Source organism: Triticum urartu, chromosome 7A (genome assembly GCF_056163025.1).
Source record: "Triticum urartu cultivar PI428250 chromosome 7A, HENAU_Tu73, whole genome shotgun sequence".
Lineage (NCBI taxonomy): Eukaryota > Viridiplantae > Streptophyta > Magnoliopsida > Poales > Poaceae > Triticum > Triticum urartu.
This window is the reverse complement of record NC_141879.1, coordinates 680,291,599-680,435,777: the sequence shown is the minus strand read 5'-3', so window position 1 is coordinate 680,435,777 and position 144,179 is coordinate 680,291,599. Positions and strand designations below refer to the sequence as shown.

At 45.6% G+C, this 144,179-nt stretch overlaps 1 protein-coding gene across 1 annotated transcript; it reads left to right on the top strand.

Annotated features, from left to right (window-relative positions):
* Positions 1–103,268: 103,268 nt before the first annotated feature.
* Positions 103,269–105,133, top strand: LOC147961423 (uncharacterized). Its single transcript, XM_087533803.1, has 7 exons — positions 103,269–103,488; positions 103,591–103,794; positions 103,878–104,051; positions 104,133–104,483; positions 104,571–104,666; positions 104,754–104,879; positions 104,975–105,133. Exons 2-7 carry the CDS (start codon positions 103,735–103,737, stop codon positions 105,131–105,133), a joined length of 966 nt encoding a protein of 321 aa, XP_087389929.1. The 5' UTR covers positions 103,269–103,488; positions 103,591–103,734.
* Positions 105,134–144,179: the final 39,046 nt, after the last annotated feature.

Below are 144,179 nucleotides of genomic sequence, written 5' to 3'. Positions count from 1 at the left end.
CAGCAACTGAGAGCGGAAAGGACACATATTATGGTTACATAGTGGACATATGGGAACTTGACTAAGGACATGATTTTAAAGTCCCTTTGTTTAAGTGCAAATGGGTCAATCTGTCAGGAGGCGGGGTACAGGTAGACCCACAGTACGAAATGACGACAGTGGGTCTGAAAAATCTTGGGTACACTGACGAACCGTTCGTCCTAGCCAATGATGTGGCACATGTTATCTATGTGAAGGACATGTCTACCAAAACGAGAAAAAGAAAAGATAAGGAAGCGAATACATCATACGATGAGCCAAAGCGCCACATAGTTCATTCAGGAAAAAGGGATATCTTGGGAGTGGGCGGCAAGACAGACATGTCTGAAGATTATGAAAAGTTTCATGAAATTCCTCCCTTCAATGTCAAGGCTGACCCAAGCATCCTGATAAACGATGAAGATTATCCATGGTTACGGCGCAATAAGCAAATGACACAAGCGAAGAAAAAGTGAAGACTTTCTCCCGCAACTATTATGATGATACCATGCCAACTTTGTAACACACGAATATGCTATGCCAACTTTTTCAGAGTTCATTTGAAAACTATGAATTTAGGTCGAATTTTCTCTATAGGTGCATCTATGTTCATTTTTTTAGTAAAGTTAATCACAAACTTGTGATTCAGACAAATTTCAAAGAATTCAAATTTGAAAACTAATGGCACTAATTGAAAGTTTATAATTTTTCTAAAACTAATGGCACTAACAGAGAGTTTATAATTTTCCTGACCTAAAAGCAAAAAGAATTAAAAAATAAAGCAAAAAACAAAAGAAAATAAATAATATAGAAAACAAAACAAAAAAAATAAAAAATAAAAATAGCAACAATAAGTATTTTGTTGTAAGTAGAAACAAAATAAAATAAATAAAGCAACAAAAAAACTAAAAAACTAAAAAAGTGTTTTCAAATTTGAAAACTAATGGCACTAACAGAAAGTTTATAATTTTTCTAAAACTAAAAGCAAAAAGAACTAAAAAATAAAGCAAAAAACAAAAGAAAATAAATAATGCAGAAAACAAAACAAAAAAATGGAAAAAATAGGCACTAAAAGCAAAAAAAACTAAAAAAGTGTTTTCAAATTTGAAAACTAATGACACTAACAGAAAGTCTATAATTTTTCTAAAAATAAAAGAAAAAATAATTAAAAAATAAAGCAAAAAAAATAATAATATAAATAATGCAGAAAACAAAACAAAAAAACTAGAATATTTTTTAAAAATACCAACAATAAGTAAAGAAAACAAAAAAACAAAAAAAGTGTTTTCAAATTTGAAAACTAATGGCACTAACAGAAAGTTTATAATTTTTCTAAAACTAAAAGCAAAAAGAATTAAAAAATAAAGAAAAAAACAAAATAAAATAAATAATGCAGAAAACAAAACAAAAAACTAAATATAGCAACCATAAGTAAAGAAAACAAAAAAAATGTCTCCTACTGAGCCCCCACGGCCTTAATACGACTAGAAACCCTACCATGGGCATGGATTCAGGCCCGCAGGAGACCCAGTAGGACCACAGGCACAGACAGCGGATTTAGGCCCATAAGCCTGCAGTAGAGAGGAGCTCGAAATAGTCGGCTCGGCAGAGGTTATAAACCACTCCAAGCCCCTCTCGGCTAGCGAGGGGGGACTAAACATCCCACCGCACTGCGCCAGTTCTAGCACACAACCTTTGGTCCCGGTTGGTGCCACCAACCGGGACTAAAGGGGTGCATTGGTCACGGTTCGTGGCACCAACCGGGACGAATGCCCCCCTTTAGTCCCGGTTGGTTCCACCAACCGGGACCAAAGGCCGCCACTTCCCGCCCTTTGGGCTGCTGAAAAGAGGCCTTTGGTCCCGGTTGGTGGCACCAACCGGGACTAAAGGGGGCATTGGTCCCGGTTTGTGCCACGAACCGGGACCAAAGCCTTTGCTATATAAGCAACACTTGGGAAAATTTTAGATTTCCCTCACCTGTTGCCCCCGACGACGCCGACCTCCTCGACGCTGCCAGGCTGCCCGTGCTCGCCATCGCCGTTGCCCCGCACCCCTGCCCTGTGCTCGCCGTCGCCGCCCGCTCCTCGTCACCGTCGCCCTGCCCCTGCCACGTCCCGCCCCCGCGCGCCGGCGCCCTCGCCGCCCCCGCCATCGCCTCGAGCTCCCCTGCTCGCGCGCGCCGCCCAGCGCCCCGAGCCCCTGCCTCGTCTGCCACTGCGCTGTGAAACAACGCCTGGCTCTGTTTTTTATTAGATTAATTTTTTTCATATATATATATAATGTATATGTGTATGTATGTGGATATATGTTTTTGTTCATATGTTGCTATATGTTTTTTATTTTTATTAGTTTAATTTTTGTTCATTCGAGGGGATCGACGGTCGCCGAGGGGTCAAGGGTCGAGATGGGGTCGACGGTCGCCGACGTGACGAGGGTCGAGAGTGGGTCTAGGGTCGCCGAGGGGTGGAGGGTCGTCGAATATGAGAGGAAGAAGAGGATAAAAAAAGAAGAGGAAGAAAAAAAGAGAGGAGAAGAAAGAATAGAGGAGTCTCCTCTATTCTTTCTTCTCCTCTCTTTTTTTCTTCTTCTTCCTCTTTTTTTTATCTGGAACGAGGGTTGAGAGGAGGTCTAGGGTCGCCGAGGGGTCGAGGGTCGTCGAACTTGATAGGAACAAGAGGATAAAAAAAGAAGTGGAAGAAGAAAAAAAAGAGGAGAAGAAAGAATAGAGGAGTTCTTCTCCTCTATTCTTTCTTCTCATCTTTTTTTCTTCTTCTTCCTCTCTTTTTATCGGGACCAAGCGTCAAGAGGGGGTCTAGGGTCGCCGAGGGGTCGAGGGTCGAGAGGTGGTCGATGGTCGCCGAGGTGTCGAGGGTCGAGAGGGGGTCTAGGGTCGCCGAGGGGTCGAGGGTCGAGTGGGGGTCTAGGGTCGCCGAGGGGTCGAGGGTCGTCGAACATTAGAGGAACAAGAGGATAAAAAAAGAAGAGGAAGAAGAAAAAAAGAGGAGAAGAAAGAATAGAGTAGTTCTTCCCCTCTATTCTTTCTTCTCCTCTCTTTTTTTCTTCTTCTTCCTCTTTTTTTATCGGGAACGAGGGTCGAGAGGGGGTCTAGGGTCGCCGAGGGGTCGAGGGTCGTCGAACATGAGAGGAAGAAGAGAATAAAAAAAGAAGAGGAAGAAGAAAAAAAGAGGAGAAGAAAGAATAGAGGAGTTCTTCTGCTCTTTTTTTCTTCTTCCTCTTTTTTTATCTGGAACAAGGGTCGAGAGGGGGTCTAGGGTCGCCGAGGGGTCGAGGGTCGAGAGGGGGTCGATGGTCGCCGAGGTGTCGAGGGTCGAGAGGGGGTCTAGGCTCGCCGAGGGGTCGAGGGTCGTCGAACATGAGAGGAAGAAGAGGATAAAAAAAGAAGAGGAAGAAGAAAAAAAGAGGAGAAGAAAAAATAGGAGTTCTTCTCCTCTATTCTTTCTTCTCCTCTCTTTTTTTCTTCTTCTTCCTCTTTTTTTTATGGGGAACGAGGGTCGAGAGGGGGTCTAGGGTCGCCGAGGGGTCAAGGGTCGAGAGGGGGTCGACGGTCGCCGAGGTGTCGAGGGTCGAGAGGGGGTCTAGGCTCGCCGAGGGGTCGAGGGTCGTCGAACATGTGAGGAAGAAGAGGATAAAAAAGAAGAGGAAGAAGAAAAAAAAGAGGAGAAGAAAGAATAGAGGAGTTCTTCTCCTCTATTCTTTCTTCTCCTCTCTTTTTTTCTTCTTCTTCCTCTTTTTTTAGCGGGAACGAGGGTCGTCGAGGGTCAGGGTCGCCGAGCGGTAGAGGAAACCCTAAATAGCAAGTATAGTCGATGTGAGATACATGTGGCCATCGGTGTCGGACACTACATCCACATCCCACAAGTGACGCGAGCTTCGACGCCCACGTCACTTGTGGGACGTGGATGTAGTGTCCGACACCGACGGCCACATGTATCTCACACCCACGATACTTGCTATTTCGGGTTTCCTCTACCGCTCGGCGACCCTCGACGACCCTCGTTCCCGATAAAAAAAGAGGAAGAAGAAGAAAAAAGGAGAGGAGAAGAAAGAATAGAAGAGTTCTTACTCCTCTATTCTTTCTTCTCCTCTAGTTTTTTTTCTTCTTCCTCTTCTTTTTTTATCCTTGAAGCGTTGTCGAGGCCACCCCAAACCCTAGAGAAGCAGCATCGAGGCCACCCCAAACCCTAGAGAAGCAGCGTCGACGCCACTAATTAATATTAGTTCTACGTTTGCCACTAATATATCCATCTGTCATGTTTGAATAATAATTGCCATGTTGTAAATATTTGTAGAAACTATGGACACTGCCCGAGACTAAGTACAAGAAGAGTTGTTGGGGGACATAATCGCACGAGGAAGTGATGCCGTCTGCTCGTTGTTTCTCAATGACACCGATGGTCTGGAAGCAGCTGGCTATGATTATGATGGCTCCGGTGACCTAATGCCGGTGCAAGAAGGAGACCGTGAGGACGGCTCCGGTGACCCAATGCCGGTGCAAGAAGGACACCGTGATGACGTCTGCGGTGACCGAACCGAGTCCGGCCAGGTATATATATTAGTTAAGCTTGTGATGACTAGCTAATTGATGCATTCATTGTTTTGGTATGTACACATATTAATTAAGTCTTTGTTCTTTTTTCTAGCCCTCCAAATCGAGCACAACTTCGGTAAAGAGACGAGGCCCGAAGAAAAAGTTGAGCTCGGATAAAAAGTTTGAGATCATAGCAATCGCACCCGACGGCCAACCGATTGAACCCCTCCGGACAAAGAGCGCATTTGTTGCTCAGTGCGGGGTTCTGGTTAGGGACAAGATCCCGATCCGCATCCATCAATGGTTAAAGCCGGCTACAGAAGACCCTGAGGTGTCTTGTGTCAATGATATGCAGAAAAATGATCTTTGGACTGAGCTGAAGTCAAATTTCACCCTGCCGCCAGAGGATGATCCGGAGAAGTCAGTTAAAGAGCACTTAATCAAGTCTTTTGCTCTTAAGAGGATGGCAGAACTATTCAGGAGGTGGAAGAAAGAGCTGAATAACTTTGTCGAAAATAAAGAGACACCAGAATTCAAGGGCAGATATGAGAAGATCAGAGATCACTGGCCCGCATTTGTGGCCCACAAGACATCGGAAAAGAGTAAGAAGATGTCGGCGACAAACAAGCAAAATGCTGCGAAGAAGAAGCATCACCATTGTACGGGGTCAGGTGGCTACCTCATGGCTCGGCCTAAGTGGGCCAAGACTGAGAATGATCTGGTTGATAAAGGGATCGAACCAGAGACAATTAACTGGCCAGAATGTTGCCGGACTTGGTTCTTCGGGGCTGGCGGAACCTTGGACCCTGTATCAGGGAAGTGCATTTGGACGAATGATCAAATGGAGATACCAGTCAAGAAGCTTCAGCAGTATATCGAAGCAGTGCAGCAAGGGACGTTCGTTCCAGACAGAGAGAACGACAAGCTCACAATGGCCCTCGGGAATCCTGAGCACCCTGGACGGACACGAGGCACGCTAGGCTCCATTCCGTGGAAGGTTGGGTTTCCGGACGCAGGCGGTTACAAATGCTACGAGAGGAGGAAGAAAGTGGAGCAGACCCAACTACAGGCGCTGCACACTAGGGTACAAGCGATAGAGGAACGAGAAGCAAATCGCAGCAAACGAACTGCCGAAGCTTCACCCGAAGCTACCCCGCCATCTCAGCGGAGAAGCAGTGTGGCTTCCACCGAGCTGCTTCAGCCGGAGCACGGAGTCTCAAAATTGCCAGCTTATGACGCAATGGATTAATATGAAGGTCAAGGCGGCTGTTGGCTCTATTTTTCCTACTGAACCCGGCGCAACTGTTCACTGCTGACCGATTCCAGAAGGATATGCTAGGGTGATGGTGGATGAAATAATGGAGGGATTGGAGGACCTCCAGCTTGACCACCCTATCGGTGAAGGGGAGACTCGGCTGGGTTCTGCTCTGAAGACTCCATGCCTATGGCGGAAGGAGCTCATCAACCTTCCGAACTGGACGCCTCCGCCTCCTCCACCTCCTCCGGCGAGTCAGGGCAATCCGCCTCCTCCACCGCCTCCTCCTCCGGTGAGTGATGATCAGGGCACTCGGCCGGCTCCTTCTCCGGTGCGTGGCGGCACTCCGCCTCCTTCTCCGCCTGCGCCGGCGCACCCGAGCAGCCAGCCTCCTCCTTCTCCGCCTCGTCAGCAAGGGCGGAAGAGACCTGCCGCCGCTTCATCTGCTCTGGCGCATTGTAGTCCTTCTCCACCGCCTTGTAAGAAAGTAAACAAGACAACCGCTCCGTCTGCTCTGCCGGCGTCTAGTAGAACAGCCAGAGGCGGGAGGACATACAGATTCGGTCCTTCTCTGAAGACTCCAGAGAAGTTACCATACGAGAGGACCCCGGAGGAGAATGCCGAGATCGCGCAAGAAGAAGTGAGGAACTTCTTTGAAGGGGTGAAAGCAAAGAAACATCCACCTCCGGAGGAGAAGGTAGATCCGGTGAAAGCGAAGCACACTCTGGCTGCCCTGACAAAACCACCCAAGACTCTGCCGAAAGGAAACTATGAGCGCATTATTGGAAAGGAATTTGTCAAAGCGGAGCGGTCGGGAAGTACTGTCAGTGATCAAAGGCTGAAAGAACGACGAGCTGGTAAACAAATTGCCCAGCTCGGCGAACAAGCGACGCAATCGTGCCGCCCGCTCAAGGTGCCTAGCGACATCGACGCTAATGATCCGAGGATGGTGCCCGGTTATAGAAATCTTGGAGATTACCTGCCCGGCTAATGATCTTGGAGATTACCTGCCCGACGATGTACATTATGATTTCATGGAGGTGCAGATACAAAGATACGAGTACGGGAAGCCTCTCGTCAAAGATGAAAGGTCACTATCAACGATGATGCGAAGATTGCATGATTGGTACTTGAAAATCCGCAGAGACTCTGGGGGGAGGAGTACTTTGTATGTGAGAGTTAAAAAGGAGCATGACCTCGTTGGAATTGAACTGTTGCATGTTCCATTTGAGGAGTTCTTTAAGTTTTTCAATCAATTGGCCCTCGATAAAGCAACAGTCACCTGCTACTGTCTGTAAGTAGTACTACTTCTGTCATAATGTCTCTCTATATAGCTCAGCTCTTTCATTGCATGTATTTATAATTATCCTCACTATATTATGCAGATTGAAGATCACCGAATTGAAGAAAAGAAAAATCGGTGATATTGGGTTCATTAACACAAATCTCATAGATGCAACTCAGGTGAAATTTCATGCCGCAGATACCGAGGCCAACTTGCTATGATCATTGGTAATAAATGAAAACAAAGATATAATACTCTTTCCTTACAACTTCAAGTGAGTGTTACTGTCTTATGCATATTTGGTTTCCCTTATATATTAGTCAAGGTTATAGTAATGTAATTGATGAGTTATGCATGCGTGAGCAGTTTCCACTATATTCTCCTAGAGATTAAGCTTGAGCAGGGACTAGTAAACGTCTTAGACTCAAGACGAAAAGATCCGCAGGACTATGCGGACATGACTCAAATGCTCGAGAAGTAAGTTAAATCGATCATTATCCACCATATCAGCAACTTTGTTCATTTCCTGATATATCAAGTAATTGTTTTCTTTGTCTCGCAGGGTTTGGAAAAAAATCACCAAAAAAGCTCCGGGACTCCCGAAGAAGCTGCAATTTAGACACCCGAAAGTAAGTACTATAGTAGCATGTTCCGCACATTTCCTATTGATTCAAGCGCTACTATCATCAATACCATTTGGCATTCTTTCTTATCAGTTTGATTGACCTCTATTTCTTGTAAAGTGGTTGTGGCAGGAACAAGCGAATGATTTCTGTGTATACTACGTTTGCGAGTCCATCTGCCACACGACCTGTGAGCGGGGCTACTCTGACGAACAATATGAAGTGCGTAAATAACAACATTCACAATTTTATTTTATTACTATCATTTGTGTTGAGTTTCATTCATTCATATATATATGTATTGACCCCCTTCTTCAAATTAGATGTTTCGGAAGCGGGATGAACTCCTAGCACCAGCTCACATGCGAGCAATTCAAGAGGAATTGGCGGCATTCTCTCTTGACCACGTGATCGCTGAAGACGGAGAATACTATGTGGACCATGCGTCCATATGATTATATTTGTAAGAGATAATTATTGTATATATGTAGCCGGTAGTGTCGGATAGATATACGAGAACTTGTTGTTCAACCAATCTCTCGGAGAAGGAGAGGTGGTCGATATCACTTCTCTCTATATGCATATATGTTCATGACGATCTTCTGTTTCCTTCGTTTGCTTACTAGCTAGCTAGCGTGTCTAGTCCTCTGTATATGTATGTATAGTACGTAGCGTCGACCAAGCATGGACATAAGAGAGGACACTTCTCTCTATTAATTATAGCTAGCTAACACAATATATGCAACACCTAAATTAACCCCCCAAAACCCCCAACCCCCCCTCTTTCAAAAAAAAACAAAAACCCCAGCCACATAAATGCTGACACATGGATGCCTATTGGTCCCGGTTGGTGCCACCAACCGGGACCAAAGGCCCTCCTGCCTGGGCTCCGCGCACAGGCAACATGGAGGCCCATCTATCCCGATTCTGGATTGAACCGGGACTAAAGGGACAGGGCATTAGTACCGACCCTTTAGTCCCGGTTCAGGAACCGGGACAAAAGGCCCTTACGAACCAGGACAATAGGCCCTTTTTCTACTAGTGTGTTCCCGGATTTTGCGTTCCTTACACGGTTGGGTTATAATGGGAACCCCTTGACAGTTCGCCGTGGATAAAAATCTTCCAGCAATGCCTAACATTGGTTTTACCATTCGCCAGCGTGTGTAACCGTGATGGTCTCTTCTCGGCGGAGTCCGGGATGTGAAAATGGTGTTGGAGTAATGCTTCACGTAGGTTGTTCTAGGATCACTTCTTGATCATAGTTGTTCGACCATGCTTTTGCCTTCTCTTCTCGCTCCCTTTTGCGAATAGGTTAGCCACCATATATGCTAGTCGCTTGCTGCAGCTCCACCTCATACCTTTGCCTTACCTATAAGCTTAAATAGTCTTGATCGCGAGGGTGTGAGATTGCTGAGTCCCCATGACTCACAGATTTCCTTCCTAAACCAGATGCAGGGACCGAGGATACCGCTCCAGACGATGTTCTTGAGCTCAAGTGGGAGTTCGACGAAGACTCTCGCCGTTACTATGTGTCCTTCCCAGATGATTAGTAGTGGAGTCCAGTTGGGACGATCGGGGATCTGTGTAGCATTTGGGGTAGTCTTCTTTTATTTTGGTTCCATAGTAGGACCGTGATTGTATCTGGTTGATGTATTGCTTTATTCATGTATTTGTGTGAAGTGGCTAGTGTAAGCCAACTATGTATCTTTTCCCCTTTATTTATATTATATGGGTTGTTTGTGAAGATTACCTCACTTGTGACATTGCTTTCAATGCGGCCTCTAAGTCGTGCTTCGACACGTGGGAGATATAGCCGCATCGAGGGCGTTACAAGTTGGTAATCAGAGCCTTCCCCGACTTAGGAGCCCCCTGCTTGATCGAATTGCTGGCGTTGTTGAGTCTTGAAAAATGTTTTGAGTCATTCAGCATTATATATATCGGAGAGTTAGGAATCCGTTTTACTCCTTAGTCCCTTCGTCGCTCTGGTGAGGCATCCTGATGTAGAGTTTTTACTCTTCTCTTCTAAAATTTGACTAAATTTTTATTAGGATCATGCGGGTATCTTGGAATCGTTCCGATGGTTTTGTGACAAGAACATTGTTCTTGGTGCCTCCTGACATTTAGGGGTTGTGGCAGTGTCCCGGGGAGTTGAGCTCCGAGGTGTTGTCATCACAATTTTATCATTGAGATTCTGGAATACCTGAGTTTTGCCGACATCAAAAATCTCTTTTATGCAGTTGTTGGTGAGATAACCTCGACACCACCCAGTACTGGGGCGGGAGTTCGGGAGTATTGCCATAACTCGTATAACAGATGCTTTTCGAAGGTTGAGGTAAACGATTTCCGAAGGTTTCTTGGTTATGTGTTGAAGGATGGATACAGCTGGATGTAGGATTTCTAGTTTTTTGTGAGATATTATGCTTCCCCTGTATCCCCAACACCTGATTGCATAACCGGAAAGTTTCGGGAGTTTATAAGTGGGAATTCAAGTAGCTCTTAGGATATCTTTTCGACAGATGTATGATATGATACTGGGGTTCGACGTCTAGTGGTCCACCTATCCACGGTTTGTTTAAAGTGGTCTCGTTGTGTCTTAAAGAGTCCTTGGCTATGCCGACTCGGGGACACTTCGTATGTCATGTGCACTGCCTTGTACATGATGGTGCTGTATGATCGAGCCCGTGTAGGCCCCACCACGAAAACTTCGGACGAAATCTCTATCATATGTTTGTTCTGGCTTATTCTGCAAGCCAATCCGTTGTTTTGTTTTGAGTTGTGGTATTCGAGTTGCTTCGAAGTCAAATGTTGATTTCATCCCTTGTGTAAGTGGTGTTCTCATACTCCAATGTGAATACTAATCCTTCTCGATAATCGAGATTGTCATATCACTCCTTTTCACCGTTGTGTTTCTCTCCAAGTGGATCCGATCATTTTCAACATCCGCAAGATCAACTCAAATTTTTCGTCAATGGTGTTTGTTTCATCCGTCTCCAAGTTGTCTTTGTTTTCCCACCCTCCCACCCTTTTTCTTCAAGGACTCAGATTTCTTATTCAAGTATCATTTTATTCATGGGAAGCCTCTCCATTCCTTTTACATCAATGTTCTTATCCGGTGATTCTCATGAAGATACTAACGGAGCCTCAAGTTCATCATTATTTGCTCTTTTCCTTCTCCGGTGGACCAATCCAAACTTTTGGTGTTGATCATATCCCTTTTCCTCGTTTCAAATACCCTCTCTTGCTGGTGCTCCTCATATTCATTCATTTCTCGCTATTCATTTGTTCCGGAGTGCTCAAGATATCTCAAAGATTCATGTTTCCACTCTACATCCGTTCAAGCTCTTTCGAGGATGTTATCTCATTCAAACCATTTAATTCAACCGGTGAAATCTCTCTTTTAAATATCTCCAACGGTGTTTCTTTTGAGTGGGCCCATAACCCACAAGTCTTTTCCCAGGATCTTACCTAACTCTTCTTATTTTCCCGGAGTTATTCTCAATTCTTTTTCGAAGTTTGATGTAAGAATGATTCATCATCAGTCAGATGGTTATCCAAGATCTTTCAAATTCTTTTCATTGTTGGCTCAACCTTTCCATTCTTCATTCCGGAGTGTCTAAATAATTCATGGTGGTGTTTCTCGTCGTCATTCTCGGATTTTGATGACCGAAGAAGAGTTTCTCTTTAATCTTGGTCCATTCTCTTCAAGATTCGTGATTCTAGTTTGGTTACCATCCTCTCTTAATTATTTTCGATTGTGGGAATTCTTTTCACCTATCCGGAGCAATTCAAGAGTCTTCTCAGTTTAATCATCACGGAGATCCATCTAAAGCATTACAAGGTTTCACCTTGTGTTTTCAACTTCTCTTTCTTTTCGTTATCCTTTTGTTTACAGGAGTTCTTCATGAAGGTCCTACATGATTGCTCATCAAGGATTTAATTCTTTTTTTCGAAGTGTTCATCTACATTCTTTCCTAAGGAGCTTAAGTTTCTTCATCTTGCAATCCGAAGTGCAATTCTTTCTTCCTTATCATTGGAGGTGGTATTATGTCATTCTTGATAATTAGAGTTCATGTTTCAGGTTTCACAAGTTATCAAGAATGAGGTATTTTTAATCCATCAATCTTGTCGTTTGAGTTCTCTTGGGTTATATTTCACCTAAAACCTTCCCTAAGGATTGTTGCTATCTATGGTGCTTATAAAGGACCCAAGTTCTTCTTTATCCCCCCGGTGAAATACTTTCTCGTCTTCTTGTTCATATCAATCCAATCTATTGGTTGCGTTAGTGGCAGAATTTCGCCTCAATTTTGATATGCTTTTCATAAGCCCATTATAAGCTTATTCGTTTCGTTGTTGGTTTTCCAACAATTCTGTTTTAACCTTCTGGGAAGGGTGTTTTCCAAGCTAATTTGTTGCAGAAGTTGTCATGTTCTTCTCAATTCTTTCCTTTCCAACGATCCAACTTCTTTTCTTTCGTTCCGAAGGCATTGCGATGTTGCTCTCTTCAACCCATCTTCTTGTTTTTTCAGGATCGTGTTCTTTTCTTTGCTTATCCTTTTAACCGGAGTGTGTGCCCACTGCTCAAGTTCTTTTCGCCTTATCAAGCCTTGCATTTCTTTTCAACCGGAGTGCTATCTGAGATCCTTCTTACCCTTTGTTCCATTCATTCAATAGCTCCGGAGGCAGTGTGTTGTGATTTCATCAAGTATCTTCTCATCTTCCCAAGTTCTTATTCAATTCCTTTTCTTTTCAATCAGAGTGCTGCCCAAAGTTGTTCTTCCCTGTTCCTCTTTACTAACGGAGTGCTTTTAACTTTATTCTTCTCCGTTGCTTTCTTTGTTTGAATTTGCTCAACCTTTTCAAGGTTCTTTGGTTTCACTCGTTTGTCAAAGAAGCAACTTAGTTTTACCTCTTCTCTTTTCCTTCCGTTTTTCCCTCCGGTGCCATTCTAGATCTCGAGACGAGATCCTCTCGTAGTGGTGGAGTGTTGTAACGCCCCGAGACCGATGTGCCAGGTGTCCTCCAGTTATTCGCTGTTGTTGCCTTGTCATTGCTTGCGTGTCATGCATCTCATATCATGTCATCATGTGCATTGCATTTTCATACGTGTTCGTCTCCTGCATCCGAGCTTTTTCCCCGTTGTCCGTTTTGCATTCCGGCGCTCCTATGTCACCCGGTGTTCCTTTCTACCTTTTTTCGTGTGCGGGAGTTAAATGTTTTCGGATTGGACTGAGACTTATCATGCGGCCTTGGTTTACTACCGGTAGACCGCCTGTCAAGTTTCGAGCCATTGGGACTTCGTTTGATACTCCAATGGTTAACCGAGGGACCGAAAAGGCCGCATGTGTGTTGCAGCCCAACACCCCTCCAATGTGGCCCAAAACCCACCTAAACCCCCTCCATCATCTCGGTCGTTCGATCACGATCGCGTGGCCGAAAACCGCACCTCATTTGGAGCTTCCTAGCTCCCTCTACCTCTATAAATAGACCCCTTCATTTTCGTTTTCGGATATTTTCCCCGAAACCCTAAAACTCCTCCCTCAGCGCCGCCGGACATGTCCGTCTCGCCGGCGGACGCGTCCACCCCGCCGCCACGTCACGCCGACCAACCCGGAGGCGACACATCATCACCGCCGTCCGCCGCGTCCAATCCCGCAGCGCCAAGTGTCGCCGCCGCCTTCCACCACCGCGCGGCCCACGGGGCCCAGATCCGGCCCACGCGGGCTCGGCCGCCGACCACCGCGCGCCTTCGCCGCCGGCAGCCGTGCGCCGCCGCCCGTCGTCGCTCGCCGCCGCCACTCCTCGCCGCCGGCTGCCTCGTTCGCCGGCACCGCCATCTCCGCCACCTCGCTCGCGCCGCCGCCGAGCTCCCTCACCGCCGCCTCTCACCGCCAACCGCGCCGCCCGGCCGGCCCTGACCTCCTCGCGCTGCCTCGCGCCCTCCTTCGTTCTCTCCAGTCATCGCCGGAGTCGCAAGCTCGCCGGAGAGATCCGCCGCCCGGATCTGGTGAGGCTGGACCAGGTCCACCAACGCATCGAACCAAACGGCCTCCCCGCGTCCCGATCCGCTCCGTCCCGGATCCCTCTGTCCCGCGATGACTTTCGCGGAGGTAAAAATTTCACCAAGTCCCCGAAGTTTCCAGATTCATGTGCCCATTTTCATCATGCCATAACTCTGCACTCTTAGCTCCGATTCATGCGTGTAGCATATCAAAATGTTCGTCTCGACGAGTACATCATTTCATCTCATTGCATCATTTTCATTTGAGCTAATCTTGATGCCCGAAATGCTGTTGGAAGAGGGCTATGTGATGAATTTGTCAGATCTGTTTCAGCAAATGGCCTTTTGTCATTTTTGCCATGATTAATGTGTGCATGCTATGATCCTGAGCTCTACATGTGTTTTGTTAAATGCCATGCCATCTTTACAGGGGTGTATGCCATGTATTTTTGTGATATTTGTGGTGACTAGCACAACCATGCAAAGTAGCGTAATCGTTGATGCTGATTTCAGGGACTTAGAATTTCATTAAGTCCTTGTCCTGATTTTGTTGTTATGCCATATGTTCATGTTGTTTCCTAGATATCCGTGCCTCTTTTGAGGATGCTCAGTAAGGATGTTTTGTTAACATTGTGGTTCTCTATCCATCCGTGTCTTTGTTTGCAATTATGGAGCACAATAGCTTGAGTCAATCGAGCTCTACTTTTGCCATAAAATGATCCTGGCAGATTGTTGACATGTTTAGCAATTTTGCCGAGGATGATGCTATTGATCCGTGCATGCTATGTTGTTGTTCTTGCCATGTCTAGCTTCTATGCTATGTATTCTTGATGGGTGTATGCTTAGTTTGTCATGCCATGCTCTATAGTGAGTGCAGCGATCCCGTAAACATTCCTACTCGTTAACTGATTTGCCATGCTCCAATTTTTCACTAATTCTGAATCTATTTAAGTTTTTGCTATGTTCACAGCCTTGCAATTGTATTTTCGGATCCCTTTTGGCTCAAGGTCACTAAGGGACTTTTGTTATATGCTCAGAGTAGCATCATGCAATGCCTTGCTTTGCCATGATATGTTCATGTAGCATGTAGTTATCATGCTCTAAACTTTGCTTCCTGATAATAAATTCCAGACTTGTGTTAATTTCACAAAGTCTGTAACCTGTTATCTTTTGAACTTTTGCCATGCTTGTTTGAACCTGGTATTGAGTGAATTAGCCGTAGCTCAGTGTTCATATTTTCTCAAGCTTCATGAGTGGATCCCTGCCATCTATTTTGTTGTCATGTTTGAGTGCTATAGCATATTTATCTTGATGCATTTAGAAGGCTACTTGCTGATTATCGTAGTCCGGCGCCATATTTGTTTTGCTTGCAAATTCCAAACCGTGCATCCGATTCCGGTGATCTTTATGTCGATTTCAACCGAAATCAACTCACCTTTCTAGTGGCACTCTTGGATTTCAAAGTTGAGTCCAGGTTCAATCATTATTTTCCAAATCATGCATATGCATCACATACCGCATCCCGCATATCATACCATGTTCGTGTGTTGGTTGTTTACTATGTTGTGTGCTTCTTTCTGGTGTTGCTTCTTCGGGTTGGTTCCGTTAACATTGCGTTTATGAGGACCCGTTCGACTACGTCCATTTTTCTTCTTCATGGACTCGTTCTTCTTCCTTGTGGGCTTTCAGGCAAGATGACCATATCCTCGAAATCACTTCTATCTTTGCTTGCTAGTTGCTCGCTCTTTTGCTATGCCTATGCCGCGATACCTACTACTTGCTTATCATGCCTCCCATATTGTTGAGCCAAGCCTCTAACCCACCTTGTCCTAGCAAACCATTGTTTGGCTATGTTACCTCTTTGCTCAGCCCCTCTTATGGCGTTGTTAGTTGCAGGTGAAGATTGGAGCTTGTTCCATGTTTGGAACATGGATATTTTGTTGGGATATCACAATATCTCTTATTTAATTAACACATCTATATACTTGGTAAAGGGTGGAAGGCTCGGGCTTATGCCTAGTGTTTTGTTCCACTCTTGCCGCCCTAGTTTCCGTCATATCGGTGTTATGTTCCCGGATTTTGCGTTCCTTACACGGTTGGGTTATAATGGGAACCCCTTGACAGTTCGCCTTGAATAAAACTCTTCCAGCAATGCCCAACATTGGTTTTACCATTCGCCTAGCCTTTTTCCCTTGGGTTTCGAGGACTCAAGGGTCATCTTTATTTTAACCCCCCCCCCCCCGGGTCAGTGCTTCTCTAAGTGTTGGTCCAACTGAGCGATGTCCGGGGCTACCAGGGGCAACTCTAGGCTGGCCTACCCGACGTCTTGCTCATCCGGTGTGCCCTTAGAACGTGATATGTGCAGCTCCTATCAGGATTTGTCGGCACATCTGGGTGGTGTTGCTGGTTTAGTTTTACCATTGTCGAGGATGTCTTGTAACCGGGATGCCGAGTCTGACTGGAATGTCTCGGGAGAAGGAATATCCTTCGTAGACCGTGAGAGCTTGTGATGGGCTAAGTTGGGACTCCCCTGCAGGGATTTGAACTTTCGAAAGCCGTGCCCGCGGTTATGGGCAGATGGGGATTTGTTAATGTCAGGTTGTAGATAACATGAGACTTAACGTAATTAAAATGCATCAACTGCGTGTGTAACCGTGATGGTCTCTTCTCGGCAGAGTCCGGGATGTGAAAATGGTGTTGGAGTAATGCTTCACGTAGGTTGTTCTAGGATCACTTCTTGATCATAGTTGTTCGACCATGCTTTTGCCTTCTCTTCTCGCTCCCTTTTACGAATAGGTTAGCCACCATATATGCTAGTCGCTTGCTGCAGCTCCACCTCATACCTTTGCCTTACCTATAAGCTTAAATAGTCTTGATCGCGAGGGTGTGAGATTGCTGAGTCCCCGTGACTCACAGATTTCCTTCCTAAACCAGATGTAGGGACCAATGATACCGCTCCGGACGATGTTCTTGAGCTCAAGTGGGAATTCGATGAAGACTCTCGTCGTTACTACGTGTCCTTCCCAGATGATCAGTAGTGGAGCCCAGTTGGGACGATCGGGGATCTGTGTAGCATTTGGGATAGTCTTCTTTATTTTGGTTCCGTAGTAGGACCGTGATTGTATCTGGTTGATCTAATGCTTTATTCATGTATTTGTGTGAAGTGGCGAGTGTAAGCCAACTATGTATCTTTTCCCCTTTATGTATATTACATGGGTTGTTTGCAAAGATTACCTCACTTGTGACATTGCTTTCAATGCAGTTATGCCTCTAAGTCGTGCTTCGAGACATGGGAGATATAGCCGCATCGAGGGTGTTACATCAATCCCATGGACCCTGAACTTGTCAAAGTTAAAATGGTGATTGGTTAAAGATTGAGGTCCATCTTAAAAGGCTTTGCAAAATGGTTTAACTCAGCGGCCTGGCAGCCCATGAAAAGCCTCGATTTAGGGCTTGGCAGCCCATGAAAAGCCTTGTATATTTCTTTTTGATTTGTTGTTTTTTATATCTTTTGATAAGGGATTTATGAATGTTTTCTGATAAACCGGTGTTCATTACAACCCGGCGTGACTTTCAACGCTTAGTTGTCAGTACATGATCAATTTTAAACTGGTAGTATATTGCTCCGGTCTAGTTTTGACTAGATGTCACCAGCATTATATGAACAAATCAGTGGCTATTATGGACCAGTACAGTTTTTATGTGAACCGGCAAGAGGGCAAGGAGTCATCAACACTTTGAATTGGTGTTTTTCACCGTTACCATACAACCAGTTGGTCAGCCAACGAGGTATGTCACAGATATCATCTATTTTATCTGGTTAATACAAATCTTGGTTATCCATCCAAGTTATGCATATATTTTTGGGAATCATTACACGTCCAGTGGTGAACCACTAGGACGCTTTCAAGTTCTTATATGCAGGAACACAAATCATAACGGACTATGCATAAATAGATCCCAAAAGCGGGACAAGTTTTCAAGGTATCAAGCAACACAAACATGCTCGATGGCATGGCAGATAAAGGTGTTCCTGCTATCCTATTACAAGGCGCTTCAAACGGCCCAAATTGAATAATTGTTTTCAAGAAGTGGCAGACTGTAACTGATAAACCGGCCACCGATTTAGGTTTCCTCATCGGGACGGCTTGACAATTGAGGATCATCTTGCGCGGTCACATTTTCTTCATCCCCCACAGACGCTGGAAATCAACCGCCGACCAATCAGTTCCGGTTAAAGCTTGAAACACGGCTTCTTCATGGATAAGACTGGAGGGGTCAATGTCAGGAGCGTAAGTATGCTTATGGATTGGTGGGACAAGATCTTCAACATCATGGATCACCGCAGGTTGTCTCTTTCCCTCAGCATCATAAACCGGTTGGAAATGAGATAAATCCGTGTCCTCCGCCTGTTTGCTTGCTATTGGTCGCATCTCCTTTGTTAGCCTTCGCAGATCGTCATTATTGAAGTCTGAGCCATCTTCTTTCACGCCAGGATACCCTTTGATGATATCTGCCGGTTCAAGATCTGGAATCCATGCCTTGGCCTGGATTAGCGCGGTCAGAGGTCCTGATCTTGCGGCTAATCTCTTCAGTTCGTTGATCTGGGCAGGTAGCATGGCCAGCTTTTCAATTGTTTCCTTTATCAACGATGGCACCAGCTTGTTATAGGATGCAGTGCAAATGGCACGCTGGGATCCAGAGAACAGCTATTCTATCAAGGTGTAGGCCGCTTTAAGTTTCATCCGCATGTCATAGCCCAGATGAGCAATGCGGGTCCCTGTCATGGTTCGGCATCAGTAAACCGGCCATTGATAAGCTCTTATGAATTAGACAAACTGTACGAGAGGGCACTTACCAAACACAGCAGAAGTCATGGCGTTAATCTGCCGCTTTAAGCCGGTCAGTTCTTCCACCACCGGCTTCAGGGCTGCCTCTGCGTCCTCGGCCATTTTTGTCAAACCGGCATTTTCTGTTTCCCAGTCAGCACGCTCCTTGTTGAAGGTCTCTTTCAGCTTCTCCATAGTTGCCAAGGCATTGGTCAGCTCTTCTTTGGCTTTGGAAGCCTCTGCTTGTTGAGACTTTACATTCTCTTAATGGTCTGCGGTTTGAGCATCCTTCTTATTCTGCTCACCCTACAAAGGTGAGATATATCATCAAAACAGGTTATGTAGTACCAAGCATATAATAAGTTATGCACTTTGTACTTGGGGGCTAATGCCTATTTGTTCTATTGTCAACATATTTTTCACAAGTCTCAAGTACAATGCAAGCATTATCCTTAACACTTGGCAGCTAATGTACATTTGTTCAAAGTTGACGCATTGATTCAAGACCCGGTTTACCTCGCAAAGCTAAACCGGCCTGATGTCTACTACAAAATCTTCTTCTGGTAGACGTTGTTGGGCCTCCAAGTGCAGAGGTTTGTAGGACAGTAGCAAATTTCCCTCAAGTGGATGACCTAAGGTTTATCAATCCATAGGAGGCGTAGGATGAGGATGGTCTCTCTCAAGCAACCCTGCAACCAAATAACAAAGAGTCTCTTGTGTCCCCAACACACCCAATACAATGGTAAATTGTATAGGTGCACTAGTTCGGCGAAGAGATGGTGATACAAGTGCAATATAGATAGTAGATAATAGTTTTTGTAATCTGAAAATATAGAAACAGCAAGGTAACGAATGATAAAAGTGAGCGTAAACGGTATTGCAATGCATGGGAATAAGGCCTAGGGTTCATACTTTCACTAGTGCAAGTCCTCTCAATAATAATAACATAATTGGATCACATAACTATCCCTCAACATGCAACACAGAGTCACTCCAAAGTCACTAATAGCGGAGAACGAACGAAGAGATTATGGTAGGGTACGAAACCACCTGAAAGTTATTTTTTCCAATCAATCCGTTGGGATATTCCTATAAGTGTCACAAACAGCCCTAGAGTTCGTACTAGAATAACACCTTAAGACACAAATCAACCAAAACCCTAATTCACCTAGATACTCCAATGTCACCTCAAGTATGCGTGGGTATGATTATACGATACGCATCACACAATCTCAGATTCATCTATTCAACCAACACAAAGGACCTCAAAGAGTGCCCCAAAGTTCCTACCAGAGAATCACGACGAAAACGTGTGCCAACCCCTATGTATAGGTTCATGGGCGGAACCCGCAAGTTGATCACCAAAACGTACATCAAGTGAATCACGTGGTATCCCATTGTCACCACACATACGCACGGCAAGACATACATAAAGTGTTCTCAAATCTTTAAAGACTCAATCCGATAAGATAACTTCAAAGGGGAAACTCAATTCATTACAAGAGAGTAGAGGGGGGAGAAAACATCATAGGATCCAACTATAACAACAAAGCTCGCGATACATGAAGATCATATCACCTGAAGAACACGAGAGAGAGAGAGAGAGAGAGAGAGATCAAACACATAGCTACTGGTACATACCCTCATCCCCGAGGGAGAACTACTCCCTCGTCGTCATGGAGAGCACCGGGATGATGAAGATGGCCACCGGAGAGGGAATTCCCCCTCCGGCAGGGTGCCAAAATGGGTCTAGATTGGTTTTCGGTGGCTATGGAGGCTTCTGGCGGTGGAACTCCCGATCTATTGTCCATTCTGGAAGTTTTAGGATACCGAAGGGGTGGGCGCGCCCCCTACCCTTGTGAGCTCCTCCTTCATCTTCTGACGTAGGGTCCAAGTCTATCCGGTAGGTTTCCTTCCAAAAATAACTTCTCTAGTTGATTTCGTTCCGTTTCGACTCCGTTTGATATTCCTTTTCTTCAAAACACTGAAATAGGCATAAAACAACAAATCTGGACTGGGCCTCCGGTTGCCCAAAAATAATATAAAAGTGGAAAATAAAGCCCAATATTTCCCAAAACAGTATATAATATAGCATGGAGCAATCAAAAATTATAGATACGTTGGAGACGTATCACGGCCCTTGGGGGCTACACAGGCGAAAAACTACTAGAATATAATGATCACGTCTGATTTACTTCAAATGATTAGTTGGTATATGAAGGACAAGTTTGTAAAAGTTAATGTATTATATAGTCCCGGTTTATGATTGTCATCATAAACCGGCCCTTGGGGGCTACTTGGGTTGATGCTTATACTTTGGATTCAAGAAAGGAAAGTGATGAAAATACCTCATAGTGCTCTTTCATCAGGTTCACCAAACCGGCTTCATAATCACGGTTTGAGTGTAGACGGTTTAAAAACCGGAGTGGAGTTCTTGAGCACTGAGATGGGCGTAGCTTGACAAGTCAGTGTTCCATTTACCTTTTTCCATGGCAGCACGCTCTTCCTTGGCACTATGTTTGTCCAAGATTACAGGATGGGCAGGAGAGGTGTGACCAATACCAGTAATGACAACTTCGCCTTCTTTGTCTCCAGCAGCTTTTTCTAGAGTTGATGGAGTTTCAGTAGCTCTCACCGGACTAGAATACCTGTCATCATCCCGGATTGGACCGGCCGGTTCAGCATCTGGCCCAACAATGTCAACTTCTGGTTGTTCATTGACATTGTGATCTTGAGGGGGTGGCTCATCAAAAGTGGCTTCAGGATTGGGAACCTCCGGTTCAACCGTTTGCTCCGGTTCAAGAACCACCTCGTCTTCGGGCGGATTGTTCACCCGAGCCTTTTTGCTAGGTCTGGCTTTGGCTCTAAAAACAGAAAAAGTTGCGAAAGTTAAGCATAGTATACAAAGTATGGAAACATTCAAAGAAGGGGTTCAAGTACTTACCCAGCTACAGTTTTGAGAGGAGGAAGTTGGGTTGCTGTTGACTCGCCAGAAGATGAGGGAGGTGTCACCTGATAATTCGAATCAGACGGATTAAGAGGTTGCCAGAAATAACCTGCCTTTGGATAAGAATTGTCAGAAGGAGGTGAGACCTCAGATCGGCGCTTTCGAATCGGGGTGTCAGGTAAACCGGCTGAAGTGACCTTTTGGCTGTTGTGCTGGGTTGTGCGGCGAGCCTCGTGCTGCTGCTTCTTCAAAATAAATGTTGGATCCAAGTGAGCAAGAGGATGTGAAAAGCTTACTTTCCAGATTGCTTGACGGATTTTTTGTGTTGGCAGAGAGTCTGAACCGGAGGAAAGGATAAATACCTCTACATCGTCAGCTTGGCTGCCTTCCGCGCCCTCCTGATAAATATCATTGTTAATGAGATGCATAAAAAGGGAACCAAGTGAATCAAGTTCTACCTCAACTTCCGGTTCATCGGGGTCGTCATCCAGTTCCATGCTAATATGTTCAGCTGCCTTCCGCTTTGAGGTTTTCTTGACGGCTTTTTTTTGGGATGGGAAGGCTTTGCCGCTTTCTCTTGAGGTTTCTTCTTCAAGAACGGATCATCGCCCTATTTATAAACAAGCAGAAGAGTGTTCTCGGGTTGTACAGTTTAAAAGATATCAAGTGTGAAGCGGAAGGACAGTACTTACAGCAGGCGGTTTGTTTTTTGTGTAGAATGGGTTTAAGCCGGTTTGGCGGGAGACGGATTCCAATTCATTCAAAATCTTCTTGACACCCTCAGTGACTTCTTCATCGGTCAGCTGAATGTTGATGTGACGTTGGGAGTCTTCTACTTCACCAGTGTACTCACACATTAAACCAGACCGGCGACTTAACGGCAAGATGCTCCAGGATATCCAGCAACGCACAAAGTCGACGCCTGATAAACCATTGGCCATAAAGGCTCGGAGCTTGGCGAGTTGAGGGGCATATGAGAACCGTTCCTGGGCACTTAGACGTTGCCGCAGTGGATGAGTGTTGGAAAGCCGGTGGGCACGGTAACCCGGGAGAGGGTTCTCGTCTTCAAGGGATGTGTCTTTAAAGTAGAACCAAGTTTGGTTCCACTCTTTGGGGTGACTGTGCAGCTTGGCATGAGGAAATTCAACCTCTTTTATTTTTTGAATGGTGACGCCACCAAGTTCAGTGTTGGGCCCGTCTACAAATTTAGTGCGCCGATTCAGATGAAAAAAATCCTGGAACAGCTCCGCAGTTGGTTCTTCTTGTAAGTACACTTCACAGAAGACTTGGAAATTGCATATATTGGATACCCAGTTAGGTCCAATATCTTGAGGGTGGAGCTGGAAACTGGCAAGCACATCCCAGAAAAACTTTGACCTGGGCGTTTTGAAACCACGGCCTATGTGATCAACAAATACCACTACCTCACCCTGCTTAGGGGTGGGAGGATTCTCCGGTCCAGGAACTCGCCACCGGATCTCATTCTTTTTTGCTAAGGTACCAATTTTGACCATTCCATTAAGTTGCACCTCGGTAACCCGGGAGGGAGCCCAGTTACAGGCATCAAACTGCTTGGCCATTGCAAGTGAAAAGCTGAAAAAATACCGGTTTACAATTCATTCATGGTGGTGCATAAGGTGCAATGGGGTAAGGAAATCCAAGTATGAAAATTTCGTAAACTGGAGGCTGATACAATGATGAATGCCAAATCGATAAACGGAGCAAAGGTATACGCATACTACAAAACCGGAGTATGACAGTGCAGATGAAGGGATTGCCGTTTTACAAGGGGACAAATGGTGTGTGATAAATTGCTTTTACAAAGGTAAACCGACTATGTGATAAAGAGGATACAGATCTAAGGCAAGAATGACTAAATAAGGTAAAACAGATTTCACAAGGTTGCATGGAAATTTTAGATCTACCGTAAGACAGGAAAGCAAAAAGATTTCGACCTAAAAAGGTTGGTCCCGAAGCGGTTCACAAAGGTCCAGATCTGTTTTTATGCGCATAAGGGTTTGTCGTGGTAAAAGAAGATAAGCCATTACACGGAATATATCAAACTCGAGGTTTTTATCCATGGAATAAGGAGGAATAGGGAAGAACAGTGCCAGAGCCTCGATGAACAAGGAAACCCTAGGCAGATCTACAAAGGAGAAAGGAAAGGACATACGGCGGCTGTTGAAGTAGCGGAAGTACGCCACGGTTCTCTGGTGCAACCAGGTTGATGCAGCGGCCAACGGAGAGGCAGAGGCGAAGCTCGGCGACCGCGGCGGCGCTCGGTTGCAGAGGCGTCGCAAGGAGGAAGAAGAAGCAAAAGATATGAAGGGGGGAAAGGGAATGGCCCTTGGTCCTATTTATAAGGCGAACCAATAAGCGACAAGTTTTTGAATCGAGGAGCTTAAAATGTATAGTTAATAAGGATGTCGCCTCGATGGTTGGGTATTCATTAATGAAGGGCATCTTTGGCTTCAACGAATAGATGACGTCATGGCGGTTTACTACAGATCTAAAGGATGACGTCACGACAGTTTACCAAGATCTGTACGAAGATGCCAGGGAAAGAATTTTTCTAAGTATTGAAGATTGACATGAATAATTTCAAATCAATCTGGGGCCTAATGTTGGGGATATGACTACTGAAGGTAAACCGGCTAGGAGTGGCCAGGTTAACTCCCTGAATATAGAAGCCGGTGAAGACGTGAGGATGGTGGAGCTTTACGAAGGCCCAGGCCCCAAAGGCGAGTTAAGGCCTGTAGATGTAAACCGACTCTTTTATGTAACTTGTATTGTAAGTTAGAAGGAATAGAGACCGAGCCAGATACGTTTATGATCCGGCCTCGGGACTCTGTAAACCGGCAGGCGTCAACCTATGTATATAAAGGGACGAACCAACATCGGTTTAGGGACAACATACAACAACTCGAGAACCAGGCAAAGCGGATTCGCTCCCTGGTCATCGAAACCCCAACAATACCAATCACAACTAGACGTAGGCTTTACCTTCATCGAAGGGGCCGAACTAGTATAAAATCCCGCGTGTCCCTTGTCCGGTTTAACCACTTTAAGCTAACCCGTAGCGATGGCTCCACGACCAAGTCCTTTCACGAGGACACCTGCCGTGACAAACCCACGACACATCATGTTCATCATGCTTCAGGACTTCATTGAAATATCCTATGCAAACCCAAGGTAATTCTTGGAGTGTGGACAAGTTCTTCATTGTGTCCCAAGTGCGGTGACGTAGATGGGTCTATGCTTCCCTGCAGAAGCATGAAAGCCTCCACGGCTGGTCCCCTAGACCAGTAATTTTACCATCGATATGATACTTCGAGTAGCCCCAAACCTCAATGTTTATTTCATTATTCCAAAACATAGCTAAACCTCCGCTTCTACTGGAGGCATCCACAGCAAAAGTACTATCAAAACCTAAAGTACTTTTTAGATTTTCAAGTCTCTCCCCACTGAGCTGGGTTTCAACTATACAAAGTACTCTAGGGGCAAACTTATTTGTGATTTCACGCAGTTCTTGAATTGTTGGGGCGTTGCCAATGCCCCAGCAATTCCAGCAAAGCAGATTCATTGCGTCTGGTGGTCCTCCACCAGGGAGGCTGCCATTCTCGCGTCCGAGTTCTTCCCTCCAGGAGGGTTCTTCTTCACAACACCACTGCCTGTCTTCTCACTCTGGGCTCTTCACTTGAACCTCTTGGGATCCTGCTTTGGTGGGCGGCTGAGAGGCACCACTGCCCCACTAGGTTTAGGAGCCAGGGCAAGCTCCATGCACATAGTGGTTTGAGCTAGCGGCAATCCCGTGACTTTCTTAGAAGATTTTTTTTCGGTTGGCGTCAGTCGCGTTCATAGCCACCTCCTCATGTTCCTGCGTACTTTCCCCACCCTGTTCAGTGTCGGCAGCAGATTGGTGTTCCTGGTTCCTTGCTCTCTGATTCCTGCTCCGGCATCCGGTCCCCAAGCTGTTGTCGCCGGCGCACAGAGGATTTCGAAGACCAGGGCAGAGGGAGGATGGACCCCGTCCCTGTGCTCCTTGAATTCATGGCCCATCATGCCGCAGACCTAGCACCAATCCAGTAAGCGCTCGTACTTGACGACAAAGGTCTGCCGCTCGCCTCTCCGGATCAGGGATATATCTTTTTTCAGAGGGTTACGGACATCCAGCCGGACCCTAACTCGGTAGAAATTCCCTTCGAAATCAAATGAAGATGGCTCTGAATCCACAAACTCGCCGATCTTAGAGGCCAGTGCCTTAACTTTACCATGGAAAGCTATCAGGAGCTCAATGATCGGTGCCCATATCTCGATAGTGAAGAGCTCAATCGAGGAAGGCTTTGAGTATCCATCGTATGGGGCAATGACCACGGGATTTCCCCTAATGTGCCATGGCCCTCCTTGCTTAACCCGGTCCCAATCCCCCAAGCAATCGAATTGCATCTAGAATAGATTCTCCTTTGTAGAATCGAAAGTATGTCTAGAGGGGGGTGTGAGTAGACTACTTGACCAAATAAAACTTATCATTTTCCCAATTTAAGTTCTTGGATGATTTTAGCAACTTTGGACAAGTAAAGCAATCTTAACACAATTCAAGCAAGCATGCAAAGGGTATATGAGCAGCAGAAAGTAAAGCATGCAACTTGCAAGAATGTAAAGGGAGGAGGATTCAAACGCAATAGAAAACACAGATGTTTTTGTCGTGGTTCCGATAGGTGGTGCTATCATACATCCACGTTGATGGAGACTTCAACCCACGAAGGGTAACGGTTGCGCGAGTCCACGGAGGGCTCCACCCACGAAGGGTCCACGAAGAAGCAACCTTGTCTATCCCACCATGGCCGTCGCCCACGAAGGACTTGCCTCACTAGCGGTAGATCTTCACGAAGTAGGCGATCTCCTTGCCCTTACAAACTCCTTGGTTCAACTCCACAATCTTGTTGGAGGCTCCCAAGTGACACCTAGCCAATCTAGGAGACACCACAATCCAAGAAGTAACAAATGGTGTGATGATGATGAACTCCTTGCTCTTGTGCTTCAAATGATAGTCTCACCAACACTCAACTCTCTCTCACACATGATATGGATTTGGTGGAAAGAAGATTTGAGTGGAAAGCAACTTGGGGAAGGCTAGAGATCAAGATTCATATGGTAAGAATGGAATATCTTGGCCTCAACACAAGTTTAGGTGGTTCTCTCTCAGAAAAGTAAGTTGGAAGTGTAGGTTTGTTCCGATGGCTCTCTCAAAGAATGAAGAAGTGGTGGAGGGGTATATATAGCCTCCACACAAAATCTAACCGTTACAAACAACTTGCCAATCTCGGTGGGACCGAATAGTTAAACTCGGTCGAACCGATTCAGCAAAGCTAGTGACCGTTAGGGTTTTCGGTGGGACCAACATGCAACTCGGTAGGATCGATATGATTAGGGTTAGGGCATAACGTAATCTCGGTGAGACCGATTACACAAACTCGGTGAGACCGATTTTGGTAATAAGCTAACCGAGAGTTGGTCAGGTAAACTCGGTGGGACCGATCGCTCATTTCAGTGAGACTGAAATGTTACAAAGGGAAAATGGAGAGTTTACATTGCAATCTCGGTGGGAACGATCGCTCATTTCGGTGAGACCGAAATGCTACGAAGGGAAACAGAGAGATTACAATCCCATCTCAGTGAGACCGAGATCCCTAACGGTGAGACCGATTTGCCTATGGTTTGTGGCAGTGGCTATGACATTTGAATCTCGGTGGCGCCGGATAAAAAGAATCGGTGGGGCCGAGTTTGACTTTTGGTTTAGGTCATATGTGGATGTGAGAAAGTAGTTGAGGCTTTTGAAGCATATTACTAAGCATTTTGAGCAAGAGCCTCATTAAGCAACACCTCATCCCTCCTTGATAGTATTGGCTTTTCCTATAGACTCAATGTGATCTTGGATCACTAAAATAGAAAATAGAGTCTTGAGCTTTGAGCTAGAGCCAATCCTTTTGTCCTTAGCATTTTGAGGGGTCCACTTTTCTCATCAATGCCATGCCAATCATTGAGCTTTCCTGAGATATTAATCTTGAAATAGCATTAGTTGAATGAGCTATATGTTGTTAGGAGTTACCAAAACCACCTAGGGATAGTTGCACTTTCATCCTCGAGGGTTTTGATCTTGACTGGCCTAGCTAGATCCCAGGCAGTCCTCATGTTATGGAAGAACCAATATGTGTTGAAACCCTTATCCATAAGGACTCGGGCCAGGATCATCCAGCGGAGTGCCTCCTCCGCCGGAGCATCGTCATCCTCGAAGATTACATCATCCAGGTCATCTTCCTTTAAAGCTAGTTCCTTCATCAATTCTTCCAAGTTTCCCTTCCCTTTGTGGCCTGAACCCGACGAGCTTCCGCGACTCGCCATGCGTGCCGGCCTCCCAGGGTAGATCAATCTCCGGTGCTTTGGAGACAAGAAAACCCTAAACCCCTTTGAGAGTGAAGCCCGTACCCAGGTTGGGCGGCCTAGCCGCGAGTCTCAACTCGATCAAGGTGAAAGAAGGTAGATTCTCAACGTCACCAATGGCGGCGAGAGGAAAGTAAACCCTAGCTTGAGGGAAAAGATTACATCAAAAATAATATCTGATAAAATGAAACTAGCCGGATCCCCTATGGGCCAAGCATGCTCCTTTTCCCTATGGGCCAAACATGTGGAGTTGTCTGTTTGTTTGTGGGCTTGCATCTGTCATACAAAACAACACAGAGCAATAATAAAGTTTGCCCTCAGCACACGCACGTTTCTTATAGCGATCCCAACACACACACAAATTTATGAAGTCTAACAATTGATCATCACGTGTCTAACCGTATCACAGTTTGATGAGATAATCCATTTGAGTCATGTAATCGTTATGATGCAATGTGGACCTTTTAATTACACTTCAAAATCTATCAACTAAATCGTTGACGCACCGTGCACTATGTCAATGATACAAACCAATGCCCCAACCTCACTAGAACTAGAAGCATCCTCCTCCACCATTGCAAATGGTGTGGGCCGTGCCTCCTCCCCTCCCCTCCCCACTCCATTAAACTCGAGCTTACCACAACCAAGCTTTTTTTAATTATTATTGATAACCTTTGCTGTGATGTTCATCATGGAAAGTGAATGCCACTCCACAACCAATATTTAGATGGACAATAGTTGACTATTAATTTTGTTCGACGTTACAAGAAATATGAAATCTGGAATCGCCGCCCCGAGCGATGGGCGTGGAGATTTAACCCATATTTGCCTCCATGTGTTGTGTGACTCTTCCAGTGGCGATGACGTCCCTGTTGATAGTAATGCATACTCAACACACATCACACAAGGCTTTTTTCAGCAAAACATAATGTCGGCATCGAACTTTTGCTAGTCCAAACAGAAAAGAAATCGAACCTATAAACAACGCTAGGCAACCCGCCCATACGAGGCACTTGTTGTGGGTGCTGCTTGTGGTCCGCTGGATTCACAGTTGTATGTCTTTTCTACTGTTCATTCATTTTTACAGCATTGACTTCCAATTTTAACTAGGAGGTGAATGACAGATGGGCCTAACTCTAACATTTGGCTGTGTCCGCTCGTTCTTTATTGATCCAGTGGTATGATTTTCAGCCCCGCGTGCATCGCCAATTGGAAGGAGGGCACAACCCTAGCTGCGCCGAGCCGCCACTCTCCCTCTCTCGCCGCCACCTCTCCCTCCCCCATTCATCCTCTCCATCTGCCGCTGCCACCCCTGTCTCTCCACCTCATGCATCCTCTCCTCATCACCGTCATCGTGAGTGCCCACGCGGGTGGATCAGGTGGTCAGCGTGGGATGCGACAACACATCTGGCCAGAGGAGAACGCGGTGGCATCTCCTCTCGATGGCAGTGGATAGGCGAGGCTGCCAGGCGACGGGCTAAGGCGGCGGTGCAGGGATCCGCTCGGCCTACTATTGCTGCTGCCGGAGAACGGACGAACTGCTCTCGAGTCGAGGTGGTGCTGGCAAGGCTGCAAGGCGACATGTGCAGGGGATCCGGTCGATCTGCTGTTGCTGATGCTGATGGAGGATGTGGCCCTCTCAGGTCGAGGTGGCAGCGCCATTGCTGATGCCATGGTGAGCTTCTCTAAATCCTTTTCCCCTATCCATCCTGATCTCTATCACTCTCTCTCTCTCTCTCTCTCTCTCTCTCTCTCTCTCTCTCTCTCTCTCTCTCTCTCTCTCTTCTGGCCATCTATGCAATATTGTGCAAGTTTGTGGTTCCTTTGTTATTTTGTTAATGAACCTCTGACCGGCAAGCCCAGCGGGGGGAAGGAATTGGGAGAGCGAGATGAGCGGGGGAAGGAACAGGGAATGGCCTCACACTCTGGCTCGTTGTCTGATTCACCGTTGCTTGCAGCTAAAGAAGACAGAGAAAAGCAGCCAATGTACGCCGTCTCAGGTGGTGTTGTTTACCACATGCTCTGAGGTATGGTAGGATGTGATTCTTAGTTTGAAGAGTGCCAAGCTCGAGTTGTGAATCTGCTGCTATACATTGGTTGAGGAAAAATAATGGCACTTATAATATTTGTGCAACCACATTTGTGAGATTTACGGAATTCATGCAGTAGCACTCTAAATAGGTATAGATTCAGACTTCACCTAATACAGGTTCAACCTATTGCTTGCCTCGGTATTCCATAGATTATCTGCCTGTATGCCTATTGCTTTCCTAGCTTGGCAAGTTGGTATGCCTAAATTTTGTGAGGTGTGTATGCCAAGTTTACATGCTGTAGATAAATTATGATCTAATAGTCGGCAATCTCTCGACACATTTGTCTCACAATAGTGTGTGTCATTAGGGCTGTTTTACCATTCCAAAGGCACATGGGAGTTTGCGGGAAATTTTTTGGTAATGTTTTCTCTTGGATCTTTAGAAAAGATGGGCACTTATGTTCGAAAATATGTGGTATACTTTGGTCCTTTTGTATGTTCTGCATTCTCATGCTTTCTCAGGGAAAAGTTGTTGTCTCCCTCTATTTTTTGCGGTCATACCTATATTGTGCTACCTGTCGTGATGCTAAAAACACTTTTTTTTTCTAGATAAGCTCCACTCTCTCATACGGGCAATCATTTCTTGGCTAGATGATGACTAACATATTGCAATCCGTACTTTTACTAATTTCACTTGCTGATTTGTTTCCATGACATAGGATAAACTCCCGTGGCTAGCTCATCTTGGATTCATAAGGTCATATTCAATCTTGATGCTTTACACGTGTGGCATCCCGGCTCAGAGCAACCGGTTTACCTTGCATTGCCAGCCCAGAGATTAAGTCTTCTGGCAACACACAACAACTTGGTACAGAAAACAACCGCTTTATTGATGCTAGTGGAAACATACGTCTGATATTACATCAAGTATCGAGGCCAAGCGGCACACACGGTGTGGCTGAATAGTATGTAAATTATTAATGAATATGAAGGGGCCTCGATATGAAGTGGAACTCCATAGCACAGGGACACCAATGTGGACACGATCTAGACGCGGGAAGCTCTCCGATCTGATATGACTTGCCTGAAAACTGGCATGACACGCCAGGCAAACATAAGCATAATGGCAAATAATATCATGACATTTAATCAGGTTAATGCAATGCAACATGATACTACTGATGCGGTGAAATCAACTTGTGCACTGAGTCACTCGAACTCTCTTACCAGACGGGTTACCTCGTAACCGAGCGGTGCTCATACCAGGATCTCAAAGGAAACCAACACTTTGGTTCCAACCACGGTCATCTCATGATTCCATACATCATCACATAACCAGTGCGAACAATCAACTTTTAGTGTGCAAGATTACTTATTAGTGTTGATCCATGGTGTGACCTACTCACGAGCTATGTTCGTAACCAAGGACGCGGCTATCGGTAGATTAAATACACTCTGCAGAGGTAGCGCACTTTACCCACACCACGAAATCCATGGCCTCGTCATCCCATTTGGGTGGACCAACGACATTCTAACGAAACCATCTCATTGTCATGACACTCTCCCGGCCACTCCGACCAACTCCCCACTGGGCTAAGTCATGGGTGGCCTCGTGCCTACCAAAGGAATCAACGGCCACCGTCATGGCAAAAATGGTCCCAAACGGTGACAAGGTACCATAACAACAAATGCGCACACAAGGTTATGTCTCCTTACCGGGCCAGGGCACCGCACGCCCATAACCTTCCCTCGTACGTTGGAGGTACCGACCAGAGGCATGACAACAGACCGAATCAAGACCTCCCCATAAAGGTAAATGTGGTCGCACTGGGAAAAACTCCATTCAGTAGCACCATGACTCGATCAACGTTATGTACAACTTGTATTACATCAGGTTTAACTTGAATATAAAATAAGTCGAGTCATCATATGCCATGATCATGTAACTACTCGACATGCAAAATAGACCACTCATAGTGACAGATCAACCTCATCAAAATTTCCTACTTGCACTACTCATCAACTAATCCTTACTGGTTCTACTTCACTGGTTCTTAACATTCATCATTTTAATTATCTCATAATATATTAACATCAATTTCAAAAATAAACTACCATTATTCATGAAAGCATAATCACTTCAATGAAAAAAAATTCTACTGACTTAACTAGCTCATGCATTCAACCAGTACCATAATAAAGCAATTCAAGCATGGCAAAGTAACTAGCATTAAGCAATATTTACTTAAATAATTTAAATGCTTGAAAATAACTCATATTCAAGTTTAAAAAATCATAGATTCTGAAATGACACCTTCCAAATGTTGGTGTGGCTTGCCTTAGTGCAGAGGTGGTTCACACTCCTCCTGGTTATCTTCAAGACAAGCTTCTCCCTCTGCAAATATTTAAAAACAACAAAAGAAAATATCAATAACCACTCTGAAAATCACCAGAAATTCTAGACACCAAGGAAAAATCTCAACTTTGGTGTGCTACTAGAACTTTTCAAAACAAAAACAATGCAAAAAGAATCAACTCATTTGGACTTATAGTATAGGAGTTATAGCTGGTCAAACACTACTAGGGAAAACGTTATACACAGAACTTTAGCAGTAGCGCTTGTTAAAAGAGAACGCTACTGTTAGATAGCAGTAGCGCGTGCAAAATAAGCGCGCTGCAGATGGAACATATATCAGTAGCACGTCTCATCGAAAACTCGCTACTACTAAAATTCCAATCACTTAGCCGATGGGCTACACATAGTAGTAGCGATCTTCCAAAAACCATGCTACCGCTAATAAACTTATAGCAGCGCGTTTATGTGTAAATTGCTACTGCTAACGAAAAGAAAATGAAATGAAAAACGAATAGAGAAGTAAATGAAAATGAAAGAAATAGAAAAAGGAAAAAGGAAAAATATAAAATGTAAATAAAGAAATGAAAAAAGAAAAAACTGATGAATACGTAGCAGCAGCGCGCTCTCTGAAACGCGCTATAGCTAACTTAGATATAGCGCATTTTCTGTAACGCGCTACCGTTACTTTTGACTTAAGCAAAAACGGTTTCCCCCCGGCCACCACTTCTCACCCAAATCGATCCCTCGCTTCGCCGCCGTCTCCCCCACTTCGCCGTCGCCCCCACTTCGTCGCCGTCTCCTGCTGGCGTCAATGCCACGCTCATCCTCACGGTCGCCGCCCGAGGCCGCCCAGCCTCACCGCCGCCGCCTCTCGGGCCGCCCTCGACCTCACTGCTGCCTCCCTCGACCTCACCACCGCCGCCCTCGACCTCACCGCCCTCGAGACCGCCAAGATTGCCGTGTCCCGATCCTGAGCCAGCCCACCCCGCCCCTACCTCCGTCGCCAAGCACCTCCCCGCCACCGTCTCTCCCCTCTCTATAAGCCCCCCAGCCCATCCTTTTTAGTTAATAGATGTTAATGTTAAGTAGTAGATAATGTTGATGTTTTTTAGTTAGGGTAATAATAGACGATGTTAAGTAGTAGATAATGTAGATGTTAATTAGTTCAGTAGGGTTTAGTTTTTGAATTGAGTTTGTTTAACTAGATGTTAATTAGGGCAGTAGGGTTTACTTTAGAGTAAAGTTTAGTTCAGTAGTTAACTAAAGATAATCTATATTTGGTTTTTGAATTGAGTTTGAGAGAGCATGTATGATTTGTGTAGATTTTCTTGAAGTGTCAAACGATATAGGACATGCAAATTTGAAGTGGTCAGGATATATGCAAATTCCTCAACTTTGTTTGCCCATGTTTCGATTGTGCCCAAGTGACCTTTTGTTGTTTCCAGAGATTGAAGCTGAGTGGCCTATGTTTTGCCGGAATGTTGATTCATTTCCGTTCTGGCAAATTTCAGGTTCTAGATTTGTCCACTTTTTAGCAAAGGTCATGCCGAAATTTTCCGTGAATTTCGGCATGACTTGTGCTACAAACTAGGACCTATCGAGTGCCCGGGATTTGCCGCACCAGGAAGGAGTCAACGTTCTTGCAAAACATGGGCCTTTTGTATGTCATTATTCATTTTATTAGGTCTAGAATTAATTTACTAGATTTAATCGTAGGAAACATGGCTAGCAACGATGAAGGACAGGGTTTTGGTGATTGCGACTACGTCTACCGGGCGGTAGAAGAATTTTTTAGCCTTGCCGACGATCAACAAGTGGCATCGGGGACTGAGACCGACACGCAGACCGGTGCTGAGACTGAGACCGGCGCTGAGACTCAGACCGGCATCGAGAACGGCGCTGAGACTGAGAACGGCGCTGAGACTCAGACCGACATCGAGACCGGCGCTGAGACTGAGACCGGCGCTGCCTCGTGGAGCGGAGCCGGTGTAGAACCGAAAGCGAAGAGGCAACGGCTTCCTAACAAATTCCAGACTACTAGACTGGTGGTCACGGAGGTGGACAATGGCAATTTTGAGCCAATGGCGCCCGAGGAAGCGCGTCAATGCTACGGCAATCAAATAGGCTGCATCGTACGGATAACCGCCACCATCAACAATGAGAAACTACCGAAGATAGAAAATATGAGGAGCTCCCTCCTAAAGAAGTTTCACCAGATATTCTTGTTCCCGGGCCGGAATTTGAAGGATTATGAAGATCCATATGAGGACCCGGCAATGAGGAAGATAAACAAACAAGTCATGACCAAGTTTAGCAACGCGTTGGCCGCCTGGAAAAATTGAGTTAAAGCAAAGATCATCGACAAGAAGGAACCCTACTCCGAGATTGTAAAGGATAATCCGACAATCACGGAAGAGCAGTTTCAGATATTCAAGGAGGCTTGCGAGGCCAAAGCTGCCAAAAAAAGTCTCAGTACATGAAGGGGCTTCAAGAGAGGAACATTGGGAGCCACCACCTCGGAAGCCGTGGTTACGGCGGAAAGAGGTCCAAATGGGCCAAGGAGGATGCGGAATCCGCGAGTCTTGGCATCCCAGACCCCTTGGCGGATTTCATCGTCCCGCAGGAGCGTGACATCCTCAGGGCCCGGCACCGTTGGGACCCAGTGAAGAAGGTTTACGAGACAACACCGGTCATTACGGAGTTCATGAGACTGCTGGTAATTTTAGTTTCTGATCAATTCGACTGCACACATTAGTTATATTTGTAAACGATCCTTGTGCCTTTTGCAGAGAGAGCAGCACCGGATTGTGGCCGAAAGCGACTCGCCGTCTGAGGCATTGGCGAGGCCCAAGTGGGACACTCCATTCAATCGGGCGTTGAACATATTGAAACGACAACCGGTGGATACTCGACCGTCGTATGGAGGCGTGCACGGTGTCGGAGACGGCGCCACGTGGAACAAGTACTACCGTGAGACCACGGAGGAGAGAAAGGAAAGACGGAGGTTAACTGAAGAAAACATCGACAAGAAGGTTGAGATTGCGGTTGAGAAGAAATCATCTCAGACAGTCGCAACAGCGGTAGCTGCCGCAAAACAGGTGGTTGCAGATTTGTCTACTTCCTTGGTGACGGGCGTTATCACTTGGACAAGGCAAAATCCAGAAAAAAAATGCAAAGGACTTTCCCCTTGTCGACTTCTTGGTGAGCAGCTAGACTAGCGTTGCACCAGCACCTGCTCCTGCACCGGCTCCCGCACCTGCTCCCGCATCGGCTCCCGCACCGGACGTGCTCGGTGGTGCTTCGTCTTTGGCTGAGTTCGACGCCCTCGTGATATCTGGCACACCGACCCCCTTCAATATAAATGTATAATCTCCCGTTTTCGTTGCCTTTCGGATGTCTCACATTGCATACTTTTCTTTGTAGGCCGATGAAACCCCGTGCACCATATTGTACACCATCGGCGACTAGAAGGTGGACGTGGGGAAGGCGACGATAATGAAGCCGAAGGAACCATTGTTCCACAGCTCGCCGATCCTCCCGAACGTCTTCAAGGTTTCCGTGGCCAGTGTCAAACCGGGCCACGAGAATTTGCCTCCTCCAATACTAGCGGGGGATGACGATGAGACACCGCGGCGGCTTGTTGATTGTTGCAATGGCTGGGTCCTGTTGTGGCCAAAGAGTCCGCTTCGTCTGAAGGCCGCCGGGAGCACACCCAAGAGCACGCAGCCTCAGCAAGGTATGAACATCAACACCCCACCTACCCAATTAGCGTCGGATGTCGGGTTGGGTGATAGCGGACGGGGTAAGGAGGAGGCTCCATTAGTCGCTGATGACGTCGCCATGGATGAGGATGAGGACGACGATGGCGCTGAACAGTATGTCTATACTGGCGCCTCCTAAGGGTTGGAGCGTCATGAGTTGGTGCCTGAATTGCCGTCTCAACGTATTATGGACGACCTTCCGGTAGTAAAGAAGTCTAGGAAGAGAGTGAGGAAAGGCAAAAAAGCTGATTCTATGATCCAACAGCCTCAGCAGCCTCGGCTTTAGGACCGTATAGATATCCCCGATGCGGATAAATGGCATATCCCCGGTCAACCAATCCTACCTGCAACAGCGCTACGGGCCAGATTCAGGTATCTATGGAGATTTCATGACGATGTGCTGCGGGTAGAGAAAGGCCTCATCGCCTCGAAAGATCCAGGATACCCACTCTACGTGGTTAACGTTCCGCGGCAAATGTCGTACGTCGACAGCTTCCCCGCGGATAAGTTCTTCCTCTGATTCGATTACATATTCGACATATTTCACGTGAAGAAGCTGGATTTTATGTTTGTCCGCCTTTATGCCTTGCACATGAACTACATCATTGGGGTGGAGCGGATATCTAATATCTGTGTCACTGACCCGTACTACATGCACGAGGGCTTCTTGGGAGTCTGCGCAAAGCACCATGAATACGCGAGGGATTACATCGTCAATTTCATGCTCGCCAATAAGGACAAGGAGGCGATTCTTGTGCCTTATCATCCCGTGTAAGTCATCCGCGCTACTATCCTTCCTTCGATTTCAATCATTCATTTGGACGGTGGAGGCTAATTAATTTGAGGTGTACTTATTTTGCGCAGCGGCGGGCGTGCCTTCCTCATCATCCTCTACCCCTGATTCTCCCACGCTCTTTACTTGGACTCGTCGAAGAACATTCACAAAAAGGATTACACCCACATCAAGGATGTTCTCGACAGTGCTATGTTTTACTACCAAGCAAGGGGTGGAGAGGTCAGGGACAAGAAGACAAGGGCCGGCAGGGCCGCCTTGGGCCATAAGACCGACTTCTGCTTCATCCAGAAACCAAACGATTCTCTTAATGATGGATTCTATGTCCTACACCACATGCTGGAGTACAGACGGGATCACCAGAACCTTCGCATGTCACCTATTCGCAGGGGGAGAGGAGTACAAACGGTATCCGGCGATGCCCATATTCTGCAATGGGCAAAGGACATAGGAGATATCGAGGATCATCGACTTCGAGCTGAGTTTTATAACATCCATCGCGAACTTGCCCAAATCATCATGAAGGAGGTCGTCGAAAAAACAGGGATGTTCTACGGAGAAGGACAAGTGTCACGGGAAGACGTCCGAACATGGATAGCCTCTCAGCGTCTCGACATGAAGCCTTTCACTAAGCTCAAGGACTATCTCCCTGACTTGGATGGATGGAATGATATTTTGGAGTGATTGTCGATATATGACAATGTGTCCGTTTAGTCCATACATTCAGTATGAAAAAACATTGAGTTATACACGGTGAAACTTTATTTGTGATGTTATTAAACCGTCCTCTTCCCCGACTAGCAAAAATCACTCTAGTTAGGGCATTTTGGGGTACGATGAACTTTGTTATTTGTGCTTATGATATGTTGTTTCTATTTTTGCCAAGTCTGTCTCTTTCTATTGCTCAACTATATATGTTGCATATGATCGACTAATGTGACGATGCAGGCGCATAGATCATAGATGGCGAAGAAATGCTACGCCAGGAGTATATATAAGACAAGTGGCCGGAGTGTCAGGCCCAGGTGTACTGGTTTCCGGTTTCCGAGCGACAGCCAGTAGTTAGTTTAGGTTCACGCTAATGCGAGAGAGGGATACGAACTCATGTACTCAAAGTGATAGCTCTTCTCGCGTATATCATTGTTTAGATGGATGGCCATGTATTTGCAAGTAATCGAGACTTGTATCGCTATTTTCGAGATGATGACGAGAGACCACTTTGTGTTGGATGATAATTATGATGATGACATGATTTGATGAGACTAATTGTATGTATATGTTATGATACATTTGTATGTGTATGATATGCTAAAGATTATTGTATAAAGCCTACTCAAATACAAAACAAATACAAAACAAATATGCAGGGAAAAAACTAATAAAACTAGTAGTAGCGAGGGGGGAAAATTTAGCAGTAGCGCCGCCTTACCAGTAGCGCTTCTAAGTAAATAGCACTGTAGATAATATCAGTAGCGCCCTTTTCTAAAGAGCGCTACAGCTATTCATGTATAGCAGTAGCGTGGGACAACAGGCGCTACTGCTATACGTTAGCTGTAGCGCCTTATTAGTAGCGCCGGTCCCCGCGCTACTAATAGGCCCAAAACCCGCGTTGCTGCTAGGCTTTTCCCTAGTAGTGAAAGGTGCTGGTCAAATTTTTGAATTAAATTTGAATTAAATAGAAAACTAGTGGGGCTGACGTCGATGGCGTATTCTCAGAATACACCTCCACTCGTACCGCTTCGGGCGCAAGTAGAGAGGCTGACAGCGGGCCCCGCTGGTCAGGTGAGGAGGGAGGGGGAGAGAAGCAAAGCGACGACGGTGCTTCGCCGGAGCTTCCGCCGGTGAGGAGAGGTCCTTGGGCGAATCCATAGGGATAGAAAGAGAGAGGGGGTCGAGGCGCACCTCCCTGTACCCGTGGCTCGACGAGAGGTGGCCTGAGCAGCTCGCCGCCAAGCTCGCAAGCGGCGGCTACCGTCGGGTCTCGCCGGAGAGGAAGAAGACGACGGAGAGAGGTGGTTCCAGGGGCTCCAACGTGTCCAGGCGGCACCACTGGACCTCCCTGGAGTCACTTGAGCAGTTGCTCGAGCTCGAGGGGCACCGGAGCAATGAGGAGGGGCTGCGGGGATCGCCGGTGGGCTCGGTCGGGAACGGTGGCCAGAGGACTGCCCAGCCGGGGCTATGCTACGGTCTTGTGGTGGTTGTGTGGTGGCTTGGAGTGCTCGGAGTGGTGGGAGGGGCTCGAATTTATAGTCGGAGGGGGAGAGGGGTACTTGGCTCTGCCGGAGCTCTATGGAAGCCAGCGAGCGATGACGAATGGCGTCAGTGAGGGGTAGAGAGGCTCAGCAATCAGGCGGGAACTGTGCAGTGTGCGGACGAGCACAAGAGGCGGTGGAGAAAGAAGACAGAGGCACAGGGCGCACTTTGGCTTTTGGCCGCGACGTGCCCATGCCCGCTGCGATGTCTCCGGCGTCGGCGAGCGCCAGGGAGACGTCGAGGGTGAAGAGGCGGAGGTGGTGGCGTGGTGCAACAGTCCTCGGCGAGCTCTAGATTGATCACACGTGAAACATAGACGAGGGCGCCGCGCAGAGCGCGTCTGACGCGATGCCAGAGCCGTGTCCTCACGCGGTAACCACGCTGGCATGGTCAAAACGACGCCCACTCGTTGCCAAACCTTTTCTGTCGTGTTTCCGTGCAGTGTTTAGTCTAGGGGAAGAGATCATACACTACCAGGCCGACCAGATTAGACTTGGGCTTGTTGGCAAGTTTCTGGTCAGAAACTTGGTCGCCAAGTCTGGAGGACTTCTAGAAGGTGATTAGGGCTGATTCTCAGGGGTTAAGGGTTATCTAGGAAGGTAATCAAGCTCAAGAAAATTCAACTTCATTAGAGCAAGGAAAAATACACTTGCTGTAGAAACTGGATTTTGAGGCCAGAACAGAAATGATTTTCTATAGCTAAAATATTCCAAATAATTATGTAATATTTTTGCACAAAAGGTGGACCAAGGTCCAAAGAATATTTGAGAATTTTCTAAGATTTTTGGAAGTAATAAAAATGAGGGTTGCTTTGGAGCACAAGTTTCTGAGTTAAATTTCGAGAAGAAATTGAATATTTTTCTTTTGTGAAAAATATTCCGTGGGTTATTTTGGGATTTTTCAGAGAAAGAAAGTTGAATGAGAGATGGATGGGAAACTTGGGTGAAAATCAAGGACATGCCCAAGTGTTTAAGTCCATTTGAATTGATTCAAAAACCCAAATTCAAAGCAAGGGCAAATGAAGTCCGGAAAAAGAGAGAAGGCAAAATCCAGGCTTTCACAACACGATTCAAAATGCATTTCTGGTTTCCTGTAGGTTGTACATTTCAAAATAGTTTGGGATGTCCCTCTGGTTGAAACTTGCTCTGGTTCTAGCAAAAACTGGGTCTCGAGTAATTGCTTATCCTCTCCACCATCCTTCTCCTCCACACATATATCCCGTCCCCAAAATTAAGCTATCTCTCTTCCCAAGTGAGCTCCTGGCTGCATTGCTGCCCAACTCCGGGATGGCCTTTACTCGCACGGCACCGGTGGCCGGAGCACCGAGGAGGAGACGGCAGCCGCACCTCACGGCATGAGCGCACGACACCTAGCCTACCCAGTTTGTGGCCTCTCTGCAGTCTACACAAGCTACGACGAATCGCGGCGCTGCTATTGGTAAACTTATTAATAGTCCACAGCTAAAATACCAGGACTTCAGTCTTGTCGAGGATGTCGGCCTATTACATGAAGCGGTTGGAGATTAAAGGGTTACACCTAATAATTAGTTCTCAGTCATTTGGATTATATTCTAAACCAGTAATGCATGTCATATATCATCAAATAGTTCGTTTTTGCTTTGCTATCATTTTGTTTCTTCAGCATGTGTAACTTCTAGCTCTGTCTGCTCTCCAGTTGTAGATGTTGTTTGTTGCTGGTCATCTGGCAGAATGTATTTGCTGTCTATTCACTGTATAAAAATCGAGGTTCACTGTGTTCACTAATTTTTGATAAATCAACTGCATAACTTGATTGAGATAGTTTGTTTGTCAAATAAAAATTGAGATTCCTGATTCTGGATTGTATTTTCCACATGTGTTGTCTGACCTGCTATCATAGTCTGATCGTTTTCATTATATAGAGATGTTGGAGTACACATGGAATACTTAAAGTGTTGCATAAACTCGAATAAGCTGAAGATCGTCTGTCAACTGAAGCTCTCAAGTGCATGGATGGCTCTTACAACAAGGTTCTGCAAGACCTCAACTACGACAAACTACAGCTGATTCAGCAAAAATGCAAGTCTCTGGAGCATCAGCAGAAAGAAAAAGACAGAATGATAGACTATTTTAGCAACAACTCATGCAGTAGCCTCGATGGAGATCGCATGGCAACAGAGGAACTGCACCGTATAATAGATACCAACTTCACAGCAGGATAATCATCTAAAGACAACAATCTGAATCATATTTTGTCACAAATAAGATATGTTGCAGATCGTCTTAGTGATACAACTATAGTTAGAGTATGTCCAATAGACAAACAAGTATTATTGTAGCCTCATCGATGATATCAATGGAATTTCTGCATTGGACAATGACAACCACCAATCGCAGCCACTATGAAGAGTTGCCTGGACGACAAAGTCATTTTCAATACTGATGGAACATGCAGCGATGGCTCTATCTAATGTTCATCACTTCATAACCACAGTCGCTTATATGATGTGTATCTCTTGCTATCTACTTTCCTTGGTAACAACATTGTAAATAATCGATCATAAGCTTCTTAGAACACTAAATATCAGCACGAAGTATCTATCTACCAGTAATAAGTATTTATTCCTGTATGCTTCAATCTGTTTCTGACTATTTTTATGCGCACTGTTTGAATACTTGGCTTGCTCTCGCCCTTTGCGCCATTGGCGCAACGGGTCATCTAGTACTCTGCTAAAACTGAAAGCATGCCACCCACCACGGTGACCAACCCTTAGAGACTGGTTTTGAAGTAGTTAAAGATGGCACGAATACATAAGGATTGTGCTAACATCCGACTGTTCTAAACTTAACCAATAAAACCGGAGGGCCATTCCTAGCTCCATGAGTGCATGCGACCAGATTTTCTCTTGTAATTATTAGTGCATCTCTTTCTTCATGTACGTGCACATGACTCTTATTAGGAAGTCTAATTACATGTGTGCACATAAGGCGAAACTGATGCCATCACTCTGGATTCTTTTGTATTTCGTAACTTCAAAACGGGTGTAGCTCAAACCATCGGTCCGACTGAAAAACAATTTCACATAAAAGATTCGCCGTGACAAGATCTTTAAAACTAGATCTTGTTGGTATGTTCTAACACGTTTTTTTGGCAAAACGTTACCACGCGTGTGCTACTCAAGTTATCATGCCATGAGTATAGGTTATCATGTTGATTACATAGAAATTACCAGGGCATAAAAATGGTTCCTCCAATCTTCTCTTCACATGCACATGCGTGCATGCATTAGAGGTAACATTTAATGTCATCCAAGATTATCCTATATTTTGGAACTTCAAAATATTTTATAATTCAAACCGTCGGTCCCATCGAAAAATAGTTTTCACATAAAAAAATTGCAAGGAGACCTACGAAATTTGATCCCATATTAATATGTTCCGACGACTTTTCTTCGTGCAAATTGTTATCAGGCCTAGGTTAAGTAAGTTATCGGCTCTAATATGTGTATATTGTCAAGCTATTTACACATGAATTGCCGTGGTACGTTTTCAACAACTTTTTTTTCTAGGACAAAGTTACCGTGGTGTTTAATTTGTGCGTGATTTACCATGCATGCGATCCATGTATTACCACTCTATCTACACGTAAGTTACCGAGGGTATGTTTTCAAACAACTTCCTCCCCAAGGGTCAAAAGTATCATGGTGTTTGTACGTGAGTTATCAAGTCTGCAGTGCATATATTATCGTGCTATTTACATGGAAGTTGCCGGGAGGGGGGGGGGGTATGTTTTCAAACAAGTTCCTTCCCCCCACCCCGATCAAAGTTACCACATAATTTGCTGTGAGTTATCACATATACGGTGCGTATAGTACCGTGCTACTTACACGGGAGTTATCACGAGTATGTTTTTGAACAACCTGCCGGGCGGTCAAAGTTACCGTGGTGTTTGTGCGTGAGTTGTGAGCTCTATTGTGCGTATGTTACCATGCTATTTAGACATAATTTACCATGGTTTGTTTTGAACAATTTTTTTTTGCCTTGGTCAAAAGTTACCATGGAGTTTGCACGTAAGTCAGGTCTGTGATTCATATATTACCATGTTATTTACACATAAGTTAGCAGGACATGTTTTCAACAACTATTTCCCCGGGTTAAAAAGTTACAATGATGTTTGTACCTGAGTTATTAGATCTACGGTGCATGTATTACCATATATAGTATTTCCACAAAAGTCACAAGGTGTATGGTTTCAACAAGTATTTTTTCTCCGGTTCATAGTTATCATGGTGTTTGTACGTCAGTTATCACGTCCGTGTTGTGCATATTATCATCTATTTACATAGAATTGGCCAGGGTATTTTTATCTTTTTTCCCTTGGGTCAAAGTTACTATGGTGTTTGCAATTAAATTATCAGGTCTATGGTGCATATAATATCGTCCTATTGACAAAGAAGTTATCGGAGGTACATTTATCAACAACTTTTATCTCTGTTTTAAAAATTTATCAGGCCGGGTGTACATAAATTATGAGGTATGCAGTGTGTAAAATACCATGCGACTTACAAAGAAATTACCAAGCTATATTTCAACAATTTATAGCCGGGGTCAAAATTACCACAATGTTTTATGTAAATAATCACATCCGAAGACACCCACCGTACCTATTTTTTTATTTCATATTCATATGGTACAAGTAGAATGTACCTTGTTTGTGTATCAAAAAGGGAGCTAGTCTGACTGATGCTTGTCATAGGAATAATCATTAGAAGTCGTAGGTTCAATTTCTATCAAGAGCATCAAAATTTGCCTAACGATAACCACATCGCCTGGATCTGTTGAGAAACTGTTGTGGTTCAGAAGTTAGATTACTCAAATACATAAGGCTATAAGGCCGAAGTAACAAAGACTACAAGTCTAGACTTATGCTGATACCAAAAACTCTATTAGTAAGTTATAAGAAAAACAAAAATTCTCGTCCACTCACTTATGTTTTTTGGAAAGCTGATCACTTACTTATTACTCCCTTCCTTACATAATGTAGTGCCTATAGATTTTTGTTAGATAAACGCTTGGTATCTGTAGTCTGAAGAAACGCCATCGCCAGACCACTTGACCCCTGTCGATTCGTTGGACAGCTGACACTCCAGATTTCGTCTCGTTTAAAAAAAGAAACAGAAACACCGAAAACACCGATCCGTGCATATTCCCGGCCCCGCTCGCAATCGCCTCCCCTAATATCTCTACAACATTAATCGCCGGCCCTCGACGAGCTCTTCTTCCCACCTGAGTCGCCTCGCCGCCAGCTCGCTCACCAGATCCGCTGCTGCGCCGCCGTCTCACTGTGACTCCTCCAGCCAACGACGCCTCTCCGCTCCGCGACCACACTGGCCACCGACGCAACCTCGCAGCTCCACCTCACTAGCCCGCTCCATCCGCCACGCCTTGGTGGACCGCAACACCCAGTCTCCTACCCCATCGTTCCTCATTCGAGCCTCCCCGCCGAACAAATCAACTCTTTATTATAATCGATATGGATACAAGGGGATTTCATCGGCACGACGACACTACGCCTGCCAATGTTGCTCTATGCAAGCAGTAGAACAACACATAGCAGCGGAACAACGACGACGACGATGGACTCCACTCCGCAGGGACGCTGGCTGGAACGTTTATCCTAGCTCGCAAACACAGGATCCTCGGCAAACAAGCAAATAGACAAGGCATGACCTGCAAACTGGCATTACATGCTAGGTCAGTACATTGAATGTACTTGCAAGCTCACAGCATCCAAAGCAATCAAGACAAACAAACAGCATGGCATTTACATGTTACTTAGCAAAGATGAACATGATACTAGCAGAACACATGGCATGCACAAGATGAACATGATACAGCTAGAACAATACCAAATGAGCATGGCATGAACATATGAGGATACTGGCATGCAACATGTTAACAATATTATGCACCAACTTACTCGGTTCGGGGTTACCTTGTAACCACCACATGAATCACTTACCATCATGATCATCACACGATAATCTCAGGATGGAATCAATCTTGGTATTAACAATACCGTAGTAACCATTCATGACCACAAGGAGCTTGACATTTACCCTTGATTCTCGCATAACACCATAAACCTCAAACAACTCCAGTATCCTCGATACCACTGTGATCCTCTCGCGATCACATAAGAATCAACCACTTCTTTTATCATCGAACCGGGGTTGTTATTAAATAGCTTATTATTACTATTGACCCATAGTGTGACCTACTATGAACTGGGCCCATATCTGCGGGCACGGCTATCGATAGATTAAACACTCTGCAGAGGTTAGCACACTGTACCCACACCATGGAACCCATGGCCTCGTACTCCCATTCGCGTGGACCAACGACGTTTTGACAAAACCGATCTATTGCCATGACACTCTCCCGGCCATTCCGACCAACTCCCCTTTGGGCTAAGCCATGGGTGGCCCCGGTGCCACTCCGGACATCCAATGACCACTGTCGTGGCAAAACAATCGTCCCAAACGGGGACATGAGATCTTGATACCATACACGGGCACACAAGGCTTATGTATGCCTACCTGATCAGGGTAGCGCGCACCCATAACCTTCCCTAGTTGGAGGCACCGGAGAGAGGCATGACAATAGACCAAGTTAGGAGTCCCCATAAAGAAAGTGTGGCTGCACTGGTCAGTTTGATTTCGATGGCACTATGACACAGACAACAGGTGGTCAAGTTAAATTAAAGTCCGATTAAACTTGAATGCAAATGATGTTGAGTAATAAAAACATGATAACCATGCGCATGAGCATGATATTAACATAAACCTGGATGAGCAACATAACCATATGAATCATTAGCAACAACAATAATAAAGCACTTACTCTACTTGATGCAGAAAAACATGGCATGGCGATGATCATACATAACACACGTGCTTCATAACAGACGGTAATCATGCATCAGATGAACATCACTATCACCAACATGTACTGCTACCAAGCATGACATATGAGAATAATACAAGCAAGTAGTACATACTAACAAGGTGCATACGAACATAACATGAAGATAAGCATGTATCCATAAGCATAACTGAAACGGTACTAGTAGTATTAAATGAGCAGTCATTTATTAAATATTACAGTGCAAAACATGGCTAATGCAAATCCATCATGCAAGTGGCTGTCATGGTGTGCCTAGGGATGAAGAATGCTCTGGGAAGAAGTGCGGTGAAGTCGCGACATGATTTGCTAGAACGCTTCTCTCTCAGAGGGGGCTAGAATAGGGAAAAGGCAAAATGGTCATTTTCATAGTGTCAACACCTTATGAAAATGATACCAGCATGACGGGCTTTACGAGACGAGGAAGCAGGTGTTGGATTCACCTGAACCGGAGTTATGGGTGCAAAGATACGAGAGGTTGAACACCAGGGACCAATCTATGAAAAATTCTTCACCAACAGGTCCCTGGCAGCTGAAATAGAAAGCGCTTTTGCGGAAAATACGTCTTCCGCACAGGAAAATGACTTCTCAACCGAAGTAGATTCAAAATACGCTTTCCCTCAATGAAATTGTATTGGCTGGAAAACCGTTTCCACTTAAAACAGAGATGGGCCCGGCCCATAGTAACTTAAGCGGGGCCCACGGGCAGGGGGGTCTGGCGAGGTCGTCATCTTGCTCCTCTTTTCCCCTCGATCGGAAGCAGAGGAGGGCAGGGGAGGGGCGCCGGCATGGGGCACGGCCGGTCCCGGCCGTCTCCGGGTAGACGGAGGCCACCGGCGAGCGCGGGAGGCGGCGCCACATCCGATCAGGGGCCTCCCATGTGCCGAGGAGGAGTAGGGCGGCTGCGGCGCCAGGTCACAGAAGGCATGGGCAGCAATGATCGTTCTTGGGGCGGTGGCCTCAGGGACACCGGCGACGAGCTAAGGAGAGGAGGAGGATCCCTGGTGTGTGGGTGAGCTTCTGGTTAGAAAGGAGGAGGGGAGAGGCTCTGGCCTCGACGAATTCGGGCAGAGGCCGGCCATGGCCGTGGTAGTCAGAGGAAGAAACAGCGAGGGAGAGCTGCTCCGGTGGGAAAAAGAGGCAGGGGAAGGAATTTTGAGGTGCGGAGGAGCTCGGGGGCGCTTATATAGCCGCGGGGGAGGGCTCAAGTGAAGCAAATATGCCCTAGAGGCAATAATAAAGTTATTATTTATTTCCTTATATCATGATAAATGTTTATTATTCATGCTAGAATTGTATTAACCGAAAACATAATACATGTGTGAATACATAGACAAATAGAGTGTCACTAGTATGCCTATACTTGACTAGCTCATTGATCGGAGATGGTTTTGTTTCCTGACCATAGACAAAGAGTTGTCATTTGATTAATGAGATCACATCATTAGGTGAATTATGTGATTGACTTGACCCATTCCGTTAGCTTAGCACTCGATCGTTTAGTTTGTTGCTATTGCTTTCTTCATGACTTATACATGTTCCTATGACTATGAGATTATGCAACTCCCATTTACCGGAAGAACACTTTGTGTGCTACCAAACGTCATAACGTAACTGGGTGATTATAAAGGTACAGGTGTCTCCGAGGGCACTTGTTGGGTTGGCGTATTTCGAGATTAGGATTTGTCACTCCGATTGTCGGAGAGGTATCTCTGGGCCCTCTCGGTAATGCACATCACTTAAGCCTTACAAGCATTGCAACTAATGAGTTAGTTGCGGGATGATGTCTTACGGAACGAGTAAAGAGACTTGCCGGTAATGAGAATGAACTAGGTATTGATATACCGATGATTGAATCTCGAGCAAGTAACATACCGATGACAAAGGGAACAACGTATGTTGTTATGCGGTATGACCGATAAAGATCTTCGTAGAATATGTGGGACCCAATATGAGCATCCAGGTTCCGCTATTGGTTATTGACCGGAGACGTGTCTCGGTCATTTCTGCATAGTTCTCGAACCCGTAGGGTCCGCACGCTTAACCTTTCGATGACAATTATATTATGAGTTTATATGTTTTGATGTACCGAAGGTTGTTCGGAGTCCCGGATGTGATCATGGACATGACGAGGAGTCTCAAAATGGTAGAGACATGAAGATTGATATATTGAAAGCCTATGTTTGGATATCGTAAGTGTTCCGGGTGAAATCGGGATTTTACCGGAGTACCGGGAGATTACCGGAACCCCGCCGGGAGCTTAATGGGCCATAGTGGGCCTTGTGGACAAGAGGGGAGGCGGTCAGGGCAGGGCCGCCCCCCTCCCCCCTAGTCCGAATAGGACAAGGAGAGGGGGGCGCCCCCACCTTTCCTTCCTCTCTCCCTCCTCTTTTCCCCCTCCTCTCCTAGTCCAACAAGGAAAAGGGAGGCAGTCCTACTCCCGGTAGGAGTAGGACTCCTCCTGGCGCGCCCCCTCTAGGCCGGCCGCACCTCCCCCCTTGCTCCTTTATATACGGGGGCAGGGCGGCACCCTAGAGACACAACAATTGATCGTTTGATCTTTTAGCCGTGTGCGGTGCCCCCCTCCACCATAGTCCACCTCGATAATACTGTAGCGGTGCTTAGGCGAAGCCCTGCGTCGGTAGAACATCATCATCGTCACCATGCCGTCGTGCTAACGAAACTCTCCCTCAACACTCGGCTGGGTTGGAGTTCGAGGGACGTCATCGGGCTGAACGTGTGCTGAACTTGAAGGTGTCGTGTGTTTGGTACTTGATCGGTCGGATCGTGAAGACGTACGATTACATCAACCGCGTTGTGCTAATGCTTCCGCTTTCGGTCTACGAGGGTATGTGGACAACACTCTCCCCTCTCGTTGCTATGCATCACCATGTAGAATTTTTTTTTGGAATTACTACGTTCCCCGACATCTAGAGCTCATGGGCGAGCTCGAGCTGAGCATTAATGGAGGGCATGAGCTGTTTGCGGCACGAGCACGGCTGCCATCGCTCGACTACGGCAAGACAGGAGAGGGACCGAGCATAGGACGATGCAGACAGGCACGGGGGAGCTCCTGGACAAGGAGAGGAGTCGAGACGTAGAGGAAGAGGGCGGCTACAGGGCACACAGTCGGCCAGAGCGCGAGTTTTGGCTGGCATGACCCATGGTCAACGTGTGAACTGGCATACGCGGCGCGTTGTGGCCAGGTCTACCATGTTCAGTAGATAGTCCATACTGCCCTTAGTATTAATGAAGAAATAAATGAGCTCAGGGACAAAGAAGAGATTAGCACCTAGCTCCAAAGCAGATCAACACCAAGTTGTTTGTGCTGTGGTTAGGAAGATTCAAGCGGGGATAGACTCTGGTCTTTTGCATGGTGTTATTATGTGCTAAGATCATTGGGTTTGGCCGGTACTTGCTGTAGAAACCACCAAACTGGACAGAAATGCAAATTATGAAGTAGCACTCACCTATCAAATTGGATTGAGCTAAATTTTAGAGGAGATGAGTTATTTGATGATATGAAGCTGATGTAAAAGTTTCATGCCATTTGGAAATACCAAAATAGTACTTGCTTCACAATGCATCTCTATGGACAGAATTTAAGAAAAATAGCTGTGAAAAATTGGCTATATAAAATGAGCCAAAAATTTGGGAGAGAGTTTATATGGATAGGATAATGTCTTAGTAAATTTTCAGCTTAATTTAAGCAATAGAAAATATAGTTGCTTCACAACCTGAAAATCTGACCAGAAACCAACATTTGATGCTGAGCTCACAGAGAGTGATGACATGAGCCCAAATCTTGACGAGAGTTATGATTTGATCATATGAAGGACCTTGAAAAATTTCAACTCATTTGGATTAACCTAGCTAGTACTTCCTTCACAAAGAACTCTCTTATACAGGAACTTTGAAATATTGCTCAGGAATATTCACTAAGAAAAGTGAGTTGAATTTTGACAGGAGGCAATGATATGGACAGGAAAAGGTGTCCAAAAAATTTGGGGTCAATCAAGGAAAGATAAATGACACTTCCTTCTCAAAAGCCACTTAGGGCAGAATGAGAAAAGGAATATTTGTGAATTACCTTTGATGATGCCAAGGAATAATTTTGACATATTTGAGGAATATATGACCCAAACAATTTATGAGAATCTTTGGGAATTTTGGGAGTCACAGAAATATAGGTTGTTTCACAACCTAGGGCAAAAGATTATTCCTTTAATAGAAAAAGGAACATTCCCAATAAATAGAATATTGGGATTGGGCTAAGATGGAAAATGACATGATATTGGGATGGTTTTGAGGATGACAAGCCACTATGAAACCTAGGAAGACACGATCTTCCCATGTTTTAGGATCACAGAGCCATGGAAAAAGCAAATCAAAACAATAATCCAAGGAAAAACAAAGGAAAAAGAAAAAGCCAAAATCCAGGGTGTTACAGCTAGGCAATCCCATCTACTGAATCGGTTGCATCCCCATCGATTTGGATCGGCCAGCCTGAGTATTGGCCTTTGGATTTCAATATTGCGTCCCTATTTGAAAGCTTCCCAATCCCAAATCAAAGGTATGTGCACTTCATGGAGTGCTCCACATTTGGGGGTTTGTAATTTTTGCAACAAATTTTGATGTGTAATGCATCCATCAGCTGGATGAAAATTGTTATTTATGTTCATTGCCGGCCTAGCATTGTTCCAATTATTCAGCTGTTTCAATTCTTGTCGGTGCTTCTAATCTATTTTAGAATTGCTGCCACACTTCCTTTTCAACGCATCCTATAGTGCTTCCTGTAAATAGAGCATCCAAGTAAACGTACCCCCATATTGGCGCTAAATTCGTTATATTTACCCCCTTTTGAAATTCCATGCTTACATCAAACACTAAAAATGCACCCTAAATTGCACAACATGCACCCTAAATTCCATGACTCCATCACACAAAATTGCTTCTAAATTGTCCCCTTTTGGATACAGTTTTTCCAGAAAAATGCTTCCATGCCAAAAATACTAACATATGCATCCCCAACCTGGCACCAAGCTTACTTATTTCCATATCATCCGCCAGACTTTTAGTGTCCATATTTCGTGCTTCTGTCGTTCTACATGTCATCAGTCAACTAATATATACTGTTATTTCTAGTGTATTGCTTCCATACAAATAATTCCATAACAGAGGAAATCTATCACTTCATTCCTAACAAAACATATTTACAGAAATGCTAACACAGTACATTCCGTGTGTTCTCAGGTGACATTCAACAATGAGTAAAAAGGAGTCAATCATGCGCCAGAGTTGATATTCAGTTGCTCACTTATATGATATTATCAAGGGTCTCCCACAGAGAAGGAAATACCTCATTTCTGATAAAAAATGGGGTAATCTACTTAATATTAGCAAATTCTCAGCTCTAGAGGAACTGCTAGAATGGATCATTGTCCGGATTGATCCGAAGCTAGGCGAATTTCAGAATCCACGAAACAATACCAGCATCCTATTTACTCGACAAATGGTTGAAAAGGTTCTTCGACTTCGTGCTAGTACTAGGCATGTGGTTATCATAAGCAAGCATGAAGAATCACCTCACCGAGAATTCTACAAGACAGAATATGAACATGGGAGACGGGTGCCCATTCACTATGCTGCAACTATGCTAGAAAAAGGCAATGATCTAGATGATGAGACCTTGTTCAGAACCTTCTTCCTAGTAGCATTGGCTACTCATATGGCGCCCGGAACTGGAAATATGATTCCTTTGGAGTATTTAGGCAGCCTTGAAGTTGCTGATGTGGTTTGCGAGTATGCATGGGGAGATCTAATTCTAAAAGATGTCATGTCTGAGATCGATTCATTCCAAAAGAACAAGAAAAAAGCACTATTAGATGGTGTCTTCAAAAATATATGGGTTGGCAGCTGCCTACCTTTGCTGGCGGTATACACACTATACTACACATTTTCTACTATGTTAAATTTAATAGCCTTATTCTTTTATTTAAATTCACATGTTCTGATCCGAACTTTTATTCCAGATTATATACATGGACCATCTTGACTTTCCCGAATTATATTTGTCGACGCATCGCATAAATTACTCACTTCCCAGAGCATCCCATGTAACCGACGAAGACTTCAATTTTGTCATGCTACACGATAAAAGTAGACTGACCCTCAACCCACAGTTATATGGCGCACGACCGGTAAGACAAAAAGAAACAATTATGCATTCTATACCATTTTTTGTAGTCCTTGCTTCAAATAGATGCAAACCATTTATCTTTCTCCATATACATATGCATTTAAGCATTTTTATTCTACTAACGATCCACCATGGTTCACTATATTGTACCCACCATTTTCTTTTAATGGTGCATTTCTTTTGCAGTTTCGTGCACCCGACACCACCCCATATGCCATCCAAGCGGAAAACTACAAAAAGCAACATACTCAACAACCATACATACAGCAAACAGAAACTGATTGTACCAACCATCCTGCTGAGGCACCCACTCATTGTTTTTCTCATTTCATAACTTAATTTTCTTTTCATAACTTCTACACCATGTTTATTTTGGGTTTTATAATCTATTCTTCCGTGCTTCACAACAGGGCATGCATCACCAGGTCCCTACATTACTTATCAAGCAATCTGAGATACAACATTTTCAATTTTCCCTTGCTCACGTATTACATAAATAACATGCTATCAACATCAGTGACAAGTTCTATAAAGAAAACCATGGTTCTACCTACTTATCTTAATGTTGTCATTGCATAGTTTTCACGCTTCCATCTAGCATAAGGGAAAACAACAACCACTAATTCTAAACATTAACCCCTGCTACTACCTTTCTACTAGATTGTCTTCAAGCTTCAAATGACATGCTTCCAAAATATTAATTTTTAAAATCCTTTGTTCATGCAGAAACTACCAGCGTTCATACTTCCAGTTTTGCAAAGGCATAATGCAAAATGGGTAGAAGATATTTCAAAAGCCACATCACGTCTTAATGAACTGCACACCAAGCGCATGAACGAGTTTGCACAAGATGTCATTGCTGCCAAAAAAATCATACTCCAATACCACCGACCTATTCTTCGCCTCCTAGGGTAGTCCAAGACTCATCTATCGAAGATGCTCAAGAAAATGGGACAAAAGCCACACCCGACACCATGTTTTTGCAGGAAGCAACTGCATACGCTGATGAAGAGGAGAAAAGTGTCGGGAAAACACCTCACAATAACCATGTTGTTGCTTCTACATCCGCTCCTGTTACGGACAAATCCACCGGAGAGGAAGATACAAGGCTGAGGATCCTTGCTTTGTACGAAGATCCAAGTTACAGTTTCCTACCACCTAGTTAGACTTGGACTCAAGTATGGTCCGAACCATCTCCGTCATCACAACAAGCACAAACTGCCGATGCTGCTACTACAGTTGCACACTCCTCAACTCTCGGTCAGTGCATCATATACAATTGCCAAGCTGACTTCTACTAATTGTTCTTCACTAACACCACCTGCATATATCTCAGAAATTGCAGGGCCAACAACCATGTCAACAGTGGACTCAAACTTGCCACACATCAGTCACGGAACATCCCCTGTACAAATTCTACCACCAACATCTCCAACCCAGCTCAACAAGGTGCATTTTTTCATTTCTCAACACTGCATCCATTCACCCTAGGTACTTGTAGCTTCCATTACATTTTTCTCATGTTCCCAACAACCACAATTTGTACCTTCATTTACATATGTCTATTACATATCTCCATTCATTTCTCAACAATGCATCCTTTCACCTTATTTGTAGCTTCCATTACCTATTTCTCAAGTTTCCACCAATTTGTTTGCATGCTTCAATTTGGGAAAATGGAACCGAAGGACCAAGCAGCATCTGTATTGTGCCCGAGGTACAGATGCACACCTGGCAACACATTCTCACTATCATCGATAGCGACACAGTCCAGGGTGAGACTTTTCGCCCCGGACAGATCTACGTGTTCGGCGGCTTTACACTACGGGCCAATTCGCTTGGCCATCTGAAGCAGATTGAAAGTTATGCCCCTGGCCACCAGGTCAGGTTTGGAAGCTTAAACTACACGCCCGATATCCGTGGAGACTTGATCTTCGACGGATTCGAGCCTCTGCCTTGTGCGTCAAGCGGTCACGATGAGTACGATTTAGCTCTACCATCGGACAGTGTTCAGGAGATCGCACAGGCAGCCGCTCCGGCCCTCAATTCAGAGCCAGTTGCGCCGTCCATGGGCGGGTGGATGGACCCCTCCACGGAGGCCTTACCCTCAGCGGTCATCGAGCCAAACATCGACCTTACCTTGCATGAGAGCCGTGTTGTTAAACTGCCGGATCCCTTTCCGGCCACGGACTCCGAACCGCGTGCGCCCGTTTCTATCGAATCCGATTGGGCGCCGATCATGGAGTTTACCTCCGCGGATATTCTTCAGCACTCGCCCTTTGGCGACATACTGAAATCATTAAGGTCTCTCTCCTTGTCAGGAGGATCCTGGCCGAACTATGTCCGGCAGGATTGGGATGCGGCGACGAAGAAATTCGCGGTCCACCCGCCACCCACTTAGTAGCCACTGTCGATGAGTTAACCGACATGCTCGACTTCGAAGCCGAAGACATCGACGGTATGGACGACGATGCGGGAAACGAAGAGGAACCACTGCCCACAGGGCACTGGACAGCCACCTCATCATACGATATATACATGGTGGATACACCCAAAGAAGGCAATGGCGACGAGATAGCGGAGGATGACCCCTCCAAGAAGCAACCCAAGCGCCGACGTCAGCGGCGCCGCTCTAAGTCCCGCCAAGGAAAAAGTGGTGATGCCGGCACAGGAGATAGTAAAACTCCGGATAGTGCCGAAGACAACAACAATCCCCTCCAGCATGATTTAGAGCAGGAGGATGGAGGAGCCAGCCCCCTTGAGAGAGCGGCAGATGGAGAGGCGGAGGATGATAATTACATGCCCCCCTCCGAAGACGAGACAAGCCTCGGCGATGACGAATTCGCCGTGCCAGAGGATCCCGTCGAACAAGAGCGCTTCAAACGCCGTCTTATAGCCACGGCAAATAGCCTTAAGAAAAAGCAGCAGCAGCTTCAAGCTGATCAAGATCTGCTAGCTGACAGATGGACTGAAGTCCTCGCGGCCGAGGAATATAAACTCGAGCGCCCCTCCAAGAGTTACCCAAAATGCAGGTTGCTACCCTGACTGGAGGAAGAAGCGTATGACACGGCTGATCGGCCACCTCGTGGCCGCGATAGAGAGGCATTCCAGCCAAAAACTCAGCCTGCACCCCGACGCCATTCAAATAAAAAGGGATTGGGAGATACGCCAGACCTGCGAGACATATTGGAGGACAAAGCAAAGCATGCAAGATCGATCTACGGATCATGAGGGCGCTCCACTATGCGAGACGATAAACGTCACAGCGGATACAGTAAAAGTAAATCTGGCTGGGCCGAACACAGCAGGCAAGACCCATTCGAGCTGCGTCGCGATATAGCCCAATACAAAGGCGCCGCACACCAGGGACGTATATGCGTTGGAGCCAGTCACCCCAAAGTTCAACCCATGGTCCTCCTATCTGATCACTTTCGACCGCAGGGACCATCCCACTAGTATCCGTCATGGCGGATTCGCCGCACTGGTTCTGGACCCAATCATTGACGGATTTAACCTCACTCGAGTCCGTATGGATGGCGGCAGTAGCCTGAACCTGCTTTACTAGGACACAGTGCGCAAAATGAGTATAGACCCCTCAAGGATCAAACCCACAAAAACAACCTTTAAAGGCGTCATTCCAGGCGTAGAGGCCCATTGCAGAGGCTCAATTACATTGGAAGTGGTCTTCGGATCCCCGGATAACTTCCGAAGAGAAGATTTAATCTTCGATATAGTCCCGTTCCGCAGTGGTTATCATGCACTCCTCGGGCGAACCGCATTTGCGAGATTCAATGCGGTACCGCATTATGCATACCTCAAGCTCAAGATGCCAGGACCTCGCGGGGTTGAGCGCTCTCTCCAAACGGAGGAGCACACCGCGGCCCTCGCAGCAGAAGCGCAAAGCAGCCTCTTAAGGCAATCCACCAGTTTGGCATTTCAAGACCCGGACACCTTCAAGCGCGCTCGGAGCAATCGGCAACTAGACCGCCTGGCACGATCTGAGCTCGCGTAGCAATGCGGCCCCCACCCTTGTCCTAGCCAAACGGCGAAACTCGTGCCACGCGTACATAATTACGCATTAAAAATACCATGGGCACAGGTGGGGAGGGGGGCACAACTGCGGCACGCCCCAAGACGCGGCTTAAACCGCACTAGGGGCTTCCCGTTTGGTTATTTTCCTCCTTTTGAGGACCTTAATCTCTAGAAACCCTGTCCGGCAGCACTATTGCCGAACACATGATGCAGCAACCAAGGAGGCAGAAAGCTACGTCACACCATGGAATTCCCGGGTGGATTACAATAATGAGCGAAATATTTGATTTAATACTATTCCTCAGCTTGCCCTTGGAAGGGACATAATCCTACTCTTTGCTTATCGCACCATCTGTATCATTCTCCTTTAACGTACCTTTTTGAATAAACAACGCATAACATTACGACTATTATTGCATTCTCGTTACATATATATGTGTTCATTAATAACGCCTTGCAACCATACACTTTGGTACGGCCAATACACCAGGGGCTTATGTACCCCACAATATGGTGTGAAAAGTCCGAACACTTTCACAAGTGCGGCACCCCGAACTTATAGCATTATATGCATCAGCTCCGAATCATGTCTTTGGTGAAATGTTGGGTTTGCTCGGCTCCTATGTTTTGGTACCTTACGTTCCGCTCTATCGGCTAAGGTAGCGCTAGGAGAATTACTGCGATTGTGCCCCGGTTCTGCTGAGCTAAAGCACCTCAGTAGAGAAAGCTAAAACTGACTGTCATGATACGGCGAGAGACTGGTCGCTGTTCGGTGAGGTTTTCGAGTCCCTAGAGACTTATGCCGCTTAGAGCGAGGGGCCGGCCATGTCCGGCCTAAAGGCATGTATTGCGCCCTGAATTCGGCCTTCCGAATACCAGGGGCTTCGCCGAAATTTAAAATTATAGAATTCTATGGCTAAGTGAGAGTGATAAAGCATTAATAGTCCGGTTGCCTTGTTCGTTGTGCTGAGCACCTCCCTCGAAGGACCCAAACATGGGAACAAGAGTTCTCAGGTTTATCCCGAACACCCCAGCACTCGTGGCATGGGGGCAGAAGCCGAGGACTAGCCATCTCTCAGATTGGATAAATAGCCAAACAGAAGGTAATATTGTAAATTCACACAAGCGTTACATAGCGCATATGAAACAAGTTTTCATCATACAGGATCACACGAGCAAGTTTACTCAAATATTACATCCTTTGAACATTCTTCTGCTACAAGACGGGCACCCTTTAGGACACCATTATAATAAATTTTGGGGGTGCGACGCTCCTTGCCCTGCTGCGGCCCTTCCTTGATCAGCTTCATGACGTCTAGCTTGGCCCACTGCACCTTCACACGGGCGAAAGCCCGGCGTGCACCTTCGATGCAGACGGACCGCTTGACGACCTCCAGCCGTGGGCAGGCATCCACAAGCCGCCTCACCAGGACGAAGTAGCTGTTCGGAACGGTGTCGCCATGCCACAGCCGGACTATAAGGCCCTTCATGGCCTGTTCGGCCGCCTTGTGCAGCTCGACCAGCTACTTTAGCTGGTCGCTCAGAGCCATCGGGTGTTCGGTCCCAGTATACTGAGACCAGAATAGCTTCTCTGTTGAGCTTCCCTCCTCGGCCTGGTAAAATTGTGCGGCATCCGACACGTTGTGGGACAAATCTGCGAATGCTCGTGGAGAGCTCCAAATTCGGGTATGTAATCGGTAATTTACTTTTACATGCTTGCTCTGCATATAGAATGCCTTACCCGCCGCTCTCTTCTTCATTGCGTCGATCTCTTGGAGGGCCTTTTGGGCTTCGGCCTTGGCACTTTTTGCGCTCTCGAGGGCCGCGGCAAGCTCAGACTCTCGCGTCTTCGAGTCAAGCTCCAATGCCTCGTGCTTCGTCAAGAGAGCCTGGAGCTCTTGCTGCACCTCGCCCACCCGAGACTCTTGCTTTTCTCGCTCGGTTCGCTCCTTGGCCGCTTTATCTTCGCCTCGAATAGCACTTGCTTTAGGGTCGCCACTTCGGTCGTGGCCCCTGGCAAATTCACGATGATCCTGTCATTTTGCAATCACACTCTTTTTATACATATCCACAGACTAGGTACTACTTACCTTTGTTCTCCTCGAGCTGCCTCTTGGCAAGGCCGAGCTCATCTTGTGACCCTTTAAGGTCCTGCTTCAGTACGGCGACCTCCGCAGTCAGTGCGGAGGACGCCAGCAGTGAAGCCTGCATGCGCATGTTGACATACTCATATTAGACTCCTGCGATATTGTTTGATCCTCTGTTTGGCTTTTCTTTGTGAACACCGAACAGAGCATCAGGGGCTACTATCTACGCGGTAATATTTTCCTATATTTTAAACACTTACCTCAAAGCCTGTTAGAAGGCTGGCACAGGCTTCACTCAATCCGCTCTTGGCGGACTGAACCTTCTGGATCACCGCACTCATGATAGTGCGGTGCTCCTCGTCGATGGAAGCGTTGCGAAGCGCTTCCAGGAGATTGTCCGGCGCCTCTGGATGGACAGAGGTCACCGGTACAGGCATCTTGCCCCTCTTAGAAGGAGGCCGCCTGCCCGAGTCCGAAACCACTGGAAGTTCCGGTGTGGTGTTCGGCTGAGGGCCGAACTTGGAGCTCTCAGGGGCCTTGTCCCCTCGGCTCTCCGGGACTATCTCCCCTCGACCCGGTGCCGGATGAGACAGCACCTCGGTGTCATCCGCAGGATGAGGGGAGGTGGCGGTCGGGACTGGATTGCTATCCATATCCGACGGGCCCAGGGAGCCGTCCGATGATACATCAATACAGGCTCGGGGCGGCCTGCATAATCATATTTCGGCGTTAGGTGAAGTAGTGCGACAAAGGAATACTATGAGTTACTCTGGTATCCGAATACTTACGTCTTCCCCAGGGGCTTGGCCCTGGCCAGCCACTCGTCTTCGCCGTCGCCGGTGGTGGTAGAGTTGCCCGGAAGGAGAGTCCTCCCCTTCTTGGACCCTTCGGCCTCCCCAGTTGGGGCGGCCTTCCTTTTCTTGTCTCCTCGTCTTTGGGGGAGGATTGCTCCGTAGAGACCTCGGACGGTGAGTCCGATGACGCCTGCCGTCGGGAACTCTTTCGGATTCCCTTGGCATTCTTGGTCTTCTCCGGCACCGTATAAGGAGCCGAAGTCAGCATCTTCGTCAAAAGAGCATCTGCTGGGCCTTCGGGCAAAGGAGCCGGACAGTCGATCTGTCCGGCCATCTCCTGCCAGTCCTGTCAAAGGAACGAGAGTTTAGATCCCACATGGAGTCAATCTATGAAAAATAAGTATCCTATAAGAGGTAAGCAGCTTACCGCACTCGCTTGGCGCTTCGCGCTGAATCCGCGATCCTCAGTAATGGGAGGGGGGACCTCGGCGCTCTTGAAGAGCACCCTCCAGGCATCTTCGTGAGTTGTGTCGAAGAGCCTGTTCAGAGTTCGGTGCTACGCCGGGTCGAACCCCCACAAGTTGAAGGCCCGTTGCTGGCACGGGAGGATCCGGCGGTGGAGCATGACCTGGACTACATTGACAAGTTTGAGCTTCTTGTTCACCATGTTTTGAATACATGTTTGGAGTCCGGTCAGCTCTCCTGAACTACCCCAAGACAGGCCCTTCTCTTGTCAGGAGGTAAGCCGTGTGGGGAAGCCAGATCGGAACTCGGGGGCCGCTGCCCATGTAGGGTCACGCGGCTCGTTGATGTAGAACCACCCCGATTGCCACCCCTTTATGGTCTCCACGAAGGAGCCCTCAAGCCATGTGACGTTGGGCATCTTGCCCACCATGGCGCCTCCGCACTCCGTCTGGCGGCCGCTCACTACCTTCGGCTTGACATTAAAAGTCTTCAGCCATAATCCGAAGTGGGTCTTGATGCGGAGGAAAGCCTCGCACACGATGATAAACGCCGAGATGTTGAGGATGAAGTTCGGGGCCAGATCGTGGAAATCCAGGCCGTAGTAGAACAGGAGCCCCCGGACAAATGGGTGGAGAGGAAATCCCAGTTTGTGGAGGAAATGGGTGAGTAACACTACCCTCTCATGGGGCCTGGGGGTGGGTATGAGCTGCCCCTCCTCTGGGAGCCGGTGCGCGATGTCGTCGGCCAAGTATCCGGCTCTCCTCAGCTTCTTGACGTGTCCCTCCGTGACAGAGGAGACCATCCACCTACCTCCCTCTCTGGACATGGTTGGAGAAGGTCGAGGTGGGAAATGCGAACTTGGGCGCTGGAGCTCGAGTGTGAGAAGGTGGATGAGCAAAGGAGGAAGAAGGCGTGGATGAAAAGGTAAATCCTTATCCCTTTATATGGGCGGACGAAACTCTGCGTCCCCACCAGCCTGGTAAAACTCGCTTCTCCCCAAGCGCCGTAATCGATGGCATGGTTTGGTTACCCACGCCCGTATTGATGAGAATCCTGTGATAAGGGGACACGATCTCTGCTTTGACAAGACGTGTCAAAAAGCTGCCTCGCGTTATGTGCGGGGCTAGTTAAAGGAAACGGTTCGAATAATCACCGGGTCGTGACATAATGTCGTGTTGCCAAAACAAGTCAGCAAATTGGATTTGTGGAAATATTATTCTCTCTACCGTGGTATGTGGAACTTATTTTGCAGGGTCGGACACTATCCTTATATTCAAATTCTTCCGTGGTATATTCGGAGGAGGAACTCGCCTTGCAATGCCGAAGGCAATACTGCGCGCCGGACTCATCGTCATTGAAAGCCTAGTTCAGGGGCTACTGTGGGAGTCCTGGATTAGGGGGTCTCCGGGCAGCCGGACTATCTCCATTGGCCGGAATGTTAGACTACGAAGAAGACTTCGTCTCGTGTCCGGATGGGACTCTACTTGGCGTGGAAGGCAAGCTAGGCAATACGGATATGTGTATCTCCTCCTTTGTAACCGACCTTGTGTAACCCTAACCCCTCCGGTGTCTATATAAACCAGAGGGTTTTAGTCTGTAGGACAACATACAATCATACCATAGGCTAGCTTCTAGGGTTTAGCCTCTCTGATCTCGTGGTAGATCTACTCTTGTACTACCCATATCATCAATATTAATCAAGCAGGACGTAGGGTTTTACCTCCATCAAGAGGTCCCGAACCTAGGTAAAACATTGTGTCCCCTGCCTCCTGTTACCATCTGCCTTAGACGCACAATTCCGGACCCCCTACCCGAGATCCGCTGGTTTTGACACCGACAGGGAGGGTTTCTCACCACTCGGTAGGATTTTTTAAACTTAGGCGAGTACTGGACTGTAGCTAAGCCCCCCAGTGGGAGGGTTGCTCACCAGTCAGTAGGATTTTTTAAACTTAGGTGACTACTAGACTGCAGCTAAGCCCCAGAGTGGGAGGGTTGCTCACCACTTGGTAGGATTTTTTAAACTTAGGCGAGTACTGGACTGCAGCTAAGCGTCCGAGTGAGAGGGTTGCTGACCACTCGGTAGGATTTTTTTAAACTTAGGCGAGTATTGGACTGCGCTAAGCCCCCGAGTGGGAGGGTTGCTCACCACTCGGTAGGATTTTTTAAAATTAGACGAGTACTCGACTGTAGCTAAGCCCCCGAGTGAGAGTCTTGCTCACCACTCGGTAGGATTTTTTAAACTTAGGCGAGTATTGGATTGCAGCTAAGCCCCCGACTGAGAGACTTGCTCACCACTCGGCAGGATTTTTTTAAACTTAGGCGAAGCGGATTCGCAGCTAACCCTCCGAGTGAGAGACATGCTCATCACTCGGTAGGATTTGATTTTTTGAAACTTAGGCGAAGCAGATTTGCAGCTAAGGCACCCACTAGGGGATTTAGAACACTTAAAAAAGGAACAACAATCATGTGTGAAACTGTGTCTTTAATAATCGAACTAGAATGTATTTCTTATTACATCATGACAATCTGAATGCTTAAGTATAAAAGGGGTGGAGGAGCTCCGCATTCCAAGCATGTGGCTCGTCTTTATTGTGCTCCACATTGTAGAGGCGATAAGCCCCGTTGTGAAGTACTTTGGCAATGATGAAGGGGCCTTCCCAAGAAGAAGCGAGCTTGTGTGGTTTATGTTGATCCACTCGAAGAACCAGGTATCCCTCTTGAAATACTCGACCTCTCACGTTTCTGGCGTGGAAACAACGCAGGTCTTGATGATAGATAGTCCACCGGATCAGCGCCATCTCTCTTTCTTCTTCCAGAAGGTCGACAACATCCTGACGGGCTTGTTCTGCTTCGGCTTCTGAGAAGAGTTCCACTTGCGGGGTGTTATGAAGTAAGTCATTCGGAAGCATGACTTCAGGCCCATAGACTAAGAAGAATGGAGTTCGGCCAGTTGACCGATTAGGAGTTGTCCTCAATCCCCAAAGTACTGATGGAAGTTCGTCGACCGAGGCACCCGCTGCTTGCTTGAGGTCACGCATTAATCGGGGTTTAAATCCTTTGAGAATCAACCCGTTTGCTCTTTCAACTTGCCCATTCGACTAGGGATGGGTGACTCAAGCATAGTCGACCCGAGTGCCTTGGGAAGCGCAAAAGGCCCTGAACTCATCAGAATCGAAGTTCGACCCATTATCTGTGATGATGCTGTGCGGGACACCATATCTGAATGTCAACTCTCTGATGAAGCTGACAACAGTACTTGCTTTGAAGTTTTTGATAGGCTTGGCTTCAATCCATTTGGTGAACTTGTCGACTGCAATGAGTACGTGGGTGAAGCCACTTCTGCCAGTCCTCAAAGGTCCAACCATATCTAATCCCCAAACAGCAAAGGGCCAGATGAGTGGAATGGTCTTCAGGGCTGATGCAGGCTTGTGAGACATGTTGGAGTAGAACTGCCAACCTTCACATCTGTCAACTATGTCTTTTGCCATTTCATTCGCTCGTGGCCAATAAAATCCCGCTCGGTATGCCTTGGCCACAATGGTCCGAGAGGACACATGGTGACCACAGGTCCCCGAGTGGATGTCGTTGGGGATCACTCGACCTTCTTCTGGTGTTATGCACTTCTGAGAAACTCCGGTAACACTTTCTATGTAAAGCTGTCCACCCACTACTGTGAAAGCTTTAGATCGATGGACAATCTGATGGGCCTCTTCTTCATCCTCTGGAAGCTCCTTCCTAAGAATATACGCGATGTACTTCACTGTCCAATCGGGTATGACAATCAAAACTTACATGACCAAGTCGACCATGACTGGGATTTCAACTTCAGTCGGATCAATAGGGCTCTTAGGTTGCGGCGGCTCCTCCATGAAGGGATCCTCTTGGACGGACGGCGTGTGAAGATGCTCCCAGAACACATTACTTGGAATAGGCTCAGGATTGGAGCCTATCTTTGCCAAATCATCAGCTGCTTGATTTTTCAGTCCGGGTATATGATGGAGTTCTAACCAGTCAAACTTCTTCTCCAACTTTCTCACTGCATTAAAATAACTAGTCATAGCCGGGCTTCTGACGTCCCACTCTTTCATTACTTGATTAACCACCAAATCTGAGTCGCCGTAGACCATTAGGCGATGGATGCCGAGTGAAATAGCCATACGCAACCCGTACAGAAGTGCTTCATATTCACCTTCGTTGTTGGAGGAATCAAAATGGATCTAAAGAACATAGCTGAGTCTGTCTCCTCGAGGGGACACTAATACCACCCCAGCACCAGAACCGTTCAGCATCTTGGACCCATCAAAGAACATGGTCCAATGCTCCGAGTAAATCTGAGTCGGTTGTTGCTGCTCGACCCACTCGGCGAGGAAATCTGCTATTGCCTAGGACTTGATAGTTTTCTTTGCCTCAAACTTGATATTCAAGGGAAGGAGTTCAATTGCCCACTTTGCCACTCGACCGGTTGCATCTCTGTTGTTCAGAATTTCTGACAAAGGTGCGTCGCTGACGACTGTAACGGAGTGATCAGAGAAATAAAGTACAACCTTCTTCGTGGTCATGTAAATCACATAGACAAGCTTCTGATAGTGAGGATATCTTTGCTTGGATAGAGTCAAGACTTCAGAAAAATAATACACTGGGCGCTGAACTTTATAGGTTTTTCCTTCTTCTTCCGGCTCGACCGTAAGTACTGTACTGACAACTTGTCCAGTGGCTGCAATTTAAAGCAGTAAAGGCTCTTTGCTGATTGGAGCAGCAAGCACCGGCTGGGTGGAAAGCAGGGTTTTGAGTTTTGCAAACGCTGCATCAGCTTCAGGAGTCCACTCGAACTTATTAGATTTCTTCATCAGTCGGTAAAGAGGCAATGCCTTTTCACCGAGGCAAGAGATGAATCGACTTAAGGCGGCCAAACAACCGGTAAGCTTCTGGACATCATGCACATGCACAGGGCGTTTCATTCGGAGTATGGCTCCATCTTTCTCTGGGTTGGCATCGAGCCCTCATTCGGAAACAAGGAAACCGAGTAACTTTCCTCCTGGAACTCCGAATGTGCACTTCGACGGATTAAGCTTGATATCATACCTTCTAAGGTTGGCAAAGGTTTCAACGAGGTCAGCCAGCAGGTCGGAACCTTTACGCGACTTGACCACAATGTCATCCATATATACTTCCACATTCTGACTTATTTGAGTGAGCAGGCACTTCTGAATCATCCTCATAAATGTGGCACTAGCGTTCATGAGACCGAATGGCATGGTGACATAACAAAAGCACCCGAGTGGAGTGATGAAGGCTGTTTTTATCTCATCGGGTCCATACAGTCGGATAAGATGATACCCGGAATAGGCGTCTAGAAAAGACAAACGCTCACACCCCGCAGTCGAGTCGACGATTTGGTCGATACGGGGGAGAGGAAAATGATCTTTCGGGCAGGCCCGATTGATATGCTTGAAGTCAATGCACATACAAAGTGAATCATCCTTCTTGGGGACCATGACAACATTGGCGAGCCACTCGGAGTGGTAAATCTCTCGGATGAACTCAGTTGTTAGGAGCCGAGCCACTTCCTCGCCAATTGCTTTTCTCTTCTGCACGGCAGACCGCCTAGGATGTTCCTTGACTGGCTTCAGTTTCGGGTCGACTCGCAAACAATGTTCAGCTAGTCCCCTGGGTACACCTGGCATGTCAGAAGGTTTCCATGCAAAGATTCCCCAGTTCTCACGGAGGAACTGGATCAGCGCTTCTTCCTATTTGCTCTCGAGTGATGTTGAGATATGAGTAGGGGCAGCATTAGGATCGGTCAGGTGGGTTTTGTTTCTCCGGACGACTGAAATGCAAAATCTGTGGCAAGCTTCTTGGCTCGCAGAAAATCACTCGGATCTGCATTTTTCTGATATTCTTGCATTTCAACTACATCCATTTATGCATCGGCAATTTTAGAACCCTTCTGGAAGCATTCCTTTGCTTTCTGCCGATTGCCAGCGACCGTGATCACTCCTCTGGGACTAGGTATCTTCAGCTTGAGATATACGTAACATGGTCGAGCCATAAAACGCGCGTATGCAGGCCTCCCCAGAATAGCACGATAAGCACTCTGGAAATCCACTACCTCAAATGTCAACTTTTCCTTACGGTAATTCTTTGAATAACCGAAAATCACATCCAAGGTTATCTGGCTGAGCGATTCAGCCTTCTAGCCAGGGTTGACGCCGTGAAAGCTCAGGTTGCTCGCACTAAGTTTGGACATCGGAATGCCCATCCCTTTCAAGGTTTCAGCGTAAAGAATATTCAGACCACTACCACCATCCATCAACTCTTTTGTCAATCGAGTACCTCCAACAACTGGGTCGACCAACAACGCTTGCCTCCCTGGAGTGGCTATGCGAGCAGGCTGGTCAGACTGGTCGAATGTGATAGCTGTTTGTGACCACTTCAGGTATGTTGTCGTTGCCGGAGCAACCATATTCACTTCTCTGTTGATCACTTTCAGTCGACTTTTGCTCTCAACGTCAGCAAAAATCATTAGGGTGGAATTGACATTGGGAAAACCATCATCTTCCTCTTTGTCTTCATCCTTGTCAGATTCTTTTTCCTTCTCATTAGGTTGTTTCTCTCGGAATTGCTCGATCAGAACCCGACACCGTCGAGTGGTATGCTTAGGATAAATCAGACTGCCTTCTTCGTCTTTCTTCGTGTGAATGTGACATGGCAAATCCATCACATCATTACCAGCTGCATCTTTTACTTTCTTAGGGGTCCAAGGCCCCTTAGGTTTCCCTTTAAACTTTCCTTGAATCACTGCTGCAGTTTCACCAGGTCCTGCAGGTTCAGCTTTACGCTTTTGTTTCTGATTGGAATTGCCTCCATCGGTGTCTTGACCGACTGGTATGCTCTTCCCACTTCGGAGTTGATCTTCCTCTTCTCTGTTAGCATACCGAGTGGCTATTTCCATCATCCGAGTCAGAGACATATCCCCTGTCCGACCAAATTTTAGGACCAGCTCCCGATTTTTAACGCCTTCCTTGAAGGCGCAAACTGCTTGATGGTGGGATACATTTTCCACTGTGTGATGCAAAGTGGTCCACCTCTGAATGTAATCTCTTAGACTCTCACTCGGTTTTTGCACACAATGTTGCAATTCCGTTAACCCCGCTGGCCGCTTGCAAGTACCCTCAAAAGTTTTAACAAACACTCGGGCAAGTTCTTCCCAACTGAATATACTGTCCGGTGCTTATTGAGTCAACCATGCTCTGGCTGAACCTTCTAACATCAAAGGAAGATGCTTCATGGCCACTTCATCATTGCCACCACTGATCTGTACAGCCACTCGGTAATCCTCAAGCCAAGTGTCAGGCTTGGACTCACCAGTGAACTTGCTGAGTCCAGTCGCCAACCTGAAGTTGGGAGGAACCACTGCGGCTCTGATGGCTCTGCTGAAACACTTAGGACCTGAAACATGAACTCTGCTGCCAGTCGGGTGATCTCTGTCAAGGCCATCCCTCTGTGCTCTGTTCTTGTCAACTAGACCTTGAACGAGAATAGATCTCGCATCAAAGCCTGGCTCCCTTGGGTCGGCTAGTACTCTTCGCTCGCCACTGCGAGGGCGTCTGTCATAATATTGCCGAGACACAAATGATACACTCCTTGGAGGAGGTGTGGGCACTTGACGACGGTCATCACGACCGAGTCAGTGATCATACTGCTCGTGGTTTCTGTATTGCTCCTGCCGATGCCCACGTCCCTCACGCCGCAGGGGTGATCTTGGGCTGCGGGCCGATTGAACTGTGTCTGCCATCATAGATATGCTATGAATCCTATTCCGCGACTGAGACACTGTTGTGTTATGCTCTCCTGCCGCCCGGAGTAAGGCCCGGACCTGCATCAACCCTCTGCCAGCCTCCGACTGGGAAGACTGAATTGACTCTGCTATACAGGCTGCAGCTGTGAGATTCTGAATCGGAGTGCGGTATACCTGAGGTTGAGGTGGAAAAAATTGTTGTCGACTGGACTCGGGAGCCCGCTGCCAGGCATGCTCATCGAGTGCACGCTGAAGGTACTCCAGTCGAGTGCGCTCAGCCAAGTTGGCCAGGCGCGCCTCCTCCAAGGCCCGGGCCTCGGAGGTTTCCCCAACGATGGGCGTGTGAAGGGCATCCATGTTGCGGCGGCGAAGCTCTTCCCTCTGCTGGGAAGAAAGAGGCTCGGGCGGTATTCCTCATGAGCGCGTGACGGATCGCCGCCGCCATCACCGCCGTCGTTGCGGCGGAAGCCAGGAGGACTATGTGGTCCGTCGACCATCAAGACTTCAGCCGCAGGATCGCTGCTGTCGCATTCGGATGCGGTCTCGACGGAGCCAGTCGACAGGTCGAATTGGCCGTAGAGAGTTTCATCGGGCTCGATTGCTGCGACTTGTGGGGTGGCCGACTGGCGAGCCACAGCGTGTTTCACCCACCGCTGAAGCCGCGACCGACCAGATCGCTTGCGTCGGTGAACAGCGGGGAGCGAGGACACCAGGGGAGCCGACCGATATAGGGTCGATGGCTGCCTGAGAAGGACGCCACGAGCGCACGCGCGAAAATGCGTCGCCCCGTGGATGGGGACGCCTCGACGTCAAGGGGAGCTTCCTAATGCTAGGCGGAGTCATCGGCAACGAAGACGAGCTCGCCGAGTCGGATCTCGCGGCCCTCAACCAATCCACCGTCGGAAACTATGATGATGGGAATCGAAAAAATCGCAACTTCACCAAAAAGTCGCTAAGACACCTGCCCCACGGTGGGCGCCAACTGTCATGGTTCTAAGACTGACAGTAATAGCCTTACGTCTCGCTGCCTAGAGGCGGTCGACTGGATTATATGTGTGTGGTGTTACATGTGGTGCGAACCCTTGTCCCTGAGGAGGGGGGTGGCTTATATAGAGTTCGCCAGACCCCTCCCGCCCTCAGTTACAAAGGGTTTAAGGTACATATAGATGGGGCGTTTCTGGTAATGCTACTAATAAAGTGACATAAATGACCATTAGGTCTGTCGAGTGATCATTGCTATGGTCGAGTGACATAGGGTCTTCCGAGTGGAACGTTTCTGGTCGAGTGGGTGATGGTATCCCTTGAATACTTCTGACTTTAGGGTGACATCCTAGGGGAGGGTTTCTAGGTCAGGTCTATGACCCTACCCTAGGTACATAGCTTCATCACTACACTTGTTTCAAAAGTTTCAAAAATAATACAATAAATACTACATGTTTGAAATGTAATTTTGAAATAAAAATTGTGCACATTTGGACAAATGGACTAGGAGATTATGTCTATTTAGCTAAGCAGATTCAAATTTTGGTTAAAAAATTCCAGGTAATACTACTCCCTCCATCCAATTAGTGTCAAAAAACATCTTACATTGTGGGATGGAGGGAGTACATGTTTCTAGTAGTATTCTCAGAAAGTTTGAACACATTTGCAAAAAAATGGACTAGGAAATTATGGCTATTTAGCTAAGCTGATTCATAACATGGTTCAAAAAATAATATATTAAAAAAAAGAAAAAATCCAGTAAATACTAGTACAAAGTTAAGGGGAAACACTTTCGTACAGACGGCTGGGGAGAAGCATATTCGTCAGTAGTTATCTAGGAAAATCTCAGCTTATTTGGACAAAATAATTACAAGATGATTTTTTTCAAACGAATGTTTGGTTTTTTCCGTCGTTAATTTTGAGCCCACCCTTCATTTTCGTCCTGGATATGATTCTCCGCTGCTTGCGGGGGAGCCATATTATGGAATGGCTCTACCCAATCTCCTTAAGGCATCGTTAAAGACGCATACTAAAGTCGTGACATGCTTTGATCCCTAAATGTTTGAGTTATGGATTCATGTCCCTGATCCACATGAATTTAAAGAATGAGGAGTTTTCTTAAGATTATTTATCCCGGGACTCATTATGTAAGAGTGCAGATTATCCGAGTAACTTGTCAAAAGATATCTGTCAGACCTATGACATTGTGAAAGATTAATTCCAGAATCAAACATGTTCATGGCCTTGATGAATTAAGTTTTAAGGCTCAACAAACAAGTATTAAATCTAAGGCATAAGTGTTGAGCGTTATATAAGATTAATGCACTAGTAGAAAACAAGGCTTTGGTCCAGGCAGGGCAAGCCCATTGGTCCCGGTTCAGTCACGAACCGGGACGCATGGGAGCATATGTCCCGGCTCGTGAGGCCAGGGGGCGGCCGGGCCTCGTGAGGCATTGGTCCCAGTTCGTCTGGCCCCTTTGGTTCCGGTTCCAGAGACGAACCGGGACCAATAGGCCTCGCTCCTGGACCACAACCATTGGTCCCAATGCGTGGCTGGAACTGGGGCCAAAGGGGTACTTTAGTCCCAGTTCCAACCATGAACTGGGACCAATGAGATGCCTATATATACCCCCTCGTCCGCGAGCAGAGCACTCCACTGCTCTGTTTTTCTGGCCGGCGAGGGGAGAGCTTTGTGGTGCTCTAGCTCACCTCCTATGCACATGAGGTGTTCGATGAAATGCCCGAGCCATACCTTAGCTTTCTTCTCTCGAAGCTCCTTGTCCAATTTCCATTTTCTTCGATATTTGTCTAGGTTTGGCAGTCCGTCCTGTCCCGTCCCCGTCCTTACCGCCGTCGATCGCCCGCGCTGATCTCGTTGCCGGCACCACCGTGGTGAGCCTCTAGATCTTATCTTCTTTCTAAAAGAAAAAGTTCTTACTTATATGATTTAGATGTATACTTGTATAATTTTCTTACTTTTATTACTAGTCATCAACCCGTGCTTCTGCACGGGCTAGAAATTTTGACAACTTCACATATATACATTTATATAATATTGTTCATGTGAAATATTGCAGATTTTGCAAATAAAAAAATCCCTTTTGATAAATTAATTTAATACTTAACACGTAATATTTCCTTGGTTCCTTTTACAATGGTATCACATACGGCTACATTGACAGGACTGATGTATAATTACTGGAATTTCTACTTACCTTCTAGTTTTTTAGTCTGATGTTCATTAGATGTTGTATTTTAATTAGAGAGAGGCAAGGGGTTTCTCCAAAAATGTAAATATATATTTATTTATTTTGAAAAAAAAACTTCAATTATTTGGGCTTATTTTACGGATCTCGAATGTAGTTCCTTGCATTTATATCATAAACAATTAGCACATGCTATACTTCAAAATTGGACAACCATTGATATACTCTGTCCTATTACTTTTCAGTTATTGTTATTATATTTCTCTATGAGTGCCCACTGCTGCGTTTATTTCGATTGTCATGTTTGGACATTCTGAACTTTACAATAAGTAACTGAGAGTTTTAGGCATCAATGGATGCAGCGGGTGTGGGTGTTATGCCTCTTTCTGTAAAAAGTAAACATATATACACCATCCTGTTATATGATAACTCTGAAAAACAGATTCATTATCAAACCAATTTTTTATGGATATACCAGCTAGGATATAAATAACGTGTCAAAGGTGTATTCAACAAACGCCATGGTTGACCAAAGTGTACACTTATCCATGATCCATAGCAGTAGTACCTATTGTTGGAATATACTATTAAAATATACATGTACCAAATTATTGACAAAACAACTACAGATCTTCATGGAAATATAGCTCAGCCACATGCATTGCAGAAGGAAAAAAAATGAAGCCTTGCATCTGTATAGCAAATAGTTAGTGTAATATATCCACAATAAATATGTTCTACTCCCTCCGTCCCGAAATTCTTGTCTTAGATTTGTCTAGATACGGATGTATCTAATACTAAAATGTGACTTGATACATCTGTATTTAGACAAATCTAAGACAAGAATTTTGGGACGGAGGGAGTACAATAGTTTAGAAACATACTATATTTTTCTATAAATATATTAGGGATAGAAATTGTGGGTCATGTAGTCTGGAGAATGAATTATTTTGAAGAATTGGTGGCACTACAAAATATCTTTGGAATGTAGTACTATTCTAATATATACCCAATTATTTTTCAGAACACCTACATATCTGCATAGACAACAGCCCAGCCGCATCCAAAATCATCGAAGGGGGGAAATCAGGAGCAATTGTGCTTGCTGGACTTATCATAGAAGAATACATGTGAGTCTGGGTCTAATAAGATCGACTTTGTCTTTTTTAACCCTGCTATTGCTAAAATATGTCCACAAATTAGATGGATTGGATTTGCCTTTTTCTTTCTGCTGTAATCCATTAATCCAAGGCAATCCAAGATTATTGTGTGGATCTTAACCCAATTTGAACTCTACATACATAATTGGCAAACATATAGCAGTAGACATTAATAACACATACATTGGCTTCATCTGTTCTCAGGACTGGCATCTGTTACTACTATCCGCAGCACAAACATTCGCAATCCGTTGTCATTCGCACTGAAAATTTTCACTGAGCTCGAGTTCTATATAGCAGACCAAACAATCATATGGGAAGAACATGAAACACTCGAGTGTTGTTTATGCGAAACGGGCATGATACCATCCACTATATAGTTGTGTTAACCCTCAAGATTGCATATGTGTGGTAGATGTATTATCTCAAACAGATGCAAACTATCTTCTATTATATAGTTAAAATAAGAGTCAAACAAGCCTTTACGTTCATCCACATATATTAAATTATCTTGACCATCAATTTTTGATATTAACGGTGGAGATTTAATGATCTAAGCGTTACATAAAAAAATATTGGCACGTACAAACGTTTTAACCTGTCACATAGGCTTATTTTCTTAGGGACATAGGAATAGTTATAAAAGAATAGGCACGTCTCTACACCTCAAAAGAAAAAGAAAGAATAGGCACGTCTCATGTATGCTTGGGAAACCTATAGCCTGTAAAGACCTCTCTTTTCAAAAGAAACCCAATCAATCATGTACGTGTGACACGACATGACATGTAGAAATAGATCATGTGGGAATATATTAACGAAACTGGCAGAGTTTCCAAAAAACAGGAAACGACAAACAGCTACAAGTCACGGCTGCTTATCCCATCACGTACGCACTAAGAAAATCAATCGCGTGCTTGCCGGAAGGAAACTACGGACTATATGGTTGGATCCTTTAACAAAACGGAGTCACAACTGTACTCGATTTTTTTTCCGAATAACTGTACCATGACTAATTTACCAATTATTGTTTGACTCGGTTTCTACAAGACAAATTGATCAAAGCCGTCAGTTCACTGTGAAGTCTGCCTATCATCTTCGTATGGGTATGAAAGGGTTGAAATCCAGACAGCTGGGATCTTCAACTACAGCGTTGCAGCACAAAGGTTGGCTGGCGCTTTGGCCACTAACAGGAGACTCATGAAGAACAGATTTGCGGCTAGTACTGAACTGCATACACGACGGATCAAGCCGGCTGTTTTTTGTATTGCATGTGTTTGAGAAGAAACCAATCAACACAGGTCCTGGGCCTGCCCACATTCTGCCATGTTCTGGAAGCTGCTCTGCGAGGAGAAGGGAGCTCCGGTGGTGCTTCCGCTGCCAATGGAGGGCACCCAACATGAAATATCAACATGGACGCAGAGTTGGTTCGCTGCCGCAAGCCACACCGAGAGAGCTCATGATCCAGGGACTAATATGGGTTGTGGTTAGCAAAGAATGAGGCGAGAGATGGCAAGAAAATTGCAGATCCCCGGGCAGTGGCAGAAAGCGTTTGTGATCATGTACGGGAGTGGCTCTCGGGGCATACAAAACAAAAAAGATCAAGACGCCGAAATCGGTCAAGCATTGGAAGCAGCCTAACTAAGGATGGATTAAAGTTAATGCAGATGGTGCTGTGTCGAAAGTGCAAGACAAAGGGGGAGGTGGAGTGATCCTACGAGACCATGAAGGTGCTTATAGAGGAGGAGCTGCAACGTTCTTCCCCAGTGTTACTGACCCTCAAGTTGTTGAAGTGTTGGCTACGAGGAGGGGGGTTAAACTAGCGACAGAGAGGAGTACAGAAAATTCATCTGGAACTAGCCAGCAAAAGCGTTGTCTCTATGTTGAATGACTGAAGCAAGAATCTCTCAGCATTGGGACCTTTTATAGAAGAAATCAAAGACATGCTTAGATCTACACAAGAGTACAAGGTCACCGGGGCTCGGCGTACAGCTAATCTAGCTGCCCATGTTTTAGCTAAAGTGGGGGTTAGCAATGATTTAGAGATGGTTTGGTCTGATGTGCCACCCGACTGCATTTTACATATTGTAACAAACGACATTCCCAACATTGTTTAAGTAATAAAGTTGCGAGTACCCCTCAAAACAAAATTGATCCAAGCGGTAGTCAACACAAATTGGAATATTTGTTATGCATCACAATTTTTGATACACATGCAATACATCGAATAAATAAGAAAAATCCTATTGACTGTTACATCCAAAAATCGCTAAATCTGGGGCGACTTTTTTATGAAAAAATAGTTGATATAAATCTATCTTTTTTTACAATAAAATAAATCTATCATTGACATGTACAAATTGAGTGCAACATGGCACGTCCAAAATCAGATCAGGAAATATGGGTCGAGATGTAATAGATTTTTGCATACAAGGTAGTATTATTATATTGCCATATATTGATCTACAAAAAGTATATTGCTGTATTGATCTGTCACGCGTTCGTCATGTGTAATCACGATCACGTGCAAGATGTGAACACAAGAAGCCACAATTGCCGATTAAAATTCTGACTGGATACGTACTCAGAAATTTTTTGTACCCGTACTAGATATGCATCCCAGCGCCCGACGGAAGGATACAGTCAATATTTTCCAAAATTCAAACCAAACTATTGTATTCACACGATGAAATACTTTTAGTCCGATTCTACCGCCCAACCAACAAGAAGCCTATAGAAAGCGCTAGCGGAGAATATGCAATGGCCCGAAGTGATGAAAAAACGTTGGGGACAATCAGGGAGCACACATATGACAACGTGCAGCTGCAAGGTAATCAGGGCCTTAAGCTAGAATACTCAGCGAGTCATTTGAAAATGTGCTTTAAAAGATTCAATATCTCAAAGAACAAGTTGAGACTGAACTATTCTAAAGCCATTCGGTTATACAGCGGCAAGAAAACATGAGACATCACGCTGACATAAGCAAGTTAATTTTGAATAGGACTATTTTTTTCCGGGGTAAATCAGACTAACTTGGTGTGTACTAAAATGAAAAATGTTATTTCTCAATGGATGTCGAATTTGGAGGACGCAAATTTATTTTAAATATAGAACTAAAATTAGCAGTAAAAAGTCAGATTCTATTGACATATAAGTATTTTATGAAAATCTTTATAGCTAAATATGTAAATATAAGTGACCCGCAAAAAATATATGTAAATATAAGCATCTTATTATGTTCATGTAGGAGAAAATTATTGTTTGTATATGAAATTTAGTATACAGAACAAAACGGATGCAACATATTTCTTTTCTGAAAATATTTCTAGATAGTCCTTAATTAGCTCATATTTGCGGCATAATCTATATAAAAATAAAATTGATTTTATATAATGAAATCATATTTTATATAGGAAAGTACGAATAAGAATTATCAATTCGGCTTTGTACAAACTTTATATGAAATACTTCAACAACTAAGTTTGGAATATGATTTATAGAAAAATTCTTATTGGGTGTATAGACACAACTATTTATGTATTTGTTAGATAAGGAACAGTAATTTATTTTCTTATGGACATTATGCATTGTCTATTAATAACTAAAATATGCAACATTTTTACAAGAAATAATGTTATATATATATTGAATTTAACCTACAAAGGGGAAACTTGGAATTAATAGGCAATTTATTTCATTGTTGTAACATGCAAGTAGTGACTGAGAAAAATTGCCGATGTGACTTATCTCAAATGTATCAATATGCCTGCCAACACAAAACTAAGAAATGTATGTCATAGATGTCGATATCAACCATTTCCGCACTGTAAAGATTAGAGAAAGTTGACATCATAGTGTGAAGGTGAGAGGAAACATTCATATCGCCGGGCAGAGTCAACTCCATATATACAAAGTCCACATTTTGATTTGTAATATCAATTTCAGTAGTATAAGATTGATGTTGTCATTCCAGACCAATTAGTACGGAGCGATGGAGGAAAATTGTCAACATACATGCTCATATATGTCAACATGCATTGTTGACGCAGTTATATGGACAAAAAAAAGGTGTATAGGATTGTCCAAACCGAGTTGAAATTAAAACACATATAATAATATGTAGGTAAATCTAGCCGCGCAAATGCGCGGGTCACTCCGCTAGTTAAAATAAGAAAGCATGAGGCAAACCACGTATGGAATAACGGATCGGTCTAATTACCAGATTTTCCATCCTTGCTCATGCACCCCCGAAGACTGCCCATCATTGACCCATCATTAAGCACATCCGTGGAAACTATCTAACTATTAAAAATTAGCCAAACTTTGTGCTGAAAGGTAGAGGAAACATATAAAGAAACGCACAACTTAAATTTATTGTGGTATTGGTAGAACGTCCAGATTCAATCAGTAATGCATTTTGGATGCAACCTGTACTTTCTACAGTGACAACACCTATAGTGTGATGTGAAGTAAAGAACAATATAATCTGTCTGTAAAAACGCACTTTCTGACACACTACATAAATTCCTCATTTCCACATTAGTTACAAACATTCTATGGACAAAGAAAGGTTATACTGAAGATTAAACCAAAGTATACTTTATATGCTTCAAGAATATCTCATTGCAGATTCAGATTGCCAGATAGTAACGTTGAAGAGCAACTATATAAGTTCCACTAACATACCGTGGATCTATAAAAGGAGTACTTAGGTAAGTAAATGTTTACCAACCAACAATCACCACTAACGATTCCCTCTATATAAATAAATGTTATACTTCAACCAATTAGAAAATTAGTACAACAGAAAAAGGAGAGAAGTTAAAAAAAATCAATCTTTGTGGAAGATAGAATAGACACTTATCTCAGACTTCTACATCTTATTACCAATAGCTATCCCATGTTGTAGACATAAAACTAACTGAATGACTTAGGCCATATTAGAGTCACCGCATTAAGGGGCTTACTTTTTAAGAACAGGTAGTACAGTATATTTGCATTGGGCATTCCACTTCTAACGTTCCCTCTATATGATAGAGTGGAAGGGTTTCCGCATTGCCTTCTTTTCCGTGGTTCTCTCACATTCGTTCTCCTACAATTGGTGTATATACGGCCAAAAACATTTATGCCCACATAAATAGAAAAATGCTAAGGTACTCCGCCTGAGTATACCAAGATAGAACAATGGATTTCTAGAATCCTGATGTAAGAACTACTATGAAGTTTCTGCACATATAAAAATAAACATGTTTACATGAATTATTCTATACATCAAGTCCAAAGAATTTTGTAAATATGAATTATTTTCTACATACATATTTGCCACAGTAGGAAAATGCATCAAATAACACATCCGTACAGCTAAATTATTAAATCTAGTTCTTCAAATCTGCAGATCACTGACACTACTGGAATCGCTGGTTTAGCTTATTTCCTGAAAAACACGGCAAAGGGCAGAACAAAGTCAGCAAAGACATGGCCGGCAAAAAGGACTTGGCTGAAAATGCACTCGGCAAACATTTTACACTGGGCGAAATTACAAATTCTAGTAGTGTGACTCACACAATGACATCCAGTACACTTATTATAACTAATCTTAGTAATTCAAATATTAACCGTTTAGGCACGTTCTCCTTTGATTCTATCTCTCATAATATGGTGTAATAATGCAAGAACAGTACACAATGGTCGTCTTCGCAAGTAGAACTGATACTTAGGAAAACAAATTCACTCCATGACAATGAAAAAGAACACACCTCACGGTGCTGTTGCAGATGTAGATGTTGAACCGCATGGAATATTCGCAACAGAGGACATGGTCGCTGGATTACCCACTAAGAAAGCTCAGCTCTGGTTCCATATAAAATAGTTAGAAAGCTAAAGTATCATGGAAAGAAACAGTGTGTCAAAAACAGATTCCTACAAATTAGCTAAAGTATCATGGAAAGAAAGCTAAAATATCAGATAATTAGTACTACTTGCCAAGATGCCTACAAATTACCGCAGGCAAATTTTGTACGGCTGCAATTGTCCCCAACAGATTCCAGTCCCTCTAGCAACATGCATGGAACATTAAATTAAACTACAACTCTTCTGTATATGTAATAAAAATCATGTAGATTAAAGACAGAACTGTGAGATGGATTTGAGAGAAAAGTTAGTTGTGTTTCACAGGTTAGAAGCAATGCTGTCTATCTCTTACAATTTTTAACAGCTGCGCCATCGGTACGTAGTAGCTCCTTTTCTTGGCGGCCTCATGGATGACTGAGGGCAGCGGCTGCCTGATCTTCTTCAACTGTCGTTAGTACAGTCCTCCTCCTCCTAGATCTGATTCTTCTAGTAATCCAAAATTACCTCCTTCTCCACTTGATTGCAGTTTGGTAGACGCATGGCAGCTAAGGGGATAAAAAGGACTTTCTCCTAGCCAACACATGTTGCTCCATGGTTAGGGTAGTAGAGATTCAAAGATAATGGAGGAAGGGACGGGGAAGAACTGTTTTTTAGGTGGCTGCTATGGAAGACAACAGATTGGACAGCAGGAGGAAGAGGAGGAGCGCCAGGGTTTGTTGCATCGCTGGGGGTGACCGCTAGGAGAACGGTATTAGGAGGAGCAGCGCTACGATTAATCTGGCATGGGCTACATGAGCTCCAAGCAGTTTACCGGACAAATTGATAAGTTTGGCATTCCCAGCCCACCAAGCAAAGCCGGTGGTTTCTTGGTCACGACCAGCTAAAACGAAAGTTCAATTAAAGAGCATTTCCACGTGGTAGAACCTCCTCAGGGAATATAAGATTTTCATGAGGCTGATCCTGAGCTGCCATCCACGCACGAATACCCTCGTTTAAAAGAATATTTTTGGTGTAGAAAGTCTCAAATTCAGGATCTTCCGCTAGGGCTCGGTGCTGTTTTTTCAGGCTGTGCGTCGGAGGGGATTGGATCAACGGAGGAAGGAGACCGCCAGGGATGGACTCTTTTTTTTTCAGGCTATACGTAGGACGGGTTGGGCAGAGATGCATTCCTTTTTTTCCGCTGTAGATGGTTCAAGGTGGGGCATAATTCGAGGACTCCTTCAGGCATCGCATCCGACGATGGAAAATACATAATTCTTAGTTACCGAGGAGTCGTATGGTGCCTTCAATTAGTATATATGTATGATAAGATTGTTTGTTATTATATACTGCGATGATTTTGGTATCCGCCTCCGTCGGTCCTCGTCCTGTCTATGATTCGGATGTGGTATATATTATCTTTTATAACTATTTGGTTCATTTAGTGTTTATGACAATTATGCCAACCAACGTGACATAGATTTTTTTTATCTAGGAGATATGTGAACTGCAAATTCCAACCGACCCTATTGTCGAGAGGTTAAATTTAGTTGAAGAAGAAAACAATTACTTGAAGAAAAAATTGAAAAAAATTTAGGAGAAGATGATATTGGAGTTGCATGTTGCGGATGTCGTCGATGATCACGAGATCAAGATGGATGCATTGGCTTGAAGATTAGAGAGATTAGAAAATATGTCATTCATACCGAGGCTTGGTATCATTGTGCCGTTGGATCAATTGTTACCTTACTTGCGATTATGATGTTGTTGCATTGAAATGTTTTACATAGTATCAATGTATGGTTTAATTAGATGCTCTGAAAAGCTATATGTTGTTCAATGGGAACTATGTATGTACTTTGGATTTAATGTGATGATGAACTTCTATTAATTTTGTCACTTATCTATTCATGATGTTCTGTAATGGTTTTTGACACACTTAATTATATAAAATGCACGCAGAGGAACCAACAATGGATGTGCGATAACAGACGCACTTCCGAGTACATTTAGGGCGTGCATAATTTTCTTGCAGTGGCTGAGCCAAACAAGCAGAATGATTTTATGTGTTGTCCATGCCCTAGCTGTGGGAATACGAGGTCTTACTTTGACTTGAAAACCCTTCACACCCACCTGCTTTATAAGGGTTTCATGCCACACTATAATGTTTGGACCAAGTACGGAGAAAGAGGGGTTATGATGGAAGACAACGAAGAAGAAGAGGATGATGACAACTATGTGCCCCCTGAATACAGTGATGCTGCAACGGGGCAGCTGAAGATCAAGAGAAACCGGACGATGTGCCCGATGATGATCTTCGTCGGGTCATTGTTGATGCAAAGAGAAAGTGCGAAAGTGAAAAGGAGAAGCTGAAGTTTGATCGCATGTTAGAGGATTAGAAAAAAGGTTTGTACCCCAATTGCGAAGATGGAAACACAAACTCGATACTGTACTAGAATTGCTGCAGTGGAAGGCAGAGAATGGTGTACCTGACAAAGGATTTGAGAAGTTACTGAAAATATTGAAGAAGAAGCTTCCAAAGGATAACGAATTGCCTGACAGTACATATGTAGCAAAGAATGTTGTAGGCCCTCTAGGATTGGAGGTGCATAAGATACATGCATGTCCTAATGACTGTATCCTCTACCGCGGTGCGTACGAGGATTTGAACGCATGCCCAATATGCAGTGCATTGCGGTATAAGAGTAGACGAGATGACCCTGATGATGTTGATGGCGATCGCCCCAGGAAGAGGGTTCCTGCCAAGGTGACGTGGTATGCTCCTATAATACCACGGTTGAAATGTCTGTTCAGAAACAAAGAGAATGCCAAGTTGATGCGATGGCACATAGAGGACCGTAAGAAAGACGGGAAGTTGAGACCACCCACTGACGGATCGCAATGGAGAAAAATCGAGAGAAGGTACTGGGAGGACTTTGCAGGTGATGCAAGGAACATATGGTTTGGTTTAAGAGCGGATGGAATTAATCCATTTGGGGAGCAAAGCAGCAATCACAACACCTAGCCCTTGACTCTATGTATATCTAACCTTCCTCCTTGGCTGTGCATGAAGCATAAGTTCATTATGATGCCAGTTCTAATCCAAGGCCCTAAGCAACCCAACAACGACATTGATGTGTACCTAAGGCCATTAGTTGAAGAACTTTTACAACTGTGGAATGGAAACGGTGTACGTGTGTGGGATGAGCACAAACAACAGGAATTTGACCTGCATGTGTTGCTGTTTGTAACCATCAATGATTGGCCTGCTCTCAGTAACCTTTAAGGGCAGACAAACAAATGATACCACGCATGCACGCACTGTTTAGATGACACCAAAAGTATATACCTGGACAAATGCAGGAAGAATGTGAACTTGGGGCATCGTTGATATCTTCCGACCAACCATCAATGTCGAAAGAAGGGAAAGCATTTCAAAGGAGAGGCAGATCACCGGAAGAAGCCCGCCATCCGTACCGGTGATCACATACTTCCCATGCTCAATGATTTACAAGTAATCTTTGGAAAGGGTCCCGGACTATCTGTTCCAAATGACGCTAAGGGACGCGCACCCATGTGGAAGAAGAAATCTATATTTTGGGACCTCCCCTACTAGAGAGACCTAGAGGTCCGCTCTTCAATCGACGTGGTGCACGTGACGAAGAATCTTTGTGTGAACTTGCTAGGCTTCTTGAGCGTGTATAGGAAGACAAAAGATACATCAGAGGTACGGGAGGACCAACAACATGTGCACGAAAAAGATGGCATGCCTCCAAAGAAATATGAAGGTCCTGCCAGCTACGCTCTTACCAAAGAAGAGAAGGAAATATTCTTTGAATGCCTGCTCAGTATGAAGGTCCCGTCTGGCTTCTCATCAAATATGAACGGAATAATAAATATGGCATAGAAAGAGTTCCAGAACCTAAAGTCTCAAGACTGCCATGTGATTATGATGCAACTGCTTCCGGTTGCATTGAGGGGGCTTCTACCACAAAATGTTTGATTATCCATTGTGAAGCTATATGCATTATATTCCTCAATACAATCTCTCCGAAGGTGACTGATCCAGAAATCCTACCAAGGTTAAGGACTGATGTGGCGCAATGTCTTGTCAGTTTCGAGCTGGTGCTCCCACCTTCCTTCTTCAATATCATGACACACGTCCTACTTCATCTAGTTGATGAGATAGCCATTCTGGGCCTTGTATTTCTACACAATATGTTCCCCTTTGAGAGGTTCATGGGAGTCATAAAGAAATATGTCCATAACCGTGCTAGGCCAGAAGGGAGCATCTCCATGGGCCATGAAACAGAGGATGCCATTGGTTTTGTGTTGACTTCATTCCTGACCATAAAAGATTGGTCTCCCTCAATCACGATATGAGGGGAGACTAACTGGAAAAGGCACGCTAGAAGGGGACTCAATAATATGTAGGGACGGGCATTCTTGGTCTCAAGGATACCACACAGTTCTACAGAACTCTACCTTGCTGACCGCGTATGTTGAAGAACATAAGAACATCATGTGCTCCAAACAACCGGAGCAGTGTGATGACTGGATTACATGTGAACACATCAGGACTTTCGGCAGTTGGTTGCAAACACGTCTCAGGGGTGACAACATTATTTTTGATGAGCTGTACTCGTTGGCCAGGGGACCATCTTCGACTGCATTGACTTACAAAGGGTACGAGATAAATGGGAATACATTTTCCACGATCACCCAAGATCAAAAGAGCACCAACCAAAACAGCGGTAAGCTCTTTGATGCAGCAAGCAAGAGGGGAAATGACACATATTATGGTTACATAGTGGACATATGGGAACTTGACTACGGACATGATTTTAAGTTCCCTTTGTTTTAGTTCAAATGGTTCAATCTGTCAGGACGCGGGGTATAGGTAGACCCATAGTACGGAATGACAACAGTGGATCTGAACAATCTTGGGTACACAGACGAACCATTCGTCCTAGCCAATGATGTGGCACAGGTTTTCCATGTGAAGGACATGTCTATCAAACAGAGAAAAAGAAAAGATAAGGAAGCGAATACATCAGACGATGAGCCAAAGCACCACATAATTCTTTCTGGAAAAAGAGACATCGTGGGATTGGAGGGCAAGACAGACATGTCTGAATATTATGAAAAGTTTCATGAAATTCCTCCCTTAAAAGTCAAGGATGACCGAAGCACCATGTTAAACAATGAAGATTATCCATGGTTACGGCTCAATAAGCAAAGGACACAAGCGAAAAAAAAGTGAAGACTTTCTCTCCACAATTATTATGATGAACCTTTGATATAGAATATCACTGCAGTTACATGTGAAGAAATGAAATGCCTTTTGTAATAGATGAGTTTCCGTATGAAACCCTGGTACTTCGAAAAAGATTGTCCGTTTTGTACACGAAGTGCATCCAGTTTTTGCCGCAACCCTCTCAACTTTTTAGCACATGCTATGTGGGTGAAATGATGATACCATGCCAAATTTCAACATTTTCAGAGTTCATTTGTAGAGCTTTTCAATTCCAGGGTCATATAGCTCAAAAAAATCAGTAAATGCATGAAAATTAACAAATGAAGTCAAAAAGGGTTAAAAATTGATGATGTGGCTTTGAATGGTGCATTTTGAACACACAAAAAGTCTAGAGTTCAAATAAGGTTAAAAATGAAATCCCTTTGTTAAAGATGAGTTTCTGCTCAAAACCCTGATACTTCGAAAGATATTGTCCATTTTCTACACGAAGTGCATCCAGTTTTGTCGTAACCCTCTCAACTTTTTAGCACATGCTATGTGGATGAAATGATGATATATACCATGCCAACTTTCAACCTTTTCAGAGTTCATTCGTAGTGCTTTTCAATTTCAAGGTCATATAGCTAAAAATTCCGAAAATGCATCAAAAATAACAAATGAAGTCAGAAATGGTTGAAAATTGATGATGTGGCTTTGAATGGTGCATTTTCAACACACGAAAATTCTGGAGTTCAAATAAGTTAAAAAAAATGAAATCCCTTTGTAACAAATGAGTTTTCGTCCGAAACTCTGATACTTCGAAAGAGATGGTCCATTTTGTACACGAAGTGCATCCAATTTTTGGCATAACCCTCTCAACTTTTTAGGACATGCTATGTGGGTGAGATGATGATACGATACCAACTTTCAACCTTTTCAGAGTTCATTTGTAGTGCTTTTCAATTTGAGGGTCATATAACTAAAAAATCAATAAATGCATGAAAAATAACAAATGAAGTCGGAAAGGGTTGAAAATTGATGATGTGGCTTTGAATGGTGCATTTTGAACACACAAAAAGTACGGAGTTCAAATAAGTTCAAAAACATGAAATCGGTTTGTAACAGATGAGTTTTCGTCTGAAACCTTGATACTTCGAAAGAGATTGTCCTTTTTGTACACGAAGTGTATCCAGTTTTTGCCGTAATCCTCTCAACTTTTTAGCACATGCTATGTGGGTGAAATGATGATACCATGCGAACTTTCAACATCTTTCAGAGTTCATTTGATGTGCTTTTCAATTTCAGGGTCATTTAGCTCAAAGAATGAACTAATAGCAAAAAGAATGAACTAGAAAACTTTTATGAAACTCTAATGGCAAAAATAATGAACTGAAAGAATATGAACTAGAAAACTTCAATGGAACTCAAATAGAAAAAAGAATGAACAAGAAAACTTTAATGAAACTCTAATAGCAAAAGGAATCAACTGAAAAGCTTTTATAAACCTCTAGTATTTTCGAAACTAAAATTATATAAAATTTATGCAACTAAAATTATCAAAGTATTTTTTGTTCAAAACATTAATAGGAAAAAGAATTTTCATAAAGAATTTTTTGGATGAAACTTTAAAAGCAAACTGAAATAACAAAATCTGTTTTTGATTAAAACAGACATTTCAAATAACCTAAAAATTACCAAATTGAATATAATGATAAAACACGATAATATTAAATAGCAGGAAAAAGAATCACTCAAAATCTATTTTTACAGTAAAGTTATTCACAAACTAGTGATTCACACAAAAATTCAAAAAATTCAAACTTAAACTATTCAAATTGGAATCTAATGGCACTAACAGAAAGTTTATAATTTTTATTAACTAAAAGCAAAAAGAATCACTGAAAAATAGTAAGTATTTTGTTGTAAGTAGAAACAAAATAAAATAAATAAAGCAAAAAAGAAAAAAACTGGAAAAAAATGCCACTTACTCGGCCACCAAGGCCTGAATACGACTAGAAAACCCAACCATGGGCTAGGATTCAGGTCTGCAGCAGGCCCAGTAGGCCTACATGCAAGGAGTGACAGATTAGGCCTAAAAGCCTGTAGTTGAGAGGAGCTCGAGAGGGTGGGCGCATCAGCGCTTATAAACCACTCTCAGGCTCTCTCAACTAGCGAGGTGGGACTAAACATCCCACCGCACCGCGCCAGCACAAGGCCTTTCGTCCCAGTTGGTAGTACCAACCGGGACGAAAGGGGTGCATTGGTACCGGTCGTGGCACCAACCGGGACCAATTCCCCCTTTAGTCCCGGTTGGTGCCACCAACCGGGCCCAAAGGTGCCTGTTTCCCGCCCTTTGGGCTCCACTGACCTTTGGTCCTCGTTGGTGGCACCAACCGGGACCAAAGGGGGCATTGGCGGACCAATGCTTCGTCTATATAAGCAACACTTGTGAAAATTTTCATTCAGTTCGTCTTCGATCCCTCCGACGACGCAGCCAGGCTGCCCCTCTGCCCCACCGTCGCCCTGCCTCCAACGTCGTCGCCGCGCCCCTGCCGCGAGACCTCATCGCCACGCGCGCCCCTGCCCCCGACGCCGTCGCCACGCCGCCCCTTCCCCGAGCCCTCGTCGCCGCGCCGCCCCTGCCCCGTGCCGTCACCACACCCGCGCCCTCTTCTTCTTTATTCCTTGTTCTTCTCAACGACACCGATGGTCTGGAAGGAGAGGGTGAAGGCTCCGGTGATCATGATGGAGGATGAAGGACTTGATCATGATGGCTCCGATGACCGAATGCCAGTGGAAGAAGGAGACTGTGATGATGGTTCTGGTGACCGAACAGAGGAGGGAGCTATTGCAAAGACCAGCGAGGTACATATATTAATTAAGCCTGTGCTGACTAGCTAATTGATGCATTAATTATTTTGGTATGTACATATATTAACTCTTCTTTCTTTTTTTATGGCCCTTCGGATCGAGCCAAACTTCGGTAACGAGACGAGGCCCGAAAAAGGTTGCACCAGGATGAAAGGTTCACGATCACAACAATCTCGGACGATGGCCAACCAATTGAACCCAGGAGGACCAAGGAAGAATTATCTTCTCAGTGCGGGGATATTGTTAGGGACATGATCCCGATCAGCATCCAGCTATGGAATAAGCCTAAGAACGAATACCCTCAAGTTCTTTATGTCAATGATAGACAGAAAGATGATCTTTGGACCTCGCTGAAGGCAAATTTCACCCTAACGCTAGAGGAGGATCCAGATAAGCCAGTTATAGAGCCATTGGTCAAGGCGTGTGCTCTTAAGAAGATGGCAGATCTATTTAGGAGGTGGAAGAATGAGTTGAAATCAACGTATGTCGACAGAGGGAAGACTCCAGAATTCACCGACCGATTTGAGAAGATAAGACATCACTAGCCTGCATTTGTGGCCTACAAGACATCGTACATGAGTAAGAAGATGTCAGAGACAAACAAGAACGATGTTGCGAAGAAGAAGTTTCACTATCGCACGGGGTCAGGTGGCTACCTCAAAGCCCGTCCGTTGTGGGACAAAGCTGAGAATGACCTGCTTGGTGAAGGGTTCGAACCAGAGACATTGAACTGGCCAGACCGTTCAAGGACTTGGTTCTTCAGGGTTGGGGGAATCTTGGACCCTGAAACAGGGAAGTGCGTTTGGACGGACCAGCAACTTGCAACACCCTTCAAGAAGCTTCAGAAGTGTATCGCTGCAGCGCAGCAAGGGACATTCATTCCCGACAGAGAGAATGACAAGCTAACCGAGGCCCTCGAGAATCCTAAGCACCCTGGATGAACACGAGGCACGCCAGGCTCCATTGCGTGGAAGGTTCGGTTTCCCGGCACAGGCTGTTACAAAACCCGGGAGAGGAAGAGGAAACTGGAGCAGAGCGAAATGCAGAAGCTAAATGTAAGAGTAGAAAAGCTAGAGGAATAGAGAGCCAGTGAGCTGCCGGAGCTACCCCAGAAGCTACCCCGCCATCTCAGGGGAGAAGCAGCGTGGCTTCCACCGAGCTCGTTCAACAACCTGACTTCACGGCCCCTAGCTACCCCGCGGATGCTATCACAGAGGCTCAACATTTCCAGCTCATGATGCAATTGCAGAACCTCAAAGTCAAGGCGGCTATCGGCTCTGTTGCACCTCCTCAACCCGACGGAACTTTTCACTTCCGTCCGATTCCACATGGCTATGCTGTTGTGATGGTGGATGAAGTAACGGAGGGATTTGAGGAGCTCGAGCTTGACCACCCTACAGGTGAAGGGAAGACTCAGCTGGGTCTTGCTCTGAAGACTCCATGTCTATGGTGGAAGGAGCACAGCAAGCTTCCGAACTAGATGCCTCGGCCTCCTCCTCCTCCTCCGGCGAGTTAGGGCACTCTGCCTCCTCCTCGTCCTCCTCCGACGAGTGACCAGGGAACTCCGCCTCCTTCTCCGGCTCCTCCGGCGCGTGAGGCCGGCACTCTGCCTCCTCCTTTGCCTCCTCTGGCGCATCCAAGTAGTTCGCCTCCTCCTCCGCCTCGTCAGCAACGGCGGAAGACAAACGCCGCCACTCCGGCTGCTCTGGTGCGTCGGAGAACTCCGCCTCCTTCTACGCCTCGTAAGCAATGACGGAAGAGAGACACCGCCGCTCCGGTAGCTAGCACTATAGCAAGAGGCGGGAGGCAATACAGATATGGTCCATCTCTCAAGACTCCTGAAAAGTTACCATACGAGAGGACTGAGGAGGAAAATGCGGAGATCAGTAAAGCCCAAGTAAGGGACTTTTTTGCAAAGAAACCTCCACCTCCGAAGGACATGATATATCCGGTGAAAGTGAAGCGCACTATCGATGCCCTGAAGCGACAACCACCACCCTCGCCGGATGACAACCATGTCCGCTGTCTTAAAAAGACACTAGAAGATGCGCGCCGGTCGGGAACTACTTCAAGTGATAAAAGGTTAGCATATCGAAGAAGTAGGAAAAAATTCCCCAACTCAGCGAACAGGCGAACCAATCGTGCCCCCCGCTCAGGGTGTCTAGCGATATCATCACAAATCTGCCAGGGATGGTGTCCGGTACCAATCCTGGTGATTACCTGGGTGATAATGTACATTTTGATACACTAGTAGAAAAAGGGTCAAACGTGAAGCACATTAGTGCCGGTTTGAATTAGAGCCGGCACTAATGTGTACATTAGTGCCGGTTCATGGCGGCGATCAATAGTACCGGTTTGTGGCGAACCTTTAGTACCGGTTCATGCCATGAACCGGTACTAAAGAGACTGCACCAGCCTGCGGTCAGGCTATGGCCCCACCATCACCATTTAGTGCCGGTTCTTGCCACGAACCGGTACTAATGAGGTTATGGCAAGCTGTTTTTAGTCGCACCCCGCCAAGAGAGAGGCAGTATGAGCGGTTTATAAGCCGTGAGTGCACAGACAATGACGAAGAGTTGCAATGCTCACCTACATGTTGATTAGCTTCAAGCCTTGCGGAATAGTATATATTGCACTTAGCTATGTGCAGTGGCTTAGTGCAATCTACACTATTCCGAATGGCTTGAAGCAAATTAACCAGCATTGCACCTCTTTTTTATTTTTAATAACTTATTTAAACTCCGGACTTCTTTTGTGTTCAGTATGCAGCATTTAAAGCGACGTCATCAATTTCCAACATGTTCTGACATCATTTGTTGTTTTTCGGTCATTTACCTAATTGTTTAGAGAGCTAAATGACCGTGAAATTGAAAATCACTACAAAATGAATCCTGAAAATGTTGAAACTTGGCATGGTATCATCATATCACCCGCATAGCATGCGCGAAAGAGTAGAGAGGGTCACGGCAAAAACTGGACGCACTTCTTGTACAAACTGGACAAACTCTTTCCGAGTATCAGGGTTTCGGAGTCCGGAGTGGGTACTAATGTGCATCCCACCAATCAGGAAGAATCACACGGATCGTGTGTTTCTTTCTAGCTCTTGTGAGTCGTTGGATCAAGGGTGTGTTTCTTCCTAGCTCATGTGAGTCGTTGGATTGAAACTACCACAATCACTTTGTGAGCCAGACGACCCTATATATAGCTAGCCCACCTCTCTTTCCGAGTATCAGGGTTTCGGACTATACAAAAATAAATAATGCAGAAAATAAAAAAACTATAAAAAAAATTACTCAAAAGTAAATAGAAGAAAATAAATAATGCAGAAAAGAAAAAACTATATAAAAACTACTCAAAAATAAATAAAAGAAAATAAGTAATGCAGAAAAGAAAACACTATATGACTATACAAAAATAAATAATGCAGAAAATAAAAAAATATACAAAAAAATTACTCAAAAATAAAAAGAAGAAAATAAATAATGCAGAAAAGAAAAAACTATATAAAAACTACTCAAAAATAAATAAAAGAAAATAAGTAATGCAGAAAAGAAAACACTATATGACTATACAAAAATAAATAATGCAGAAAATAAAAAACTATACAAAAAATTACTCAAAAATAAATAGAAGAAAATAAATAATGCAGAAAAGAAAAAAATATATAAAAACTACTCAAAAATAAATAAAAGAAAATAAGTAATGCAGAAAAGAAAACACTATATAACAAATTTGTTGGCGCACTGCCCTGTGGGTCTACCAGACCTAGGGTGTGCAAATGCAGGCCCAGGAGGGCCAGCAGACTCATAGGGCAGCGCGCCCTAATTATTTAGGCACAGAAGCCTGCTATATAGAGGAGTTCGAAAAGGTAGCCATGGTTGGGTTTATAAACCAGTGCGGCTGCCCATCGCCGGGCGAGGTGGGACTAAACTTTGGGGTGGCAGCGCAACACCTTTAGTACCGGTTGGTGGCTCCAACCGGTACTAAAGGACCCCCCTTTAGTACCGGTTGGTGGCTCCAACCGGTACTAAAAGCCTTCGTTTTCCCGCCGCTTGGCCTGGCGAAAATAGGCCTTTAGTACCGGTTGGAGCCACCAACCGGTACTAAAGGCCCATCCTATATATATAGCTCTTACGAAAATTTCAGTTTCATCCCCACTTCGTCTCCAACCTCCGCCGCGCACGCCGCTCGATCCCGTCGTCGCCGCCCGTCGTCCGTCGTCATCGTCGCTGTCCCCACCGCCGCCCGTCGTCGTCGTCGTCTCGCGCTGCCGCCCCAAACGCCGCCGCCGTCCGTTGCCATCGCCGCGGCCGTACATCTCTCTCTCGCTCCGGCCCACACACACATACACACACATACATACACACACATACACACACACACCGGCGCCCCCGCTCGTACGTACGGGGCGGCGGCGTACGGGGCCGTACACACACACACATACCACACACACACGCATACACACACACATACACACATACGTACACACATATACGTATATATACACACACATGCATACACACACACATACACACACACACATTTTTTTTACTTATTTTCTGTTTTTTAGAAAAGTTAATTAGATGATCGAATGTTAGATTAATGTCGAATGTTAGATGAATTAGCTAGCTAGATAGAAAAATTGTCGAACTAGAGATTAGAACTAGTTGAATAATTAATATAACTTGTTTATTTTTAGTAAGAAAATTTAGGTATATGAGATTAGAACTAGTGGAATAATTAATATAACTAGTTTATTTTTAGTAAGAAAATTTAGGTATATGAGATTAGAACTAGTTGAATAATTAATATAACTAGTTTATTTTAGTAAGAAAATTTAGGTATATGAGATTTGATGATCTAATTAAAATATTATTTGTTAATGAGTTTTTCTGTTTATTTAATTTTTTTATATATTTTGAGTTTATATAAATGTTAGATTAATGTCGAATGTTAGATGAATTAGATAGAAAAGTTAAATATATAGTAATGTCAATTGAATATATAGTTAGATATATTAATGTCAAATGTTAGATGAATATATATTTGGCTAGATATAGGTGTTTAATGTTTCACCTATATGAACATAGGAAATGTCATCTGACGACGAAAAAGATTTTATTTTGTGCGAACACTGTGAAGACCAGCGCGGCCTGTGCGACCAAAATTTCCTTGTTGATGGTAGGCGCTTCAGCATCAAGCTGGATGAGACATTCGAAGTTGATACAGTAAGTCACTTTGTCAATTATTATTTGAATGCAAAACTTATGCTTCATTTGCTTCAACTTATAATTTTAAATTTTCACTATTCTACTAGCGCATCCCCTGCCATGCAAGAATTTTTGTCTTAGATAAGATAGGTTTTAGTGCTATAGATGATATGGAGGTAAAGAGAGTTTACTTGAAGACGGAGCACGGGTATACTTTCAACGTCAAATTATATAATGGAGACACATACACCCATTTTGAATGCAAAACTTGGCAAGCACTATGCAAGGCTTATGCATTTGAGCCTGATATGGTTATCACCTTTGATATTCGTCCGGAAGATGATATTGAAGGTAATATAGACATCTGGGTCGATGTGCGAACGCCTCCAGTTCTACCATTTGGTGAGTTTTTCTCAACCATGCATGCATATGTTTATGTCTTTCATACAGTTTATTCAAAAATAGTTGACAACTAATTTGTATTGTCAGCTTATTTCGGTTCAAGCAAACATGTCCGGCGCTTGGTAGACAGGACCTACTACTGCCCCGGGGCTCAACTAAACTGCGAGGAGATAAGTCATTATGTTTCATGGCTTGAGGATCTTAATACTGTCAAGACAAATTTTTTTCCTAAACTTAGAAATGTTAGTACTCAAAACGTGCGACCAATGGTGATCGTATTGAACTACGGTCACATCTATAATCAAAAGATGGTAAGATTTTAAATAGTTGTCCTTAATTAGTGCATCTTTTGCATACATTATTTTTGAAGCTAAACTTTCATTGCTTAGTATATTAATTACTATACGATGTTGTTCAACAGGGACTTCCGATGACAGTTGTGCCTCAGTGGATCGAGACAAAAGGTCGCATGTCAATGGTTAGCTTACGACCAAGATTTCCCACATTGCACATGAGTGCATTCAGGATTTCTGAAAGCGAAGAATGCTTAATAGTGAAAGATTGGAGCAAAATTGTTAACGATCGCAGAGAAGTACTAGGGGGCAGTAAGGAGAAGCAAAACCCAAGATTAGGAGACAGATTCATCTACATGCTCCAGTATGATGAATCAGGAGAGCTATACATGTTCTATGCTATTCTACCTGAGAGGGAGCAGCAGGATCATGAGTAGCTACTAGTTCATGCTCTTAATTAGTACTTGTCACATGTCCGTGTCCTGAACTTCGATCTTGGTGACGATTATGTTGAACTTGATGATATCTTTGCTTCTGTTACAAAGTGAATGTTTCCTCTTTAAGCTAGCCAGCGTTGATGATGATTAGATAGCTAGCGCGGTAATGACTATGATGATTAAATAGTGGTAATTAGACGACTACGATGATTTTTAGCTAGCTAGAGTTTATTTATTTATTAATATGCGATGATGATGATGATGATGATGACGACTACAACTCATTATAACGTAAAACAATCCTAAACTAAATTGATAACACAAATTTAATTAAAAAATACAAAATAAAACAAAAACACACAACCATTTAGTACCGGTTGGTGTTACCAACCGGTACTAAAGGGCTCCTGGCCCCCGGAGCTGCCTCGTGCCACGTAGTTCCCCTTTAGCACCGGTTCGTGCTGAACCGGTACTAAAGGGGGGGGGGCTTTAGTGCCGAAATGTTAGTGCCGGTTCCATAACCGGCACTAAAGGCCCTTACAAACCGGTGCTATTGGCCCGTTTTCTACTAGTGATACAATGGAGGTGGACGAATTCAGATACCAGTACGGGAACCTCTCGTCAAAGATGGAAGTCCTCCTCCAACGACGATGATGCGAAGATTCCATGAATGGTACATGGAAACATGCAGCAAGTCTGGGAAGGATGCTTTGACGATGAAAATTAAAGATGAGCACGACTTCATTGGACAAGATCTGATTACTGTTGATTTTGATGAGTTTTTCCAGTTCTACAATCAAAACGCCCTCGACAAATCACTCCTGGCTTGCTACTGTCTATAAGTACTACTTCTGTAATTAAGTCTCTATATATAGCTTAGCTCTTTCATTGCATGCATATATAATTATCCTCACTATATTATGCAGATTGAAGATCGTCGAATGCAAAAAAGCACAAATCTATGACATTGGGTTCATTAACCCAAATGTCATACATGAATGGACGGTTAAACACAATGTCTCAGAAATCGAGAACAACTTGCTACAATCGTTGCTCAAAAATCATAGCAAAGATAAAATACTCTTTCCTTACAACTTCAGGTGAGTGTTAATCTCTTGTGAATATTCGGTTTCCCTTATTACTCGAGGTTATAGTAATGTAACAAATGAGTTATGCATGCATGCGCAGCTTCCACTTTATTCTCCTAGAGATTAAGCTTGAGCAGGGAGTAGTAACCGTCTTAGACTCGAGACGAAAAGACCCTAAGGACTATGCGGACATGACTTGAATGCTCCAGAAGTAAGTTCAATCGATCATTATCGCACCATATCGGCAACTTTGTTCATTTCCTGATATCAAGTAATTATTTTCTTTGTCTGGCAGGGTTTGTAAAGAGTTCATAGCAATTTCTCTGGGACTGCCGACCGATCTACGATTTAAACACCCGAAAGTAAGTACTACTACCTAGTTCCGCGCATCTCCTATTGATTTTCGCTAGTTTCATCAATACCATTTTAGCATGCTTGCTTATCAGTTTGATTGACCTCTATTTCTCGTAAAGTGCTTGTGGTAGGAAGCCGGGAATGATTACTGAGGATACTACATTTTGCGAGTTCATCTACAACGCGACGGCCTCTAACAAGCGGGGCTACTCTGAAAAACAATATGAAGTGTATAAGCAAAAATATTCATAATTTTATTGTATTACCATCATTTGTGTTGAATTTCATTCATACACTTGTATTGACCCTCTTCTTCAATTTAGATCTGGCAGATGCGGGATGAACTCCTACCAAAAGATCGCATACGAGCAATTCAAGAGGAATTGGCGGGATTCTTTCTTGACCACGTCATCAATCCAGCCGGGGAATACCATGTGGAACTCGACTTCATATGTTAGGGATTGTAAGAGATCTTATATTGTACTAGCACACATACCCATGCGTTGCAACGGGAGAAAAAAGCACATGGTCTAACACAATATAAGAATGAGCAAAGATCCCTCATCTGTCCATTCTCTTTATTTTAACACAACACCTCATTTTGAAAGTAGTAGCTAGAAAAACATGGAGAACATTCTCCCGCTGCTACATTGGAGCCTTGTCTTTGACTCTTTTCTCTATGTATCTTGCTATCCCTCCAAATCAGTGTATGTCCCCGCTCGATCCTAAAGTTTAATGTTTCCATACTGATGAACAAAAATCCATACTGATGAACAAAAATAGAAATTGAACATAAATCCATACTGATGAACATAAATCCATACTGATGAACATAAATCCATACTGATGAACAAAAATACAACCTGATTCTGTGGCTGACATTTAACAGGAACCGTAAATATCTATCATAATTAAATTTGGTCCATGAAGGTGCAAACCAACATGGGCCACTGAGCTACATGAGCAACAATAATCTGACAGTCATCTCGGATAGGACAATCTTATTAAACACAACATGTGAATTTTATTAAAAAAAATAGTCTTCAAAAAAAGATGTGAGCAGTATACAGATCTAGAGAGAGCACGATTCCAAACATTCAGAGAACAATCAAAATACACTGTCACACTTTCTCTGAAGCTATAAATAATACATATAACAGTATGAATAACAATTAGCAAAACCAAACTAATTAACATGAGTGAAGAATTTTCATAGGATATTACCAATAGACCAAAACTGGTATAATCTTATGTGTTGTATTGTATGGGATGCAAGTATGTTTAAATGTGAATTGGAATAGACATAAAATTCCATAAGAAAAATCTAAATTAGGAATAAATTTAACATATTTGTTGTTGGGAAATATAAATATTAAACAACCCTGTAAGTGTTACACAGTAAAATACAAAGGGAACCACGTTATGATCCAAAAAGAAAAAAAAACACATACTCTGTTGTCTTGCATGCATGAAAACTTCATATATGTGAATGTTTTTATTGCATCAATGTGGAGCCTTTTTTGCTGTACATCAGGAACCATGTAACAAAAAAACCTGTGCAACTCAAGTACTCCATGCAGCTAACTGTATTCTCAATAGTTTAAAACCTGGCTATCTTTTTCTTTTTGCAAACAAAACCTGCCTACCTAATTATGTGCAGACAAAACCGTACTCTAGACCCATAGTAGAAATGATTTTGAGAAAACATTAAAAGTTGTTATAACTTAAATGTCAGACATATAGGTAAAATATTAAAAGTCTGGGCATCATACCTTGGCAGCATCGTTAAATTAAGAATGATTCAAAATACCATGCAGATAGTCAGACATTTAGCATGTATTTGAAGTAAAATACAACATTCAGTTTCTCTACATTAAAACATCAACAAATTTGACTCGCTAATATGGGTTAACCTGATAAAACATCTCTAAATTAAGCCTCCTGTAAAAACTTAATGTGGCTTGCTTGCTCACTCTATAGAGGATAATCACTTCTAGAGCAGAGTGCTCATAGATACACATGTACACAAGCATTTTTTCCTAGATCAAACAAGATCGGACCAAGCCGATTATGTCGTTGTGCGTGGAATTTAACAGATGGAGAATATATATTGCCTCTCCTTCTCTAGTTTCTCCTCTTGCCAGCTTCCGCTGTGACAACAGCTATCTGATTTGCTTAAAATTACTGTCAGTACACCTCCTCGTGTCCCATGTCAATAATCGTGATTGATTCACATTCACTATCTCAAGCAACTTAGCACAATTTTTTTTGTATACGCAACCTAAAGTAACAATATGTATTTAAAGAACAAAGGAGGATACAAACAACCTTGAAAAGCTCTATGTACAGCTCCTCCTCTCCCACGTCAACAATCATCAGATTGATTCACTTTCACTGTCTCGACTAACCGGGGACAAAAGTAATAATATGTATTAGAGGAGCAAATAAGGAAACAAATAATGACATTTTACTACCAAACTATCAGCAAGAATTCAAAATCATGCATATGGACTTCTTTATCTTAACAGGGAAATGAAAACTCACATGAAACGGTTCTACCTCAAGGTCATGAAGTGTGATATGATCTATAAAAATTTGGACTCTTTATGATATGGTTGGTGGAATACTAATCCTTATGAACAGAAAGGTAAGGCTCGGTAAGCAGAAACCAATACATAGCCTTCGCAGTCCTTGGTTAATTTCTCTTCATGCTGAACGATGTTGCCTCAAATAAGCTTTTTTCATCTGTGATGGAAGAGAGATTCTATTTCTAATGACCGCAGCCAAATACGCGTCGAAACCCATGTATACATATTGCACATTCTGTTTTCTGAAATTTTAAACAAATTAGTTCCACGCTCCATGTTGATTCTACAGGTTCTGAACATGAACATTTGTCCGTCCGATCAACCCAAGATCCACATATTACCTCCGGAACTATATCTCGGACTGTTCTTTTATGCCGAGCAAAGAGGAACAGCTTAAGTGATCTCTACCTTGCGCACCACTGCAGCTACTGGCAAAGAATATGCAATCCTTGATTCCCACATCGTAGAGATATCTGTTGCACTTTTGGACATGCGCCCACTTTTTGGCTCTGAGGTTGATTTCACTAATCTCCCGTGAGGTGTGAGCTCTGTTTTGTAAACAAATTCGTAAAATCCACTACACAATAAGAGAAAAACTATTTGTGCATTAGAAGAAAAACTACCTTGCAAACAAATAATGTGATTGATTTGTATTTCCAAAAGTGATAGGATATGTATATACAGATTGGTTGCCTAAAGAAAATAATACCAAAATAATTTGTATTTATATCGAATATTCAAGTAGAGAATAATAGTTTAAGACTGCACAATTATAGAAAAACAGCAAAATGAATACGACCGACGAATATCGTACCACTGACTGTATATATTTCTATCTGAAAATTTGGTTGTTGTACTCCTGTTGCTATTGTGCCTGGATGAATTAGGAAGAACCTGATATGTTGCGAGGATAGAAACAGGCCGAACCTGAATTTCAAAATATCAGCATATAACTTCTGTAAGAGAGGAAAAAGATCACGCCGGAAGCAGAAATAACAGTACAGTGAAGGTAATCATCTCGGGACTTAATCAGGGATCAACCTAACTAATTAGTTAATGGCTCATGAGTGAAATTCTTGTCACGCTGTTGAAGGCAGAAGGCAAGACAGCAGGAATACCACTATGAAATTCTTGACCGGTGCTCCAAGAGGTTGGGTTTGATGCCTCTTCCTAATTCATCCTGTCTAATGGGGCTTCAAATTCCTCCGCTCCAGAACATTGACTTTGGGCAGCAATCTAATGAATCCTCAAGACACTACCGGAACAGGGCTCTAAGCCGACAGCCAAATGTATGCCGACGGCCACCGTCGGCCTAACCAGAGCTATGCCGACAGCTAAGTCCCGGCCGTCGGCGTAGAATGGCCGTCGGGCTATCCCCGTCTACGCCGACAGCAGCCGTCGGCACATAGCAGCCGTCGGCTTATCCCAGACTACGCCTACAGCTGCCGTCGGCATATATAGGCCATCGGCATATATGCGGGCCCGCCGACAACACTCATCACGGCCGGCTAACGTCGTCAAATCTATGCCGACGGCCGTGACGGGTGGCCGTCGGCATAGATACGGGTGACACGTCACCGATCCAGAGCGCACCGACCAGGACATATGCCGACGGCAGCCGTCGGCATAGCTCACACGTCATTGATCCGCGGCGCTGTCCATCTGCCCTGGCCGCAGCTATGCCGACGCCTTTGCCGTCGTCATAGTTTTTTTTTCTTTTTTTCTTTTTCCCATATAGTATTATTATTATTATTATTAAGCATACAGTATGTGTTAATAAGCATACATATAGATTGTGTTAATAAGCATACATATAGTATGTGTTAATAAGCATACATATAGTTTTTTTTTCTTTTTCTTCACTGTTTTCTTTATTATTATTATTTAACTAACTTACATACAGTATGTGTTAATAAGCATACATACATTATTTTTCGGTTCTGTACAGAGCGGTGTGACTCCCCTCACGAACGGTGCCGCCGCCAGCCGGCAACTGGAATGGGGAACAACCGCATCGGATCTATACGAAGGGGACTTTGCTCCAAGTGTTCATATATATCGGATGACCTACCACAATCAGATGGTGTTATGCCATGTCCGAAGAGGCGGCACGCGTCTCCGGTGCGTGGACCCCCTCACGGACGGCGCTGCCGCCGGCACCTGGAGAGGGGAAACTACCGCATCGGGTCTACACGGAGTGGATTTAGCTGTGGGTTTAGCCCAGATGTTGCTCCCCGGTGTTCCTCTGGGCCGACCCGACACAACCGGGTGGAGAGGTCCACTGGTCAAAGCCCATCCGTGCAAAGTCAAAGGGCTAGATCCCGTGGTGTTAGGCGGGACGGGGGCCCTGGGGGGTAGCAATGCCACCGGAGCGTCGTACTGGGCCCTCATACATGCGGGGTGGTGTTGTGGCATGTCCGAAGATGCCGCACGCGTCTCCGGTGCGTGGCCCCCCTCACGGACGGCGCCGCCGCCGGCACCTGGAGGGGGGAAGCTACCACATCGGGTCTACACGGAGTGGCTTTAGCTGTGGGTTTGGCCCAGATGTTGCTCCCCGGTGTCCCTCTGGGCCGACCCGACACAACCGGAGCGTCGCACCGGGCCCTCATACATGCGGGGTGGTGTGGTGGCATGTCCGAAGAGGCGGCACGTGTCTCCGGGGCGTGCCCCCCTCACGGACGGCGATGACACGGTAGTAGACGGATCAGGCACTCGCATAGTTACCGGATCAGGCACTCGGTAACGGTACCCCTCAGTCAGTTGCTTTCCTACGTATCACCTTTCACGAGACCATAGAAAAAAATATACTTGATATTTTAGAAAATTGTTGTACAATATAAAAAAAGATCATGTCATTAAAAATAATGTTTCAAATCATTAAATAAAATGTATGGTACATTTTAAATAATGTTCTGCATGTAAAAAATATGTATAAGAAAACATTAAAATATTTATAAAAAATAAGAAAACATTACAAAATTTATACAAAATAAGAAAAGTAAAAATAAAAATATCACGGCCATAGGGAAGCTTGTACGTGGATCGGTGACGTGGCTAATAAAAATAAAAAAAAAGTATGCCTACGGCTAAGCCGTCGGCATAGGTGCCACGTGGCGCGCTGAGCTATGCCGACGGCTTAGCCGTCGGCATAGTTGACCTTATCCCCTCACGTTCTTCCCCATCCACTCACTTCCTCACCCACGACCCGAGCTGCCGCCGCCGCACCCCCCGACCCCGACCTGCGCCGCCGCCGCACCCCCCACCCCGACCTGCCGCCGCCGCCGCACCTCGCTCCAGCCGCCCCCGCTCCAGCCGCCCCCGCCCCTCCCTTGCTCCAGCCGCCGCCGCACCTCGCTCCAACCGCCCCCGCCCCTCCCTTGCTCCAGCCGCCGCCGCCGCACCTCGCTCCAGCCGCCCCCGCCCCTCCGTTGCTCCAGCCGCCCCCGCCCCTTCCTCCTCGACCCCGGCCCCGCCCCTTCCTCCTCCCTGCGTGGACGCCGCCCCGGCCGGCCCACGGCCTAGCCTGGCCGGCCCCCTGCTGGTCCGATCGGTCGGCCCCTCCGGCGACCGCCCCCTGCCGCTCCGGTGGTCGTCCCCTGCCCGGACCGGCCGCCCCCTGCTCCGGTGGTCGTCCCCTGCTCCGGTGGTCGCCCCCTCATCCGTAGGTAAGAATTTTTTTACCTTTTTGTGTAGTAATGTTGTAGATGAATGCATATATATGTATAGTAATAGATGATTAGATAGATGGATGTTAGATAGATGAATGAAATGAAAGAGAGTATAAATGTGAAAAAAATTAAGTGCACAATGTGAGATAGATAGATGAGATGAATGGATATTTGTGTAGTTTTACTATGTTTTTAGATACATACTCAATATTATAGATATATGTATTGTGAAGATGAGATGAGAGGGAAGAGTAATTTTTTTGTGAAGATAGAGAGACGAAAGTTAAAATTTGGATATGATGAGTGATTACTTCATCAAGTTGGTCTTGCTAAAACAAGTTTGTGATATGATGTGATGTGTGATGATGCTTTATATGTGATGTGATGACCTAATTTTTTTCGTTTGGTGGAATTTAGAGGATTTCTGGTGTTGCCTCCGGTGGAGTGATCATTGACGTTGGAGCTCTTGGTCTTTGATTGTCCCTTCGCTCATCGACTACATCATCTACATCCGAGGGTGAGCTACAAATCCACCAACTCATACGTTCTTTTAATCATGTCACTAGATTAAATTTTCACATCAAGTCGCGTAACCTAGGTCTCCCGTCCGAAAGGGTTGCATCGATAAATATGCATTCAATTGCATATTTATCACCGCAGCTCTTTCGGATTGTCCAGCGCTTTCCACGGACAGCCCGAGGATGTGTAGATTGGGTACGTTGTTCATGCTCTACCCCGTTCCGAGACAGGATTTCGGCGGCGCCTCCCTGTTGTTCTCCGGATGCACATTCTCTCGGCATTTTGCCGAGACGTGTATTTGGAGAACAGCGGGGAGGTGCTGCCGAATTTTTGTCTCGGAATGGGGTAGAGCATGGACAACGTACTCAATCTACACATTCTCGGGTGGGATTAGGACCCATCTTTACCTATTAGAGATGTAGGTGGATTAAATGTCGTTTCTCGTCAACCTTGTAAAAAATAAAATATTGATGTGAGTAATTTAAATGAATCCTTAATTTTGTTGTGTGGCTTCCAATAAAGCAGAGATGGCAGATAATCAGTGGATGTATATCGGGTTTTTCCGTCGGAATCAAGTAACAACAGAGTGGTTCGAGAAAACTGATGTGTTTTTGAAAGAGATATTCCGTAGTCCAATGAGGATGGTGCCAGAATGCCCGTGTGCCAGATGTAAGAGGCGTATCCGCAGAGATAAGAGTGAGATGACTAAGCACCTTCGCACGCATGGATTTATGCCCAACTTTAATATGCCGATAAACTTTGCCCAGCGGGACCGTGGTAGAGAGGATGTGATACGACAACGCGTCGCTGGTTATGAGGACGATGGGGTTAGAGACATGCTAGATGATGTCTTTGCTGCACAGCCGACACCTCCGTCACATTCAGCGAATGAACCGGAGGAGCCGGAGGAAACCGCAAAGGCCTTCCTGGAAATCTTGGCCTCGTCAAAGAAACCTCTCTATGAGGGTGCCAAGCTGTCTGTGCTGGATGCCATCTCGCAACTGATGGCAGTCAAGGCTGAGTACGGCTGTAGCCGAGGTTGCTTCGAAGCATTTCTGGGAGTATGGGCTAACAGCCTGCCTGAGGGCCATGAACTGCCGAAAACCATGTACGGTACGAAGAAAATCATGAAGGCGCTCTCGATGGACTATGAGAAAATACATGTTCGTTATGTTCACTTTGCCTAGTTCTTATACCGCTTTTCTTATTGTAGTCGATTCGTTGAAGAAGAATGGACGGGAATGCTGCCTCCTTCTGAAGCGGAGGCACTTGCTCTTCTCCGAAAGGGTGCTGATGGAAGGAAAAATTTCGTTGCGTGCTTCATCGAGAAAGTAATTTTTCACACTTCCAATTAAACTCATGCACCCTATAATTTCAATTAAACTCATGCACCCTATAATTTCAATTAAACTCATGCACCCTATAATTTCAATTAAACTTGTAGGGAAATGATCCGACCGAATCAATGGATGAAGAATTGAGATGGGTTTCCATGGGTTTTGATCCTTTCGTCATGACATGCGAAAAGTATGATGTGAATGGGTATCGCTTCCATACAGAGGAGCACGAGAACAGTCGGCCTGATCCCAAAACCATAAATACCGGAGTCTTCACTGAAGGAGATAATGAAGTAGATTACTACGGAAGTGTAGGAAAAATATACGAGCTTACATTCAAACGTGGCCGCGAACACCTAAGTCTCACTGTGTTCAAATGCCGATGGTTCGACCCCAAAAAGGGTCTGAGACATACGCCTTCTGTTGGTTTAGTTGAAGTTAAACCATCAACCGTCTATGCCGGAGCTGATCTCTTTATCGCCGCTACCCAGGCCACACAAGTATATTATCTGCCTTACCCATGCCAGAAAGAGTACCTAAAGGGTTGGGAAGTTGTGTTCAAGGTGTCGCCGCATGGTAAGCTACCGGACCCGAACGATGATGATTACTACAACATAAACCCCATGACATACGAGGGAGTGTTCTATCAAGAGGAACATGATGACGTGGTCCGAAACAATGAGGATGATGACTTGGGTTATGTTGACCTGGACCCAAACGACGACGACGCACGGATTGATGGTGAGGCAGTTGTGAATCACAGAGACATAATTATGCTTGAAAAGTTAAATGAAGACGCTGACGATGAGGAAGAGCCTCCACCTCCGTCAGACAACGAAGAAGATATGCGTGATAGTGATGATGAGACCGGTCCACAAATAGATTACAATAGTGATGATTCATATGGGTTCTAGAAAATGTAAGTTCTTTTAATGATCATTACAATAGTATGCTTAATGTGCTCTTCTGGTATTAATGTTTTTCCTGTATGCTTGTTTAATTGATATCTTTACTAATTGTTTATTCTCTTCTCAATGCAGGTGTAATAATCATGGGCAAGTCCAGCGGCGCTAGTTTCCTCAGTAAATTTAAAGGACTTACTTGGAGTGGACGAGCCCACAAGGTTCCCTCCCGACTACGCGAGGATGACACCTCACAGGGAGGTGGAGGGGTCGGGGGAGGAGACCCTAGAGGAGGAGGCGGTGGGGGGAGAGCCCCTAGAGGAGGAGGCGGTGGGGGGAGAGGCCCTAGAGGAGGAGGAAGTGGGGGGAGAGGCAACCGGGGCAAAAAACTCCGGGCCGTGTCTGAAATAGGAGGGTCTTCTTCGATGCCCTCCTATACAGAGGCACCTTCTGAGTCTGAGGAGGAGGAGTATGTTCCTGATGGCGAGGAGGAGGAGGCCGAGGAGGAGGGAGAGGAGGAGGCCGAGGAGGGTGGAGGGGAGGTTGATCCCGCGTTGTGGGGTGACTTGCCACCGGGTTCTTCGCAGGGGTGGCTGCGTGGTAATGCCGGACTACCTACACCACCTTCTATCGAGGAGCAGAAGTGGCTCATTGAACCTATGGGGACAGAGTAAGTACCTCTCAATCATATTTTCAACACATGACAACATTTTCTTATTGTAAACATGGCAATCATTTGATTCTTTTGCAGAAACTGGATCCTTCACGGAAAGGGCCGTAAACCGAACGGCCTTATCACTGTCCTGTTGAAGGAGTTTTGGCCTGGCCTATTCTGCCCGCGGCCAGACAGGGACCCGCAGCAGCGGGTTTTGGCCACGAGCTGGGCCCACTACGAGGCTTGCAGCAACGCGGAGTACGGGACGACCGCTAAGGCCGTGATCACCAAATTTTGGGTAAGTTCTCTTCTGAATCACTTGTCTTCAGTTTCGTTCATAGTTTATCATTGAATCACTCAACTCATGCCTTGTTTGCTTCTGGTTTTTGAATGATTGCAGCAACTCTATAGAGTTCTTGACGAGCACAAGGCCAGAGCCGACGTGGTCTTGCTTGCGGCTGCGAAGAAGAAAGCTCGTCAGTTGAAGTACGAGGTGCGCTGGGTTGCCGTCTCGCAGTACTACCACTACTACCTGCACCAAAAGATGCCCAAAACTCAAGCGCAGAAGCTACGACTTACCTTGAGCAAGGAGCAGTTCATGATGGTAACTATTACTAACTTTTCATTGTTTCAAGCAGTCAACTATATGTTTCGTGCTCACATGTCATGCTTTCAAAATTTGCATAGGTTGTTCCTCGTTGGTGCTATGGAAGGCATGACGGATGGGCGAGTTTGGTGGATAGGTGGCTCGGCGCCGATGCAGAGTTTGCTGCCAAGAGCATCAAGGCCCGGGCTAACCGTGGAGACGACGGGACACACGGCCAAGGAAACAGGAACCACTGGGGCTTCAAGGCCATGAAGGTATATCTATGTGCATGATGGATTTTTGTTCTTCTTGACGTCATGTTCTTATGTATGGCTGACTTCTATTTGACGATGTAGGAGGACAAGTTGAAGAGGCCGCTCTCAGACATGGAGTCGTGGAAGCTGGCCCGCGAGCGGAGTCATCGCAAGGAGGGCGAGAGCCAGTACTACGGCAAGACCGAGGAGCACCTGGGGTCTTACATTCATCACTATCAGGAGTTGCATCCGGATGTTCCTGTTGCTGAGGTCGCCCAGTCTCAGATCGACGACACGGCGGTGGTGGCCATCCAGGGGAAGAAGAATGGCCGGTATCCGTGTTTCGATGGCTTGATCACTCCTTCGATCTCGTACACACGGCTTCGGGCTAGCAACCCGAGCCAGTTAGAGAGTACGGGGCGTTCACAGACTCCCTTAGCCCGCCAGCATGCTGTAAGGACATCCTCCTTATCTTTTTCTATCTTGAATTCTCAGTTTATTTTCAGCATTGCTCACTTAGAGACAACCTAAATTATGTAGGCATATAAGGAGTTTGTCGAGCATAGGAATCTCGAGGTGCGGGAGTACTTGAAACGAGTGAAGGCAAACGATGATTACAACCGTCAGATGATGACGGTTAGTTTTGCCCTCTTAAAACCAACCTAAATTTTTGCACTTTCATTCCTTCTGATGTTCTAGTTTGCTTGTTTAACTAACATTCAGGCTATGTTGGCGTCTTGGACTAACCGCACGGATCCACCACAAATGGGACCCCCACCACCACCTGCGGGAGAACCCCCACACGTGCCCACGTTCGATGAATGGGTAGCACTAGGCGGTGATGGTTCGGTTAGTACATTTTCCTAACTACTCGCAAACTAGTTCTCGTTCATGAAACACTATCATATCATATTTACCGTTAGAATCTTTTTTGAAACATGTAGGGGACTGGTGGCTCGACTCCTGCTCCGTCGACCCCAGTCACTCCGATCTGGCAGAGTGGTGGTGGTCGCGATGACGGTTTTGGCGGAGGTGGTGCTTTTGACGGAGGTGGTGGTGGTTATGGCGGAGGTGGTGGTTTTGGCGGGGGTGCTCTTGCTTGATGATTCCGTGCATGTGGCCATCGTTCCATGCCTTTCATAGTCCTACTTTTATCATGTTTCATGTCTTGCACTACTTTTATGTTCATGAACTTCCATCGGTGATGATCTTTAGATGATGTGATGAACTTGAGTATGTTCAGATGAACTTGAGTATGTTCACATGATGAATTGTCATATTTCATATTGTTCTATTTTGAAATGCTGTCAAATGAATTGGAAAAGAGAAAACAGGGAAAATAAAAAAAAAACAAAAAAAATATGCCTACGGCAAGGCCGTCGGCATATATACCCCCAGGAGTTACCAGGGCTTGCCACGTGGCAAACTATGCCGACGGCTTTGCCGTAGGCATAGCCCTGCTGCAAGGAGAAACCAGGAGCTGCCACGTGGCAGACGTATGCCTACGGCAAAGCCGTCGGCATAGATGGAAATCTATGCCGACGGCTTTGCCGTAGGCATAGCCCTACCGCCAGGAGAAGCCGGGGGGCGACACGTGGAGCAGGTATGCCGACGGCTAGGTCGTCGGCATAGATTTCCATCTATGCCGACAGCCAAGCCGTCGGCATACCTGCTCCACGTGTCTTCTCCTGAATCGCGCCACGTGTCGTCTCCTGAATAGTGCTGTTGACGGCGCCGTCTGTTGCCGTCAGACGGAAAACAACGCCGACGGCTAAACTATGCCGACGGCTATCCCACGACCGTCGGCATATGCACCTATGCCGACGGCTATACTACGCCGACGGTCTGACACATCTACGCTGACGTGATCTATGCCGACGGGGCTATGCCGACGGCATCCGTAGGCATAGATCTATGCCGACGGCAAAGAACCTATGCCGACGGTCTTGGGCCGTAGGCATAGCCCGCGAGTCCGGTAGTGAGAGCAAGCCATGGAGGCCCAATTGTGGCGGATAAGACGGAGATGAAGGAGCTCCATCGATTTAGAAGATGAAGAGGGGGGAAGTCGTGAGGAGTTGAGAAGCTGCAGTTGGTCGTGCTGGCGAGGCCACGAAGCTCTAGTCCTCTGACAACTCGCTGATGCCAAGGTCTTTCCAGGCAAGGAGCGCACTGCAGGACGCAGGTAAAGCCACAATGGATCGCAGAGCCCAGCTAGCTTCATCGCGGCCATGCCTTCACGGCAGGCTCCACGGTGAAGCGCGTCGCCACTACCTCCTCCGTCCGATGCTTCAGCCAGGCTAGTGCCTCCTTTGCCCACCGCTTTAGGTCAGAAGGGGGAGAAACAGGGAGTGAAGCAGGAGAAGGGGGAGGGTTGAAGATGGAGAAAGGGGCGGAGAAGAGGGGCGTTTGGAGAGCCAACGCGCCGCTCGTGATCAGGTTTATGATTGAAAGCCTCTTGCCGCTTGGACCTTCGCTTTTGATCTCGTGCTCACCTTGCTGGACCGCGTCGAGCGCTCTGGCGATCCCCTATTTGTTTTAGAATTGGATCTGAGTTCTGGTCAGCCATGGTGTCACGGTAGGTTTTATTCCAGGGATGGATTTGGACGAAGGAGGCAAGGTCAGGTAGTACGCGTGGGTCTTCTGTCTCGTAGAAAGGAAAAACGTATTTTTAACATAAAATCAATAGATACAAAAGGATGACTTATGGAGAACTATGAAATCTTGCGTCCTTTATTATTAGGTAAAGATATATGTAGCTAGTAGTGTCACATAAATATATGAAAACTTGTTATTCGACCAATCTCTCGGAGAAGGAGGAGGTCGATCACTTCTCTCTGTATATGTTCATGACGATCTTTTGTACTTACTAGTTTCCTTCATTTGCTTACTAGCGTGTCGAGTTCTCTCTATACGTATAGTACGTATGGTTGACCAAGCTTGGAGATAAGAGATGTCACTTCTCTCTATTAGCTAGCTAACACAATATTTGAAACCCCTAAATTAACCCTCGAAAACCGCCCAACCCTCCCCCCCCTAAAAAAACCCAGCTCCTGAGTTGCTGATGCATGGATGCATTTTTGTCCCGGTTGGTGTTACCAACCGGGACTAAAGGCCCTCCTGCCTGGACTCGCCGCAGCGGCCACGTGGACCCCCACCTGTTCCGATTCGTAAGCGAACCGGGACTAAAGGTTTTGGGCTTTATTCCCGACCCTTTAGTCCCGGTTCCAGAACCGGGATGTCGGTGTCAAAACCGGCGGATCTCGGGTAGGGGGTCCCGAACTGTGCATCTAGGCGGATGGTAACAAGAGACAAGGGACACAATGTTTTACCCAGGTTCGGGCCCTCTTGATGGAGGTAAAACCCTACGTCCTGCTCGATTAATATTGATGATATGGGTAGTACAAGAGTAGATCTACCACGAGATCAAGGAGGCTAAACCCTCGAAGCTAGCCTATGGTATGATTGTTGTATATATTGTCCCTCTATCGACTAGCCTGGCCTTCGGTTTATATAATGCACCGGAGGCCTAGGATAACAAGAGTCCTAGCCGAATACGCCGGTGGGGAGAAGTCCTTTTCTTGATCTCCAAGTCTTGTGGAATCTTCCTTGTATGCGGCAGCTGTCCGAACTGGCCCATGAGTATGCGGCCATGGGGGTCCTCAGCCCAATCCAATTGATCGGGAGACGATGTGATGAGTACCCCCTAGTCCAGAACACCGTCAGTAGCCCCCTGAACCAGTCTTCAAGTTAGGGACGCTCCTCGATTCTTTCGAACTGTTCTTCATCTTCGGTTGACGGTCTTGAAAACTGGTTCAACAAATCTGCTCATCTTCGATCTTGAGGATCGCCGAAATGCATTCGGCGAGTTTACACGTCGGGTATCCGAGGAGCCCCTTTAGGTTTCCGGCCTTTACCAATGCCTTGTTATTTTTATGCCACACCTCAGGTCTGAAGTTGTTCCCAGGCGGCAGCGTCCTCTTGCGTCCGAGCTCCAACGCCGGACTGTGTTCGAGGTATCTTATGCAACGAGCACCAACGCCGGACCGCTTCCCAACTCTAACGCCGGAATGTATCCGAGCTCCAACGCCGGACTATGTATCCGAGCTCCAACGCCGGACTGTATCCGAGCTCCAACGCCGGACTGTATCCGAGGTGTAGTAAATCACCTTGGTTCAAAGAAGTTTGAAGGAGTTTAGCCGAGCTTAATGCCGGAAATGCCCTCTATGGAGCCAGCCACTAGCGCCCGAGCTTTATGCCGGGCTGCTTTCGAGGTGGTGCACCACCCCGAATGTGGGCCGATTTTGTGAATATTTTTTATTGGTGCAATTTATTCTCTGCCGAGATATATAGCCAGTAGCCCTCAAGGTGTGTATCGGTCTAAAACCCGAGATGCACCTGAAGGATGACGTAAGACCGCTGATCCCAGTAGCCGCTGAGACTCAGGCTGATTTGCAAAATCGGCCTGAGGATAAAGTCCAAGCTTGGCAGAATACTTCGGGACACTAAAAGCGGCGTGCTCAGTCCTAGAGACTCAGGTTGGGTGCGGCCGACCAACCTTAGGATCAAAATCTCCTCGGAAACTATATTGCACATAAAATTTTCTGCATTGGACAAGCAATGCAGTAGCCCCCGAGACACTGGTCGGGTGGCAACACCAGATTAGGGGACCGATGTGCCCCTTTAATATTTGTAAATAATAAGCCCGAAGCCCAGTAGCCCCCGAGCCTTAATGCGGGCACGGGTGGCCGAATTAAGGATCAATATCCATAGTAAAATCACAAATTATGTGTAATGACTCTATGTATCCAAGTACTTTACGTCATTAATGCTCGGATCCGCATTGTACAAAACTTTGTTGACCGACCATCGGCTTCCACCTCCTCGGCCAGTAGCCGAGGAGTGCTTGTCCTTCTTTATAAAGCCTTTATGAGGGAAAAGGTTTACAACAAACAAGGCAATCTGGCCACACGGTTTTATAAACAAAGGTACACAGAGAGATATGTTATATTACTGTTTAACAGAAGAAATGTATTCCAAAGAAAATAGTCCCGCTATCGGTTCCTTTCTTTGGGTTGTCATGCTAAGCATGATCATGAAACCTCAGCTCGAATGTAAGAGCAAAATATCGAGGATTTAGATTGGGAGGCCAGCTAATAGCCCCTGGTAGTGTTCGGCGACAGTCGAGGTCAAGCCATAAACACTTCGGCCAATGTTATGAACGGCCCATCATTTAACATAGTCATCGGATCGCTGACCAGTTTACGCTTATTGTGACAGTCAGTTTTCGGCTTTCTCCACTGAGGTGCTTGACCATGCGAGCTGGAAGCACAATCGTAGTGGTTCTCCCTTTGCACACCTAGCCGAACAAAGCGGAACGTAGGAGGAAAGCACAAGAGCCGGGCAACCGAACTATTGACCGAAGACATAATTCGAAACCGATGCATATATAGCAATATCCGAGAATGTTTTTGCCGAATCCTTAAAGGTGTCCGGCGTTGCACTGCGAGACTAATGCTAGAAAAGCACAAATAGTTTAAAAGTGCCAAAAATCTTGGAAAAACCAAGAAACGTCAGTAAAAACATGAAGTCCGAACAATATCAAGTGTTCGGTGCCAATCCGAAAATTGGTCTTAGAAAAAAGAAGTGCTTCTGTCGTGCTTTAACATGATACATCCTATCTCAAGACTTCGAGCGGGTCAGCCTACGGCTTCAACCTCCCATCCCGAGGGCGGAGTACTTCTCATCAGACCAGTTTAGCAAACTAAACTCTAGCGGCTTTGAGAGAGAAATTAGGCTCCCCGGCTAGTGACCGCACACTCGCGTCGAAAAAAGGAGTGATAAATAATAATAATAGAACTTTGCAATGACTGAGAAGAAGAACACTTATTATAAAACGGCTCAAATAAACTTAAGAGCCCCCAAGTGACTTGGGTAGAAGAATGATTGCATGTACCGAAGTACTTATATCATATCTATGTTCAACCGAACTTCAAACGTGTCTTAACCGACCGTCGGCTTCTCCCTCTTCGGTTAAGGACCAAAAAGTGTTATGTACTCCATCGGTCAAGAATATCGACGGTGTTTCCAATAACCAGGCAATCAGGCCATAAGGCTGTAACAGACAAAGCGCGCTCAGGGAACTTATGCTATATTACTGCGAAGAGTAAGAAGCAGCTTTGAAGAAAATAGTACCCCCACCGATACCTTTCTTCGGTGCTCATTGTTATTATGAGACTTGTGCAATAGATTTTTTGTACTCATGAGTTCCGTTGTGTGCCGACCATCATTGAATAACTATAAGAGCGCTAGCTTTCAGCTTCACCCAGTCTGAGGTCTGGCTCGGGTGACCCGATGGTGACAATCGCAGAGGTGCTGCCTTTACTCCCTAGCCGAACAATCGGGAACGTAGGGGTAAACATAGGAGCGAGGCAACCCAGCTTGCAAATCGCTTAAGTCAATGTGGTGCATATTGTGGCGTAATACACGAACAAGGAACGAAGCCGTACAAGTATAATCATATGCAACAGGAAAAGCTTCATAAAGGAAGCCCCCAAGTAAACGGGGTATTTGAATTTATGCGTCACAAACAAAGTTTGGACAAGGAAATTTTTTTACAAGCAACTTTTTTCCAAAAAAGTATAATGTTTGGTCGAACCGAACACAAGTTAGAAATTAAAGCATTGAGCATGAAAGCGACTTAGCTGGTTAATGTGTGCGGTATTGATGACGCGGTCCGAGCTTGATGCGGGGCAAGGTTCCATCCCCCAAGCTGGTCCCGAGGTGGCGGAGCGAAGAGCTCGACACGCCAAAGTGGTGACATAGCACGGTCAATGCAGACCGGCAGAGTGACGCCGAAGTCCTCGGATCATTTTCCTGTGCACAAAAAATAGTGCAAACTGGAGATAATAGTAATAATGATAATTAAAAAAATGTTGCATAATAAATAATTTATGCAAAGTGAGGAATAGAAGAAATATGGCCTGGCGCCGAAGTCAATGTCGATGCATGGCGTCGGCGTGATGCAGTAAAGGCGTGGCAACGCCTGAATTCACAGGTCGGTCCGAGCTCCGGATGCGGCGTTCGCCGGACTATGTACGAAAACTGATCGAACCACCACGCGACCGTCGTTAATGCGGCCACCATTTGATAGAACTGGTTTATTTGTTGTAGCAATCCGAAGGAAGGTGATTCCCAAAATTGGGACTCGCTCCGCACACCCATTGCCTGATGGGCGATAAAACGATGGCATGGCAATGCTGGTAAAGGTTGACTCGCCGAGGCAAAGCCCTCGGCCCAGCTAACGTGACGGAGCTGGTTTGCTAGTGACGCCGAACTGTCCGGAGTAGGTTGATGAATAGATGGCGAAGCTCCCGGTCCAGCCGAGATGTCGAAGCCTCGATGCCAGCCGATGAGTCGAAGTAGGTCGGCGTGATGGACACCAGCTTGAAGAAGCAATAGTGCGGCCCTGTCGATGCAGGTCGTGACGTGGTCGATGCCGGCTTGATGAAGCGACCGTGCGGCGATGCCGGTATGCCCGCTCCGTGTAATCCGTGGGGCGGCGATGTCGGTGATGATTTATCCTTCACGATGCCGGGCTCTTGTTCGGTTTTCCGAGATGATGATCCGAAGAAGTTGTGCTCGGCTCAACAAAGTGACGCCGTGTCTAGCACAGGTCGGCAGCCGTTAAGTAATATTGCCGGACAGGTTTGACACCATCATGATGTTGAAGATCATGTTCAAAAGATGTTACAGTTAGTGGGATGTGTTCGGGAACAAAACACAATACCCCATACAAAACTTCCTTTAAAAGGGTTGTCCGAAATCCTGTTCATAAAAAAGATGAACTCGGGTCGGATTCGTTTTCGCGCAGAAAATAGATCCGAAAAGTGATGCACTAATCGGTAGGTTCCCGGAGTTTGAACGGTCGGATCGAGCCGAAATTTTGAGAGGTGGTAGATATAGGAATTCCGCAGGCGATCAACGGTTGGATCTTCCAAACGACGTCCGAGCTAGATGCTGGACACCACGCCCTAAACTCATCCAAATTCCCGTCCAGATTTGACAGGGCTCCGGTATATCGTGGATTGCCAGAGATTCCTCCATCGGAACTCGACGCAATTTTCCAGGGTTGTTGTAGACTCAATTCCGCATAGTTCCACCAAAGCGATCATCAAAGCGATACTCGAGGAGGTGGTGGTGGCAGATACGAGTTCGCTGTCCAGAAAAACAGCACGGTCGCTTGAGGGCAATGTTGACGTTGAGCCCCTGAGCTCCATAGATGATTCCTCCGTGATCTTGATAGAGATCGGAGTTGATGTTTGATGAAGGCCCTCGTCCGGACATGGTGATCCGAACACGGGGCGCAATTCTTGGTCGAACCAAGGTGACCAGTCGAGCTGGTGACGAAGATGCCGAAGTCGCAGTTGATCTGCAGGCGAGCCATCGATCCTTTTGTCGATCACACAGCGGAACTCTCAATAAAAGCACCAATGTCGGTGTCAAAACCGGCGGATCTCGGGTAGGGGTTCCCGAACTGTGCGTCTAGGCGGATGGTAACAGGAGACAAGGGACACAATGTTTTACCCAGGTTCGGGCCCTCTTGATGGAGGTAAAACCCTACGTCCTGCTCGATTAATATTGATGATATGGGTAGTACAAGAGTAGATCTACCACGAGATCAAGGAGGCTAAACCCTCGAAGCTAGCCTATGGTATGATTGTTGTATATATTGTCCCTCTATCGACTAGTCTGGCCTTCGGTTTATATAATGCACCGGAGGCCTAGGATAACAAGAGTCCTAGCCGAATACGCCAGTGGGGAGAAGTCCTTGTCTTGATCGCCAAGTTTTGTGGAATCTTCCTTGTATGCGGCAGCTGTCCGAACTGGCCCATGAGTATGCGGCCATGGGGGTCCTCGGCCCAATCCAACTGATCGGGAGACGATGTGATGAGTACCCCCTAGTCCAGGACACCGTCACGGGACAAATGGGCCTCTGGAACAGGGACAAATGGGCCTTTTTCTACTAGTGGTGCCTTGATGCTTAAGTGTTATGCTAAAGACATTAAAGCTAAGTTTCATATTTAAAGAGGATTGCCTTCTAATGTTGCCAGCATAAAGAATAAATGGCAGGCTACTATTAAGGGACAAATTATGATTCAAGAAAAAAACATTTTTTTCAAAAGCGCGCGCATGAGGATATGCCCAAGAATATATGAAGAGAAGCTGCACTCTTGGGAGACCATTGCAACACAATCTCCCCACAAACCTAAAGGGGTTTGTTCCTTCGATGGAATGATGTACTATGGTCAGTTAGATCAATGGTACTTAATTTACCATTGTATTTATTTGGATCTATATAAGTTCCAACAAAGCGATGAGCTCATAAGTTTTTCAAGTAAGAATTAAGTTCATGGAGATCCTAAGTTACAGAAGTTCTATTTCGAGATGACGTGGTACATTGTAGTAACTTGGTTATGCGGTACTGATGGACTGTTGCCATCCTTTTATCTCGTATGCCATTTTATTAAGTAGTGGGCTTATAAGTTTAGCCTTATGATCAAGGGGGAGAATGTTGGATGTTTTTGATCTAGGCTAAACCTAGGTCAATTAAGATCAATTACTAAGGCTGCTATAGTGCAACAACAGTAGCTACAATATGACGTTTTGCCCTGATTGGGGGCACACACACAAATATCATCTGACAGGTTAGTCCCCTGTGGCACTGTGCTTATAAAATATATAAGAGGAGAAGTCCCTATGGCGCACTAAGTGATAATGGATGCACGTGCATATCACCGTTAGTTGCCCAATCCCAGCCAGCACAACCAACCACGGGACGGGCTCTCCAGCTCCTTCCGCAAGTAGTAGGAGCAAAAGAAGATGTTTGCCATATTTATTACTCAAGGTGTGTTTTCTCTAATTCATGTCAGTTGCTGTTCAAATCTTGTGCAAGATGATCCTGAGATCATCTATGCAACAAGATTGTTATGTGCAGGCATCAGTGTTGGGAAAGATTAATTTTGTGATTAAGTCATCGTATGATTTATTAGGCACGATTGAAAGTGTCGTGGTTCGAGCATTATTTCTTTTGTGAAGTCGGGTATCCGTTACCGCATGATCCAATTACACGACGCCTAAAACAAACACTATCCAACAACATCTATTACCCTCTGGAAATAAGTTAGGTTACAATCATCCGAACCAAATAGCCCGTTAGTCTTGATCGAACAAATACTACTCTTATTTAGCGACCTAACTTTCCGTATGCCGGGATCTGCTCCAGCGGCTTAGCCTTCTAGGTTATGTAGGCGATGTGTGTATCAGCATCATCAACCCTGCGCCTGCGTTATTGTTGTAGTACGCATGCACGAGACAGACGGACACCGGCGAGGAGGAAGGCGATGGGTCTGGCGAGACGACGATCTATGGCACGATGGAGTATGCCTCAATGGACTCAGGAGATCGGTTTTGCGAGACAACGATCTATGGCGCGATGGAGTCTGGCTCGACGGACAGACTTCACCACGACGTCCTATAGCGTGACGGCCTCCATGCGTTGCTTCCTGGCCTCCAGGTGTGGCGCGTGGGACTCTCTCTATCAATACGGCGCAAGGCATGATTAATGTTACATCAGGACTTGATGACAGCTGGCAGGATATGAAACGATCGGGCAGGGGTAACCTCGTACAAAATATGGTTTCTGCCAGTAAAACAACTTCAAATCGGAAAAGAATCTCACCCTAGAATGACTTTATTTTTTCGTATGGAGAGTGTGTATATATTACTATTACATAAGACAATCACGGTTGAGGGAGTCCTGGATTAGGGGGTCCTCGGACAGCTGGACTATATTGTTTGGCCAGACTGTTGGACTATGACGATACAAGATTGAAGACTTCGTTCCGTGTCCGGGTGGGACTCTCCTTTGCATGGAAGGCAAGCTTGGCAATTCGGATATGTAGATTTCCTCCCTTGTAACCGACTCTGTGTAACCCTACTCCCCTCTGGTGTCTATATAAACCGGAGGGTTTAGTCCATAGGACAAAAACGATCATAATCATAAGCTAGCTTCTAGGGTTTAGCCTCTACGATCTCGTGGTAGATCGACTCTTGTAATACTCATATCATCAAGATCAATCAAGCAGGAAGTAGGGTATTACCTCCATCGAGAGGGCCTGAACCTCGGTAAAACATTGTGTCCCCTGCATCCTGTTACCATCCACCTTAGACACACAGTTCGGGACCCCCTAACCGAGATTCGCCGGTTTTGACACCGACATTGGTGCTTTCATTGAGAGTTCCACTGTGTCGTCACCATAAGGTTTGATGGCTCCTTCGATCATCGGCAACAATGCGATCCACGGTGAGGTTTTTCTCCTCGGACAGATCTTCGTATTCAGCGGCTTCGTACCGCAGGCCAACTCGCTTGGCCATCTAGAGCATATCGAGAGCTACGCCCCTGGCCGTCAGGTCAGGTTTGGAAACTTAAACTATACTGCCGACATCCGCAGAGACTTGATCTTCGACGGATTCGAGCCCGTGTCAGGTGCGCCGCACAATCACGACGAGCATGACTTAGCTCTTCTGCCGGATGGTGTTCGGGAGATTACACATGTGGCTATTCTGGCCCTCAATCCGGAGCAGATCGTGCCGTCCGAGGACGGGTGGATGGGCCCCGCCACGGAGGCTGCACACCCAGTGGCGATAGAGCCGAATACTGACTTCACCCACTATGAGACCTGTTTTGCCGAACCCCTGGATTCGTCCCTGGCAACAGCCTCCGAACCGCCTGCATCCGTGCCTATCAAATTTGATTGGGCACCGATCATGGAGTTTACCTCCGCGGATATCTTTCAGCACTCGCCCTTGGGCGACGTGCTAAATTCATTGAGGTCTCTCTCCTTGTCAGGAGACCCTTGGCCGAACTATGTCCGGCTCGAGTGGGAAGCAGGCGATGAAGAAATTCATTCCCCACCCACCACCCACTTAATAGCCACTATCGACGACTTAACCGACATGCTTGATTTCGGCTCCGAAGACATCGACGGTATGGACGACGATGCAGGAGAGGAACAGGAACCACCGCCCACAGGGCGCTAGACAGCCACTTCATCACATGATATATACATGGTGGATACACCCAAACAAAACAATGACGAGGAACGGAAGGATGCAGCGAAGGATAATGCCCTCGAGAAGCAGCCAAAGCGACGACGTAGGCTCCGCTCCAAATCCCGCCTCGGCAAAAACAGCGATAACAGCACAAGAAAGAATAATACCCCGGTCAACTCCAAAGCAAGCAACGACCACATGGACCCAGCGATAGAGCAGGATGAATGTCAGGACCCTGATTCCGAGTCACATCGATCTAGCCGGTAACACCTCATATCACATTGCGGCCTCACGCACGGTATCCCCTCGGGTGTCGCCTTACCATGGCCCGGGACCGTTTGCACCTTTTGGCTCACGTATATGATAGTGTCGCTAGCATCCATATGACAGAGAACCCGGGCTGACATGGCTAGTCGTGAACCCAAAGCGGCACAGACCTATGGAGACAGGCATACGTGAATCACATCGAGCATGTCAGTCATCAGCGAGTGAAACCGGGCTGTAGCACTGGGCTAACAGTACTCCGGGGAACCCGGGCTGTAGCAGGCTAGGCAGGACTCCGGATGTCACCGCGTGACATTTCCCCAAAGGGACAGACATAGGAACGAGGTGAAACACATGCCAGCCAGTCAAGTGTCCTGAGCAGTAGTGCTGGGCCAGCAGGACTCCGGTGAACCGGGCTGTAGAGGACTACTATGGCTCGAGGAGCACTAGACTACATCTCCCCATAAGAGAGGCTGCCAAGGATAAACAACTACATTGTCAGATCCCACACATACCAAGCATTTCAATCATACACACAATATGCTCGATATGTGCAAATACAACATGGCATCACAACAAAACTCTACAACTCAAGTACTTATTTAAAGGCTCCAAAGAGCCATACATAACATATTCATACAGGTAGGGGTCACACGACCCGACACTCAAGTCATACAATCATACAAGCACATGCGGGAGCAACTAGTCTGAGTACAGACACTAGAAAGAAAGAAGGCATCTCGAAGCCTGTCTATCTACATAGGGCCCTCCATGGCCATGATCACCACCTGGGTGGCAAGTCACTCATCGACGTCGAGATCTACATAAAACCCGTCGGAGGGGGAGGTGTTGTCATCTGAAAACAGTAATTAAGCAAACATGAGTGCGAAGGTACTCAGCAAGTCTTACATCAGAACCTACTAGACATGCTCATTCTCAAGAAGGTGGTGGAGCTATTGCAGCAAGCCAGCTTTGACTCTTGGCTAAGCTATCCTACGAGACTCTACTAGTAAAATAGTTTTCACACACGAGTCCACTACTCACCAACACAATACTCCACCGGGGATCCTCCCTCGTCAACCTACGAGAGGGCCATCCTCGGTACTCACACTTATCTTGAGTCTTTTAGTAGTATCCATTAACTTCTCTATGAACTGTATAGGCAACCAAGTAGTCCTTTACCGTGGACGCGGCTATTCGAATAGTTTTATACCCTGCAGGGGTGTACTTCATCACACATGTTTCCACCACTTAGCGTCTGCACACGACATGTGCTCGGCAGACTTCAAGCAAAAACTGACGTGGGTGTAGACCACGACCTGACTAACCGCAAAAGTCTCTAGTCCAGGTTTATTGCTTATTCAGGTTCCATCCGCAAGGAGATCCGGCCGGGGTGTCCTCAACGGCCCCAAACGATGTGTGCAGGGTTCCCGAGACACCAAACAGGCGACTCGGTACACCGTGCCATGGTGTATCTACCGCATCATAGCCCACCCCTAGGGTCAGCGCTACGCACTGCCGCCAACACATAACCTACAAACACCAGAAACTAGTTGCAACTCCTCGATAGAGGACGAGAGGGGTCAGTAAGTCGAGCGGGGTCATATTTCAGGGCCCAATGTGTGGTAGTAGCTGAATCCTAAATCACGCATACAGATCTTAGTTCTTATGGACGGCCTCAATGAAACAACCCACCATGTACTCCTACATGGCCTCTCATCGATACCTTTACCAAAACATGTCAACACATCCCTCACATTACCGACATAATCATTTCACTCTAGCCCATCACCCAGATGAACCAGACCTGACACAACTCTAAGCATAGCAGGCATAGCAAGGTAGGAAACACATACATGGCTCAATCAACTCCTACACATGCTAGTGGGTTTCATCTAGTTATTGTGGCAATGATAGGTCATGCAGAGGATAAGGGTTCAACTACCGTAGCACACACCAGTTTGAATCGCGTTGTCTTAATGTAGTAAACAAGAGCAGAAGCGACAACATGGGTTTGTATCAGAATGATCAATGAGTTGCTTGCGTGATGTAGTGGTAGTAGGGTACTGCCCATCAAACGGATACTCGGGGTTATCCTCGGAGGCAGAACCTACCACGAAAGACACACCGAACATAATCAACACGTGACAATATTCAACAATATGATGCATGCTATGACATGGCAAAAATGAATGTGTCTTGGCCTAATGCAAGCTAAAACAGAAAGGAATGAACTCATTGGAATCAAAGATTCAAATGTTAGTTCATTTAACATAGCCTTATTACTGCATAACCTTATTTTGCTTAAACGGAAAGGTTATCTTGTTTGGTCATGCATGAAACCATTACAAATGGATAGATTGAATTTTTCTGATCATTTTTCATATATAATTTGTTTGATTTGGAGTTATGGTTGATTTTCTATGATTTTTAGAAGTTTTGGCTATTTTATGGAATTTCCTATATAAAAATAAATCCAGAAAAAGAATAAATGCGTCAGCACTACGTCACTATGACGTCAGCGAGTCAAAGGCGCCAGGGCCAGTCAAACCTGACTGGTGGGCCCTGTCTGTCAGTGTCACAGCTAATTAACAGGATTAAGTTAGTACTAATTAACTGTCAGTGGGGCCTGGGCCCACATGTCAGTGACTAAACTAATTAAAATTAGTTAACACTAATCCTAAACTAATTAACAGGCCGGCCCCACCTGTCATAGGCTCAGGGGGAGGTCAACCTGGGCCCACGCGTTAGTCCACGGTCAAAAAGTGGTCAAACTTGCCGGCGTTTAGCCGTTGGCGAGGCTAGACGCGGCGGAGCAGCGCGGGTTTTGCACTCCGGCGACGAGAAGGACGGTGGAGACCATCTACATGATGCAGGGAGTGAGCCGCGTCGAGTGGTGGCAGTGGGTGGAGCTGGGGTGGCCGGAAAAGACGGCGGTGAGCACGTTCGCGGTGGCCGGAGTTCGGGCGAGGTCGAACTAGTCGCTAGCAGGCACGACGAGGGGCGTGCGTGGGTGCTATGGGCTCCTGCGAGTGCGTTGAAGACGATGGCGTGCTTGGTTGTGACCCAAAGTGGCTGTGGCCACGACGGCGACGTGCGGTGGCGGCGGCGAGCTTCGGCCACGGTGGTTAGTAAGGCTAGAGGAGGAGATAGACGGCGGGGAGCGAGGGGTTCGGTACAGGAGCTCACGGCGGTTGCAGGACGCGTCTCAGTGCGCTCGGGGGAGGTCGGACGACGTCGGGGCGTTGCCAGCGATCTCGGTTGCCCGAGGTAGAAGACGACCACGGTGATGACGTTTGGGGGCATCTGGGGCGGCGTGGCTCGGCGGAGAGGACGAGGGCGACAAGGCGGGGCTTCTGGGCCGGTCAGAGAGGCGAGGGGAGCACGGTGGTCACGGTGGTGCTTGTCGGCAGTGACGGCTGCGCTCGGCAGGGGATGGGGATAGAACCAGAGGGGGAAGAGGGGCACGGGGAGAGTGGGGAGAATGAGAGGGGAGCGAGGGTGAGTGCGTGGCACTCGTAGGCGCGCCCGGGGTGTCGGCAGAAGCAGGAGGTGGCCGGCGTGTGGCCGCGGGCGCCGGCCACGCGCCTCTCGTCCTCCTGGCGAGAGGAGGAGGACGACTGGCAGGAGCCAGTGGGCTGGGCCGAGCTGGGCCAGGCCAGGCGACAGGTAAGTCCTCTAACTCTCTCTCTCTCTTTCTGTTTGCTTTTATTTATTTCCTGCTATGTGTATTGAAATAGAATAAATACTATTTCATTTCCAAAAACTCTAGAAATATTCAGAGACACATTTTGGAATATTCCCAACTGCCTAAAAATGCTTCCAAGATTATTTGAGCACTTTAAAATTTTTATAGCATTTAAAATGCCCAAATTCAAATACTTATGGCTTGTTCAAAAAAAATCCAGAATGGCTCCATAAATTGCAAGACCATTTTTGGCAGAGGCTTTAGTCAAGACCAAAAATGGTGGGCTTTTATGAAGGGCATGTTGGGTTCATTGAAATTCCAATTGTTGGAAATTAGCATTTTCAGGGGGGTGTTGGGGGTTCTGTCATCCCCATTTCAAATTTAAAATAAATTTAAACATGATGCACAAGTTCATCCAACCCTAATGCATGACTAAAAGCAGGGATGTGACAACTCACCCCCACTCAAAAGAATCTCGTCCCGAGATTTAGGATCCTCCGGGAAGAAGGTGGGGTACTCGACTCGAAGACGATCCTCCCTTTCCCAAGTGGCTTCCTTTTCGGAATGGTGTGACCATTGAACTTTGAGAAACTTGATATTATGGTGTCGAGTGGTACGCTCGGCTTGATCAAGGATACGAACGGAATATTCCCGATATGAGAGGTTAACTTGTAGATCAAGCGTTTCGTGGTCCACTCCACGGATATGATCCGCGAAGCAACACCTGAGTTGAGAAACGTGGAAGACATCGTGAACTCTGGAAAGATGCGAAGGTAGTTCCAATTGGTAGGCAACTTCTCCTCGTTTGGCAAGAATGCGAAGGGGTCCAATGTAATGAGGAGCCAATTTGCCTTTGATACCGAAACGATGGGTTCCCTTTAATGGAGTAACCCGAAGGTAAGCCTTCTCGCCGACTTCATAAGTCATGAGCTTATGTTTATGATCATATTGGCTCTTTTGACGAGATTGGGCTGTTTTCAATTTCTCACGAATAACGCGAACCTGCTCTTCTGCTTCCCGAATCATATATGGGCCAAAGAGTTATCTTTCCCCGGTTTCTGACCAGTTAAGAGGCGTTCGACATTTTCGTCCATAGAGAACTTCGAAAGGAGCTTTGCCCAAGCTAGCTTGATAACTATTGTTATAGGGAAACTCCGCGAATGGAAGGCATTTCTCCCAACCCATTCCGAATGAGATGACAGAAGCTCGGAGCATATCTTCCAGAATTTGATTGACTCGCTCTACTTGACCACTTGATTGAGGATGGAAGGCGGTGCTAAAAGAGAGACGAGTTCCCAAAGCATTTTGGAAACTTTCCCAAAATCGAGAGGTGAAGAGACTCCCACGGTCTGAGTTAATTTCCAATGGGACACCATGAAGAGAGACTATTCGGGAGATGTATAAATCAGCTAGTTGGCTAGCGGTGATACTCTCATGAAAAGGTAGGAAATGGGCTACTTTGGAAAGACGGTCAATCACGACGAAGATGGCATTATTCCCTCTCTTGGTCCTGGGAAACCCAGTGATGAAATCCATACTGATTTTATCCCATTTCCACTCAAGAATAGACAAAGGTTGAAGGGTGCCAGCAGGCCGTTGATGCTCTGCTTTAACACGACGACAGACATCGCAGCTAGCAATATGTTGAGCAATTTCTCTCTTCATCCTAGTCCACCAAAACCTCTGGCGTAGGTCTTGATACATCTTGGTACTACCGGGATGAATGGTGAGAGGGCAGTCATGAGCTTCCTTAAGAATCAACTGGCGTAAATGTTGTTTCTTGGGAACCACCAAGCGGTTCTCGAAGAAGACAACGTCTTGCTCATCCATGGAAAAACATTTAGCATCTCCGCTAGCGATATTTTCCTTGATCCGAGATATGCCCTTATCACGTTTCTGGGAAGTTATAATTTGATCTGTAAGGTTAGGCTTCGCCACCAGGGTTGATAGGAATCCTCGAGGAACAATGTGAAGATTAAGCTTACGAAATTCCTCATGGAGAAGTGGTTGAATTTGTTGTAACATCAGGTTGTTACAATAAGATTTACGACTTAGCGCATCAGCCATGACATTGGCTTTGCCCGGGGTGTAAGTTATTCCTAAGTCGTAATCCGAGATCAACTTGACCCAACGTCATTGCCTAAGATTCAAATCCGGTTGGGTGAAGATATATTTCAAACTTTGGTGATCGGTGAAGATCTCACAACGATTACCGAGGAGGTAATGTTGCCAAGTTTTGAGTGCATGGACTACAGCTGCAAGCTCTAGATCATGTGTGGGATAGTTTTCCTCATGTGGGTGTAATTTCCGTGAAGCATAGGCAATTACCTGACGATCTTGCATGAGTATGAAACCTAGTCCTTGTCGCGAGGCATCGCAATAGATAATAAAGTCCTTGGAGAAATCTGGTGGTACCAGTATGGGAGCAGATGTTAGGCGTCTTTTCAGTTCCTGAAAGCTGAACTCGCACTGTGGGGTCCACTCGAACTTTTTATCTTTCTTGAGGAGTTCATTTAGAGGTTTAGCAACCTTGGAGAAATTCTCGACGAAGCGGCGGCAATAGCTTGCTAAGCCAAGGAAGCTCCGAACTTGCTTGACCGTCTCAGGTGGAGTCCAATCAAGGATGGCTTGAACTCGCTTGGGATTGATAGCAATACCCTTATCAGAGACTACATGGCCTAGATAGGTCACTTCTGGCAACCAAAATTCACACTTGGAGAATTTGGCATAAAGGCGATGCTCTTGAAGTTTCGTCAATACCAGCCTTAGATGTTTGACATGTTCCTCTTCATTCTTGGAGTAGATGAGTATGTCATCAAGGTATACTATGACAAATTTATCCAAATACTCCATGAAGATCGAGTTCATTAACCGAGAGAAGGTGGCTGGGGCATTGGTTAAACCGAAGGACATAAGGGTGTACTCATATTGGCCATAACGAGTAACAAAGGCCGTTTTGGGAATGTCCCCGTTTCTGATTTTGATTTGATGGTAGCCCAACCTCAAATCCATCTTGGAAAAGACCGAGGATCCAGCGAGCTGGTCATACAGATCATTGATCCTGGGAAGCGGATACTTGTTCTTGATAGTGACCAAGTTGACAGGTCGGTAATCTACAACCATCCGATCCGTTCCATCCTTCTTCTTGACAAAGAGGACGGGGCAAGCCCAAGGAGAGGAACTAGGACGGATGAAACCCCTTTTCAAGGACTCATCGAGTTGGTTCTTAAGCTCGTCTCGTTCTAAGGGTGCCATCTTATAGGGTCTCCTAGAAATTGGAACGGTTCCTGGAACAAGGTCTATCACAAACTCGACATCCCTGTCAGGTGGAACACCTGGCAGTTCTTCTGGAAAGACATCCAGAAAGTCTCGGACTACCGGAATATCCTCAAGGTCTGGAAGGGGGTTGGCATTTAGGGAGTAAAGCTGGCGCTTGGCCACTCGAGTTAAGACATTAACTGTCTTGCCCGATGGGTGAGTAAGTTGAACAGTTCTAGTGGCACAATCAATCTTAGCATAATGAGCTGACATCCAGTCCATACCCAAGATGATGTTAATGTCCAAGGACTGGAGAGCTATTAAAGATGCAAGAAAGACAAGTCTATCGACAAGAATTTTGTTCCCATGGCTTACTCTAGAAGTTTGCCATTTGTAACCCGGAGTTTGAATTACCATGGAAGTGGGCATGTCACAGAATGTCGTGTTATGCAATCGAGCATAGTTCTCGGATATGAATGAATGAGATGCTCCAGTATCGAAAAGAACAGATGCCGGATGGCAATTAACAAGGAGCGTACCAAGGACGACGTTAGGATCCTCATGAGCCTCCTCGGCTGAAACATAGTTGACATTGCCACGTGCAATGGTGACTGGCTTGGCGTAGAATGTCTTTCCCGCTGGCTTACCACTACCAACGGACTTTCTAGATTGATGGGGGTTGTTGTTCTGGGGACACTCTCGACTATAGTGACCTGGCTCTCCACACTTGAAACATGTCACAACATTGGGGCGTGGAGCAACATTAGCAGCGGGGTCACCATAGGGCTTGGGCGGTGCAAACTACTGGTTGGGACGAGGCGCCTCAAAGAATGGCCTCGGAATGAACCTGGGTGGAAGTGCCGTGCTTGGAATCCACACCCGGCGCTTCTGAGATCCAGAGCCGGATGAAGAGCCAAAATCACGAGAGTGCTTGCGTGAAGCGTCATACTCAGACTGGCGTGACTCAGCACTGATGGCTTTATTGACCAACTTCTGAAAGGATGTGCACTCGTGCAGACGAAGATCGCGGCGAAGCTCAGGGCTAAGTCCCTTGCGGAACCTTGCCTGCTTGTTACAGTCAGTGGATACCTCTTCAGGAGCATATCGTGCCAGATTCCCAAATTCACGACTATATGCATCCACAGTCAGTCTTCCTTGGGTGAAATTGCAGAACTCTTCCCTCTTGCGATCTACGAGACCTTCCGGGATGTGATGCTCACGGAAAGCCTCACTGAATTCAGCCCAAGTAGTGATTTGGCCGACCGGGCGCATAGCTTCAAAGTTTTCCCACCAAAGGCTAGCAGGGCCTTCGAGGTGATAGGCAGCATAAGTAACCTTATCAGCTTCGGCTACGTTGGCAAAACGTAGCTTGTGGGTGATGCTGCGAAGCCAGTCATCCGCGTCGAGGGGCTCGACGGAATGGTTAAACTTTGGTGGGTACAGCTTGATAAAGTCATTGATTGACACCAAATAATTTCGCTGATGGCGTGTAGTGTTCTGCTCAATCCTCTCTAGCAAGCGGGTAGTCTCACGCTTGTTTCTTTCCGCCTCCAGCATCACTTCGGCCAGAGAAGGCGGGTGAGGCAGATTTTCACCCCTAGCTGCACTGGCTTCCCCCTGCTCCGGGGCAGCAGGGTTGCTGCGGGTGTTGACCATCCTAGGAGAAAACAAGACAACGATTTAGATAAGGATGGCACAAACTTAGCAAGGAAGTGCAGAATGTAATGGATACCATGGAATGCAGAGATGTTCATTGCACGGCATGGTAATATAGAAACTGCCATATATATACCATTGGTCATACACACCGTACATAGTTTAGTACAAGCCCAGACTAGAGTACAACTACGGTGAAAGACATTACATCTCATCGGAGGCATTCCAAGCTCCTATACATTATTTTCCTACACCTCCGAACCGTGATACACACCAAGTCGTATCCCACGGTCACGCAGGACTGTGGAGAATATAACTACTACAATACTAGTGAAACTACTACTAGCTCAAACGGCTCCGTAGTAATCCTCATAGAAGTCGCCACCAAAGCCTGGAAGTGGAACATGATCATCTGGGAACAGACGGTCCTGCGGAGCCTGCAGACCAAAGGGACTCGGATGTGGCCTTGGTCCCACAGGTGGTATCAGACGGGGACCACGAGGAGGGGTGATGCCTCCTACATCGCGCCACTCCATACAATCTGGCAATCCAGACCATACAGGGTACAGATCCCTCAGATCCATGTATCCTGCCTGTACCGCCGGTGCAAACCGAGTCAAAGTGGCCCAGTGATCAGCACGAGAGTTAAAAAGCTCCATAGGCAAGGCTCGATTTTTTTGGTCCTTATCCTCGAGCATCTCGGCAGTGGTGCGGAGTAGTGACTCCTCATGTGCGGGGTCAGCATAGATAGCCTGGAGATACCCTTGCGCTCCCGGAAGTGAAGCTGGCATATAACGGAAGTCGGTGTTCCGAAGCAGGCCAGTCCGGACTCGCATGATGGTCATCATGGAATAGGGAGCATCCTGCACAGCCATCTCAACAGTAACCCCAAGTCCATAGGAACAGTGAAGGGGCTCAGTGGCTCCAGGATAAGAGGGATATATCCTGACCGTACAGAGGTACTGGCTCTGGTTGAAGTCTCGGAATTGCTCTTCGATAGTGTATTCGGGATACCAGCGGTAACCAGTCTCAATCATTACCCGGACTAACATAGCAATATGACCGGGCACATCGAGGCACCGGGTCAGGCGAACCACTTGGTTTTGAGCACGGGTGGCCATCTGAAAGCACAACAACAATGCAAAGACATTAGAATTTCTAGGGAAAATTGGACAGGATAACAGCTGTAAATGCTCAAAAAAAGATTTAAGACATCCACAATAGTTTGCAATACCACTCAACAACATCATATCAAGGTTCTGATTCAACTGGCAACATACTAAAAGTAGTAGAAACTGTACTAAGGCTTGTAACAGCAATCCTATAAGCTACTACGGATTAGTAACACGTGAACCTGATAGAAGAAGAGAGCCTAGTCCATAACCCACGTTGAATGAGAAGAGAATTTCTCAGATCAGAGGGCATAAGGTAAGGAGTAAAAAGAGCCTTACGTTCCCTCCCACAATCAATTCCCCTACATATAACTAAAGCATTTCTAGACTCAACATCGACCAGTTTGGCTCAACGAACCTACAAGCAGTCCGGCTCTAATACCAACGCTGTCAGGACCCCGATTCCAAGTCACATCGATCTAGCCGGTAACACCTCATATCACATTGCGGCCTCACGCACGGTATCCCCATGGGTGTCGCCTTACCATGGCCCGGGACCGTTTGCGCCTTTTGGCTCACGTATATGATAATGTCGCTAGCATCCATTTGACAGAGAACCCGGGCCGACATGGCTAGTCGTGAACCCAAAGCGGCACAGACCTATGGAGACAGGCATACGTGAATCACATCAAGCATGTCGGTCATCACCGAGTGAAACCGGGCTGTAGCACTGGGCTAACAGGACTCCGGGGAACCAAGGCTGTAGCAGGCTAGGCAGGACTTCGGATGTCACCGCGTGACATCTCCTCGAAGGGACAGACATAGGAACGAGGTGAAACACATGTCGGCCAGTCAAGTGTCCTGAGCAGTAGTGCTGGGCTAGCAGGACTCCGGTGAACCGGGCTGTAGCGGACTGCAATGGCTCGAGGAGCACTAGACTACATTTCCCCATAAGAGAGGCTGCCAAGAATAAACAACTAGATTGTCGGATCCCACACATACCAAGCATTTCAATCATACACACAATATGCTCGATATGTGCAAATACAACATGGCATCACAACAAAACTCTACAACTCAAGTACTTATTTAAAGGCTCCAAAGAGCCATACATAACATATTCATACAGGTAGGGGTCACACGACCCGACACTCAAGTCATACAATCATACAAGCACATGCGGGAGCAACTAGTCTGAGTACAGACACTAGAAAGAAAGAAGGCATCTCGAAGCCTGTCTATCTACATAGGGCCCTCCATGGCCATGATCACCACCTGGGTGGCAAGTCACTCATCGACGTCGAGATCTACATAAAACCCGTCGGAGGGGGAGGTGTTGTCATCTGAAAACAGTAATTAAGCAAACATGAGTGCGAAGGTACTCAGCAAGTCTTACATTAGAACCTACTAGACATGCTCATTCTCAAGAAGGTGGTGGAGCTATTGCAGCAAGCCAGCTTTGACTCTTGGCTAAGCTATCCTACGAGACTCTACTAGTAAAATAGTTTTCACACACGAGTCCACTACTCACCAATACAATACTCCACCAGGGATCCTCCCTCATCAACCTATGAGAGGGCTATCCTCGGTACTCACACTTATCTTGAGTCTTTTGGTAGTATCCATTAACTTGTCTTTGAATTGTATAGGCAACCAAGTAGTCCTTTACCACGGACGCGGCTATTAGAATAGTTTTATAACCTGTAGGGGTGTACTTCATCACACATGTTTCCACCACTTAGCGTCTGCACACGACATGTGCTCGGCAGACTTCAAGCGAAAACCGATGTGGGTGTAGAACATGACCTGACTAACCGCACAAGTCTCTAGTCCAGGTGTATTGCCTATTCAGGTTCCATCCGCAAGGAGATCCGGCCGGGGTGTCCTCAACGGCCCCAAACGATGTGTGCAGGGTTCCCGAGACACCAAATGGGCGACTCGGTACACCGTGCCACGGTGTACCTACCACATCATAGCCCACCCCTAGGGTCAGTGCTACGCACGGCCGCCAACACATAACCTACAAACACCAGAAACTAGTTGCAACTCCTCGACAGAGGACGAGAGGGGTCAGTAAGTCGAGCGGGGTCATATTTCAGGGCCCAATGTGTGGTAGTAGCTGAATCTTAAATCACGCATACAGATCTCAGTTCTTATGGACGACCTCAATGAAGCAACCCACCATGTACTCCTACATGGCCTCTCATCGATACCTTTACCAAAACATGTTCAACACATCCCTCACATTACCGACATAATCATTTCACTCTAGCCCATCACCCAGATGAACCAGACCTGACACAACTCTAAGCATAACAGGCATAGCAAGGTAGGAAACACATACATGGCTCAATCAACTCCTACATATGCTAGTGGGTTTCATCTAGTTACTGTGGCAATGATAGGTCATGCAGAGGATAAGGGTTCAACTACCGTAGCACACAGCAGTTTGAATCGCGTTGTCTTAATGTAGTAAACAAGAGCAGAAGCGAGAACATGGGTTTGTATCAGAATGATTAATGGGTTGCTTGCCTGATGTAGTGGTAGTAGGGTACTGCCCTTCAGACGGATACTCAGGGTTATCCTCGGAGGCAGAACCTACCACGAAAGACACACCGAACATAATCAACACATGACAATATGCAACAATATGATGCATGCTATGACATGGCAAAAATGAATGTGTCTTGGCCTAATGCAAGCTAAAACACAAAGGAATGAACTCATTTGAATCAAAGATTCAAATGTTAGTTCATTTAACATAGCCTTATTAGTGCATTACCTTATTTTGCTTAAACAGCAAGGTTATCTTGTTTTGTCATGCATGAAACAATTACAGATAGATAGATTGAATTTTTCTGATCATTTTTCATATATAATTTGTTTGATTTGGAGTTATGGTTGATTTTCTATGATTTTTAGAAGTTTTGGCTATTTTCTAGAATTTCCTATATAAAATAAATCCAGAAAAAGAATAAATGCGTCAGCACTACGTCACTATGACGTCAGCGAGTCAAAGGCACCAGGGCCAGTCAAACCTGACTGGTGGGCCCTGTCTGTCAGTGTCACAGCTAATTAACAGGATTAAGTTAGTACTAATTAACTGTCAGTGGGGCCTGGACCCACATGTCACTGACTAAACTAACTAAAATTAGTTAACACTAATCCTAAACTAATTAGCAGGTCGGCCCCACCTGTCATAGGCTCAGGGGGGAGGTCAACCTAGGCCCACGCGTCAGTCCACGGTCAAAAAGTGGTCAAACTCACCAGCATTTAGCCGCCGGCGAGGCCAGACGCGGCGGAGCAGCGCGGGTTTTGTACTTCGGCGACCAAAAGGACGGCGGAGACCATCTACTTGATGCGGGGAGTGAGCCGCGTCGAGTGGTGGAAGTGGGTGGAGCTGGGGTGGCCGAAAACGACGGCAGCGAGCACGTCCGCGGCGGCCGGAGTTTGGGCGAGGTCGAACTAGTCGCTAGCGGGCACGGCGAGGGGTGTGCGGGGGTGCTACGGGCTCCTGCGAGTGCGTTGAAGACGATGGTGTGCTCGGTTGGGACCCAACGTGGCTGTGGCCACGACGGCGACGTGCGGTGGCAGCGGCAAGCTTTGGCCGTGGCGGTTAGTAAGGCTAGCGAAGGAGATAGACGGCAGGGAGCGAGGGGTTCGGTAGAGGAGCTCACGACGGTTGCAGGACACGTCTCAGCGGGCTCGGGGGAGGTTGGATGACGTCGGGGCGTTGCCGGCGATCTCGGTTGCCCAAGGTAGAAGACGACCGTGGTGATGACATTTGGGGGCGTCCGGGGCGGCGTGGCTCAGCGGAGAGGACGATGGCAACGAGGCGGCGCTTCTGGGCCGGTCAGAGAGGCGAGGGGAGCACGGTGGTCATGGTGGTGCTTGTCGTCGGCGACGACTGCGCTCGGCAGGGGATGGGCAGAGAACCAGAGGGGGAAGAGGGGCACGGGGAGAGTGGGGAGAATGAGACGGGAGCGAGGGGGAGTGCTTGGCACTCGTAGGCGCGCCCGGGGTGTCGGCAGAAGCAGGAGGTGGCCGGCGTGTGGCCGCGGGCGCCGGCCACGCGCCTCTCGTCCTCCTGGCGAGAGGAGGAGGACGACTGGCAGGAGCCAGTGGGCTGGGCCGAGCTGGGCCAGGCCAGGCGACAGGTAAGTCCTCTAACTCTCTCTCTCTCTTTCTGTTTGCTTTTATTTATTTCCTGCTATGTGTATTGAAATAGAATAAATACTATTTCATTTCCAAAAACTCTGGAAATATTCAGAAACACATTTTGGAATATTCCCAACTGCCTAAAAATGCTTCCAAGATTATTTGAGCACTTTAAAATATTTATAGCATTTAAAATGCCCAAATTCAAATACTTATGGCTTGTTCAAAAAAAATCCAGAATGGCTCCATAAATTGCAAGACCATTTTTGGCAGAGGCTTTAGTCAAGACCAAAAATGGTGGGCTTTTATGAAGGGCATTTTGGGTTCATTGAAATTCCAATTGTTGGAAATTAGCATTTTCAGGGGGGTGTTGGGGTTCTGTCATCCCCATTTCAAATTTAAAATAAATTTAAACATGATGCACAAGTTCATCCAACCCTAATGCATGACTAAAAGCAGGGATGTGACAATGAACCAGCGCATGGCGAACAAGGTACGGAGCCGCTGTCCGATCACGGCGACGCCGATGGTAAAGCTCATCAACCTGTCGCTGGAGAGGAGAACAGTCCGGACGACGATGCACACATCATCCCAGAAAGGCACTTGGAGCAAGAGGACCTCCATAGAAGGCTTATTGCCACTGCGAGGAGTCTGAAGAAGTAGAAGCAAAGGCTTAAGGCCGCGCAAAATATACTGAACAGTAGATGGAACAAAGTGCTCGACACTGAACAAAAGTACGGTGGCAGCCGCCACACAAAGAGCTATCCAAAGCGCAAGCTGCTGCCCGAATTCGATGACGAGGCCTTAGAGCCTATACAGCCGAAAAATATACTAGCCAATCAGCCGGATCGACCACCTCGTGGACGTGATAGGGTGGCTAAAGATGTCGCACATAAGTCAGCACACGATTTACGTGAGGACTTGCACCAAAAAGCCGGTATGACCAGGTCCATCTACGGATCTAGGAAGCGCGCTCCGGCATAGAATCAAAACCGGATAGTACAACCGTCAGAATGCCATGACACATCCAAATACAGGGGTGCCGCACACCCCACATGCTTCACCGATGAGGTTCTGGAACACAGATTTCCTAAAGGATTCAAACCCATTAACATAGAGGCATACGCCGGAACGATAGACCCTGGGGTCTGGATTGAGGATTCTATCCTTCATATCCAAATGGCTCATGGAGATGATCTCCACGCCATCAAATACTTGCCCCTCAATTTGAAAGGTCCGTCTCGGCACTGGCTGAAGAGCCTCCCCGAAAACTCAACTGGAAGTTGGGAAGAGCTTGAGGATGATTTTAGGGCTAATTTTCAAGGGACCTATGTCCGACCTCCGGATGCAGACGATTTAAGTCATATAATTAAACAGCCCGAAGAGTCAGCCCGAAAGCTTTGGAACAGATTCCTCACTAAGAAGAATCCAATTGTCGACTGCCCTGACGCCAAAGCCTTAGCGGCTTTCAAACACAGTGTCCGGGATGAATGGCTCGCCAGACACCTCGACCAGGAAAAACCGAGGACAATGGCAGCCCTAACAAGCCTTATGACCCGCTTTTGTGCAGGCGAAGACAGCTGGCTGGCCCGTAGCGGCACCAACGATCCAGGCACATCCGAGGTCAGGATGGCAATGGAAAACCACGACGCAATAAAAGCAAGCGTCGACAACCCAGACAACACGGCGGTAAACGCCGGATTCAGGGGCTCTCGACCCGGTCAACCAAAAAAGCCATTCAAAGGCAACAGAGATGGACCGTCTAGCCTAAACAAGATTCTAGACAGATTATGTCAGATTCATGGCACCTCTGACAAACCGGCAAATCACACCAACAGATACTGCTGGGTCTCCAAGAAGGATGGCAAGCTAAACGCCGAACACAAGGGGAGGGAGACACCAAGCGAAGTCGAGGATGAGCCTCGCTAGCCGAACACTGGGGATAGAAAAAAATTCCCACCAGAGGTCAAAATAGTGAACATGATTCACGTAACGAAGAGGGGGAGCAAACGCGCACTCCGAGATGTATGCACCGTGGAGCCCGTCACCCCCAAGTTCAACCCTTGGTCGGCCTGCCCGATCACTTTTGATCGCAGGGATCACCCGACTAGTATTCGGCACGGAGGATCGGCTGCCTTGGTACTAGACCCAATAATTAACGGATACCACCTCACCCGAGTCCTTATGGATGGCGACAGTAGTCTTAATCTGATATATTAGGACACAGTCTGCAAAATGGGGATAGACCCGACAAGAATCAGCCAAAGCAATACTACCTTTAAAGGAGTAATACCAGGCCCAGAGGCCCGCTGCACGGGCTCTCTAGTACAATTTCCGAAGTAAAAAGTAAACCTTCGACATCGCTCCATTCCGAAGTGGCTATCAAGCACTACTCGGAAGAACAGCCTTCGCTCGTTTCAATGCAATACCGCATTACGCTTATCTTAAGCTTAAGATTCCCGGTCTGCGTGGCATCATCATAGTTAGCGGAAACTCAGAACGTTCCTTACATTCGGAAGAACGCGTGGCGGCTTTAGCAGCCAAACACTGAACGCTCTCTCCAACCAGAATAAATGATCGGTCGTCAAGACCGCGGACACGGCTAGACGATTCTGGCGCACCACTAGCTGTAACAGCTCAAAATAAACCTAAGACTGGGTCGATGGATATACCCCCATAGGTGGTGCTAGGGGCTTCCCATATGTAAAAAGGACTACAGTTCGGCTTGATCTTATTTAGATCGATTTTTCATGGTTTGTTAAGAATACCAATTTTTCTCACGAAAACTTTCACCTTGGCTTTTCTCTCTTACAGATGATCATCGTGCTATACCCTTCCAGGATACGGCACAACAGAGACACAGGCTCAGACGTGCAGCAGGGCCCCGTTCAAAGGATTCTTTTTAGATTAAGACCATGCTTAAACCTTTTTTACTGTCTCTTGTTGCTTCATACCCTCAGGATACCTGGAAATTCAGGGCTTATTATCGAGGGCGTTATTCAGCCCAGTATACATTTAAAGACCGAATACCTTAGGGAGTGTTCGGCGTCGCGAGTTTGGCCTTATATGCATCATCTCCGAATCATGTCTTTGGTCAATAGTTGGGTTTGCCCGGCTCCCGTGTTTTGCTACCTTACGTTCCGCTCTATCGGCTAAGGTGGCACCGGGAGAACTACTGCGACTGTGCCCTGGTTCATCTGGATGAGCACCTCAGTAGAGAAAGCCGAAAACTAACTGTCATAATAAAGCGCGAGACAGGTCAACCACTCCAGGACTCAGCGGAATCTTCGTGATTCCTCCGCATTAACGAAGGACCGGTTTCCCGGTCATGTACGTACGCGCACCGTATTCGTATAAGCGAAGAAGTACCAGGGGCTATATAGTAGCCCCACTGTCAAACTCCTATGGCTAAGTGAAACTGTTAAAGCAATATAGTCCGATTGCCTTGTTCTCCATGCTATCACCTCCTTAATGGACCAAGACGTTGGATGAAGTGTGAATACGCACTTTTCCGAACACCCCCGCATTATATGCGTGGGGGCTGAAGCCGACGACTGCAAACTTTTAGGTTATATACACACAAAAAACAGCCGCACAGGAGGCATCACAATACTTTTAGGCAAAAGTATAAACACAACCTTTATAATCCAAATAGCATTGTTTTTAGAATTGGGATACATGTCACTCGAACATGATACTCTTCGAGCACTGAGCCTCTATTAAACAAGCGCCTTCTAGGACTTCTACAAAATAGTGCTCGGCCAAGCCCTGCTCTACGACCGGACCCCGGGTTGCAATAGCTGTGGCATCCATCTCTGCCCAGTATGTCTTAACACGGGCAAGAGCAATCCACGCACACTCTATGCACGCGGACCTCTTTACAGTGTCGATATGCGGCACAACACCAAGGAATCATTGCACTAAACCAAAATAACTATTCGGCCTTGGTATTTCCGGCCAAAGATGATCCACGACAGACCTTATGGCAAGCCCGGACAACCTATGGAGCTCAGCCCACTCGACCATTTGCTCATTTAACAGCAGCGGACGTGTTGGAGCACTGAACTGCGACCAGAGCAACTTTTCCACTTCATGATCTTTTTGATCTTTGAAAAACTCAGTCGCCTCAACAACACTCATTGCCAGGTCCGAATACGCGTCTGCAGCACTCCATAATTGATCCAGAGGGGCATACTTCGGATCTCCGAACTTCGTCCGCAACAAAAAGGGCTTCCCAACCGCGGCTTGACGAAGCTCCTCCTTCGCCGCTCTTATTTTAGAGTGGGTCTCCTTGGCCGCTACCATGGTTTTCTCCAGGTCTGCCGCTTTCGCTTGGCTTTCCTTTTCAAGAAGCTCATACCGTTCGGCGGCCTCCTTCAGCTCAACAGCCATCTTGGCTATTTTATCTTCGCTCTGGCGATGAGCAGCCCGTTCGGCTCTTAACTCTTCGGCCGCTTTTAGGGCGGCCGCATCACTCCTCCTGGCTTGTTCCTTGGCTTGGGCAAGTTCCGCCCGAAGGGTCTCCATGACAGTAGCTCCATCTACAGTCACAGCATACTATAGATACTAGCATCGTGCTCCTCTTAATATTTGTTGACCACCCGAAAATACATACCATGTGCCTCGTCAAGCTGCTTGTTCACAAGCACGATGACAGCATCTGCCGCGTCAAGTTGCCGGCTAAGTCCAGCAAACTCAGCAGTCTGGCCAGCCACCGGACCATCAGCCGCCTGCACATGAAAGCAATGCGATCATTACCTGGGACAATGATCCTCTGTTTGCCGCCTCTGGACAGCAACCAAAGTCTCAGGGGCTACTATATGTATAGAGCACACCTAGCGTGTGTGGTACCTTCAATTTTTTTAATATAACTTTGCGTACCTCAAAGCCTCTTAGCAGGCTCGTAAAAGCTTCATGCAACCCACTTTTGGTGGATGAGATCCTCTCAACCACTGTACCCATTAAAGTACGATGCTCCTCTAAGATAGCCGCTTGCTCCAAAAGACCCCTCAGCACGTCCGGTTGTGCACCGGACAATCCCAGACTCTTTCTATTGCTCTCCTTAGAAGCCTAATACTACGGACTTCGGGTGGCCGAAGGGTTACCTTCTAGCCTCGGCAGATCAGGAGAAATCCTCCGTGATGACACCTCAGGGTCGTCCGCCCAGGAGGCGGGGAGCCAAGGGGAGGCGTTTCGCTCTCCATCATCTCCGGAAGAAGATCCCCCGAAGACAAACTCTGTTGAGAAGGGCTACGAGCCGGACTGAAAGATATATGTCTTGGTTATTGTCCTCGGACATAAAGCAGGGTATATTTACCAAAAGTACACTTGATTCACTTACAACTTGGTGGAGGGCTACCCCAGCCCCTTGCGGGCATTGCGCGGTAAGGACGCCCTCCGGGGCAGGGCCCCCTGGCGAAGGTTTCTTACCTCGTTTGGAAACCTTCGTTTCCAAGTCTTCAGGGGCAGTCCTTTTCCTTCGTTGGAGAGAGGGGATTCTAGATTCTTGTCCCCGATTATCCTCCTTCACGGAGACACTAATTCCCCCGGTTTGGATGAGTAATGAGTGAGGCCCAATTTTGGCTTCTTTATCCCTCCATTTATCATCCCCTGATGGCACTTGATAAAGTGCATGCTCAAGCATCCGGGCTAGTATAGGATCCGGTGAGCCTTCGGGAAGGGGGGCCGAACACCTGATCATCTTCGCCTTTCTTGTCCAGTCCTGTCCAAGAGCAATTTTGTCGGAATGATACTATGACAAATGACAAGACGACGTGTTCGGCCGCAGAATTACTTACATGGGTATCTGGACGATTGCAGTTTAGACCCGCATCCTCGGTGGTGTCTGGACACTTTATTCGTGATCCGAAGAACAATCCATACATCCCTTCGAGCATCATGCCGAAGAATTGCTGAATAGTTCACGGTCCTTCCGGGTTGAACTCCCAAATACGGAGAGATCGGCGTTAGCATGGCAGGACCCGGCAAACTAGCATAACTTGCAGTACCTTGATGAGATTGACATCCCTCCTAAGGAGATCTCGGATGCGACTTTGCAATGTCGGCACGTCATTAAATGGCCGCCAGTCGAGCCCCTTGTTGCCACATGACGTCAGTTGTGGAGGGGGGCCTGAACGGAAGGCGGGGGCGGCTGCCCACTTAGTACTTCGGGGAGCTGTGATGTAAAACCACTCCCGCTGCCATAAGTTGGACACCTCCGGGAAGGAACCCTTTGGTCATGGGGCATCGGCGCCTTTGCTTATTATGGCACCTCCGCATTCTGCATGTCGCCCATTGATACATCCATTTTGCATCATGCTTTTATATGGATATTTATTACATTATGGGTTGTTATTACACATTATTTCACGATACTTATGCCTATTCTCTCTTATTTTACAAGGTTTACATAAAGAGGGATAATGCCGGCAGCTGGGATTCTGGGCTGGAAAGGAGCAAATATTAGAGACCTATTCTGCACAGTTGCAAAAGTCCTGAAACTTCTCGGAAGACATTTTCAGAATATATAAAAAATACCCAGCGCAAGAAGTTCACCAAGGGGGCCACACCCTGCCCACGAGGGTGCGAGGCGCGCCCTACCCCCCTGGGCGCGCACCCTACCTCGTGGCCCCCCTGGTGGTCCTCCGATGACCATCTTTTGCTATATGAAGTCTTTCGATGAGGAAAAAATCATAAGTGATCTTCTCAGACAAAACTCCCCCGGCACGAGGGAGAACCTTGGCGGAACCAATCTAGGGCTCTGGCGGAGCTGTTCTGCCGGGGAAACTTCCCTCCGAGAGGGGGAAATCATTGCCATCATCATCACCAACGCTCCTCTCATGGGGAGAGGGCAATCTCCATCAACATCTTCACCAGCACCATCTCCTCTCAAAACCCTAGTTCGTCGCTTGTATCCAATTCTTGTCTCCATGTCCGGGATTGGTACCTGTGGGTTGCTAGTAGTGTTAATTACTCCTTGTAATTGATGCTAGTTGGTTTATTTGGTGGAAGATCATATGCTGAGATCCTATATGCATATTAATACCCCTCTGATTATGAACATGAATATGCTTTGTGAGTAGTTACGTTTGTTCCTGAGGACATGGGAGAAGTCTTGCTATTAGTAGTCATGTGAATTTGGTATTCGTTCGATATTTTGATGAGATGTCTGTTGTCTCTCCTCTAGTGGTGTTATGTGAACGTCGACTACATGACACTTCACCATTATTTGGGCCTAGAGGAAGGCATTGGGAAGTAATAAGTAGAGGATGGGTTGCTAGAGTGATAGAAGCTTAAACCCTAGTTTATGCGTTGCTTCGTAAGGGGCTGATTTGGATCCATATGTTTCATGCTATGGTCAGGTTTACCTTAATACTTTTGTTGTAGTTGCGGATGCTTGCAATAGAGGTTAATCATAATTGGGATGCTTGTCCAAGTAAGGACAGTACCCAAGAACCGGTCCACCCACATTCCAAATTATCAAAGTATAGAATGTGAATCATATGATCATGATGAAAACTAGCTTGACGATATTCCCATGTGTCCTCGGGAGCGCTTTTCTCTATATAAGAGTTTGTCCAGGCTTGTCCTTTCCTACAAAAAGGATTGGGCCACCTTGCTGCACTTTATTTACTTTTGTTACTTGTTGCTCGTTACAAATTATCCTATCACATAACTATCTGTTACCACTTATTTCAGTACTTGCAGAGAATACCTTGCTGGAAACCGCTTATCATTTCCTTCTCCTCCTCGTTGGGTTCGACACTCTTACTTATCGAAAGGACTATGATAGATCCCCTATACTTGTGGGTCATCAAGACTCTTTTCTGGCGCCGTTGCCGGGGAGTGAAGCGCCTTTGGTAGGTGGAATTTTGTAAGGAATATTTAGATAGTGTGCTGAAATTTACTATCACTTGTTACTATGGAAAGTAATCCTCTGAGGGGATTGTTTGGGCTATCTTCACCCCGACCAGTAGAGCAAAGAGTTGCTCCTCAACCTACTGAACCTACTGAAAATGAAAATGAAAATTTCTGCTTTGAAATTCCTTCGGGTAGGATAGAAAAACTGCTAGCTAATCCTTTTGCTGGAGATGGAACAATGCATCCTGATGAGCACCTAATATATGTTGATGAAGTTTGTGGATTGTTTAAGCTTGCAGGTGTACCCGGAGATGTTGTTAAGAAGAAGGTATTCCCTTTATCTTTGAAGGAATATGCATTGACATGGTATAGGCTATGTGATGATACGGGGTCATGGAACTACAAACGATTGAAATTGGAATTTCATCAGAAGTTTTATCCTATGCATCTTGTTCATCGTGATCGCAATTATATATATAATTTTTGGCCTCGCGAAGGAGAAAGCACCGCTCAAGCTTGGGGGAGGCTTAAATGAATGTTATATTCATGCCCCAATCATGAGCTCTCAAGAGAAATGATTATTCAAAATTTATATGCTCGACTTTCTGATAACAATCGCACCATGCTCGATACTTCTTGTGCTGGCTCTTTTATGATGAAGAATATTGAATTCAAATGGGATTTATTGGAAAAAATTAAACGCAACTCTAAAGATTGGGACCTCGACGAAGGTAAGCAGTCAGGTATGACATCTAAGTTTGATTGTGTTAAATCTTTTATGGATACCGATGTTTTCCTTAAATTTAGCACTAAATATGGACTTGCCTCTGAGATAGTAGCTTCTTTCTGTGAATCTTTTGCTACTTATGTTGATCTCCCCAAGGATAAGTGGTTTAAATATCATCCTCCCATAGAAGTAAAAGTGGCTGCACCTATTAAAGTTGAAGAAAAGGCTATCACTTATAATGATCTTATTGTTCCTACTTCTTATGTTGAGAAACCACCTTTCCCTGTTAGGATAAAGGATCATGCTAAAGCTTCAACCGTGGTTCGTAAAAGCAATATTAGAACATATACACCTCCTGAGAAAGTTAAAGTTGAACCTAATATTGCTATTGTTATAGATGTTTTGGCTGATAATATTGATGGGCATGTTATTTATTTCTGTGATGAAACTGCTAGAATTGCTAAACCTTGTGCTAAAGATAAACCTAGACCTGTGGTAGGCATGCCTGTTATTTCTGTTAAAATAGGAGATCATTGTTATCATGGCTTATGTGATATGGGTGCCAGTGCTAGTGCAATACCTATTGAACTATATAGAGAAATTATGCATGATATTGCACCTGTTGAGTTAGAAGATATTGATGTCACAATTAAACTTGCCAATAGGGATACTATTTCACCAATGGGAATTGTTAGAGATGTTGAAGTCTTGTGTGGGGAAACTAAATATTCTGCTGATTTTCTTGTTCTTGGTTCCCCACAAGATAGCTTATGTCCCATTATATTTGGTAGACCCTTCTTAAACACTGTTAATGATAAGATAGATTGCATAAAGGATGTTGTTACTATCAGTTTAGATGATATTTCTCATGAATTCAATTTCTCTAAATTTAGTAGACAACACCGTGAAGAAGAATTACCTAGTAAGGATGAAATTACTGGTCTTGCTTCTATTGTCGTACCTCCTAGTGATCCTTTAGAACAGTATTTGCTAGACCATGAAAATGATATGTTTATGAATGAAAGAAGGGAAATAGATGAAGTATTCTTTAAACAGGAACCTATTCTAAAACACAATTTTCCTGTTCAAATCCTAGGGGATCCTCCTCCACCCAAGGGTGATCCCGTGTTTGAGCTTAAACCATTGCCTGATACTCTTAAATATGTTTATCTTGATGAGAAAAAGATATATCCTATTATTATTAGTGCTAACCTTTCAGAGCATGAGGAAGAGAGATTATTGAAAACTCTGAAGAAGCACCGTGCTGCTATTGGGTATACTCTTGATGATATTAAGGGCTTTAGTCCCACTCTATGTCATCATAAAATAAATTTGGAATAAGATGCTAAACCAGTTCGTGATCATCAACGACGGCTGAATCCTAAAATGAAAGAAGTGGTAAGAAAGGAAATACTAAAGCTCCCGGAGGCAGGTATAATCTATCCCCTTGCTGATAGTCAGTGGGTAAGTCCTGTCCATTGTGTCCCTAAGAAGGAAGGTATTACTGTTTTTCCTAATAATAAAGATGAATTGATTCCTCAAAGAATTATTACAGGTTATAGGATGGTAATTGATTTCCGCAAATTAAATAAGGCCACTAAAAAGGATCATTACCCCTTACCTTTTATCGATCAAATGCTAGAAAGATTATCCAAACATACACATTTGTGCTTTAGAGATGGTTATTCTGGTTTCTCTCAAATACCTGTGTCAGCCAAGGATCAATCAAAGACTACTTTTACTTACCCTTTTGGTACTTTTGCTTATAGACATATGCGTTTTGGTTTATGTAATGCACCTGCTACCTTTCAAAGATGCATGATGGCTATATTCTCTGACTTTAGTGAAAAGATTTCTGAGGTTTTCATGGACGATTTCTCCGTCTATGGATCTTATTTTGATGATTGCTTGAGCAACCTTGATCGAGTTTTGTAGAGATGTGAAGAAACTAATCTTGTCTTGAATTGGGAAAAAGTGCCACTTTATGGTTAACTGATACGTCCATTTTGCATCATGCTTTTATTTTGATATTTATTGCATTATGGGCTGTTATTACACATTATGTCATAATACTTAAGCCTATTCTCTCTTATTTTACAAGGTTTACATAAAGATGGAGAATGCCGGCAGTTGGGAGTTTGGGCTGGAAAAGGAGCAAATATTAGAGACCTATTCTGCACAACTCCAAAAGTCCTGAAACTCCACGGAAGACGTTTTCCAAATATATAAAAAATACCGAGAGCAAGAACTTCACCAGGGGGCCACACCCTGCCCACGAGGGTGGGGTGCCCCCCTACCTCGTGGGCCCCCTGGTGGCCCTCTGGTGACCATCTTCTTCTATATGAAGTCTTTCGATGGGGAAAAAATAACAAGCCATATTCTTGGACGAAACTCCGCCGCCACGAGGCGGAACCTTGGCGGAACCAATCTAGGGCACTGGCGGAGCTGTTCTGCTGGGGAAACTTCTCTCCCGGAGGGGGGAATCATCGCCATCGTCATAACCAACGCTCCTCTTATCGGGAGAGGGCAATCTCCATCAACATCTTCATCAACACCATCTCCTCTCAAAACCCTAGTTCATATCTTGCATCCAATTCTTGTCTCCAAGTCCGGGGTTGGTGCTAGTAGGTTGCTAGTACTGTTAATTACTCCTTGTAGTTGATGCTAGTTGGTTTAATTGGTGGAAGATCATATGTTCAGATCCTATATGCATATTAATACCCCTCTGATTATGAACATGTTTATGCTTTGTGAGTAGTTACGTTTGCTCCTGAGGACATGGGAGAAGTCTTGCTATTAGTAGTCATGTGAATTTGGTATTCGTTCAATATCTTGAAGAGATGTATGTTGTCTCTCCTCTAGTGGTGTTATATGAACGTCGACTACATGACACTTCACCATTATTTGGGCCTAGAGGAAGGCATTGGGAAGTAATAAGTAGATGATGGGTTGCTAGAGTGACAGAAGCTTAAACCCTAGTTTATGCGTTGCTTTGTAAGGGGCTGATTTGGATCCATAGGTTTCATGCTATCGTTAGGTTTACCTTAATACTTTTGTTGTAGTTGAGGATGCTTGCAATAGAGGTTAATCATGTGGGATTCTTGTCCAAGTAAGGGCAGCACCCAAGCACCGGTCCACCCACATACCAAATTATCAAAGTATCGAACGCGAATCATATGAGCGTGATGAAAACTAGCTTTTCTCTATATAAGAGTTTGTCCAGGTTTGTCCTTTGCTACAAAAAGGATTGGGCCACCTTGCTGCACTTTATTTACTTTTGTTACTTGTTGCTCGTTTACAAACTATCCTATTACAAAACTATCTGTTACCACTTATTTCAGTACTTGCAACGAATACCTTGCTGGAAACTGCTTATCATTTCCTTCTGCTACTCGTTGGATTCGACACTCTTACTTATCGAAAGGACTACGATAGATCCCCTATACTTGTGGGTCATCATTAATGAAGGTATTGTCTTGGAGCATAAAGTTTTTGAAAGAGGTATTGAAGTTGATAAAGCCAAGGTTGATGCTATTGAAAAGATGCCATGCCCCAAGGAGTTTCCTTGGTCATGCTGGATTTTATAGGAGGTTCATTAAGGACTTCTCAAAAATTTCTCGACCTCTGACTAATTTATTACAAAAAGATATACCATTTGTCTTTGATGATGATTGTGTAGAAGCATTTGAAATACTTAAGAAAGCAATGATCTCTGCACCTATTATTCAGCCACCTGATTGGAATTTACCCTTTGAAATTATGTGTGATGCTAGTGATTATGCTGTAGGTTCTGTTCTTGGGCGAAGAGTTGATAAGAAATTAAATGTTATTCAATATGCTAGTAAAACCCTAGACAATGCTCAAAGAAATTATGCTACTACTGAAAACGAATTCTTAGCAGTTGTATTTGCTTGTGATAAGTTCAAACCTTATATTGTTGATTCTAAAGTAACTATTCACACTGATCATGCTGCTATTAAATATCTTATGGAAAAGAAAGATGCTAAACCTAGACTTATTAGATGGGTTCTCTTGCTACAAGAATTTGACTTACATATTGTTGACAGAAAGGGAGCTGAGAACCTCGTTGCAGGCAACTCGTCTAGGTTAGAAAATGTGCTTGATGACCCACTACCTATTGATGGTAGCTTTGCTGATGAGAAATTAAATGTCATAAATGCTTCTCATACTGCTCCATGGTATGTTGATTATGCTAATTACATTGTTGCCAAATTCATACCACCTAGTTTCACATACCAGCAAAAGAAAAAGTTCTTCTATGATTTGAGACATTACTTTTGGGATGACCCACATCTTTATAAAGAAGGAGTAGATGGTATCATTAGACGTTGTGTACCTGAGCATGAACAGGAAAAGATCCTACGCAAGTGTCACTCCGAAGCTTATGGAGGACACCATGCTGGAGATAGAACTGCACAAAAGGTATTGCAATCTGGTTTTTATTGGCCTACTCTCTTCAAGGATGCCCATAAGCTTGTCTTATCTTGTGATGAATGTCAAAGAATTTGTAATATTAGTAGATGTCAAGAAATGCCTATGAACTATTCACTCGTTATTGAACCATTTGATGTTTGGGGCTTTGACTATATGGGACCTTTTTCCTACCTCTAATGGATATACACATATTTTAGTTGTTGTTGATTACGTTACTAAGTGGGTAGAACCTATTCGAAATAGTAGTGCTAATCATAACACTTCTATTAAAATGCTTAAAGAAGTTATTTTTCCAAGATTTGGAGTCCCTAGATATTTAATGACTGATGGTGGTTCACATTTTATTAATGGTGCTTTCCGTAAAATACTTGCTAAGTATGATGTTAATTAAAGAATTGCATGTCATTATCACCCTCAGTCTAGTGGTCAAGTAGAATTGAGTAATAGAGAGCTCAAATTAATTTTGCAAAAGACTGTCAATAGGTCTAGAAAGAATTGGTCCAAGAAACTTGATGATGCATTATGGGCCTATAGAACAGCATATAAAAATCCTCTGGGTATGTCTCCGTATAAAATGGTTTCTGGAAAATCATGTCACTTACCTCTCGAACTAGAACACAAGGAATATTGGGTTATTAAAGAGCTCAATTATGATTTTTAAACTTGCCGGTGAGAAGAGGTTATTTGATATTAGCTCACTCAATGAATGGAGAACCCAAGCCTACGAAAATGCCAAGTTGTTTAAAGAAAAAGTTAAAAGATGGCATGGTAAAAGGATACAAAAGCGTGAGTTTAATTTGGTGATTATGTATTGCTATATAACTCTTGTTTAAGATTTTTTGCAGGAAAACTTCTCTCTA

Coding starts and splice junctions, on each gene's coding strand:
- LOC147961423 (XM_087533803.1), top strand. CDS start 103,735: ATGCCCAAAACTCAAGCGCAGAAGCTACGACTTACCTTGAGCAAGGAG. Junction 104,484..104,570: donor CCTTAGCCCGCCAGCATGCT/GTAAGGACATCC, acceptor TAAATTATGTAG/GCATATAAGGAGTTTGTCGA. Junction 104,880..104,974: donor CACTAGGCGGTGATGGTTCG/GTTAGTACATTT, acceptor TGAAACATGTAG/GGGACTGGTGGCTCGACTCC.